The sequence below is a fragment of the Heteronotia binoei genome, chromosome 2 (genome assembly GCF_032191835.1).
Source record: "Heteronotia binoei isolate CCM8104 ecotype False Entrance Well chromosome 2, APGP_CSIRO_Hbin_v1, whole genome shotgun sequence".
Classification (NCBI taxonomy): domain Eukaryota; kingdom Metazoa; phylum Chordata; class Lepidosauria; order Squamata; family Gekkonidae; genus Heteronotia; species Heteronotia binoei.
The window spans coordinates 145579866-145724044 of NC_083224.1; the positions used below are offsets into that span (position 1 = coordinate 145579866).

At 42.7% G+C, this 144179-nt stretch overlaps 1 protein-coding gene across 5 annotated transcripts; it reads right to left on the reverse strand.

Moving 5' to 3' along the window:
* Window positions 1–49338: 49338 nt before the first annotated feature.
* Window positions 49339–120655, reverse strand: ZNF644 (zinc finger protein 644). 5 transcript variants are annotated; one of them, XM_060232180.1, is made up of 8 exons: window positions 120436–120571; window positions 119201–119257; window positions 82091–84131; window positions 81115–81661; window positions 80320–80925; window positions 77777–77899; window positions 52265–52367; window positions 49339–50935 (listed from the first exon to the last, which is right to left on the reverse strand). In XM_060232180.1, the coding sequence occupies exons 1-8, from the start codon at window positions 120537–120539 to the stop codon at window positions 50743–50745; spliced, it is 3774 nt and encodes a 1257-aa protein (XP_060088163.1). In that variant the 5' UTR covers window positions 120540–120571; the 3' UTR covers window positions 49339–50742. The 5 variants fall into 5 exon arrangements, with proteins under 5 accessions (XP_060088163.1, XP_060088160.1, XP_060088158.1 ...); XM_060232177.1 differs by lacking the exon at window positions 120436–120571 and adding an exon at window positions 120590–120655 and having other exon boundaries at window positions 81115–84131; XM_060232175.1 differs by having other exon boundaries at window positions 81115–84131.
* Window positions 120656–144179: the final 23524 nt, after the last annotated feature.

Consider the following 144179-nt stretch of genomic DNA (forward strand, 5'->3'; position numbering starts at 1 on the left):
TACTCCTTTTTTTAGTAAAGAAAATACACCAGTCCTGACCTCCACTTTACAAGTAAATGGGCAGATTCATGCATAATCAGGTCTTCACATAGCTTAGAGGGGAGATCTGATCTGGCCATGGACATTTGGTATAATCCTGTGCACATGCTTGGATATTTCTTACTCATGGAAAGGCAGAAACTTGAACCTTTTCTATACAAAGCCCATAGACTTCCTGTCATGGGGAAACAGAATGCAGCACTGATCTATGCATCTTTGACTACTTCCTGAGTCCCCTCTCAAAGCAGTGGCAGCTCTTCCACCTTATAGAGCAGGGGTCCCCAACCCCCTGTACCAGTCCATGGCCTGTTAGCAACTGGGCCATGAATTGTATAATTATTTTATTATATATTACAATGTAATAATAGAAATAAAGTCCACAATTGTATCATCCCAACATCATTTCCCCCCTCCCCATCGTCCATGGAAAAATTCTCTTCAATGAAACCAGTCCCTGGTGCCAAAAAGGTTGGGTACCACTGAGAGGATACAAGCAGTCTATGCCTCTGTTTTCAGAAGTCAGTCTTAAAAAACAATCCTCAGTGGGTCTGCTCAGAAGTCTTACTCAGGTTTATTAAATGGTGCTGGTGATAGTAGGGGAGGGAAATTACTCCATAGGTGAGAGCCCTAAATTCCCTTCTTTGGAGATGGCATTTTTCCTCTCCACCTGTTCACTGAGAAAAATCTAAATTCTGGAGAGAGGTAGCTTGCCAGACAGCACTAAGACCTTGTGGGGCTGAGTGTGGGGGGAGTCCTTCCTGTGGGTTGCTTGGCTCTGATGGAATCATTTGAGTGCACAAAGGTTGCACAGGGTCTTTTATGTGTTTTACAAAAGTTGCCAAATTAAGGTCGGATTAAGGTCCCTTCCATCTAAGCTTGGGTAGAAACCACCGCTCTACTCCAGGAATGGCTCTGAAAAGCTTGACAAGTTAATCAAAGAATGAAGAGAAAGTAACATGTATAACTCTTGTTATTAAAGGAGCAGCAAGTGGGGCCATCGCTGTGAACTTGAAAAACAGGTTGAACTTTAATTTGTTCATTAACAGGATTTGCCCCTCACTGTGAATGTTATTAGTTCCCTTAAAAGCAAAGGGACAAGCTGCAAAGCCACAGTGAAAGCATCTGGCAAAAAGTTAAACGTCTCCTAATTCCACTCGTCGCCTCGTAAAGAAGGCAATGCTATATATATATATATAAAAGAACTGGGGCGAAGCCTCCCCCCATTTTAAACAATAAAGGCTGGAAGCTTAAGGGCCTCCCCACTAGAACCTCATCTGGGTTCAAAAAGGACCACAAAAAGTTGATGCAGGCACAACAAAGGGCTCCCTCCAGTGCAGGTGAACATTACCCACCTTCCCTACATGAAGACACATCCAAGTGGTGGATTCAGTCCTCTTGTCTAGACAAAGATACCTTATGCAGACCAACACACATGCATCACTCTAGCCCCCTCTCCACATGAACACCAAGAAATTAATTTGTTACGTATACTCTCTCCAACATGTACAGTGTGCCTGTATATTGCTCAATAGTGTTGGAATTACAGCCTTCCTATGTGGGGACAGTTATTAGGCAATAGATAAGTGTTCCACCATTATGTTCCTAAGGTTTTAAATATATTAAGCTGACATTTTTCTGCAACATTTTAATCTATTATTAGATGCCCCAACCTCTAACCAGCTAGTTTGGGGTAGAGCCAGTTTGGTGTAGTGGTTAAGTGTGCGGACTCTTATATGGTTTGATTCCCCACTCCTCCACTTGCAGCTGTCACAATGGCCTTGGGTCAGCCATAGCTATCACAGAAGTTGTCCTTGAAAGGGCAGCTTCTGTGAGAGCTCTCTCAGCCCCACCTACCTCACAGGGTGTTTGTTGTGGGGGAAGAAGATAAAGGAGATTGTGACCCACTCTGAGTGGAGGGCAGAATATAAATCCAATGTCGTCATCTTCTTCAGGCTGGAGCATAATATAAATGTGAAGGAACACAAGAAAAATCTGAGCTCTCCCTCACCTTGACTGTCCAAACTTAAGAGGGTGCTGCTACATCACATGGGTGTATATTTTATTTTATATGTGTGTGTGAACATGGATATCCAAAGTAGCTGAGCCCTTCTCCACAGAATATATGTCCTTGAATATACCATAGGTGTGCATATATTTTGTATGCAGAAGGTTTGAATACAGAAATCCTATACATATGAACTTGAGAGTAAGTGAACACAAGAAGTTGTTTTATACTGAGTCAGATCATTGGTCTATCAAGATCAGAATTGTCTACTCTAATTGGCAAGAGCTCTCCAGGGTCTCATGTAGAAGACTTTCCCATCACCTACTATCTGAGATCTTTTAACTGGAGATCTGGGGATTGAACCTAGGACCTACTGTATACAATGCAGACATTTGGCCACTGAGGTGCCTCTTCTGAATGGTTCGTCTGAATCAACATGCATAAAGATCAGGCTGCAAGATTATTTTTTAATGATGCTGTCTTTCTCCTTCTGTTTTCTTTCCCACCATAGGAGCAAGCTTGTTTTCTTCTTCTGTTTAAAGTCCTGAGTGAAACAGGGTGTCAGATCTCTGATCTCATCTGCATGTTTATATCCTAAAGTGGGCACATTTGCTCATCCCTTTTTCTCTCTCCCTTACCCATCACACCGACAGTAGATAAAACTCTGGAGATGCAGAATAAAACAAACTCCTGCTCCCCACAGAAAGTAGGTGACTTTGTACTGATGTGTTTGCCTGTTAGCTCAGCATTGGCTGTCTTTTCATCTGTCAGTTATTTCCTTCCCGGGTTTTGTCAAATATATATATATATATATATATATATATATATATATATATATATATATATATATATATATATATGTCATCTGCATCCTTCCTCAACAGGAATATACAACCAGGTCGCAATTAAATATACAGATCTGTGTGTTGTTAGCAAGATCTCACCCTTGCATTCCAATCAGAAAGCAGCCGAGTTGGACATATGATTGCCATGCCTCTCATTCTTGATGCTTAACAAATAATTCCCCCTCACATAAAAATGTATTTGCTATTCAGTCACTTTCTTTTGTTAGTGTCCCTTTTGCCACTGCCATCTTCTGTGAAGTATTAAACTTTAGCTGCTGCTTCTGTTCATAAATCTTTACAAATAAAAATAAGTCACAGAGCCTCCAAAGCAATATTTCCTTCCAGATGCTCTTAGCCTACTCCTTTGTAATAAGGAGACAAGATTCTCTCATCAGAATCAGCACAACAGGGGTGGGGAGGGAGCCCAATCTGATGCATAACCATGGATATTATTTTCATGTTTGTTTTTGGACAGGATGCAGAGAATTATTAAAGCAATCCACATATACAAAACTGCATGAATTTTGTACATACCCATAATCTGATAAAGAGAGAGAGATGCTCAGCATTAGGGTTTCATTTAGGATTATCACAAAATTTCACCCTCACCATAATATGGTGTAAACTTTGTAGTTCTGAGTGACACTGCATCATGAATTTTGAAGTCTGCACTAGACTATGAAACCCTTAATGCAGTACGGCAATGTTTAAAATCCACATGCAAGAACCTATATATTATCATCTTGCAGATTTTCTGCAAAAAAATGACATTAAAAATTAATACTAATTTATGCAAATACTAAGAATAAGCTCTGAATAACATGAGGCTAATAGGCATCCAATCAGGTGTACTATATTGTTAATCTACCCCCTTTGCTCTCCCTTCATTAGGTTTCTCCCTCTTTCTGCCCTTTGGTACATTCCTCATCAATACAGTTTGTAAACAGCAAAACACTAGCTCATAAATGCTGTATATAGAAAGTCAAGAACACCATGAACACATTTGTTTAAATTAATCTGAAAGCAGAATGCAAGGATTTTATGATAAAGAACAATCCGCAAGTTCACCTAGGCACAGTTTCCAGCATATCTGACCCACCCCTTCTTTGAAGCATTTCAAATCTTTCTTGCTTGACAGAAGATAAAAGGTTCATAAGAATTCCTCTAGTTCTAGTCTTCTGTTATCATCAGGCATACCCCTTCCCAGTTGGAGAAGGGAGTGAGAAATGCTGTGTCCTGCAGGGAGATCCTTTTTAATAGCTTTAATGGGTATCATTTCTCCCCGGCCTGTCCCTTAGAAAATGAGCTTTAGCTACTGACCCAGCTTGCTTGTGGAACTAGACTGAGTTCACAAAAACTGCTGGAGGGAGGGAGGAAAAAGGAAACACACATACATTAAAATAGAGGGGACAGCTCTTTGGCAGGAGAGTGGCAATATCAGGGAATGCTTATAGCACCAGCCTCCAGGCCAGTGGAGAGAAACCAGACAAACCTTCAACTCCATTGCTCTAGGAGTTCTTCAATAATAGGTCAGTGAGCCTTCCCATTAGTGGTAGCTTTAGCATGATACAGGCCTCTGTGGTATTAGGATGATGGGAACATTGCCAGCAACATCCCCCCAGCTAACCAACCCCTGGAAGGATGCACTCTGCCTCAGGAGGGAAGAGGAGACGCAAGCAGAGGGTTCCTGGTTCTTAAATATGGGGGCTGGAGGGGGATTTACATACATGAGAGATTGGAGGTTGGAGTGAGAAGGGAGGCTTGAATAATTTATCTGGAAGTGCCTGAAACATCTCCCAATCCCTGCTTCAGGGGGAGGGGGAGATAAATTAGTTTCTCACAATATGAAAAAACCCTCTGTAATTACAAAAAGAAATTTTAATGGAACAGCAGCCAATTAAAGCAATTAGCTCCCATCAGCTTTCTCTCCCTACATCCATGTTCATTAGGAAACAGTCAAGAAACAACCCATCCTACTGTTTTGCTTTGTCAACACAGTGTTCCCCACAACGGGTGAAAGGCCTCACCAAGACCTCCAATTTGTGGGATGGAAATCCTGGACAGCAAACTGATCAAACACAGAAGGTGGAAGACAGTACTGAGAACCAAAATATTCTAGAACAGAGGTGTCAAATTCATTTGTTATGAGGGCCAGATCTGACATAAATGAGACCGTGTCAGCTGGGCTGTGTTGGGCCAGGCCATGTGTGTACCTATTTAAGATTAGGTAGCAGAGATATAAACTTTTTATAGGACACAAAAATGATTAAAGATTTTTTTTAAAAAAAAACAACCTTAAATAAAACATACTTAAAACACTAACACTTGTTGATCTTAAAGGTGCTTTCTTTGTATTTCTCCCACGGGATCCAGGGAACTGGGCAAAAGAAGCTCTGGCTCTTTCCCTTCCTCCCCCAAGGGCCAGGAAACAGAGGAGCCTCAACCAATGGAGAAAATAAGAGGTTTTGCTCCTGTATGATTGAGCAAGCTGAGATGCAGATGGAAGCAAGAGAGAGGGAGATGGAAGCAGTCAAGAGCCAGTTACTCGGGGGCCTGATAGGAGCCCTCTGGGGGCCTGATTTGGCCCCCAGGCTGCATGTTTGACACCCCTGTTTTAGAAGGTTAAAGGTTAGGCTGAGAAAGAGCCTCTACAAACAGGGACTTGGGCCTACCAGAAAATTTCCACAGACTGAAGGATTTCTACCTGGAAAGTGTTACTTTCTACCATCCTCAGAAAAGTTCAAAATGCCCCCTGAAATTTTCTTCAGGGCTACAGTGGGAGGGAGAAATAAAGAAAACCGTGCTCTTTAGGTGGAAACCCTTCTGACTGTAGATCCAAGTGTTAGGGGATTTCTATTGTACCCCCAACAATATAAACCAAAACAACCTGCAGTTATCAGAAGGCTAATACATACTCACTAATAAGTTTTAAGACCTCATACATAAACTCTATTAGACTTCATGTTTAGAAAAGCAAACAGCTTATTAGACTCCAAGTTTCTCCTTTGGACAGAAGGCTAAACAAGAGATTACATTAGTACAGTTGTTCATACTATTCCTTTAGACAAAAGGCTTCAAATGGATAGAAAACAAAGCAATTAGATAAACTTAGTACATTTCAGTTTCTCCTTTAAATAGAAGGCTTAAGCTATATGGATGGAAAAGCAAACAGAAAACAGTTACACAGAATTCAATCAAGCATAAAGCATAACATACAATAAGCAGAGAGCATAATGAAAAATATCAGTCCCAACAGGGACTTCCCCTATTACTTACATTTTCCCATTTAAAATCAAGGTCCCATTTGTTTGAGCTATGCTCTGTGTTCAATGTTTGAGGCCTCAAACAGAAATTAAGAAGGATTGTTAATTTCTGGGCTACACTGACAAAGAGGTCCCTACCTCTGATACAGTCCAGGCCTTTTGCTCAAAAGTGCAAGGTTTATAAAGGCTTCAGCACAACTCTTTATCAGACCTACCGGGTCACACTGCACCTTTGATGTAAACAATTTTACAGCCAAGTGTAAACAATCAGAACCCAGATTGCCGTCACCCTTTCACCTACTTTCTGGGTCTTACTGGGGCTGCTTCCTCTATCTTGTTTCCTCCTTGCCATATAAGGATCTTTACCATATATGGTAGTTCCTGCTTGAAGAGGCAGCTTGAACCTTCACCCAGTTACTCCATCTAGCCCCAGTATAGATGCCCCATGGTGCTGAAAGACTGAGACCTCTAGTGGCCAAATTCATAACTGCAGCTAAAAATCATATAGAGATATAGAGGCTTCTAACATGTTTGAAGAGCTTAGTGCTCATTTCATAAGACCATGTCTACTTTCAGAAAGAGTTCTTGTAGCCAATTTCATAAAGAGTATTTTTAAGATCATAAAGAGGGCCAACCCAAAATAAATTCTGCCACACCAAGGTTGGCAAATTCCTGGAGATCAGGGGGCAGAGGCTGCGAAAATTAGAGTTTACAGTACACAGAACTTACAAGTTACAATAAGAAGCAGGTGTAACATACTACTATACTGTGAATAAACCAAAGACTACTCAAAATGTATCCTAAATGGTGATGAAAAAAATGTCTCCTATCCTTTTGCAAGCAGGAGAACCCTACAGCTACATTTCTAAATCTGAGGCCTAGTTCTCATATACAATAGATAAAGAAGTATGGCTGTCTTTGGGCTAGTCAGCTGCATTTGGAATGCCCCTTCCTACTAACACACAAAAAATCATCTTCACAGAAAACTAGCACCGGGGAGGATGAAGTAGAATCTATGTCCTTGACATCTAATTTTCTATAGGCAGGGATTTTTATGAATACATGCAGAAGCATTCAGTCTTTTGAGCCCTACCTGTAATCTGAATTTAGTTGAATACAGCCAGAGATTTACCACATGATTTTTTGTTTGCACAAATTAGACCACTGGAACTAAGCAATTTTAGTTCTCCTTTCAAAAAGTTATTAAGGCATCCATGTAGGGTTCCCAGACTCCTGCTGGGGGTGGGGGTTCCTTCGATTTTGGGGCCTCCACCCGCCAGTACAGGATTGGCTGGCAGGGTGAGCCCCACCTCTGAAGAGCTCAATTGGCACTTAACACAGTGTCACCAGAAATGATGTAATTGCACCAGGGACATCACATGGGGAATGCTTTATGGCATCATAGAGGTTTTTTAACAAAAAATGCTAGAACGTCCCTGCCCAACATGCCTGGCGCAGTTATGCCACTTCTGGGTGACATCATCGCATCAGGCATGCTTCACATGCATAAGGACAGTCCTCCCTGCTGGCAGCCAGCTAAGACCTGGCAACCCTGCATCCATGGAATGCAAATATTTTACTGATGGACTTGAAGAAAAGTGACTGTTCTTAAATCTTTGGACTCTCAGGAATAAGGGTTGCCAAAAGGGCTTTAGGTCTTCCAGTGGCTGCAATTTGATCCTCACCATTGCTTAGTAGGATTGTGGGGATAAAATAAGCTGAAAATTGCCATTGCAATGATAGCATTATGTCACACCATCAGTGCAACACTCTAGGATGCATCAGAAATTCCATGATAAAAACAGAGTTTCCAGTGAATCTTAGAATGACATGATGAGTGTGACATCATTTCTGGTTTCATCTGAAAATTCCCCTATGGTGGTGGCCAAATGGAATGCTTCCATTGGCTGATGGGTACACTCAACAAACCATTGGCCCATTATGCATCAGTCACCACCTCTGGGTTCCCACTGGCTGACTTCCCATCCCCCGCCTACTGCAGGCCCAGGAACACTGAACAAACTGCCAAAACAGTCTTACCTGAGAGACAGACACATCTCTGATGCTTCTCTGTGTCCTCTCCATCAACCAGCCTCAGAAACGGCTGCCACTCTAGTGCAGTCTTATGAAATATTTCCTCAGAGGCCATGGTGGCTTTTTCTTTCCTGTCCCTCCCTCCCAGTTTGGTGTAGTGGTTAAGTGTGCAGACTCTTATCTGGGAGAACCGGGTTTGATTCCCCACTCCTCCACTTGCACCTGCTGGAATGGCCTTGGGTCAGCCATAGTTCTGGCAGAGGTTGTCCTTGAAAGGGCAGCAGCTGTGAGAGCCCTCTCCAGCCCCACCCACCTCACAGGGTGTTTGTTGTGGGGGAGGAAGGTAAAGGAGATTGTGAGCCGCTCTGAGACTCTTCGGAGTGGAGGGCGGGATATAAATCCAATATCTTCTTCTTCTTCTTCTTCTTCCCTCCTCCCAACAGAGGAAGCTGCTAGCCAGATGCCATTGCTAGGCAACCAGTTTTCTCCAGGAGAAGAGAGATCTATTTTCTGGAGTTCATTTGTGGTCCCAGAAGTTTTTCAGGCTCCACCTGGAGGTTGGCTACCCTAGGCCTGGCAGCACCCTCTGGGTGACTTGATGCCACCTGACTGGCATGACTTAACTAGGCCTGGCTGCTTGTTCATGTTCAGCAGCAACTGCCCTATGACAGCCAATGTGACTTAGCAGTTGCCAATTCCAGTTTGGGAAATTCCTGGAGATTTGGGGGGTGGAGCCTGGATAGGGTGGGGTTTGAGGAGGGGTGGGAGCTTTGATGGGTACAATGCCATAGACTCTACCCTCCAAACCAGACATTTCCTCCTGGGGAACCACTGTTGCAAATCTCCAGGTGAAAGCTGGAAATCACTCAGAATTACAACTATTCTCCAGATGACAGGGATTGGCTCCCCTTGAGGTTGGGGGTGGGGAGTGAATGACTTCACTTGGATGGGTGGGAAGACAGCAAGGGTGTGGGGGCACTCGCCCAAAGCCTATTTCTAGGGCCCATTGTATTTTTCTTTACAGCAGGCCTTATTCCTAGTTCTATATATGGTAACAGTCTTTGTTGTAAGATTTGGAGCATTATTTTACTCACATGAAAAATTAATGCAATGGTCTGATAGTTGCTACAGTCTTTGATGTATCCCCTTTTTTGAACTGGAATGTAAATTGACTATTTCCAGTATGTAGACCATTTCCAGTATGTAGACCATTGTTTTGTTTTCCATATTTGTTCACATATTCTTGTTAAGATTTTGATGGACTCTCTTTCTGGGGCTTGAAATAGTTCTATTGACATCCCATCTGTTCCTGGTGATTTGTTTCTCTCAACTGCTTTGAGTGCAGCTCACACTTCACTTTCTAAAACTGAGGGTCTTCTTCAAAAGATTCTTCTTGGTAGTAAAAAAGGTAGTCCCCTGTGCAAGCATCAGTTGTTTCTGACTCTGGGGTGACATCACTTTCACAATGTTTTCACAGCAAACTTTTTAGCCATTGGTTAGCCATTGCCTTCTCCAGTCATCTACACTTTCCCCCCCAGCAAGCTGGGTACTCATTTTACAGACCTCAGAAGGATGGAAGGCTGAGTCAACCTGGAGCCGGTTACCTGAACCAGCTTCCACTGGGATCAAACTCAGGTTGTGAGCAGAGGGCTTCGACTGCAGTTCTGCAGTTTTACCACTCTGTGCCACGGGGCTCTCTTCTTCTTGGTAGGAATCTGTTGTTCTTTCATCTCTTCTGTATAGTTCTTTAGTATATTATTCCCATCTTTTCTTTATCTTATTGTGTTCATTTAATGTATTTCCATGTTGATCTTTCAGCAAGCCTAACTGTGCTTTGAATTTTCCCAATTTATTGGATTTCATGGAAGAGACCTCTTGTTCTTCCTTTTAGTATTTTAGAAACCATTTATAAAATAACATTTTAATACATTTCAGAAATTACATGCTGAAAATATAACATGCTTGCCTATGTTCAGCTATTACACATTTGTCCAGGTTTTTTGTAAAGGTTTTATAAGCTGTGAGGAATATGTAATTGGACTTAAGCTTCAGAAAATCCCTAGAGGAAGGGAATATTAGAGAATGTCTGTACTATCAATTTGAAATCAGTTGAAACCACTTTTCACTGTCATGGCCATCCCCAGAGAGATCTGGAAACAGTAGTTTTTCAAGGTCCCCAATTATTGTTGAAAGGCACATGATACAGAAATTTTGCTGAAGTTTAGTAGGTCAGTGTCTGGGCAGAAAAATCCTGGGAATCCACTGTACGCTACCCTGAATTCCATTATTGAAGAAACACAAGAGATGGATGGATGTAAATGAGAGGACTGAGAGGTATTTGCTAGAGCCCAACATGTTAGTTTGTAGGATGGTGTTTCCAATGTGCCCAGGCCAACTAGGTAACTTACTGGGGGGTTAACTGGGTAACAAGTCAGGTGGGGACGAAATGTAGGGGTGGGAAATCTACTTCCTGTTTTGAAGAAAATTCCCTGCCCATTTTCGTAATGGTGCAATCCTATGTAGGCTTACCCCACTCTGCCCTTTTAAGCATCATTGGGTTTAGGCTGCAATAACGCTGCATACAGTTGCACTGTACACCTATCTGATAATAAATTACATAAATTATTAACTCTTCTTCTGTAGTAGTTGAAGGGAAGAGGAGTTGTCATCTGTTGAGGACATAGCTTAAGTACAAGATATTACGTGTTTCTCTGAGTTTTATGGATTTGTACACTACGGATTTCTGGAAGCAATTGCACTATGACAGTTTATTTTGTGGGTTTATCAAACAGATGAAATGGAGAATCCCTTTTTTCCATTTTAATTGTACCGCTGTGTTGCTCAGCAGCACTTAAATTGTGGAAGTTACACCCATTTTGTATTGCAGGATTTGCCATGACTAATTGAAGTAATACAAATTGCATGCCAGTGCAAGGAAATAATGGATTAAAAACCATTGTTCCAATATTTAAAAAATAAATACTGGAAAGTGAAGCATTAGGTAACACTCGGAGATATATAAGCTTTCAAAGACAGTATAGTATAAACACCTCCCTTTGGGAAGAGGGAGAATAAGTACAATAATCAATCAGGTTTCTCAGTTTTTTTTTCTCCAATCAAATGTCTCTGAGTATGTACATAAAATGGTTTCCATGTTGTGAGTACAGATTCATAACCACAAAACTACATTTAAATAGCTCCTGTAATCTTCAACGCATATTGCTAACAAAAGGGTTCCTTTAAAAACCCCGGTCTAGGGAATTTGCTGTCTTGCAAAGGGCAATTCCTTACTAGTACAGCATGTAAAATCAAAGCTATGATAATATATCTTAGTGATCAAGTAACCATGATCTTTTGACTGAATTAAATAATAACATTACATTGAGAATATTGCCTGAGTAAAAATGAAGAACTAGATTACAGATTACTGCTCAGAAACTCTGAGCATCTACTTATATATTGAAATTCTCCACACAATGAGAATGGTATCTTGCTATCCAAAGAATTAGTTGGTTCTTCCTAATTCATGCATTGCTTCTTACACAAAAGTGTGCAAGATCAGGCCAATGCAAGTAACAGTTCGATGACTAACAGTGCAGTCCTGAGAACACTTTTGTTGGTGTAAACCCCATCAAGAAGAGAATGTTTCTGAGTAGACTTGCTTAGGAGTGCTCTTTGAAGGCTGATGAATATTCACCCCATGAAACAACTGATCATGTGATTTGCTTAGATGTGATTCTGAGTGAGTGAGCTAGAAGGCAAAGGAAGCCACATAGGTTTGCTAGTTGAGAAAAATGGTTCAAGTTTATGTTCGAACAACCTGATTAATTCTGATCAAACTTCAGAGAAGAATCTTCTAAAGCTACTCTTCAAGGTGTGCACCTTTCTCTATTTTCTAACCAACAGAAGGCTTTGGGTCCTTGCTAGACTGGCTCAGATGGATTCCAAATAGAGGTGTCAAATAATTATTGGTAGGTATCATCATCTCTAGTTGACCAAACCCACTTTGACCACCATATCAAGTTTTTTGCCATATACATCATCCACAGAGATGCAACTAACAATGCCATCCTAAGCACACATTCTTCTAAGCAGGGGTGGAATTCTAGCAGGAGCTCCTTTGCATATTCGGCCACACACCCCTGATGTAGCCAATCCTTCAAGACCTTACAAAAAAGAGCCTTGTAAGCTCTTGGAGGATTGACTACCTCAGGAGTGTGTGGCCAAATATGCAAAGGAGCTCCTGCTAGAATTCCAACCGTGCTTCTGAGCCGATTATACCTTTCAAAGGGTGTAACTCTGCTTAAGATGGCACTGTTAGATGACGAACAGTGCAGTGCTAAGAACACTTTCCTGGGTGTAAACCCCAACCAATACGATAGGATTCTGAGTAGTCCTGTTTAGGATTGCTCCCTGAAGGCTGATGAATATTCATCACATGAAACAACTGATCATGTGATTTAAGTGATTGATTCAAGTGAGTGGTTTCTCACTAATTCTATCCAGAGAAATAGTTTAGCCTTTTAACTTTCTTTTAGGGTTTTTTTTAAGTAATCCTTCTCTAATTACCTTGCTTGAATTTTGAAATTTTTTTGCAATTCACTATTTTGGGCAATAGCTCTCTACAGATAAAGTACATCTAGTGACATTTCATTTGGATTTGGGAGTAGAGTCAAGCATTGACCTGTGGTGGGATTCCATCGATCCATTCTAATAATGTGCTTTTCTTCAGTGCAAGGAGTCATCTGTTGATACAAGAGGAGCCTCTCATGTCAACAGAAGAGTCCTTGTGACTAAGGGTCAGCAGAGGAAATCCAGGGACCCAGTCACTACTGTTGGATGGAATCTGCAATCTTAGGTGAGGGCTTGCCTTAGCAGTTTTTTAAATTTATTACCATATCTAAAGAAAATCATGCAAAGAACTGGCCAAAAGAGTCTCAAACAGCTTAAAGGACTTACCAGCCCAGTATCAGTCTCGTATCCATTTGAATTCTCTTTGATCATGCGATAAACAGGGAATTTAAAATGGAAGAGGGAGGAAAATCTCATTAAAACATTTTTCTTTCTATATTTGTTGTCTTCTGTTAATTTGAAAGTAGTAATGCACAGTCAATAGTTACTGTTCTGAATGATCCTGGCCAACTGCAAAAGATCCACAATCTTTTCCAGATAAGATTTCAGATTCATTACCATTCCCTGAACAGACCAAACACTCTTGTTTTTGCTCAAGGATGCAAATTGAGCACCCTCTGGTGGCCACTTGAGGATCTGCCTGAAGAGCTGTTCTCTCCCCTGCTGCAAGGAACAACAGAAGAGCCACAGCACCATCGGGTTAATGCAGCTTATTCAACAAAAGATGAACAAGAAGCGACACAGCCACCATTCTACAAAAATGAACTGTGATATCCTTTTGATGGCTGTAATTTATTCTGCATAGTCCCTGGACTGAAACGATCAATTAGCAGCCTGAAACGCACTGTGAAGTAAATTGTCACACTCCCTATTACAGGGTGGTTATCATATATTTATAAGGTGCGTTTTTTGCAATCAGAGCCAACAAGGTGTTGAGTGATCAGTCATAAAAGCAATTCTTCAACAAAAAAAAGGAAGAACCTTAGCATTGTGTACAGGAAAGAGAAATCTTTGTGACAGTCTGATATTACACCTTCCTTCAGTGGGTGTTAGATTTTATCTGGGGAAAGCAAAAGTGAACTCAAAATGGGAGCCCAGCTACTGCTAAATAGAGATTTCCAGACATTTCAAGCCAATATAGCAGGTGTTGTTGTTTTCATGGAGCTTCAGCTGAGATGAACCGTGTGTGTTCTAGGTGGCACATGGCTTGGGAGAAGCATACAAACTTTGGAGAAGCACACCTTCTTTCTTGAGTTATTTAGAATTAATATTGGTCTGGTTTAGATATAAAAAGTAAACTTGGACTATCAGATAATCAAACATTAAAAAAAATATTCTATTAGAATTTTTTTAATGTATTTAGACATTTATACCCCACTTTTGCACCCAAACTGACTTGCAACATCATTGTCCTCTCCTCTCCATTTTATCCTCCCAACAACTGAGAGCTAGCCTGGGTGTCCCAGGTCTCTGTTCAGTGCTCTCGGCGCTTCAAAGAGGATTACAATTACAAAACCAACCATCTTCTAAATGATTCCAGAGTCTATCTCCTTCCAAAACCTTTTAAAAACACTGTACCCTCAGAACAATCTCTTCTTCCCGTGATAGATGACAGACCTCTAGGTATGTGTGATCTGTGCCACAGGGATGACTATCTTTGCTCTGTGCATCCTTTGCCTTGAATTCCTGCTCATATTTAGCAATGCCTACAGCTACTAAAATGGGTTAGGATCCAAGGAAAGGAAAGGTCCCCTGTGCAAGCACCAGTCGTTTCCAACTCTGGGGTGACATTGCTTTCACAACGTTTTCACGGCAGACTTTTTACGGGGTGGTTTGCCATTGCCTTCCCCAGTCATCTACACTTTCCCCCCAGCAAGCTGGGTACTCATTTTACCGACCTCAGAAGGATGGAAGGCTGAATCAACCTCGAGCCGGCTACCTGAAAACCCAGCTTCTGCCGGGGATCGAACTCAGGTCGTGAGCAGAGCTTAGGACTGCAGTACTGCAGCTTTAACACTGCGCCATAGGGCTCTTTAGGATCCAAAGGACCATGCAATTTATTGAACAATCCCAAAAGGTATCTGGACTTGTGTTTTCTGAGCAGCTGCCCACACCAACCTGAAAGCCACCTGCAGACAACTTTTGCAACAAGTAAGTAGTCTGCACAGAGGTCTGGTGTTCAAAACAGAAGGGAAGCTATAATCCCTCTGCAATGTGTAATTGTTTGGATATACATAGATTAGTTATTTGGTTTCCAGTCACTGTCAGTAGAAACCTATCTGTATGACTTGATCAAGATGAGAGAGAGTGTCTGCTCCTAAATGAAACGTGTGTGATTTTGAATCTTTTTAGGACTCAGGAGCAAGGGTCCCTCATCCCTGACACTTCTACCTAATACTTAAAAGTAGGCTGCCACATAAGGGTATTATTGACTCCATGAAATACTTGACTACCATTTAAAAAAAAAAAAAAGCAGGCTGCCATTGATCTATCAAATAACTGGCATTCCTAAACTATCATTTCCCCCTTCTCTTCCTGACAAACCAGGCCATATTTATTGAGATGATTGGATTGGATTTATACCCCACCCTTCACTTGGAGTCTGAGTGACTTACAGTCTCCTTTAAGAACATAGGAGAAGCCATGTTGGATCAGGCCAATAGTCCATCCAGTCCAACACTCTGTGTCACACAGCGGCCAAAAAAATTATATATATATATAACATTTTCCTTCCTCTCCTCACAACAGGCACCTTGTGAGGTAGGTGGGGCTGACAGAGCTCTTTTGAGAACTGTGACTGGCCCAAGGTCACCCAGTTGGCTGCCTATGGGAGTGGGGAATCAAACCCAGTTCTCCCAGATTCGAGTCCATGCACTTTTCCACTATACCAAACCGGCTGTGTACTTACTTCATACCCCACCTTTCTTCCCAAAGTGGCTTACATTGTTCTCCTCTTGTGTTATCTCCGCAACAAAACTGTGAGATGGGTTAGGCTGAGAGTGATGGCTTAGGCCAAGGTTACCCAGCAAGCTTCCCATGGCAGAGTGAGGATTCAAACCTGGGTCTCCCCAGATTCTACTCCAACACTCAAACCCCTACACCACACTGGCTCTCGTTTCTTGTTTCATCCAATGGTACCTGGTTTTTGTTTTGCTTTGGGCTGGTTGATAAACAATGCATGTAAAGGAAAACATTCTTAATGAAGGATAAGAACTAAAGCCTAAGGTCAAAGGTACAAAGCATTTCTAATGTTGGTTTATTGGCCAACTTCTTCAATGGAATACGGTGGAGTGCCTATCCAGAAGGTTCTTTCACGATGACTAAGGGTTGTAATCCTGAATCTGAGAGAGCTGGGAGAGATAGTCTGTACTAAAATAAGTAATTTGAGATGATGGAGTCTCTCCCTTTTAAAATATAAATGGCAGCAGTTCATCAGAACTTTCATCTGTACTGTCTTGAAAGCACAGTTCTCTTTAAGGATGAGAGCAAGCAGAAATGTATAGTCACAAAACTGGAGACTGATTTTAAACTATGTACTTCACCATGCTTCTCTTCAGTTCAGCTCCACCCACCATTTTATATAGATGGTATACCATAGACTACAATGTATCCTGCCCAGGAAAACCCTTCAATCCACTGCTTTTCATCTCTATGTTTCCATCTGTCCCATCTTTAACACTTCAAAGAGGTATGTGGTACAGTAGAAAATTAACATTTCCTGTAATTGAGCAAAGTTAGAGTCCAGTGGCACCTTTAAAATTAACAAAGTTTTGTTCAAGGTATGGGAAAGCTCATACCTGGAGTAAAACTGTGTTGGTCTTAAAGGTGTCACTGGACTCTAAGCTTGTTCTATTGCTTCAGACCAACACGGCTACCCACCTGGATCTGTTTCCTGTAATCCTTATTCTTCTGTAGACATCACATCAGAGGTGGGTCACTTTATTACCTGGAATCTTTTCTTACATGTGCTAAAAACAATGGCCACGAACAAAGCATCTTGGGGTCAGCTAATATGAATGTTCATCACTGCAAATCAAGGTACCACTTGTGAGTGAACAGACTGAACACTGTGGGTAGAACTTTCATATAATCTCAAACACATGGTTTCCCCAAAGGACTGGTGTTTACTGAGAGCCATCGTGGTGGAGTGGTTAAGAGTGTCAGACTAGTCTCTGGAAACAGGTCCACTTGGGCCACTGAAACTCACTGGGTGACCTTGAGTCAATGATACTCAGACTAATCTGCCTAACAGTGTTGTTATGAAGATAGAATGGAAGAGAGAATGATGTAATCCACTTTGGGTTCCCACTGACAAAGACAGGGTAAAAATGAATAAAATAAGATCCATCTGAGATCCATCAAGTGACAATTTATCAAATCATGGACATACATGACGGTGAACTGGCACTTGGAAATAAATGCTGGGACTGAAGAACATAGATCTGAAACATCTCTGGAATGCTCCAGAACTGTAGCGAATGGTATTCTACTGACACTAAAAGAGAGAGGCCGTTTTCTCAGACAATCTCCATGTCCTAAGAGAACAAGTAAATAAGAAGCAACCATGAGGACGAAGCTCTCACCCTCCTTACTTGTTAAGCCTTAGGCCTTCAACTCATGGAATGTTAGCAGGTGTTTGATTTCTATTTCCTAGGAAGAAGTTAAGGAAAGGCTAACTCTTTCTGTAATTTTACACAGATGGTGTTATCATTGCCTTGTGCTGTACTGGGAGAGAAAAGAAGGAAGGGGTGTTCCTTCCTTCTGTGATTTCTTATATCCTATAGACTAGTATAGAAGAGTTGGCTACATCACTGAGTAAAGCACTTACATCAGAAGGATTTGTGGAAAAATCCATAGATTCTTCATGAATATTACTGGTTTACATAAATAGATCACAAGGGGCAGCACACAGGCCTGGTGCGAAACCATCATTGACCACTTGCTGCTGCTATCGTGGGGTACCATCAACTGGAATGACGAGATCCAGACAACAGTGTAGAGTTTTAAAAGCTCTAGGACAGCATAAACGCTCCCATCCTATTCTTCCATTGGTGCCCTCCTCTCTCTTCCTCCTTTGATGGCTACAGGACAAAATGAAGGATCCTGTTGGCCAGAGGGCAGAGGCAAGTGAATTGTACACTTGCACATTTAAAGGCACATGCAACCTCCAAAACTGAGACTTGACACCAGCATCCAGCAACTGCCTCCTTCCTAAACTATCTCATCTGCCATGGGAGCTTGCCAGGTGACCTTGGTCGTGCACATTCATCCTAACCTCCCTCACAGGGTTGTTGTGATAGTAAGGACAAAATAGATAAGAGAATGATGTAAGCTGCTCGGGGTCTGTATTGACAAGAAAAGCAAGGTATAAATGGAGCAAATAAATAAATCTCCATGGGTGCTCCGAACACTAGGGTAAGAGCCCCAAAGCATGGTCTCTCTGCCTAAAATGGAACAGAGAGAGTTTTCAAGTTGGCATTCCTCGATTTGCATTTCCCTCAAAGAGGATTGCAGAATCTTTTAAATGCCCAGCAAATTACCCCTCATTGCTAAACTTCCCCCTAATAGACTCATAACGAGCCACTTACCTCGCTATCTTGCCCTCGCTTCTCTCCCTCCCCACATCCCTAACTCATTCCTCTCAACTCCGTAATCAAGAGCCCAATTTTGTCATTTGGAGATACTAATTATCTAATCACGCCATGCTGCAGAAATGCTCTTGTCTGCCCAATTAGCTAGGACAATTATTAAAATTTGGAGGCCTAATTATGTCTCAATTTAATGCTGGCAAAGCCCAGGCTGGAGCAGTAATTAAAATCCCTCTCTTTTGCCTCTGCCTTTAGGGCAGTGGCTGATTAGGAACCTGTCAGAGGCGGTGCTCAAGCAAAGCAGTCAAGCGTGGGGTGCAACATGACCCTACATTGTTAAGTGTGTCAACATATTAACCTGAATTCCCTTCAGCCCACAGACTCACCAGGGAGGGGAGAAGGCGGGAGGGAAGACTCAGCCACAAATCATTTTATTAAAAAAATAAGTTATTTTTAATTAGTGCTATAAGGAATCTGATGTAGTTTTTGAGCTACCGAACGCTGCAAGTCATGTGGCGTCTAATTATGATGATTACTAAGAAAGAAGACTTTACTCAGCTCTGTTTTTAAAAAGACCCTTTTCCTCTTAAAAAAAAATACCATAGAATTCTGTTGGGGAAGTATGTTCCTCCTCCCACTCAAGATAATTTGGCTCCCAGTGATTACTAATCTTTGCAGCTGTATGATGAAAGAACACAAGTGGAATATTGACCAAAGTGAATCAAGCAGGACCATAGGCATAAATATATGAAAAGCTCAGGCCTTAATACTTGAAAGGAGCTAATAAAAGGTTGACAATTAAATATCATAATATTGGGATTTCTATACATGTATTTGTTAATGCTTTACACCTGTGCCTATTGGGAAGGTCTCCGAGAGGTCATTGCAGTGTCTGACTTGGCCTCGTTGGTCTTCGTGTAGCTGGATGATCATGCTGAGGAACCTTGGGGGACATCCTAAACGCTCCAAGATTTGCCACAGGCCTTTCCTGCTAACGGTATCGAAAGCTTTGGTAAGGTCGACAAAAGTCACATACAGAGCCTTGTTTTGTTCCCTGCATTTCTCTTGGAGCTGCCTGAGAACAAATACCATGTCGGTGGTGCTCCTGTTAGCTCTGAAGCCGCACTGGCTCTCTGGGAGGAGTTCTTCTGCAATGGTGGGCACCAGTCTGTTCAGGAGTATTCTGGCAAGGATTTTGCCTGCGATGGAGAGCAGGGTTATCCCCCGGTAGTTGGAGCAGTCTGACTTTTCCCCTTTGTTCTTGTAAAGCAAGGCTGCGTTCTCGCGCCAACTCTCTTTACGATCTTCTTTAGCATGATGCTTCAAAGAGCCGCAGTAGATCTAGATAATGACGATGGTGTCTACATCCGCTATCGCACCGATGGCAGCCTGTTCAACCTGAGGCGACTAAAGGCCCACTCCAAGACAATGGAAAAACTCATCCGAGAGCTACTGTTTGCTGATGATGCTGCACTCGTCTCCCACTCGGTATCAGCTCTGCAGCATATGACGTCCTGCTTTGCAGAGGCTGCCAAACTATTCGGCCTAGAAGTTAGTCTGAAGAAGACAGAAGTTCTCCACCAGCCTGCACCCCAGGAAGATTATCACCCTCCCTGCATCACTGTGGGTGAATCAGTTCTGAAGACAGTCCAGCAGTTCAGCTACCTGGGGTGCATCATCTCCTCAGATGCTAAGATCGACAAGGAGATCGACAACAGGCTGGCAAAGGCAAACCGTGCCTTTGGCCGACTGCACAAAAGAGTGTGGAGCAACAAGCATCTGAAAAAAGGCACAAAGATCAATGTTTACAAAGCGATTGTGATGACAACCCTCATCTACGGCTCCGAATTGTGGGTTTTATATGATGATATGATGATGATATTGGATTTATATCCCGCCCTCCACTCCAAAGAGTCTCAGAGCGGCTCACAATCTCCTTTATCTTCCTCCCCCACAACATTCACCCTGTGAGGTGGGTGGGGCTGAGAGGGCTTTCACAGCAGCTGCCCTTTCAAGGACAACCTCTGCCAGAGCTATGGCTCACCCAAGGCCATTCCAGCAGGTGCAAGTGGAGGAGTGGGGAATCAAACACGGTTCTCCCAGATTAGAGTCCGCACACTTAACCACTACACCAAACTGGCTCTCCGTCATCACCTGTGACTCCTTGAGCGCTTTCATCAGCGCTGCCTTCGCACCATCCTCAACATCCACTGGAGTGACTTTGTGACCAACACTGAAGTTCTCAAGCGGGCGGAGGTTACCAGCATCGAGGCACTGCTGTTGAAGACGCAGCTGCGCTGGGCAGGGCATATTTCTAGGATGGAAAACCACCGCCTTCCCAAGATTGCCCTGTATGGCGAACTCTCCATATTTCTAGGATGGAAAACCACCGCCTTCCCAAGATTGCCCTGTATGGTGAACTCTCCATCGGCCATCGAAATAGAGGGGCACCAAAGAAGAGGTACAAGGACTCCTTGAAGAAATCCCTTGGCACCTGTCGCATCAACCATCACCAGTGGTCTGACCTAGCCTCAGATCGCAATGCATGGAGGCACACCATCCACCAGGCTGTCTCTTCTTTTGAGAACGCACGCATAGCTGGTCTTGAGGACAAAAGGAGATTGAGGAAGAATCGCACTGCTACAGCACCAACCCTAAATCAGACTTTTCCCTGCAGCCACTGTAGCCGGACCTGCCTGTCCCACATTGGTCTTGTCAGCCACCAGCGAGCCTGCAGCAGACGTGGACTATTGCACCCTTCTTAAATCTTCGTTCGCGAAGCCAAGCCGAGAGAGAGAGAGAGATTTGTTAATGCTTACTTGGAAACATGGAACACAGGATGAGTTGGGAAAAATGAAATGTCATCCCTCCTAGGTCTACAGGGCATGGTTAAACTTGTTCCAGTGTGGTTTACCTCAAGCCAGAATGTCCTAGGGTACTTAACGGCATCTGCATCCTAAAGTTCAAGTGTCAAGAGGCAGTTTTCCTTAGAAAACACCATTTCCTTATACAATTCCAATTGATTGTCCATGCCTTACAACAGGCTAGTGTATAGTTCTCTGTGAAGATTTATGCATTTGATTACTGTGGAGGAAGAGGAAACACCTTCATCCCGAATCATATGCACCCTACATCTTGTCAATGGCCTTGCTCTGAGCCTCTTTCGATGAAGTGCAAATCTGTGTACTGACTTGTTCTATTGGCTGTCAGCATATTTTCCTCCTGTCAGCAGCAATTGACTGGTCAGGTTCACCCTTGTACAGCAATTGTAACAGCTCATTGACAGACCAATGACCCAGCCAGACCTGATAATGGAAAACTATTGATTTTCATGGGGCTCAGCAGATCTGAAATGAACGACCAGTGTAATGTCATCAATTGCCTGAGAGTCTGATGAACAGACATAGTACCAAAAGCTCTTCCGCCTGGACTGACAGTTTGCTTGCGAAAAACACAAACTAGACTTTATCAGCTTGTCCCAGAAGTAAACCACAAGCAATCAGTCTTGAGTTAAACAATAAGGGTGTAATCACACATTACATTTTGCAAGAGACAAGCAATCGAATAGCTGGGATTTTTTTAGGTTACCTTTTTACAAGAAGAAATGGAATTACTTAATGTAGGCGGCACAAAGGTAAGCCTTTGGAGTGGTCCAGCTACCACGGGTGTATATTTCATATTGACAAGGCATGGTAAACAGAATTAATTTAAACTGGAGATTTGGTGCCATAAAATATAGAACCCACTGACATAGCTTGGCAATTTGTTCCATTTTTGGATCAGGGCAGATGTGCAGCCCAGCAAGGACAGTAATGGAATGTTGTATCCTACACATAACTTACCTTGCAAATTCCTCTTTAAACTTATTTGTGCCTATTTCATGCTAGATTTTGTGAACTGCGACGGCATTTTATCAGAGCTTGTCCATTACAAGTACCATAGTACTAAACAGAGAACTGTAGCAGTCTCACTTGATAATAGATTGGCTTTGTTCTTCTAATTTACTGTACTGATGTAATTCTGTACTGGTGATTCTGATAGGCAAGTAATTAAGGCATCTTTAGCTTTGGAGGCTGTTCATCTGGTCAAAGTGACCACTTCACTCTGGGAATGGGAATGCTTACAGACGCTTGTGTTCATTTTTAGTTCCAGACAGTATATAAGAACATAAGAACGTAAGAGAAGCCATGTTGGATCAGGCTAATGGCCCATCCAGTCCAACACTCCATGTCACACAGTGACCAAAAAAAAAAAAAAAATTATACACACACACACTGTGGCTAATAGCCACTGGTGGACCTCTGCTCCATATTTTTATCCAATCCCCTCTTGAAGCTGGCTATGCTTGTAGCCGCCACCACCTCCTGTGGCAGTGAATTCCACACGTTAATCACCCTTTAGATTCTCAAGTGCTTTATATTCATACCCACAGCTGCATGTTGAAACAAGTCCACACCGCAAATTTATTGTGAAATAATGGCTACTGGGACTTGCTTGATATTTTACCCCTTCATTGGTTCTAATAGTTCTCAGATGGACTTCACATTTTTTGTACAACTGAAGCCCCAGTCTCCAACCTCCGAAAAAGAAAGTCTCTTTCCTAACTTCCTATCCAAAATCTGATGAAAACTTCTTATGGTCACTGTGCTGCAAGGATGCAGAAACATGGAGTCAGAGAGGAGGTCATCCTCCCTGGTGAGAATCAAGCAGTCAGGTCAAAGCTAAAAGTTGCTGGTACAGGAGCTCGCTGTGCATCTTTGCTTGTAACTCAAGCATTGCTATACACACCTGTCTAGACACTACTCTATTGCTGCCTAGAGACTCACTGCTCCCTTTTGGACTTGTTCCAGTTCTTCAACAAGGTCAAGGACACCTCATTACTCACAGTATAGCTGCTGCATGAATAAGTCACACACAAAACCCAGCTTGGTGAACATTTTTAGTTTAGCATTAATGTTCTAATATGAAATGCCCATTCACGCTTCGTTATAATCTATATCAATGACTACATGTTGAAAAAAGCGATGATGGTGGTAGATACAAATAAACGTTACTTCAGATTTACTTAAAGAAGGTGGCAACAGGTCCTCATTATGAACTATAAGACTGGAGACCAGCAAATGAACATGTCAGATCCAATCCATGCAGTTGGGGTTACAGTATGTTAATAGCCATATTTTAATGGCTTTTGCAGTACGTGGAAGATACATTCTTATACTTGGTTTTCAGGACTGAAAAGGCAACCAGTTCCAATGAAGTTCCACCACGGGCTAGTTATCTGTGATAAAGCCTAGATGTTGTCAGCACTACCTGTAGAGCCCTCAGCTGCTGAGACTGGGGGGTGACTCAAGTTCAGTCTCAATGCTGTTGACAGCTGGTACCCAGAGGAGGCTGAGAATCTAGGGCAGAATGCTTCTTTGCATTAATTATCCTAACAGAAATTAACAAACAGAATAGATGAAACATTTTTTTTTCTGGAATAAGTGGCAATCCTCATCCCTCACCCTGATCTTCTTTGAAAAGAGAAATAAATTTGCAAAATTTGCATCCATATCACATAGACTGCATGGGAGAAATTAAGACTAAAAACACATTCTCTATTGTTTGAAGGCCATTTCAAGCCAGCACATGCTAGCCAACTAGTCAAGTTCAAATGACAGTGTGTTTGCAACATGTAATTACAACTGCAATACATAAATGGGCCTAAGAAATTCACAGTGCACATCAGCAGATTTTAAATACATGATTGTTCTATGGAAAACTGAACTTCATTAGATGACTGAAGGGCCTAGTGTCTGAAAGATAACACTTTCTTTTCTGCAGAAGTATGATTCCAAAAGCCCAAGTCTTGGCATGGTTTGCAAGGGCAGAAGAGAAGTCAGTAGTGGTGACAGAAGACTGTGGAGATCAAAGATAAAATCCTTGCACTCGGCCATGAAGCTAACTGGGTAGCTTGGGTTATTTTCTCTCATCATCCTAAACTATCTTTGGTTTTTGTTAGGCTGAAATGAAGGAGTGGAGAACCACATATGTCAACCTCAAGCTGGAGGAAGGCTGGGATAAAATGTGATGGATTCCGGCCTAGGTGAGGCATGAGCTGGTATTCCACCTAATGGAACAAATCCTTTTTACCTTCTCTCCCTCTTATACATAATCCAAGGACAGGGATTGGATCTTGCCCTCTGTACATTTTATAACTTGTGAGAACTGTAAGACCTGTATGTCTTCCATGTGAACAGGAAGAGCGGACCAGCATCGCAGAATTTCTCTTGAACTCAATAGACTATCATTTCTTACCTTTTGTATACTTTATCTTCCCAGTTAAGTCCATCTAATTCAGCATTCTGTTCTGCTCCCAACAGTAGCTATCCTGAGAAATCCCCAAACAGAGCATGATGGTAGTGATCCATCCCAAACGTACACCATGCCTCTGAACATGGACATTCCATTTAACTTCTGTATGAAGGACCTTGCTGAATCAGACAAGCGTCCAGCGTCCTCTCTCATAGTGGCCAACCAGTTCCTCTGGACAGGCCAATAGGGCATAGAGAATGAGGCCTTCCCATGATGTTGCCTCTTGGCACTGAGATAAAGAGGTTTAGTGCCACGGAATCTGGAGGTTCCCCTCAGTCACCGTGGCTAGTAGTCATTGATAGATCTACCCTGTATTAATCTAGCTAATCCCCTTTTAAAACTGTCTATTCCTGTGGCCATCACTACTTCCTCGGGCAGCAAATTCCGCATTTTAATAACTTAATCATCCTTAGTAACAACAGGACCTCTCTGCAAGAAAGTAATCATACTTCAGTTGCATGACTCATACTAAGCGTGGCTCTGGAGAAAAATACTTGTTCTTTCACTGCATTCATACTTCACTTATTATAAAGCAATATGAACGTTAACTGCAAAATATGCATGCTCAGTGCACAAGACAACATAAAGTTAAATTAATTTGATTAATTCCACACTTAAACCCCATCTTTCCTCAATCATCAAACCCACAGGATTTAATGGGTTCACCAAAGGAACCCAATCCAGGATGACTGAGTTTCTTAGTTTCAGCAAAACTGCTGTATCCTGTGCCCTCCAACCATATCCTGGGGCCAGCAATCAATATTATTCTGCTCAGAGCACTGTGTGTGGCTAAGAATTCCATGAATCCTAGAGGACAATAACAAGCTGTAATTGTGGTGTACAATCACATAAAACGGTATTTATACCATTTTATTTCATCATATTATTCCTCCAGCAAACATATAACTATTTCCCGCTACACTATCATTATACATTTCACCCTTATTAAAATTTGTTGAAGAGTGAACGTGTGTGTCAGTGTCATGGGGAAACAGGGAAAGCTGAGTTTCTGTTATTTGCTCTTGACAAAATTTCATGGATAGAAACCACCATTGAGAGGAAACTGTTGATACATAATAAAGTACACAAATATTTCAGAAGTCTTGCTGTGGCTTCCAAACTTTTGGGGTTGTTCCATCTGCAGTGTTCTGCTCAGCTGCTTGCACTTTAGAGCTTTCTGGATGGCTGAGGGAAGACAGAATGGGCAGAAAGAGGCATTCAATTTAGTTCCTGTATAAATGTCACAAGGGCAGTTCTGAATCTTGCTGAAGGGAGCAGCCAGGAAGTCCAAAACATCACTCAGCGCACCTTGCCACCTGCTTTACTATCCTGTAGGTGTCAAGTTAAAGTTTTTTCATCCAGGCTTTAAAAGGAAGGATTCCATCTTCTAAAGCTGTTTTAATTATCTTCAAGCCAGAGGGTTGTTTTATGGCTTATTTTATTATTCATAATTTTAAGTGGGTTTTTTTTAATTTTATTGCAATGATTTTAGTTAATGGGATATCTTGAGTAGGTCTCTGGAGAAGTGGCATATACATTTTCTAAATAAAGAGTAAGCCAGGGAGGATGCCTTGACACCATTTTAAAGATGTAGTGTTATTTTCTATTGATTAGACAATGAATATCCTTGTCTCTGAAGCCTGTATCTTTTCCCATATGGAGCACACTTAAATCTAGTCTCACTTGGACTACCAGATGTCTTCAACTGCATTATTCTCATCTTTTATAAAAGCAAGTCACATGAGTTTAAAAAAAAACAACAACAACACCCGCCCTTATATTAGAAATAGTTGAATAATCATCAGTTTAAAAATATACACAGAAAGAAGACCACCATGTTATGGACATAATTGATGTTGTATCCGTACCCAAGAAACATAGTAAGAAATCCTACAGCTGTCCAGGCTCCTGCCTGGGTCTTAAACCAACTCAGGCACATAAGGCCATGAATATTGCTTGACCATCTGTTCCATACATTTTGGGGAAGCCAATTGCAGCCAGCAGTCAGTGAGCTGCACTTGGTCAGCTGTTGACTCCCATCCTTGAGGAACTTAATAAGCTACAGATTCAACTCAAGACTGTTATCAGCCTATTTAAGTTCATCTCCATATAAATTAACCAAAAGGCACCTCATTTAAGAAGTGATAGAGGAATTTGTTCTTGTTTATTTTAAAAATGCCAACAGCTGTTAGACCATCTTAGTGCTTGAGCATCCTACTTTCAATGTTGCATTAACTTTCTTTACCTTAAGATCAAACAATACATACTGTCAAGATAATTATTAAGGATGTTCAGTTTCCTGTTCTTACCTTGAAAAATACTGTTGACTAGAGCTGAGCTTGCCATGTCTATAGAAGTGTACCTTTCTCCAAAGGTACTTTTCAAGTTATTACAAAGAATATACTTCCAGCAGGTATATATAAAAACCCCACGTCTCCTAGTTTTATGTACATTGCTTGAGTACAACAGGATGTGTGATTGACAAATGAATTTTTATTACTGCTACTCATTTAATATATTTTTAAAAACCCATAGCTTTCAAATTTTGAGGCAGCCGCTTCCAAGGTGTAATCTGTTGCAGAGCAAAAAAGATAAAAAGGGTGGGGGGGGTTGAGCATGCGTGCGTCAGGAAGAAAAGCATAGCAAAGCAATGTGCATGCACACATCACTCTTTGAACCAGAAGCTATGAACTGCGTTCCTTCACTAGTTGATTGGAGGTAGGATTTTTTTTTAGCTTTTTGATCTTGTAAAATACATCCTGGACAGTCTGAAACCTGCCTATCAACTAGTATAATTGCACGTTGCTTACCCATACTCATTGGAGTTGTTTATAATAAGTTGCATCTTATGGATCCTCTCTGCCAAAAGCAGAGCTTTCTACTGAGCCAAGGGACCAGTCACTAAGAAACTTTCACAACCAGAAGATTCCAAGGGCTGGGGAACAACCACCTTCCTGGCAGAACAGATCCATATGATCAAACACCACCCTTCAGGGCTTTTTCCCCTTCTGGTCAAAGAACAGGCTGCAGAGGGAGGAGTTTTTAAAAGAGAGAGGAGGGATTAAAGGCAAATTTCCTGAGTTTTTAAGCACAGCTTAAGTTCTTTTGCAAATGGCCTATTTCTCCAGGAATTTGGGATGACACCCAACATCTCCCCAGTACTAATCTTCTACACAAATATTAATCCTAGCTCAACCCCAGGAAGGGTCAGAAATTTTATGTCTTAGCCTCAGCAGTTCCTTCAGCAACAGTTTTGTTTTAAACAATTTTATTAGTAACGTATGGTAATTAATTTCAATTTCAATAATAACTACTTTTTTTAATCCCACATATTACTTTCTACCCACCCTCCCCCCGTTACTTGACCCCGCCGATGTTCTATACTTGAAATATTAGTATTAAAGGTACCCTAAATTAACAAGAACCAAAATTAATATCCTCCTCCCTCTTATACTTAATCATTATCAAAAATTGTCCAATGCCTTTTTATTTTCCACTCTTTTTTTACGTATCTTTTGCGTAACTTTTTCCACCATCTTAAACACTTCTAAATCATAGTCTCTTAAGGTTCTTGTTAACTAGTCCATTTCACTCCATGTCATAACTTTTACAATCCAATCTTTTCTCTGGTATTCTTTCTTGCTTCCACAACTGTGCATACAATGTCCTAGCACCTGAGAGCAAGTTTAAAGTTCAGATTAAAGTTCTATCTTCTTTTGGAAATTTTTCCATTTGTAATCCCAACAGAAAAGTCTCTGCAACTTTGTTAAATTCGTATCCCAAAATCTTAGAAATCTCTTGTTGAATAATCTGCCAAAAATTTTTTGCTCTTTCACAAGTCCACCATGTTTTTTACATTTCCAACATCTGTCTGGCATCTTATTGTTCATCTTTGCCAACTTTTTAGGAGTCATATACCATCTGTACAACATCTTAAAACAATTTTCTTTGATATTCTGATATGTTGAGTTTCATAGAGTTCTTCCAAAAATATCCCCATGTATCCATCTGTATTTCTTTATTTACATTAATTGCCCACTTAATCATTTGAGATTTCACTACTTCATCTTCTGTAGACCATTTTAAAAGTAATTTATGAATTTTCGAAATTAATTTTTCATTATCTCCAAGCAGAACTTTTTCCATTTCTGTTTGTTCTCGTCTTATTCCTTCAGTTTTAAGATCACTCTCCACCAAACTCTTTATTTGTTGCATTTGAAAACAATCATACTTATAATTCAGCTCCTCAGCAGTTTTCAACTCTATTTTACCACTTTGTATTTTTAATAGTTGATTGTATGACATCTATTTTTCCTCTCCTAACTCAGCTGTTATTTTTATTACTTCTGCTGGCACTATCCATAGTGGTTTTCTCTCATCGCCATATTTCTTATACGTCATCCAAATATTTAACAAATTATTTCTTATATAATGGTGAGAGAAAAAACCATCCATCTTTGTCTTCCCATAGTACATGTAAGCGTGCCAGCCGAATTTATTTCGAAAGTTAAAAGTTTTTTATTCAATAGCGTCACCCAACCTTATATCCACACTAGACAAACTGCTTCATGATATAGTCTTAAATCTGGTAATTGGAATCATCCTCTTTTTTTAGCATCTATTAAAACTTTCATTTTAATCCTTGCCTTCTTTCCAGCCCATATAAATTCTGAAATCTTTCTTTGCCATTTATTAAATTGTTTACTATTTTTCACAATCAGAATAGTTTGGAATAAATACATCATTCTCATCAAAATGTTAATCTTAATTGCAGCTATTCTCCCAAGCAATGACAAATTAAGTTTGTTCCACTTTATCATATCTTCATCCATTTTACGCCATAACTTTTCATAATTATTTTTAAACAAATCAATGTTCTTCATTGTTATTTCCACACCCAAATATTTTACTTTAGAGGTAACTTCACATCCCGTTAGCCTCTGCAATTCCTTTTGTTTATTTACTTGCATGTTTTTGCATAAAAGTTTTGATTTTTCTTTATTAACATAAAGTCCCGCCAATTCTCCAAAATCTTGTATTTTAGCTAACAAAAAAGGTGTTACTTGTATAGGATTTTCATTTATAAACATTATATCATCTGCAAATGCTCTATATTTATATGTAAATCCTTTAATTCTCATTCCTTCTATTTCTTCATTGTCCTGTATTTGCATCAATAAGATTTCAAGAGTCATTATAAACAACAATGGTGAAAGCGGACAACCTTGTCTTGTACCTTTGCTGATTATCATTTCATCTGTAAGATCCGCATTTATACATAGCCTTGCACGTTGTTCAGTATAAGAACATAAGAGAAGCCATGTTGGATAAGGCCATTGGCCCATCCAGTCCAACACTCTGTGTCACACAGTGGCAAAAAAATTTTTTATATATACACACACACACACTGTGGCTAATAGCCACTGATGGACCCCTGCTCCATATTTTTATCTAAACCCCTCTTGAAGGAGGCCATGCTTGTGGCCGCCACCACCTCCTGTGGCAACGAATTCCACATGTTAATCACCCTTTGGGTGAAGAGGTACTTCCTTTTATCCGTTTTAACTTGTCTGCTCAGCAATTTCATAGAATGCCCACGAGTTCTTGTATTGTGAGAAAGGGAGAAAAGTACCTCTTTCTCTACTTTCTCCATCCCATACATTATCTTGTAAACCTCTATCATGTCACCCCGCAGTCGACGTTTCTCCAAGCTAAAGAGTCCCAAGCGTTTCAACCTTTCTTCATAGGGAAAGTGTTCCAGCCTTTTAATCATTCTAGTTGCCCTTTTCTGGACTTTTTCCAATGCTATAATATCCTTTTTGAGGTGCGGCGACCAGAATTGCACACAGTAATCCAAATGAGACCGCACCATCGATTTATACAGGGGCATTATGATACTGGCTGATTTGTTTTCAATTCCCTTCCTAATAATTCCCAGCATGGCGCTGGCCTTTTTTATTGCAAATGCACACTGCCTTGACATTTTCAGTGAGTTATCTACCACGACTCCAAGATCTTTCTCTTGGTCAGTCTCTGCCAGTTCACACCCCATCAACTTGTATTTGTAGCTGGGATTCTTGGCCCCAATGTGCATTACTTTGCACTTGGTCACACTGAACTGCATCTGCCACGTTGACACCCACTCACCCAGCCTCAACAGGTCCCTTTGGAGTTCCTCACAATCCTCTCTGGTTCTTCTCACCACCCTGAACAATTTAGTGTCATCCGCAAACTTGGCCACTTCACTGCTCACTCCCAACTCTAAATCATTTATGAACAAGTTAAAGAGCATGGGACCCAGTACCGAGTCCTGCGGCACCCCACTGCTTACCGTCCTCCATTGCGAAGACTGCCCATTTATACCCACTCTTTGCTTCCTATTACTCAGCCAGTTTTTGATCCACAAGACGACCTGTCCTTTTACTCCATGACTCTCAAGCTTTCTAAGGAGCCTTTGATGAGGAACTTTATCAAAAGCTTTCTGGAAGTCAAGGTAAACAACATCTATCGGGTCTGCTTTGTCCACATGTTTGTTCACCCCCTCAAAGAAATGTAACAGGTTAGTGAGGCAAGATCTTCCCTTACAGAACCCATGCTGAGTCTTCCTCAATAACCTGTGTTCATCAATGTGCCTACTCATTCTGTCCTTGATAATGCTTTCTACCAACTTTCCCGGTATTGAAGTCAGACTGACTGGCCTGTAATTTCCCGGATCTCCTCTGGAACCCTTTTTAAAGATGGGAGTGACATTCACTACCTTCCAGTCCTCAGGAACGGAGGCAGATTTCAATGAAAGATTATAGATTTTTGTTAGAAGATCCACAAGTTCAACTTTGAGTTCTTTCAGAACTCTCGGATGTATGCCATCCGGACCCGGTGACTTATTAGTTTTTAATTCGTCCATCAGTTGTAGGACCTCCTCTTTTGTCACCTCAATCTGACTCAGGTCTTTCAATATCCCTTCCAAAATTAGTGGTTCTGGGGCGGGCAGAAAGTTCTCATCTTCCACAGTGAAGATGGAGGCAAAAAATTCATTCAGCTTCTCATCCATTTTCCTATCCTCCTTCAGTAATCCTTTTACCCCATGGTCATCCAAGGGCCCCATTGCCTCCCTGGCTGGTTTCCTACTTCTAATAAATTTGAAGAAATTTTTATCGTTGGTCTTTATGTTTTTTGCAATATGCTCCTCATAGTCCCTTTTTGCCTGCCTGATCACAGTCTTGCATTTGATTTGCCACAGCCTGTGTTCCCTTTTACTAATCTCACTTGGACTGGTTTTCCACCGCTTAAAGGAGTCCTTCTTACCTTTTACAGCTTTCATTACTTTGTTAACCATGCAGGCCTTTTCTTATGCCTGTTTGTGCCTTTCCTAACTTGTGGTATGTATTTTATCTGAGCTTCTAGGATTATAGTTTTAAATAGTCTCCAAGCTTCCCCAAGGGTTTTGACTGTATTTACCTTTCCTTTCAGTTTCCTCCTTACATGCCTCCTCATCTCAGAGAATTTACCCCTTTTAAAGTTAAACGTGGTTGTGGCAGTCTTTTGGGGCAACTCCTTATTTATACAAACGGTGAAATCAATAACATTATGGTCACTGCTCCCAAGCGGCGCAATCACTTTTACATCTCTCACCAAGTCTTGGGCATTACTTAGGACCAAATCCAGGATCGCCCCACCCCTGGTAGGTTCTGAGACCATCTGCTCCATAGCACAGTCATTGAGAGCATCAAGAAACTCAATCTATTTCTCTCGACCAGAACACATATTGACCCAATCAATCTGCGGGTAGTTAAAATCACCTATTACGACACAGTTTTTACGTTTAGCCGCTATCTTTAAGCCTTCCATCATATTATAATTGTCCTCTCTCTTTTCATTTGGTGGGGAATAACAAACTCCTATAGTTAAATTTCCTTTGGGGCCCTCTATTTCAACCCAAAGCATTTCTAAAAGGGAATCTAATTCTCTGACCTCAGTCTTACTGGATTGTATATCCTCTCTGACATACAGAGCCACCCCACCTCCAACTCTTTCCTCCCTATCCTTCCGATATAACTTATATCCAGGAATCACCGTGTCCCACTGATTCTCCTCATTCCACCAAGTTTCTGAAATTCCCACAATGTCTATGTTTTCTCCCAACACTAAGCATTCCAATTCACCAATTTTACTTCGAACACTTCTAGCATTTGCATACAAACATCTATAATTTCCCAGGCAAGCTAGGCCCACCACCTTCCTCCTGCCGCCTCGAGACTCTGGCAGACAGTCCATACTGCTTGTCACCATCACAGTGGACAACTCTGATCCGTTACTCGGTAGAAAAATAGCAGCCAACCCTTCATCTCTTTGAGATGAGTCCTCCTGAACCAGCGACATTTCATCTCCTGACGGCTTTCCCCCAAGATTTAGTTTAAAAACTGCTCCGCCACCTTTTTGATTTTAAGCACCAGCAGCCTGGTTCCATCTGGGGACAAGTGGAGACCGTCTCTTTTGTTCCAGAAAGCATCCCAGTGCCTAACAAACTTAAACCCTTCCTCCTTACACCATTGTCTCATCCACACATTGAGACTTCTAATTTGTGCCTGTCTCTCCTGTCCTGCACGTGGAACAGGTAGGACTTCCGATAAGGCTACCTTGGAGGTCCTGGCCTTAAGTCTCTTAAGTATATATTGCCTTATCATTCTTATAAAGTATTCCCCCAACTTTATTTTTTTCCATTACTGCAAACATAAAGTCTCAGTTCAAATTATCAAAAGCCTTCTCTGCATCCGCAAAAAACAATGCAACTTCCTTCTCTGGATGTCTTTCATAATATTCTACAATATTTACAACAGTTCTAATATTGTCTCTTATTTGCCTTTTAGGGACAAAACCCGCTTGATCCTCCTTTATAAAATTTATTAAATATTGTTTAAGCCGTTCTGCGAGGATTCTTGTGTACATCTTATAATCATTATTTAATAATGAAATCGGTCTATAGTTCTTTACATTCATGACATCTCTTTCTTCTTTTGGAATCAACGAAATTACAGCTTCTTTCCATGTATTTGGTATTTTCCCATTTAATCTTATCGCATTTATCAATTTTTGAAGTTTCGGTACTTTAAGCTTTTAAAAACATTTTGCCGTATATCCATCTGGTCCAGGTGCCTTTCCAATTTTCATTACATTAATCACTGCCTCAATTTCTATTTTTTCAATTGGATCATTCCAAATATTTTCCATATATTCAGTTAAAGGTGCTATTTTGATCTTTTGCAAATACATTTCCATCCTTTCTTTCTTTACTTTAACACCCTTAAATAATTTAGCATAATATTTAAAAAATTCTCTCTTTATTCCTTCTTGATCTACTCTTTTCCATCAGCCACAATTTTATTAATAATTTTACTTTCTCTCTTTTTCCTCAATTGCCAGGCCAAGTACTTTCCAGGTTTGTTTGCTCCCTCAAAAGATTTCTGTTGTAGTTTTTTCAAATTCCATTCCATTTCCTTATTTAACAAATGTCTCAGTTGTGTTTGTAGTATTGTAATCTCCCTTATAATTTTCTTTTTCCCTGGTCTTTTTCTTAATTCACCTTCTTTTTTCTTAATTTCATTTTGAATGTCCGAAATCTGTTTATCTTTTGCTCTCTTATCTTTATTATTCAATGTTCTTAATATTCCTCTCATTACTGCCTTGTAGGCATCCCATACTGTCTGAAATTCTATATCTTCTCTATCATTAACCTGGAAGTAAGCTTTTGTTCCATTTTCTAAAGATGTCACTATTTCTTTATTTTGTAGTAAATCTTCATTTAATCTCCATCTTCTCGACTTCTTAGACAATTTTGTAATCCACATTATTGGTTTATGGTCAGCTCCTATTTTGGGTAAAATCTCTATCTTCTTTGTTATAAGTCCCAAATCTTTGGTACCCCACAACATGTCAATTCTAGAAAAAGAATTATGTCTGGCTGAAAAAAAAGTATAGTCCCGTACTTCAGGATTGAACTTCCGCCGTATATCATCCAAATTCTCTTGTTTAACCAGCTCAAAAAAAGATTTTGGCAATTTCCCTTCTTTATCAATTTTTTTCTTCCCAGATCTATCTATTGTGTTCTGAATTGTTCCATTAAAATCCCCCCCATCAACAAAATTTGCTCATAAGTCACTTCATCAAGGTGTTCCGTAATATTTTTAAAGAAAATGTTCTCTGCACCATTTGGAGCATAAAGTCCCAACAATAAAGTTTTTTTTGCATTCAATATAATTTCCACTGCTATATATCTTCCATCTTTATCTTTAAAAACCAATTTCGGGTCTAATTCTTTTTTAATATAAAAAATTACTCCTCTCTTCTTCTGTTCACCCAATGTATAAAATTCTAGTCCCAATTGCTTATTCCATAAAAATTTATAATCCCTCCTTTTTGGGGAGGGACGGTGGCTCAGTGGTAGAGCATCTGCTTGGGAAGCAGAAGGTCCCAGGTTCAATCCCCGGCATCTCCAAAAAAGGGTCCAGGCAAATAGGTGTGAAAAACCTCAGCTTGAGACCTTGGAGAGCCGCTGCCAGTCTGAGAAGACAATACTGACTTTGATGGACCAAAGGTCTGATTCAGTATAAGGCAGCTTCATATGTTCATATGTTCATATGTCTAATGTGCACTTCTTGTAAACAAACTATGTTACAATTTTGTTTTTTTATCCAATGAAATGTTGCCCTTCTTTCTTGTGGTGAATTCAGTCCATTTACATTCCAAGCTATCAATTTGTAATCCATCATGGTGCAAATTCTTTATTTTCTCCATACAATCTATGCAGTTCCTGTGTGTTTGTAATTGTAATCCTCTTCCCTTGTAGTTCAAAGCTCAAACCTTCAGGTATTATCCATCTGTATCTCATTCCATTGTCATGTAGTTTTTCTGTTAGTTTCTTATATGCATTCCTGTCAGTTAACACTTGTCTTGGCAACTCTTTCATAATTCTTATTCTACTACCTCCCACTGTCAATTTCTTTTCAAAATTTTTATTCGTTTTTCCCACCATTTCCTGTCATAAATCTTATAACCACATCTCTTGGCAGATTGTTCTTTTTTGCATAAAGTGAGTTCACTCTGTACATATAGTCATACATATTTCTATTCCCTTCAGGCTCTTCCTCCAAAAATTCTGCAATTATTTTTATTATATATTCTTTCAAATCAGATTCTTCATCTTCTGGTACACCTCTCAGACGGATCTGTGTCTCCATCAGCTTGCAGTCATGTATTATCACCTTTTCTTGTAATTTTAATAAGGTGGAATCATGTGTTTTCACTCTTTCTTCCACCTCTTGTACTTTTTTTGTTATTACTAGTCTCATTTCTGAGATTCTCTATTTTTTTAATTCTTTTTTGAGTTCTCAATATCCTTTCTTATTTCTTTTTTAGAGGCAGTTATCATTTCTTTCACCCCCTTCATTATCCTGGCTTTCAGTGCATCTAATTGGCTTGTATTTTCTCCATTGAAGCAGACCTAGCACGAGTTAGCTTCGGGTCTGACATATAAAAAAGATCGAAAATGTTTATCTCCCCAAATTAAACTTGGACCATCAGGTTTAATAGAGTGAAGCTTGTCCTTTCCAATACACCCAATTTCGCCATCCTCTGAGCCTCCCAGGCTCAGTTATTAATGTTTAAAATTTTTATTTCCCCCAAAATGGCGGTCGCAACTTTTGCTTCACTTTAAAAAAAATTCCTTCTTTTCCCTTTAACCAATTCAGTCTTCTTCACCGCTGTCCAATAGTCCTTATTTTATAATTGCCAATTCAATTAACTCCACCAATTTTTATTATCCAGTCACTTTAAAAACATTGTTAAAACTTTGTCCTCCCAGCAATGGCCACCGATGTTTCTCTGTGATATTGTAATCCTAGAGTAGGCTGTTTACTTCTCTAACTTCCTTCTTCCTCTGGTATTTCCTGCTTTTCCTGCCACCAAGTCTCGTTTCACTGGAAGAGAAATCTCACGATGTCTGACGTACTTCCTGTGTTGACCATGACTGCTGCAGATCTGTGACGATGGGGCTGCCTCCTCAACCGCAGATAAACTAAACAATAAATTCTTTTCTCCTTTTAGCACTCTTTTAGATTTACAAAGTTCAAATTTAGCCCCTTTTCTTCTCCTTTCAAGTTTCCATTATATCCAACTCCCACCTTTTAACTTTGTTTTGTTTAGCTTTATTTAGTCCCAGAGTGAAAAGATAGCAATCAATAACTTTTCTTTGTAGTTTATCCAGCTCAACACCATTCTTTTGTAGATTAGATGTTTAAAGTTGTCAAAGAACATTTGGATCCTGTCGAGCTTATGTCAAATAAATGACTCTGGAAACTTCTGCAGATGATGAATATGCAACTTCTCTCCGGAGATCCCTCAAAGGACTCCCTTTCAGCCAAGGTAAGTCTCCTCGAAGTATCTGTGCATATCTTGGACGATTCTCTAGCTGAGAAAAGTAGGCAGTAGGCATTAATTTGCCTTTTACTACCCCGAACAGAAGTGCCAGCCTGCCCCCGTTAAGGATAGCAGCTCAGCTTGCCATTTTCCAATCCCGGAAGTCCCTTCAGCAACAGTTTTCTAAAGGAAGGCTGAACCACTTACATGCATCCATCTAACTAGGAAATGCTACTTTCTAGCTCCACCTAGAAAAGCAAACAGCCTCAAATACCAGGGCCAGATTAACAATTAGGCCAAGTAGACACTGGCCTATGGACCCCCACGCCTTTAGGGGTCCAGGGCTGATTTCCCCCTGCCCCCCATTTTTCCCCTGCTTGCAGCCCTCCCAGCCTGCACATGCAGCGAGCAACTGAGCCGCTCTTTGCCTGACTTGCCTGGTATGGCTACTGCTGGTATAGTCACCAAGTTTGCCTCTCCCATACAGCTTTGTCAAAGGGGCTGTTGAGGAGGGGGCAGCAAGGCGGTGGGGTGGCCGTTCCAACTCTTAGACAATTTGCAAGGGGCCCCCCGAGATTTTGACTGCGTAGGGGCCTCCACAGGGTTTAATCCAGCACTGCCAAATGCCCCCTGAAGTTCTGTTCCTGGGATCTCCCAGGGCAGTTCAGGAGAGCAGTTAGTCTGGATTTTTCATAGGTAAGCAAACAAAACCTTTATAGCCAAGCTTTTATTACAAGCTGAATGTGCACTTATGTTTGGGCAAATTTAGCACATACCCCTGGATTGCATATCATTCACTGAGCTGGACTTTTTGAAACAGAGAGCCTTGAGTGACAGGCTGTTCCAAGAGATCAAATTGGTTTGCATTCGCTGAGCAAAGAAAGACTTCTGGAGTGCATGCTGAAGAGAGATTCAATCAGATTTCTGCCTTCACTAAGTTAAGTAGTGACAGCCTGATTTCAGCCCTAGATAAGAGTCGAGTACTGACAGTTTCAGAATTCAGCCTTAACTGAGAGAAGTTTACCACAGACAGGAGAATTAGGGGAAAGAAGGCAAGGAAGTTAGGGAAGTAGACAAAGATTCTCATTCTGACCAAGGAAACGATCCACTGGACATTTAGCGTGAAGGTCCTTTTCTGAGGACAGGAGGACATCTTGGTGGGTGATTCCCACTGTCTAATTAGGGAGAGAGGAACAAGTTCTTCTAATTTCCTGTCTCTGATGTGGGGGTCACCCTTCCTTTCAGTGGCAGTAACTCCAAAAGCAGTTGTTTTATAGCTTAATTCTATTAAATAATCTACTTAAACAATAACAAAGGAAGAAAATTATTAACAGATAAATACAGGAAAAGGCTATTAAGACAGGAAGTGATCCCAAAGAAAAAATCTAACATGTTGACAATTCTGGGAGGGACAAGATGTCCTCATGTCCTCAGACGAGAAGGGTCCTTTACAGTAAGTGTTCAATGGACTGATCTTCCTCTGAGGCAGAGGACATCTTGATGGAACCTCTCAAAGTGTCCCTATTTGTTGGGTATGCAGTTGCCATCTGACTCTAGGCTATGCTGAAACACCCTTCATCCGAAAGCTGCATCAGCTGAGTTTATTTTGTAGTGTCTTATAAAAGTCGAGATAGACGACCATGTGGTGGCTTTGCAAGCCTCTTCTACAAAGGCAGTTTAGTGAAGACTGTGTTAGCTGTGGTGCTCCTTACAGAGTGCGCCATAATTCCAGATGGGATTACTAACTTGTGTAATTTATATGCCTCTATAATACAAGTTTTAATATAACTACTGATAGCTGATATAGACATTTTCCTTTCAACATTTGGTGGGGAAATATTTATGAACAATGAATATGTTGTTTTCCAAATATTTTTGGTTCTGTGTAAGTAGGCTTTGAGCGCTCTCCTAATGTCCAAGGTATGTTATATCTTTGGATGGACAGGATCAGGATTAAAGGATGGAAGCCTGATTTCTTGAGAACTGGAATGTTGAGTAGACCTTTGATCTAAACGTTGGGTCTATTCTCAAGACTACTTTATCTCTGTGATACATAATTCAGGTTTGATCGACAGGGCACCAATTTCTGGCACTCTTCCAGCTAAAGTGATCACTGTAAGAAATAGGGCCTTCATCCTCAGTCATTTGGGGTTTCTTTGATGGGTTCAAAAGCAGGTTTGGTGAGCACAGAAAGCACAGTGTTATGCTTCCGTGTGGGAAACCTATGAGTTGGTGGAAGGTCTTTTAGGGCTGTGCCTGAGGAAATGTCTGATGTGTGGATATTTGGAGAGACTGAGACCTTGGAATTGAGATAACACCATTGATAGTGCTGCAACTTGACATCTAAGTGTGGGTGCCTTTAAGCCACTGGTGATCCCAAGAAAGACTTCATTCAGGGTTTTAATGAACCTACACCTGCACCGCCTGATGAATGCTTTCCATGTGACACTGTAAGTTTTGACAGCTGATTGTCTCCTGGAGACTAGAAGTGTGTCTGTGACTTCTGTAGAGCATTCTAATTGTAGAAATTTACTCCTTTCAATCTCCAGGTGGTCAGGTGCAAGCACCACAGATGTGGATGCCAGACTGGCCCTTGCTGTAGCATATCTGCAAATAGAGAGAGCCTTAAAGGTGGAGCTATGGACATTTCCTAAAGTGCTGAAAACCACAGGCAGTGGGGCCAAAACGGAGCCACCAGTATGATTTCCACCTGTTCTTTGATTTTCCTGAAGTTTACATATTTCTGGAAAGAGAGGGAAGCCATACATCAGACCTTTGAGTCAAAGCAATGTCAGAGCATTGGTTGCTTCAGTGTCATGGTGGAAGAACTTGGTGAAAAACCTTTTCATCTAGTTGTTTGTCACCAAAGCAAACAGATCCACCAGAAATCTGTCACAGTGTGTTATGATAAGATGGAAAAGATCCTTCCTGAGGGATCTGTCTGCTCAACCAATGTGTCTGGATGTTGGCTGATCATTTCATGTGTTCTGCTTTCATGGAAACTAAATTTCTCTCTGCCCACTGTAGTATCTGGAGGGCATCCTTCTGTAGTGCCGATAACTTGGAGCCCCCTTCCTTGTTAGGTATGTTTTGGTCAATTGTTTTGCCTGTTGTGTTGTTGGTTTAAGGACATGGCATCTGACTATCTGGAGACTGAAGCGGATAAAGGCCAGGTGTATGGGATGTAGTTCCAGCAGGCTGATCAGTAACTGAATCTCCATTATAGACCACTGACCCTGTATCAGTTTCCTGTCTAAGGTAGCTCCCCACCCCACAGACTGGCATCTATAAAGATCTGCTGCACCTATGGAATCCATATTTCTTTTCCTGTAGGAGGCTGGGCATCCTTGTCCAGCAAAGCAAACTGCTCTATACCTTGAGAGGGATGTGAATGAGAAAGTGTCTTTTTTCGATATCTGAAGTTGAAAGGGTCTCACTAACTGTTGAAGATGTCTGGAATGGAGTCTGCCCCATTGAACTGTGTCTATGGTCAAGACCAGCAATCCCATCATTTTGGTGTTATTAACAAGCAGAATTTGTTCATGATGACTGTTTAGGACATTTCTTTCTGGTTCTTTGCTTTCTTGTCCAGTAGGTATAAGCAGTTGTTGTTGATGTCTATTATCACTTCCAAATATTCTAGGTACTGTGTTGGTAATATCAAGCTCTTTTGAAGGATCACTAGAAATTAATATTTCTATATAGATAGATCCAAGCGGGCAGCCGTGTTGGTTGGTCTTAAAGGTGCAAGTTGACTCCTGCTTTGTTCAGGCGTTGGATGGGGGTTTTTTCTATGTCCTGCGTCAATTTGGACCTGGAATGAGATTGGATCAACAGGTCATTTAAATAAGGGTATATGTGAATGCCCTGCTCCCTTAGATTCACCATGGTGTTGATGAGGACTTTCGAAAAAGCCCTTGGGGCTCTTGAGAGACTAAACACCAAAGCCCTGTACTGGAAGTGTTGGTTTCTTACACAGAAGCATAGAAATCTCCTGTGGCCAACAAAGATCAGAATGTGGAGGTAGGTTTCTGTAAGATCAACTGATGAAAGATACTCCTGCAGCTGTAGTGATTCTGTGATTGATTTCAGGGTTTCCATGCTAGTGTTTTAATTTTATGCACTATTAAGACTTTAAGAGCCAGAATGGTCCTCCAGTCCCCATTCTTTTTTGGTACCATGAACAATATCAAGTACATTCCACATCCCTGTTCCAATCTTGGTACTGCTTTGATGGCTCTGATGCTGAGAACAATGCTGAATCGCCTCATTCATTCTTAGGAATTTTTGTTGGATTCTATGGAGGGGGGAGGGAATGGAACAATCCAGAGGGGTTCTGTGAAACTATTTTTTGTATCCATTGGTAACTAGTTCCCTGGTCCATGTGTCCACAGGAGAGTTGTTCCAAACCTCCTAAAAGTGTAGTAGAAGTCCCCCTACTGGAAATGGTGGATTGTCATGCTTTTTATGGTTTCCCTTCTCTGTCCCCTCTGTCAGATCAGATTATGCCTTGTTTGCCAAATTTAGGGTTGAAAGACCCTTGTCTGAAGGCCTGCCTTGAATTTTTCCATGATGTTTTTCTGCTGTACTGCAGAAGTCTGAGAAGTGTGTGCTGAGTACAAAAAGAACTTCCAAAGGATCTGTTCTTGTTCCACCTTAGGGTTTGTGGGAGAACCTTTTTCTTATCTCTGGTTTCCACCAAGATCTTGTCTAGTGAGCTGATGAACAGTCTATCCCTTTGAAATAGGCTGTAATTACTGCCTTTGATTGGTAATCGACTTGCCAGGCTCTAAGCCACAGAGCCCTTCTCGCTGCTGCAGCTGAGGACATGGCTTTAGATGAGAAGGTCATGGCATCCAGAGTGGTGTCTGCTGTGAATGAAAGTGCTTTTAGGATTCTATTGGCTCCTTTTATCAAATGGTGATCGTTATCTGGGAGAAGCTGTATGATTTTTCTGGTCCAGACTACAGCACCCTGGATACCAGTGAAGCTACTGACTGCTGTTGTTCTGACTGCCATAAACATGGCTTCGTGGGCTTTTCTCAAGGCAAATTCAACTCTCTCATCTAAGCTGTCTCTGATACTACCTTGTCCATCTTCTGATAATAGTCTGAAAAACTGTAGTGCCATGACTGTGCATCTACCAGGGGGATCTGTAAAAACTCGTTTGTAAAAGACAGTAATGCATATAGGGTTTTTTCCCCTTTAGTCCAAATTCCTTATTTGGACTATTTTTATAAATACAGGATGTAGGGGATTAGTCCTCCACAGAGGGGCACTCCTGGAGTTCTAAGGCTGCCATGGTTTGGGACAAAAGATAGTGGTAATCCTCACTCTTGAAAAATCTTATGGATTGTTATTGGATGTCAATTTCCCTTCATCTTCATTGGAAAGAAATTCACCCTCTTTCCTTCAATCTAAATCACTATCAGAAGATTATTCTTACCCCCAATGAGAACACTCTCTCCTATTTTTACTAACAGTCCCTTTTTGAGCTACTATTTAGTGGGCTATTGGGAACTATATCTATTTGGCAGTATGCTTTTTTAATTTCGATGAAGGGAGGGGGAGGAGGAGGAAGAGGAATGAGCTATATTTATTTGTTTAAGCCCTCCTCATTGACAGAAGTGAAGTCTCTTCCCTCACTGTTTGCCCGATAAGAGCAAAGATGTCTGGGTGAAGAGAAAAGATCCTGGGTTTGTTTATATTATAAGGCAGTTGGAAAGGGAGCAATGTCATCTTGGATGGATTCACAAGCCATAGCTGAAGTCTTTGGCTCCTTATCTCTCTGAGTGGTGGTGTAAGCTTCTGCTCCCTCTGGGAGGTCATGGGGGGAGGACTCTCTTTGCAGCCTCCATTTGAGCTGAGTGAAGTCATGGCCATGGGAGTCTGCTGTTGTAAGTGGTGTTTTTAAATGCGCTTTTAAACTTCATCATACTGAAGTGACTTTGTTGGGGACACCAGGGCAAGTCTGCTAAGGGTCTTTCCAGCTCCTCTGGTGCTTTTTTGATTGCCAGCAATGACGGAGAGCTTCCAGCTTCTCAGTTGAAAGAAAGCCATCGCTGTCTGTTTGATATGCTGACATCTTATAAGTGGTCAAAAGAACTTGCTCTTAATGTTGGTAGATCAGCAAAATGGCTGCTGCTAAGGGAACGGCTCTTAGAGTGCTGTTCTATAACTTCTTAGGAAGCTTAGAGAGTAGAAATAGAGATGAGATTAGGTAGAAAATATATAAAGTCTACAGAATTTAGGTATAAGGATGGAAGGTAGAGATATGAATGAAGCTGTAGAATTTAGATATTCAGTCGCACAGTCGAGTCCAACTCTTTGCGACCCCATGGACAAAGTCCCGCCAGGCCCTCCTGTCTTCCACCATCCTCCAAAGTCTGCTCAAATTCTTGTTTGTTACATCAGTAACACTGTCCAGTCATCTCATCTTTTGCCGTCCTCTTCTTCTTTTGCCTTCTGTCTTTCCTAGCATCAGGATCTTCTCCAGGGAGTGCTCCCTTCTCATTTGGTGGCCAAAGAATTTAGATATTAGATGCAGGCAAATCCTAATCTAAGCTGCTCTACCTGTGAGGCAGGAAAAGAACTGACAGGAAGAGTAAATCCCACATTGGAGACAGGAAGTACGAACTTGTTCCTGCCTCCCTGATAGGACAGTGGGAATCAACCATCAAGATGTCCTCCACCTCAGAGGGAGAAGGGGATGGATCTTCTAGAGGGAGAAGAAAATTCCCTACCCAGTCAAACAGGGAGTAAACTCTAAAGAGTGGAGAGATCCCTGGTCTGATGTGGTTAGAAACCACCTTTGGAGACCTTAAGCATCCGTTAAAAACTCAATATGAGTACTGATGTTTCAAGATAAGGGTTATGGGTACTGGAAAGAGTGTACTAGTCTTCTGGAAAGCAAAAGAGTTAGAGAATATTCAAAGAAAGTATACTGAAGTGTTTGAGGAAAACACTGGAATAAAAGCCTCTGAATAGCTTAGGAAACTCTCATTAACCTGAAATAGAAGAACTAATGTCTGTGCATGTACTGGTTTTACCTCAAAAATCTGCCTCTGGCTTCACCTGACAATTCCCCTTTAAGCTGAATGAAATATTTTGTTAATTTGGAATATAAAAACTTTTCAAGTGCCATTGAAATAATATGTCAAAGGGGGCTTCCATTCCTTCCCTCAGGTTCCTGGGCTGAGTAAACAGCCAAAATATTATACTGTGACAGAGTGTGACAGTCAGAATTCTTCAGGAAAGAAAACAGACAACTAGGGTGGCTCAGTCATAAAAGGGGAAGAAAAACAGGGAAAAATCTTACCTCTGAGGGAGGGAAATAGACGGGGGCATCATAACATCCCATATGAAAAATAACAGTTCTGCAAACAAACAGTAAACCCTAACATACTGCTAAGGCAGGAAGCTGTTGAAAACTACATAGCTGCCAAGATCTCAACATACATTAACCTGACAGTGCACCCTGTATTGTCTGCTGCGCAGAACAGCACCTTAAGCAAGATGAAACATAAAGCCAGCACTTTTTTCCACCCTTAATTAAATCACTTGCCACCTGCTCCATACTGCATAGAAATTATGTTAGTCGGCACGTTGCTTAATTTGTTTACTTCTAGCAATGGTAGTTCAAGCATATCTGGCATGTTTCCAGGTAAAATCAGAAATTGCCTTTTAATTTTGTATGAAAAGCTTTTTGACATCTATTGCATTCATTATTAACAGGAATTTCTTGCTTTTACTCTCCAGTATGTTTGTGCCACGGTTTTCTACTCACATTTCACTGTGAAAAAGTGCCTCTTACCTTAGTTAAGAAACCTAACCAGCTGTGCACTTGGTCCAAGGCAAAACTGTTGCTTCCAGTGCTTCATAGTCTTGCTCCTTGTGTCAGCAAACAATTCAGCTATGTAAGGAAGAGAATGTCCACTCACAAAGATTCTCTTCCCTCTGCTCAAAACAAATCAAATTCTGACCTGTCAAGTACTACTATTACATTAGTAACTCTCTTCAAAGCTACAGCTGAAATCCTAACAACACTTTCCCAGGAGTAAGCCCCACTGAATAACATAGGACTTCTTAGCAGACTAGCTTAGGATTGCACCCATCTCATAACCATCAGCTAAACAAAATCCAACAATATTAATAATAGATATTGTTCAATCACGATCAATTAACAATGATAAATCAGTGTCACTACAAGGTAGCAGAAGTGAACACACTAACCTTATTTTCTGCGGCTTTCAGATTCTTATTCAATGCAGTTATGTTCAATGCAGTTTCTACATCCAAGTAAGTAGATATGGTATTTCTTACATTATTTTACATGATATAATTGGCTTCTTCATGAAAGAGGCAGATGATGAAAGGCATTTCTAGCAAGTGGTATTTACGCCACGCTGACATACAGCTCCTTATTCGGGAAAAATGCAGTTTAATCTTGTTAACTCACACTCTGCTTTGTCAGTTATTCCTTTTACACTCTCTAGTCAGAACGAGAAGAAGAAATCACTACTGTGGCATTTGCTACCGCAGCACAGACTTAAAGCATTAACAAGTTGCATTGAGTTGCATTTCAGACATACAGAAACATGATTTATGTCTGTACCTGGTTAGGAGACAGAGCAGCAATTCTAACAAGTGCACATCTGAAGAGCAGTCATACTGGCAACAAGATTCTAAGTATACAATACAAACGTTCAGGGGAAAGAGTCCTCTGAACTCTCAGATGTATGCTTTTTGTCTCAACATTTTGCATAAGACAACCAAACATTAGCTAGCTATTATACTTTAAGCTTTTCAGTTCTGGGAGGTAAATAAGTCAAACATAAGAATGAATTACCTAAAATGATGTCTATACAATATGTCTCGGAATGAAGGTTAAGAGATACAGAGTTTGAGGGCTTTCACCTCTTTTTCTGCATTCCCAGCACCTATCACAGGTATTCGGAATTATTGTAATAGATCAAATCTGATTTCAATAGACTTAGAAAGGTGTAGCTCTTCTTAGCATGCACTGAGAGTCTCAAAACGATGAGGGCCAATGGCTCAGTGAACATAGCATCTGCTTTCTATGAAAAAAAATCCCAGGTACAATCCCCAGCATCTCCATTAGAAAAGATCAACGAGTAGGTGATGGGAACAATCACCTGAGACCTTCAAGAGTTGCTACTAGGGTTGAGCATGAACTGGAAAAACTGAGGTCCATGGTTTGTGAATTTCACCAACTACAAACTTCCACAATTTACAAACCAGTTTATGGTTTGTGATATCCGTAGGGACCCAGAAGTGGGCTCAGCCCACTTCAGGGTTGCGCTGCCTCTGTGGCACTATGTCAGTGAACATTTAAGTCCCTCCTGAGCCCACTTCCAGATCGCACCTTAGTGAGTTCAGGAATCATTTAAATGCCTCCTGAGTCCGCTTTTGGACTGTGCTACTACTGTGGAATGACACCAGTGAACTCAGGATGTTGACCCAGATGGGCATAAACAGAGTACTAATATGGTTAGGCCAAACTTATTTAACTTGACTGAACCATGTTCTATACTTGTCCAATCTCATTGGAAATTAGTATCTTATATGTATAGCCCCCAGTAAGACTTGGGCTCTATACATGCAAACCCAGCTCTAGGTGAATGTCCAAGTCCAGTAAACAAAACCTGAATTAGTTGTCTGTCACGAGGAATATTTGAGAAGAAGCTTCAATAAATTACATTAAGGTAAATTAAGACTGGCTGGCAGTGGGAAGTAGGGGTAAATTTAAAAGTAGGATCTGACAGTAGCATACAAGAACTGCTCTGCAGGCAAAAAAAAGTAGCATTACATCAGGATAAGGGTTAATGGTGACCACAGCAGAAAAGGAAGAACAAAGGAAGGACCTATGGATGCTACCTGAACTCAGGAAAAACACCATCTGGCTACGGCTCAATGCCACTTAGCTAAAGAAGCCAGGAATGAGGCTCCCTGCAGGAAATGCTGCAATACCTTCCATTATCTAGCAAACTGGCATATCTAGTTTTTGGCCCAGATCCAGCTGAATTAGGCATGAGACACAAACCTAACATATAACCAGCTACTTTGTAGGAGGGGGAGAACAGAGCAGCCAAATCCAGAACCCTGTTCACCAAAAGAAAATGATCAGTGCTGTCTAGGGTAAACATCTAGATTGTGAAGGAATGATACCTATAGTTTTGATTGGGGGGCGGGCGGATGGGGTGCTACCCCTAGTCTTCATGAGTATATTTAGGTCTATAGGCTGGCTTTGACACTACTTCAAGTAGCAAGTGGAAATTCTAAAAATGAAAGCTAATTTGGTGTAGCAGATATGATTATGGAAGTACAAAATGTTGTAGCACACTGCTGGGAGGTCTTTCATATTCTAAACCTAATCTGTCATGCAGGGTTGCTGTGAGAATTAAAAGGGATCACACTACATATGCTTCCTTAGGCTACTTTAAGAAGAGCAAAATAGAAATGTGACAGAACCAAATCTAAGGATGAGAACAGCTGTCAAGAGGCACCAGCCTAAATTTGTAGTGCACCACCCCTTCTCACACATTTCCCTGCCTCATAAACCAACCTTTAAGAAACAGTGGCTTGAATGCAGCAATTCACAAGCAGAAATATAAATCAGACTTAGCTCAGTTCCTCTTGCACAAGATCTTGTACAATACCTAGCTCTTTTCTTTTCTTTTATTTATATGTGCATGTGCTCATGCACCTGGATGTCATGGTGACCTCTGGTGACTGACCCCTACTGGGGGCCTGGAGGATATTCAGGGAGGTGGCTGAATAAAGTTTGCCCCTGCCTCCCGACTTCTCGTATTCCAAGGAGGTCTCCCATCCAAGTACTTGCCAGTGACAAGATTGCCTGCACATCTAGCTCTTTCCTTGCTTTATATTAGTTACACAAGAAATTAGTTACACAAGATCTTGTGCAAGTGAAAATGCAAGTGAAGGTACAGTAAGTGTGAGTTAGCACAAGCAGCTACTGCCATCTTTTTATTTATTTAATTCAATTTCTATCCCACCCATCCCACAAACGGGCTGATAGCAGGCTACAACATTTCCACTTGCACAAGAGCTCTAGTGCAAGTAGAAATTTTGTGCTGGATCCAACGCAATAGTTGGAAATGAACTAGAAAGATTTTAGAATTTTTGCTCAGCTATTGGGTAAGTAATTATCTCTCAACCAGAGAACTGCTTCATGTACACCACTTAGATGGATGTCCAATGGCATGCTTAAAAATGACAGCAGAGAAAGGCAAAAGCAGAACAAGACAAGGGTGACCTGCACCCAGAAGAGTAGGTCTCCCAACCAGTAAGCAAGCCTGATCTAAGAAAGTCTTTATGATGGGCAAGGGAGATAACTGGATCTGTCCTGTTCCACTGGTGTAGGTAACCTCCCCTGACATTATCTCTTTTGCCCAGAACTGACCAGCAGCACATAGGCCAAACACTTGCCCTACTAGAGGTTTCAGTGCTAATAATGCTATCCAGCATACAGATAAAAATATACTAGAAGTGTATTTCTAAAATAAAAATTAAATTGTAAGTTACTTTGCTGTCTGAGCAGTTCCCTCCCTATAGAAATTCAATGGAGTTCCAGTTTGCCAGTGTACAAATCTAAAATTTTGGGGCTACAAAGAAACTACAATTTCATTTCACTGAAAATTACACCAAGTATGTGTAAATCCAGCCTGATTATTTCCAACTCAATAACTTCTCCCCATATTGCAACCTTCCAAACCTCAAAATTTGCCTAGTATTATTACCCCATGAACTTCCAATACCTTTATAGAAGCTCTTAAAACCCATTGTCATATAGACTCTCTTATAAACTGGGAAAGTCAGATGTGTCATCTGTGAACTAAGATATTTGAAGCAGATTCTGGTGGGTAGCTGTGTTGGTCTGAAGCAGCAGAATAAAGCTGGAGTCTAGTGGCACCTTTAAGACCAATGAAATGTTATTCAAGATGTAAGCTTTGCAAGCACACTTTTTCAGAAGTTGCATACGAAAGCTTATACTTTGAATAAAATTTTGTTCATCTTAAACAAGCCACTGGACTCATATTTGAAGCAGTCCTTCATAGTATTTAACACTCAACAAAGACACATCAAACTCTATATCTTAAATAAGAAATACTCCACATTACAGACAATTTAATTTTCTTTTAACCCTTTTTATTTAGAGATATATTCTTGGTAAGGAGATATACCATGAGGAAAGCAATTTCACTGGCTGTGAGGTATGTATATTCTCCACCAAAATACTCCTCACATCTCAACTGCTTTTATAACTTTATTTACACGCAAAACAATATCAATGCATTTCCTTGGCTTAACTACAGTATTAGTCACCCTACATGAATAAAATGAAACATTACTTGCATACAGAACCAGTTTTCAAAAAGGAATTTTCTTAATTGTTGAAAAGTGACATTTCACTTTTGTTTAACAGCCAATATTGATCGTGATCAAGACACCTGCACCATATTTTTCCATCCTCACAGCACATTTATTTCAATAATTCTGTAAATAGGTCCTTAGCATGAGCATAGTGTTACAATTTTCATACATATAATTACATCCAAAACAAGTTCTAAAATTTGAATTGTAAACATTCTCTTCATATGTAGAAACTTTTCTATTTGTGGCCAATGGGGTTATGAGTTCTTTAAGCAACCGTAAAATAAAAAGTGTTGGCTGAGCCATGTAGTATACATTTCTACAGTATGAACTAAAAGAGGAGGCAAAAGCAACTCATCTCTTTAAGCGAAGCATCAAAAAGAGACTTGTTAACAGAGTTTGTGATGCAACAAAAGGATACCGTTACAGCTGACAAAGTTGGAGGTAGCATGGATGCACCATTTTATTGTCAGTGAGAAATGCAAGTGAAGTAAAGAATATTTCCTTACCACAAATAGTTTCCAGTACTATATACATAGGTTTTAGAAATTTGTTTAACAAGTTTCCCTCCACTTTTAGTACAAAAGAGTCTTGTGTGATTAAAAAACACTGACACAGCTAGATAGAATATTACTAAGTGCCCTATTTGAATGGAACAGTCTCTTGAACTATGAAGTACATGATATTTAATGCCCTAAATTAAGTTGCATTAGCATTTCTTGGTATTGTACAAAACACTACATACATACAAACAAAATATAATATTTTACTAAGCAAGGGAATTTTTCTTTAATAAACAGAGCACTGATTTCGGTAACACTGTAAAGAACATTTTCATTTCATAAAACCAGTCTTAAGTACCCATGTGCAACAATTTAAAAATGGCTGCTTACATGTAATGGGCTTGTATCAATAGTGAACACAGTAATTGACAAAAAACTTAGTAAACTTTAAAAACACATCTTCCACCCTATATAAAATATAAAGACTACTTACGGTAATTTTTTAAGTACTCAATTGTTTGGATGTTAACTGTCATTCTCTGCCCAATTTTCCTGCTCCAGGTTTTAGAAACAGATAATTTATTTTAACTTTAAAAAAACTAACAAAAGTATTTCAAATATACATCCAATGTAAATGTAAAGTGTTTCCATGTCCTATGAAGCTGCTTCAGCCATCAGGATAGAAAATGAAGTTTCAGTCATTGAGGCAGGTTTTTTAAGCAGTGATGTGACTTCCACCATGCCAGCCCCAGTCCGAGGAAGATTTGCATTGACAATGTGGCGCTGCAGGTGCTTTATCCAATCTTCTTGAACAGACAAGGGACCTCGAAAGACCAAACCACAAAACCTGTGCAGAGTTTTAAAGTATCCAAATAAGGTGCAGTAGTGTTATGATTAGTGAGTTCACTATATAACTACATAAAAAGTATATGTATGGCTGCTTAAATGTAAATAGACTTTCTGGGTATGTATCCAACAATTGTACATGTAATTTCAAACAACTGGAGCTATATAGAAGAGAAGGCTATACACCACAAATTATATACCATCTATTACATGCTATAGTTAATTCCCAGGGGTAATGAGCATGCTCTCTTCCCTAAAACCCTCTTTCTTTGTTTCATATACAAGGTATAGAATGTAAACTGAAATTTAATCCAGATAAAATAGATATAAAAACAGGGAGTGTCCTGCAGATTAGGGATTTCCCTGGAATTGAGATTTCTTTCAGTTCTCTGGGTACAGCTGCATCTACAGGCCTGTTTTCTGTGTCCAATCTAAGGGAAGGTCTTCCTTATATGAGTGTTATCCATTTATGTACACAATATGTCCCTAACCGTCTGATCAGGACCTCCATTTAGCAGGAATAGATCACATGGCCAGGGAGACACAATAATCAAACTTCCAAGGTTTACACTTTCACCCTAGCAAGGTGGGAGAGAAGAGGTTCAGTCTCCCACGTTGAAAATGACCTATGGAATTGAGTGAACATGTCCCAATCAGTGTTTCCACAAAGATGAGTTAGCATGAGCAAGCTCACAGATTTTTAGCCCCCAGCTCACAGATTTTTGTCTTAGCTCAATAATTTATGCAGTAGCTCACAACTTTAATGCCACAAAGTAGAATTTTGCTCACAAGACTCTGCAGCTTGAGGGAACATTGGTCCCAATAATATTTACTGTCAATAAGCTACACAGAGTGCTTTTTCTGAAAACAAGCACATAGCAACTCAAGAATGGCCAACTATTTGGTGCTGTACTTTAGAAGTATTCAAAAGCTTGGCTAGCAGAAAATGTTGCACCTGATAGTGTTGGGGTGGTGGTTTTTATAATAAGATCCCTGAACACCTGAACACAAGACAAAGGTGCTGGCTTCTACTAAACAGCGTTATTACCAACTTCTGCCAATTCTCTAGGTGTTTTATAGACATTTCAAAACCTCCTTCAGATGGATTCCAGCTGAGAACCATCTGTTAAGTTTTCATACAGAAAAGAGACTATTCAAAAGAGCACAAGTACTTCAGGCTTTTTTTACATAGATTAAACCATATTAAATCAGACGCCTCCATTTTGATTAATCCTTCCATCTATCATAGGCACACATAGGATATAGACCTAACTACTGAAACAAAAACAAACCAACAATTTTAGTTTGCCCATTATAATCCTTTATATACCTGCATCGGAGTATGTAAACTTCATCAGCACCATGAGGTAATGGCAGAATTTTTTTCTTGCTCCCAGATCTTGATCTTGATTTTTTTTGCTTACAATCTATGGCTATTAAGAGAAAAAGATTTACATATAGATATGCATAAAGAAACAATGTTCAGTCTTTTCCACTCCAACCCCAACCCTGTACTATGTTAGAGATCCTTTTGTTCTTACCACTTCTGAATACCATATTCAGTTATCAAATTGTTCAGGTTGCATACAAACTCATATGTCTGATTCCTACAGTTCAAGCTTTGTACTAAAATGAGCATATTTGCTGACCAAGTCATATTTTCAGAATATTATGCTATAATTGATCAGACAACTATCTGTTTAGGAACTATATCAATACAGTGTTCTGTGTTGCAACAGAAATGTCAAAGTAACACATTATACTCATCCAACTGTAAGATACTAAGTTTTATCAAGAGCTAGTTTTGAGTCCAGTAGTACCTTAGAGAAGGAAGCTTTGATTCTTGAAAGGTTGTATCTAGAAAATCTTCATGGTCTCTAAGGTGCTACAGGACTCGAATCTAGGCCTTCTACTGCAGACACGCATGGTTACCCTCCTAAAACTAAGTTTTAACAAATTTCACAGCTGTCATTTCTCTTCCAGAAGAAGCATTTAATATTTCTGTCCTATATGATAAAGAAGTTTCATAACAACAAGTGTGCTTTATTTAGTTCTTAATGAAAATAGAATCCAGTGACAGGAAATCAGACTCCAATGACAGAATATTTACTAAAGTGTTCTTTCACATTTTCCATGCAACAAAAACCACACACACACACACAAGAAAATAATGTTAGCAAAATAGAATTATAACTCCCAGATAAATATCAATATAAACCCTTTTGTACTATCCTTGCATTCCTATGTTTATTTCTAGGATAACAGTGGAAGAACTAGGCTGAAAAGTCACTAAAGACCACATCCATCTGGACAGCAGGAAAAACAGGTTTCCTACCTGTAACTGATGATCTTTGAGTGGTCATCTGTGCATCACACTGATGGGATAAGGCGCCAGCGCCGATCTCGATCAGTAAACTTGAAAGCTGCAGATTTCCACGCTGATGTCCCAGTGCGCATGCCTAGAAGCCCCACTGCGCATGCCCACTGAGACGAGAGCGGACATCCTGCCAGTTCCTTCTGATCACTGCGTCAGCCCACAGATGGACCGGCCGCAGAGGGAAAGGAGGGCGGGGAGTGTGACTGCACAGATGACCACTCAAAGATCATCAGTTACAGGTAGGAAACCTGTTTATCTTCTTCGTGGTCTCTGTGCACCACACTGATGGGAGATTAGCAAGCCAAGGTCCTACCGGGAGGCAGGTGCAACGGTCCATCAGCAGGAAATAGATTGCAGCACCGCACGGCCCACCGAAGACTCCCGGCGTCCATGCAAATCCAGCGCATAATGATACACAAAGGTATGCTCAGAGGACCAGGTGGCAGCTCTGCAGATGTCCAGGAGCGGAACACCCTTCATAAACGCTGCCGAAGTCGCCATGGATCGGGTGGAGTGAGCTCAAATGGGTCCTGGAAGAGGCTTTTTACTCAGTAGATAACAAAGTCTAATGGTTTCTGTTATCCACTTCGACAGCCTTTGAGATGAAATCCTCTGCCCTAGAGAAGAGTGGGCATAGGAAACAAAGAATCTGGAGTCCCTCCGAGAGGGATGCATGTGATGCAAATAGAACGCCAGAGCCCGCTTAACGTCCAGGGCATGTAGTCTGCGCTCACTGTCAGTAGCCGGGTTAGGGAAGAACACCGGCAACCAAATCTCCATGTTCAAATGAAACGCCGAGACCACCTTGGGAAGAAAGGTGATATTGGGCGGAAGAATCACACCTTCCTTGGTGAAACACAAATAGGGAGCGTCGCATCGAAGAGCTGCTAGCTCCCCCACCCGCCTTGCAGACATAATGGCTACTAGAAAGGCCACCTTCCAAGCCAACAATTGGAGGGAGCAAGTGGCCATCGGCTCAAAGGGACTCCCCGACAGGGCCCGAAGAACCAGAGACAAGTCCCAAGCTGGGGTAGGCTGTCGCACCGCTGGGTACAATCTAGTAATGCCCTTAAGAAACCGCTTGGTATCCGGATGAGCAAACACGGAATGACCATCAAGCTGGGAATGATGAGCTGAGATGGCCGCCAAATAAACTCGAACCAATGAAACTGTTAACCCTTTATCCAAAAGGGAAAGCAGAAAATCAAACATTGTAGGCAAGCCTGCCACAACTGGATCTCTGGAACAACCCAAGGAAAACTGAACGAACTTTGCCCACTTATAAGAGTAGGCTTTCCGAGTAGAGGGTTTCCTGCTGTTCAGCATGACAAATTTAACCCTATCAGAAAGAGGAGTCACTGGAGGCGCCAGGCAGTCAGCTTCAGCTGTGGGACAGCGTGATGTACCACCTGACCCCCGTGCAAAAGAAGAAGATCTGGGGCCTGGGGAAAGTGGTGAAACACTCCATTGGCGAGACGAAGGACCAGCGGGAACCAATGCTGTTTGGGCCACCATGGTGTCACGAGGATGCCCACCGGCCCTTCCCGTAGAATCTTCTGAACCACTCTGGTGATTAAGGGAAGATGTACACCCGGTGCTGATTCCACAGTATGAGGAGACTGTCCCTGAGGGACAAGGGATCCGCCCCTCCCCGGCAGCAGAAGAGTGCGCACTTTCTATTGTTGCGGGTGGCGAACACGTCCAGCACGGGTGTCCCCCAGCGATGGAAGACGGGTTGCAGAAACTCCCAGTTGAGTTCCCATTCGTGCATCGAGGCTCCCCCCCGACTGAGGAAGTCTGCACGGACGTTCCAATCTCCCGGGAGGTGAGTGGCCACCAACGACACCCCCATCACGATGCACATCTCCCATAAGGTCAGGGCCAGCATACAGAGTCTGCGGGAAACCGTACCTCCCTGTCTGTTCACATATACCATCGCTGTAGTGTTGTCTGTCATGACAGCCACTATCTTGCCCTTGAGGAACTTGTGGAATGACTGGATTGCATGAAAAATCGCTAGAAGTTCTAGGAAATTTATATGGTGGTGCGCATGGTACTGGGGCCATCTGTCTCCCATGCAGAGACCGTTCATATGCACACCCCAGCGCCACAGAGAGGCATCCGAGGTTATTGTAACTGACGGAGACTCTCTGTAAAAGGGCGCGCCTTCCGTCAGGTGACGCTTCTGTGCCCACCAGGTGAGGGACGACAGGATCTCTGGTGGGATGGTCAGTAGACGCGAGGGAGGGTCCCAACAGCACCTGAAGTGCGTTAGAAACCAAAGCTGCAGGGGTCTCATATGCAACCGTGCAAAGATCAGAACCAGGGTGGTGGCGGCCATAAGACCCAGCAGCCGCTGGATTTGATGAGCTGTGCCCGTTGGGTTGCGCTGGAGCGAGCGGACTAGCTGTATTATGTCATCTGCCTGGTTCGATGAGAGGAAAGCCCTGCAAGCAAGGGAGTCCAGAATAGCCCCTATGAACTGAACCCTCTGAGAGGGCTGGAGATGGGATTTCTTGTGATTCACCTGCAGGCCCAGGTCCTGCAGAAGAGAGAGAGTAGTGGTGATGTGCTGCAACAGAGTGTCGCTTGATTCTGCCACCAGAAGCTAGTTGTCTATGTACAGGTTATACCCTGTAAACGTAAATGGGCTGCAATCACCACCATAGTCTTTATGAAGACCCTGGGGGCTGTAGAGAGGCCAAAGGGCAGTGCACGGTACTGAAAATGGTCTGATCCAATTGTGAAACATAAGAACTTTCTGTGGAGAGGGTGGATGGAAACATGGAAATACGCGTCCTTTAGGTCCAGCGTAGCCATCCTGTCCCCGCGATTCAGAAAAGGAAGAATGCTTGGCAAGGTCATCCTGAACTTGTGGTAGATGATAAACAAATTCAGAGCCCGGAGGTCCATGATGGGACGAAGACCCCCATCCTGTTTTGGAACTATGAAGTAACGGGAATAGAAGCCGAGACCTCTTTGACTCAGGGGAACCTGTTCGATGGCGTTCTTTTGAATAAGAGATTGGACTTCTTCTTTTAAGGTGTCTGTGGGGCTGGTGGAGACAAAGGTGGGGGTGGGGAGATTCTGGAAGAACTATTACATAGCCCCGTTTGATTATGCCCAAGACCCACTGGTCAGAGGTGATTTCGGACCATGCCCGGAAATATGGGAAAAGGCGGGTATGGCCCATAATGGCAGGCTGGCACAGGAGCAGGCCCAAAGGGCAGTCAAAGTCCCTGCTTGAACTGTTTCGGCCCCTTCTGTCGGGACGACTGGGTTGAGGACGGAGAGTATTTTGCCTTGGCCGCATACGGGGGCTTGGAGAAAGGTGAGGTAGACTTTGGCCGCCATGGTTGGTCCGGTGAGTTAGAATACGGCTTCCTGTTCCAAGGTTTTTGCCACTGTCGCTTAGTTTGGGAGCGAGGTGTAGAGACTCCCAAATTTCTGGACCTCTTGATGCTCTTGTCCATCTCCTGCAACACGGTATCCGTCGTTGCGCTGAACAGACCTGTGCCATCAAATGGCAAGTCCTCGATGTAGGCCTGCGTATCTGTCTGGAGGGCAGTGGACCGCAACCAGGAATGCAATCTTAAAGCGATGGCTGTGGTCAAGGTTTTCGCACAAGTGTCCTCCGAATGTTTGGAGGAATTCAGCTGCTGTTTGGCCAGGGTCATTCCCTCCTTCTGGAGTTTCTTAAGAGCATTTTTGCTCTGCTCCGGGAGGCTAGGTAGGAGCTTCGACACCTGAACCCAAAGGGCATATTGGTATCGGCCCATACAGGCTGCATAGTTGGCAATTTTGACACCCAGCGACCCAGCTGAATCTGGACAATGTCGAAGACATTATCGGTGATGACCGGTTGTGGTTGAATGGTGGTGAGGGACAACGACTGGGTCATTCGCTTAATGAGGTCTCCATAGAATTTTAAGTCCTCAGCAGGCGAAATAGGCTGCTCCTCTGTGGTCTTCTGTGATGGGGAGGGTTCCCCGGGTGAGGATGTCTCTTGCTCCTCCTGCCCATATTGTCCAACTTCTTACCCTCCTGTATCTTATTAAGTTATTTGTATTCAATTGATTGGTCTTTGACCGTATTAAACTTTCTATCTACCCTCCTCATCCGGGGGAGTAGAGTGAGTCTTCTTTGCCTTGGAGGATGATGAAACTACAACAGAGTTCAGCTTAAAGTGATTATACAGAAACTCTGCGCCGGCTTCCTAAATGCAATACATGTGGTCCAGCTGCCGGGACAATACGGGTGTGGACACCGGCTTGTCCCACGAGGATTTTGCAGTGTGCAGCATGACATTGGTAAGGGGCAAAGCCACTGTGGTGGACATGTCCATCTGGACAATGTCGAAGACATTATCGGTGATGACCGGTTGTGGTTGAATGGTGGTGAGGGACAACGACTGGGTCATTCGCTTAATGAGGTCTCCATAGAATTTTAAGTCCTCAGCAGGCGAAATAGGCTGCTCCTCTGTGGTCTTCTGTGATGGGGAGGGTTCCCCGGGTGAGGATGTCTCTTGCTCCTCTGCAGAAGACCCTTCGTGGGATCTAGGGGATGCATCCGGCAAGTCGGACTGCTCAGACAAGTGCGGAGCTGGGGGTGAAATCGGGCCCGCAGAGCCAGCCTTCGCCCTTTCTGAAGGGACCCGTTGCCTATGCTCCCGATGGGGGTTTTCGACCTCGAGCGGTTTCGACACTGAAGCTGATGGAGCTCGTCTTGGTGATCGGTATGATGTTCGGGACTGATAGGACGCTTCAGAAGACTGATCCCAGTCAATCTGACGCGGAGGAAGCCAGGGGAAGGAGGGTTGCATGGGGTACGCTCCATACAAATATTGCCACTGCCTCTGATCCCAAGAAATCTGAGTAGGAGGGCACGGAAGATCGACCTCTCGATGCCTGGGTGAGCAGCTTCCGGGGGATCGATCCCGAGGTTCCTTCCCTCGATCCCGGGGGAGTGAGCTTCGGGATCGAAAGCTTCTGACTCGAACCGGAGGGCTCTTGTCGGTACCGGATCATTGCCCTAGTTCAATTTCCTGGTCAGATTCTGAGGAGATGACGAGTTCCGTCGACATTGAAGCGATCGGTGGGCGTGCCCGACGACCCGGCGAAGCGAATAGCTTCAGTGGTGGGACGATCGGTGCTGTCGGGTTCGATGGGGAGGTCAAAGAGGCGGATGAGACAGATTTGTGTTTCGGTTTATCCAGTCTCTTAGCCTTCCTTTTCTTCTCTCCCTGCGATCCCTTATCCTCCTTATGCCATTTAGCAGGCGTGGAGGACTCCAACATAACAGCCGAGCCCGGATGCTTGTTAGGGCGGTCGGAAGGGAGATGCTCGGTATCGACCGCTGTCGCTGTCGCTGGTTCAGTGGTGGCGATGGGCTGCTCAGCCCGTTCTGTGGTCGGCCTCCAGGGAGAAAGCGTCTGCTCCATGAGGGCTGCTGCAAGCCTTGCTGCTCTATTCTTCTTAGTCTGCTTCGAGAACTTGGCGCAATACGTGCAGGAGTTGGTTCTATGCAGTTCTCCGAGGCACAGCAGACACAGCGAATGTCCGTCTGGTGGGGCTATTTTACTCCCACACTTGGAGCACCTTCTGAAAAATCCCCACCGTCTTTCCATACGCAGACAGAGGAAAAGACAGGTTGGGACAGAATGGAGTGGGGGGGGGGGGTTGGGAAATGGAAAGTTTTGATTTCAAGCCCCTCTCTCCCCCACGACAACAATATTAATAAGCTATGCTAACTAACTAACTACTACTACTAACTATACTAACTATAATCCTAACAGATATATGAATAAGAAAGTTCACCGACCAAAGCACGGAAAGATCGACTGATCAGCGCGGTGGTCAGAAGAGAACTGGCGGGATGTCCGCTCCCATCTCAGTGGGCATGCGCAGTGGGGCTTCTGGGCATGCGCACTGGGACGTCGGCACGGAAATCCGCAGCTTTCAAGTTTACCGATCGAGATCAGCGCTGGCGCCTTATCCCATCAGTGTGATGCACAGAGACCACGAAGAAGATCAATAACTGCTCAAATTTTCTTAAGACTAAATTTCCTAGGGCAACCACCTTTCTAAACAAGATTTGCATCCTCCTTCCAAATTCGAATCAAAATTACTAGACCCATACCACAGGCAAATGCACTCTGTGTCTGAAACATCAGCAATATCTGTTCCAACAGCAGCTTCTCTTGTACAAGATTACTGAAAGCATACCTTGGATACATCTAAATCAAACTACTGCAATGAGTTCTATGTGGGGCTGCCCTTGGAAAGTATTAGAAACTTCCTTGTTGCAGCATTCTGCACTAGTTGATGTTGACTGGAATGGCTTGTAGGGACAACAATATCACTCCAGTCTTGGCCCATCTACACTGGGGCTGCCAATCAGTTTATAAGCATAACCCAAGATGTTGGTGTTGACCTTTAAAACCCTACACGGCTTGGGTCCAACATACCTGAAGGATTGCCTGCTCCATCATGAAACTACCTGACCACTACCATCATCTTCTAAGGCCTTAATTCAGCTGCCCTCACCTTTTGTTTATGTGCATGGTAACCGGGGGCAGGGCCTTTGAAATCATGGCGTTATAACTCTGGAACTCTCCCCCAAGGGAGACTGGACTGTCCCCTTCTGTTGCCATCTTCTGCCAGCAGGTGAACACTTTTTTTTTGTTTAATTTTGTGTTCCCTGAGTGACCACCTTCCTGTCAATATTTTGATTGTTTTCATGGTTTTGTATGTATTTTAATCCTGGCTTTAGTTGTTTTGGTTAGTTTTTTAGTTATTTTAATGCATTTAAGATGTGATTTTATGTGATTTTATTATGTATAATTTATTGGCTGCCTTGGTGACCCTTATGAGGGCAAAAAGGTGAGGTATAATTTTTGTAAAATTAAAAACCTGTTCTGGAATTCTGGTGTGCAATACTCTACCAGAGACGAAAAGCCTAAATTTTGCAATACACTGACAGTGCCAAATTGTTAGATAATCTTCTTTAGATTGAAAATGAAGGGTAGTAATGATTTCTAGTTCACAGACCTAGATAAAGCAACCACACCACAGAAACAGTTCTGTGCTACACTCCAAGACAAAATACAAGAAACTCTTAGCAAATGTGCAATGCCAAGTGTTAGCATCAAGCAATCAGATTTTTAAAAACTCACTTTCCTATTCTGCATTTGATAATCACCAGCAGTCCAGCCTGATGCAAACATAATCGGTCAGAGTACTGGGCCCCTCATTCTCTTGTATACTTCAGTTACCAGGTTGCCCTATCTCCACCAAATTAATGACCCAGAATTTATTATAATCTCAAATATTTTTATGAAGAGCTCCCTGCTTAGGAGAGCAGACAAAAAATGAAATGAAAAATAGGAAAATGGCATTAAGTATTCCAAAAGAATAACCCATCCCCTGCCTGCTGATGTCTTTAGAAGAAGCTGCTACCTAGAGGTCCTTCTTTTGCCATCTAGCTGTTCAGTGTTAGGTGCTGCTTTATATTCTGGATGGGTTTTTAATTATTAGTAAATTTTGCTATTTTATATTGTAAGCTGTCTTGAATAAAAGAGGCAACACAAGACATTTTCTAGGTAAAGAAACACAAACAGTACAACTGTGGGCTGAAGGGTCATTCTTATAAGATGGACCAATCTAGCCTTACTTTAGACTCTATAGAGTATTTTTAAAAATAAAGCACCACAGACACAACACTTCTCACGGCACTTGTGTGATACATTTCTTGTTGTTCCGTTAACTCAGTTGAAAAGATTACACAACCACAGACATTGAACGTAAATCTGAGGAACCATATGCACTGCTTTTCCATTACAGATATTCATAAAACAAATGCTACAGTGATAGATGTATTTTAGCAGCCTATTTATGTAAATACATTTAAAATTAGACCATTTTTAAAATTAGTTAACTGCTGAGAAGACGAATTATAACTAAAAATTAACAGAAGCTTTAAATAATCTGCTGTGTGCACCTTTTGACATGATGCACTTTTCACTTACCTGTTCAACTGAGACAAGTAGCAAAGCCTTCCACCCTCCACTACATCCCTCTCCAGATTAAAAACACACACTAAAACACAATATCCCGACTGAATCTCTCAAGGCTAATGCAAGCGTAAGGTTAACTCATTGGCTCTTTCCAGTGCTGGTGCCAAGTATCACAACACAATTATGACAGCAGATGAAATCATCATACTCTCACCACTCTTTTCTCACACTAAAAAGAGCATTACAAAAGTTATTCTATTTCTGCTAGTTTTGAAGTACTGAGAGATAAAAGTTAGATAGAACTGTTCTAGACCCACACCAATCCGGCTTTCGCCCGGGCCATGGGACGGAGACAGTGCTGGTCGCCTTAGTGGAAGATCTCCAGCGACAACTGGATCAAGGCAGGTCAGCAGTACTGTTGTTGTTGGACCTGTCAGCGGCGTTCGACATGGTCGACCACCAGCTGCTGGTTCATCGCCTCGCCGACACACAGATTCAGGGGTTGGCCTTGCAATGGCTTTCCTCTTTCCTCTGTGGTCGGGGACAAAGGGTGACAATCGGGGCACGGTCATCCCAGAGGCATCCATTTCATTGTGGGGTGCCTCAGGGGGCGGTGCTTTCCCCGATGTTGTTTAATATCTATATGCGCCCCCTTGCCCAGATTGTCCGGAGATTTGGACTGGGTTGCCATCAGTATGCTGATGACACCCAGCTCTATCTGCTGATGGATCGCCGGCCTGCCTCTGCCACAGAAAAAATGGTCCTCGTGTTACAAGCCGTAGCGAGGTGGCTCAGGCTGAGTCGTCTGAAGCTGAATCCAATGAAGACAGAAGTCCTTTGAGCCGCGGTGGTCTGGGAAGGGAAATCCCTCTACCAGCCTTTGATGGGGAGCCACTGATACCGGCGCCCAAAGTCAAGAGCTTGGGGGTGCTACTGGAGCCCACTGGCCATGGAGGGCTAGATAGCAGCCACTGCGAGATTTGCCTTTTTCCACCTTAGGCGGGCATGACAGTTGGTCCCCTTCCTAGAGCACGGCGATTTAGCAACAATGATTCATGCGACAGTCACCTCGAGATTAGACTACTGTAATGCCCTCTACCAGATTTCTCTACCAGCCCATGTCTTGAATTCGGAAGCTGCAGCTGGTGCAGAATGCGGCAGCCAGGCTGTTACTGGGCCTCCCTAGTCGGGACCATATACAGCCAGGGCTGAGGAGACTGCACTGGCTGCCAATAGTATTCAGGATTCGCTACAAGGTGCTGGTTATCACCTTTAAAGCCCTATATGGCCAAAGACCTGCCTACCTTAGGGACCGTCTCTCCCCATATATTCCCCAGAGGGTACTTAGATCTGGATCGCACAACTTATTAGTAATCCCCAGGCTGAGGGAGGCGAGATTGAAGGCTACTAGAGAAAGAGCCTTCTTTATTGCGGCCCCCCACTGGTGGAACAAACTCCCAGACGATGTTAAGAGCCTTGCGGGACCTTGTCCAGTTCCGCAAGGCTTGTAAAACAACATTATTTTGAATGGTCTTCAACCAAAGTATGTAGATGCTCAACACCACTGAAGAATGGCATGATGTTAGCACCAAATTGTTGTTTTAAAACTGTACTAGTAATTTTAAATTGTAACCTGTTTTAACTTCTTAACTGATTTGTGATTGTTTTATTGTTTTACTGTTGATATTATGATGTTGTTAGCCGCCCTGAGCCTGCTTTGGCGGGGAGGGCGGGATATAAATGTGAAAAATAAGTAAATAAATAAACCAGAATAGTCCCTGAGAAGGGTGAGAGTACTGCAATGGAGGGCTAGACAGCAGCAGCAGGTATACAGATACAGACTGCACCAGGCAGGCAGGTGTACTCATACTGCGAGGAACTGAGAAAAACTTTCTAAAGTTTTATGAAAAATAATACTTAACTACAAATCTGATCCATTCCAACAGAATCTCCCCCACCCCATTATCCAGTGAATATTTCTCTTACTATTAAATGATTTTTCCAGTTTGGGTGTGATAAAACATGAGACACATCATGCAGTTGCTTAGATAAGCCTGACACCAATCAGAAGACAATTCTTTAGGGTCAAAAGAAGGTGAATGACTAACTAAGTCCTAGCTTTTATTTACAACATTTCTAGCACCCTTATGTTATAGAGACCTGCCTACCTTAAGGACTTTCAATTTCAGATCTTTCTTACTTCACTGCTCCTCTATACAATTCCCAGAACTTGTAGAGTATCATCCTCTGATATGATGGCTGGTGTACTCCCAATTAATAGTTTACAGACATACTGCATATCTATGACATTCTTAAACGATTTCTCATTTTGTCACATTTATTAAAAATAATTCCCACAAAGTTATATTCAGTGAAATATGCAACTGAAGACTCCTACCAATTATATTTTTTTTGAGTCTGACATGTAACACTAACACTGTCCACCAAAACCTAAAGCACAGCTTTTCCGTAAATCCATTCTCTCTGAATGTCATTTTAGTACTTTTGATAAGCTCTTACTTATAAAGTCTTCCTCTTCCTTTCACAATAATCCATTTACTCTCTTAAGTTGTAGTTTATGCAACCAATGAATTTACTCTCAATTTTCAATCATGGCAAAAAGCGGATGAATAAATAATTTAAGCTTAACACTCATTGAAAATATACCTGAAGTATCTTGTAAATACAATTCAAATACATCATTCAAAAGAGTACACAGTGGGTAAATTATACACTCCACAGATCATACTTTAGATCAGGGGTGTTAAACATGTGGTCCGGGGGCCAAATCAGGCCCCCAGAGGGCTCCTATCAGACCCACGAGCAACTGTTTCCTTCTCCCTCTCTGTTTCCTTTTGCATAACTTAAGATTGCTTTGCAAGGTTTGCTCAATCACACAGGAGTTACAGAGCAAAGCCTCTATTTTCTCCATTGGCTGAGGCTCCTCCCTTAAGGAGAAAAGGGGAGAAAGAGTATTTCTTTTAACCAGCTCTCTCAATAGCACAGTAAAGCTATTAAGCCAAAATCCGGGATCGGAAAATGGTGAACTGAGCTGCTTTCCTTAATGGGGGCAGGCTGGCACTTCTGTTCGAGTTGCAAAAGGCAAACTAATGCCTTCTGCCTACTTTTCTCAGCTAGAGAATTGTCCAAGATATGCACAGGTACTTTGAGGAGACATACCTTGGCTGAAAGGGAGTTCCGGAGGGGGCTCCTTTGAGGCTTTGAGGGATCTCTGGAGAGAAGTTGCATATTCATCATCTACAGAAGTTTCCAGATTCATTTATTTGACTTAAGCTCGACAGGATGAGTATTCTTTAAAACTTTAAACATCTAATCTACAAAAGACTGGTGTCGAATTGGATAAACTACAAAGAAAAGGTATCGATCGCTATCTTTTCACTCCGGGACTAATTAAAGCTAAACAAAACAAAAATAAAAGATGGGAGTTGGATATAAAGGAAGCCTAAAAGGAGGAGTAGAAAAGGGGCTAAATTTGAAGTTTGTAAATTTGAAAGACAGTGCTAAAAGGATAAAGGAATTTATTGTTTTCTCTATCTGTGGTTGAGGAAGTAGCCCCATTATCATAGATCTGCAGCACTCATAGTCAACACAGGAAGTACGTCAGACATCGGGGGATTTCTCTACCAGTGAAACAAGACTTGGTGACAGGAAAAGCAGGAAGTATAAGAGGAAGAAGGAAGCAAGAAAAGCAAACAGCCTACTCTAGGATTATAATATCAGAGAGAAACATCGGCGGCCATTGTTGGGAGGACAAAGTTTTAACAACGTTTTTAAAGTGACTGAGACATTAAAAATTGGTGGAGTTAATTGAGTTGGTAATTTTAAAATAAGGACTATTGGACAGTGGTGAAGAAAATTTGAATTGGAGTAAGCAAAAAGAAGGAAAATTTTTGAAGTGAAGCAAAAGTTGCATCCGCCATTTTGGGGAAAAAACTTTAAACATTAATATCTGAGCCTGGGAGGCTCAGAGGACGGCGAAATTGGGTTCATTGGAAAGGGCAAGCGTCACTCTATTACACCTGATGGTCAAGTTTAATTTGGGGAGATAAACATTTTCGATCTTTTTTATATGTCAGACTCGAAGCAAACTCTTGCTAGGTCTGCTTCAATGGAGAAAAATGCAAGCCCAATTAGATGAAATGGAAGCCAGGATAATGAAGGGGGTGAAAGAAATGATAACTGCCTCTAAAAAAGAAATAAAAAAAAATATTGAGGACTCAAAAAAAGAATTAAAAAAAGAAATAGAGAATCTCAGAAATGAAACTGTAGTAATAACAAAAAAAGTACAGAAGGTGGAAGAGAGAGTGAAAAAACATGATTCCATCTTATTAAAATTACAAGAAAAGGTGATAATACATGACTGCAAGTTGAGGGAGCAAATAAACCTGGAAAGTACTTGGCCTGGCAACTGAAGAAAAAAAGAGAAAGTAAAATTATTAACAAAATTGTGGTTGATGGAAAAGAGAAGGTGGATCAAGAAGGAATAAAGCGAGAATTTTTTAAGTATTATGCTAATTTATTTAAGGGTGTCAAAGTAAAGAAAGAGAGGATTGAAACGTATTTGCAAAAAATCAAAATAGCACCCTTAACTGAATATGGAAAAAATTTTGAACGATCCAATTGAAAAAATAGAAATTGAAGCAGTGATTAATGTAATGAAAGTTGGAAAGGCACCTGGACCAGATGGATATACAGCAAAATTTTTCAAAATTGATGAATGCGATAAGATCAGATGGGAAAATGCCTAATACATAGAAAGAAGCTGTAATTTCGCTGATTCCAAAGGAAGATAGAGATGTCACGAATGTAAAGAATTATAGACCAATTTCATTATTAAATAATGATTATTATATACAAGAATCCTGGCAGAACGGCTTAAACAATATTTAATAAATTTTATAAAGGAAGATCAAGCGGGTTTTCTTCCCAAAAGGCAGATAAGAGACAATATTGCAAATATTGCAGAATATTATGAGAGACATCCAGAGAAGGAAGGTGCATTATTTTTTGTGGATGCAGAGAAAGCTTTTGATAATCTGAACTGGGACTTTATGTTTGCAGTAATGGAAAAAATAAAGTTGGGGGAGAACTTTATAAGAATGATAAAGGCAATATATACTGAACAACATGCAAGGTTATGTATAAACACAGATCTTACAGATGAAATGAAAATTAGCAAAGGTACAAGACAAGGTTGTCCACTTTCGCAATTGTTGTTTATAATGACTCTTGAAATCTTACTGATGCAAATACAAGATGATGAAGAAATAGAAGGAATGAGAATTAAAGGTTTTACCTATAAATATAGAGCATTTGCAGATAATATAATGTTTATAAATGAAAATCCTATACAAGTAACACCTTTGTTGTTAGCTAAAATACAACAATTTGGAGAATTGGTGGGACTTTATGTTAATAAAGAAAAATCAAAACTTTTATGTAAAAATATGCAAGTAAATAAACAAAAGGAACTGCAGAGCCTAACGGGATGTGAGGTTACTTCTAAAGTAAAATATTTGGGGGTGGAAATAACAATAAAGAATATTGACTTGTTCAAAAATAATTATGAAAAGTTATGACAGAAAATCGATGAAGATATGATAAAGTGGAACAAGCTTAAAGACAGGTTGCTTACCTGTAACTGTAGATCTTCGAGTGGTCATCTGTGCATTCACACTCATGGGATAGTGCGCCTGCGCCGATCCCCGAATCGGTATCTGCAAAAGCCCGGGATTTTTTCGCGCTCGGCGCCACCAGGCATGCCCACCGGCGCCCCGCGCGGCATGCCCACCGGCGCCACTGCGCATGCCCACCGGCGCCCGCGCGGCAATCCCGCCAGTTCCTCCCTGACCGCTGAAAGCCCCTTTCTGGAGAGAGAGAGACCGTCAGCAGCGGGGAAGGAGGGCGGGTAGTGTGAATGCACAGATGACCACTCGAAGATCTACAGTTACAGGTAAGCAACCTGTCTATCTTCTTCGTGGTCTCTGTGCTTCACACTCATGGGAGATTAGCAAGCAAAGCATACCTGGAGGCGGGAAGACGGTCAGCCTGAAGACACAGCCTGTAGCACCGCAGCTCCCAACCGAGTCCTCTGCTGAGCATGCACGTCCAGCGCGTAGTGCTTCATGAAGGCATGCGGAGAAGACCAGGTAGCCGCCTTGCAGACATCAGAAAGGGACACACCTTTCAGGAATGCCACCGACGTGGCCATCGCCCTAGTGGAGTGTCCACGCACAGGTCCAGGTAACGGCTTTTTAGCCAACAGATAACAAAGTTTGATCGTCTCAGTAAGCCACTTGGAAAGTCTTTGAGACGAAATCTTGGACCCTAACTTGGGGGCAGAATAGGAGACAAAAAGCTGGTTATCCTTACGAAAACCCCTTGAACGGTTTAAATAAAATAGGAGGGCACGCTTAACATCCAGTGCATGTAGCCTCCGTTCCTCGTCCGAGGAAGGACTAGGGTAAAAAGTGGGTAACCAAACTTCTAAGTTAAGGTGAAACTGGGAAACCACTTTCGGGAGAAAAGTAATGTCCGGGGCCAAAGAAACTCCGGCCTCCCTAAAGGCAAGGTATGGGTAGTCACACCGCATCGCTGTGAGCTCCCCCGCACGACGTGCTGACGTGATGGCAACTAAAAATGCAGTCTTCCAGGACAAAAGCTGCAGGGAACATGTTGCCATGGGTTCAAAGGGACGGCGAGTTAACTTGTCCAAAACCAAAGTCAGGTCCCACAACTGTGGAGGGGATCTAGAGGGGGGATGAAGCCGGAACAGGCCCTTTAAAAATCTTTTGGAATGCGGGTGTGCAAAAACAGAGTAACCCTCGACCGAAACATGGAAGGCAGAAATAGCTGCCAAATAAACCTTGATGGAGGAAAAAACTAACCCCTCATCGATCAAAGACAAAAGAAACTCAAAAATTGCCGGGAGTCCAACCGAGTTGGGTGGCACAAGAGAGTCAGCCACGAAGTCACTGAACTTCTTCCACTTCCTCTCATAAGAGGCACGGGTGGAAGGTTTCCTGCTACTCTGGAGCACATGCTGAACCCTGGTGGAAAAGTCTAGTGGTCGATGAACCACGCTGTCAGCTTCAGGTGCGGCACGTTGTGATGGAGCACGTGTCCGCCCTGGGCCGACAACAGGTCCGGTTCCGCCGGGAACTGGTAAAAGATCCCCTTCGACTGCTGGAGCAGAATCGGGAACCAGCTCTGACGGGGCCACCACGGGGTCACCAGAATGCATCGTGGTCTCTCCTGCACTAACTTGTGGACCACTCTCGTCAGCAGAGGTAAGGGTGGGAACATGTACAGGAACCAACCCTCCCACTGAAAAAGGAGTCCGTCTCCCAGGGAAGTCGGGTCCGCACCCCCCCTGGCACAGAACAAGGGGCACTTCTTGTTCCACGCTGTGGCGAAAACATCTAGCTGCGGATAGCCCCAAAGTTGGAATACTGGTTCCAGGAACTTCCACTGCAGTTCCCATTCGTGTGGGGACGCTGCACCCCTGCTGAGAGAGTCCGCCTGTACGTTGAGGACCCCAGGCAGATGCGTAGCCTTCACAAAAATGTCCCACTGGAGGCACTCCCTCCAGAGATCTAATGCCAGTGAGCATAGCCTGCGAGACACTGTCCCTCCCTGCCTGTTTATATAACACATGGCAGTGGTGTTGTCCGTCAGTAATGCCACGGTCTTCCCCGCTAACAGAGGGCGGAAGGATCGAAGGGCAAAGTGGACCGCCAGCAGTTCCAGGTAATTTATGTGGTACTGGCCGAGTTTCAGTGGCCACTTGCCCCCCACACATAAGTCCTCCAGATGAGCTCCCCACCCCCACATGGAAGCATCGGTGGCGATGGTCACGGAAGGGGTTGGTAGATGAAAGGGAGCCCCTTGGCAGATGTTGCTCTCCGACCCCCACCATTGCAGGGATTGAAGAGCCTCGGATGGGATGGTGAACCTCTTCCGAGGTGAGTCTCTGAGGGGGCGAAAATGGCGCAAGAACCATAGCTGTAGGCCCCTCATGTGCAGTCTTGCAAAGCGCAGCACGCTCGTCGTCGCAGCCATCAGTCCCAGCATCCGCTGGATCTGTTGTGCTGTGCCCCACTGTCGCCTTTGGAGAAGCTGTACCAGAGTCATGATGTCCCTTGCTCTCTGAGCGGGAAGAAACGCTCTGTGCTGATCCGTGTCCAACAGAGCCCCTATGAATTGAACTGTCTTTGACGGGGTGAGATGAGACTTCTCCACGTTGACCTGCAACCCCAGGGTGCCGAGAAGACGCAGAGTAATGGCGATGTGAGAAGTTAAACTCTCCCTCGACTTCGCTACAAGAAGCCAGTCGTCGATGTACGGAAAAACAACGACTCCCTGAAGGCGAAGATGAGCAGCCACCACACTCATCAGCTTCGTGAACACCCGAGGAGCAGTAGACAGTCCAAACGGCAGGGCCCTGAATTGGAAGTGACGAGCACCCACTGCAAATCGTAGGAAACGCCTGAACGCGGGATGGATGCTGACATGAAAGTAAGCATCCCTGAGGTCCAGGGTCGCCATCCAATCCCCCTGATTGATGAGGGGCAGGATCGTTTGCAGTGTAGCCATTCTGAACTTCTGGTATAGAATGAATTTGTTCAGACCCCGCAAGTCCATGATAGGCCGTAGACCCCCGTCCCTTTTGAGAACCAGAAAGTAGCGGGAGTAGAAACCTCCCACCCTGGTCTCCGGTGGAACAACCTCTATGGCTTGTTTCTGTAGGAGGTTGCTCACCTCCGCCAGCAGAGGTGGGGAAGGGGGAGTGGTAACTACCACGGACTGGTTTGGGGTCTGGATAAACTCTATCTTGTAGCCCTCTTGAATAATGGACAGAGCCCACCTGTCTGTGGAGATCAACTCCCAGGCAGGCAGGAAAGGGCGTAGGCGAATGGAATGGTCGACAGTGGGGGCGATGACGCGTGCTTGCGGGAAGTCAAACCCCCTGCTTCTGTGGCCGAGCCCCCTTAGATTTATTAGAAGGCTGGCCCCCATAACGGTTTCTGCCGTTGCCGGAGTAGGGTGGCCGTTCAGGTTGCTGCGAGCGAGGACGCCACTGCTCAGGGGAGAACTTCTGATAGGGCTTCTTGGTCCAAGGTTTGGACCATTGTTTTGACTTCGGAGACTTGGAGGAAGGTTGGACCCCCAAGTTTCTGGATGTCTTGACACTCTTGTCAAACTCTTGCAGCGCCGTGTCGGTCGTAGTGCTGAAGAGCCCGTCACCCTCGAAGGGTAAGTCCTCGATAAAGGTCTTGGTGTCTTGGTGCAGTGCCGTCGACCTGAGCCAGGAGTGTCGCCTGATGCAAACTGCCGATGTAATGGCTTTGGCTGAGGCTTCCACCATATGTTTCGCTGCAGCCAGTTGCTGTCTGGCTACAGCGAGACCTTCCTTTTGCAATTTCATTGCCGCCGTCTTCTTGTCCTCACTTAGTGAAGAGAGGAAGGGGGAAAGCTGTTCCCACACGGCATACTGGTACCTAGCCATGCAGGCTGCATAGTTAGATACCTTGATGCCGAGTGCCCCCGCTGAATAGACCTTGCGGCCCATCCCGTCGATTTTCCTACCCTCCTTGTCCGGTGGGGAGGAGTGCACCTTCCTTGCCTTCGAGGAGGAGGAGACCACCACAGAATTCGGACGTGGGTGGGTGAACAGAAATTCAGCACCTGCCTCCTGAACCCTGTACATATGGTCCAGGCGTTTGGAGGAGACGGGTGTCGAGGAAGGCTTCTTCCAAGATTCTTTGATGGCCTGAAGAATCACCTTGGTGACTGGAAGGGCCACCGCAGTGGACGTGTTCCTCTGCATTATATCGAACACGTTGTCATCCACTACGGGTTCCGGTTGGGTCACAGGCAGTCTGAGGGTGGAAGCGATGCGCCTCACGAGGTCGCCATAGGATTTTAGGTCTTCCGACGGCGAGATCGGAAGATCCTCCGCCGTGTTGGAACCAGGTGAGGGTTCCAGATCAGGGATCTCACTGTCCGACTCCGATGACGAGGAGTCACGCTGGGTGGAATGCTCGGAGAGCCTCGGTGTCGACTCTCGCGGTTGAAGTTGTACCGACGATAGTCTTGGAGGAGCTTCGACCGGGACTAGCTGTCGATCCGGGGGGACCGACGCCGACGCCTTCCGGGAGTGATGCGAGACCCTCGACATCGCAGAAAACTCCGAAGCTTGTTCCCAGTCTTGGTAGTCCTCCGGGTACCACCGACAGGATTCGTATCTGGAGTAGGGAGGCTGCCACCGCCGTTGCTCCCATGGTGGTATTGGGAAGCGTTGCGGGGTGTAGGATAGGTCCCGTCTGGGTCGGGGCTTGAAGGGCGGGTCTACGACCGGTGCCGAAGCGTCTACCCCCGACGTCGATCCGCTGCTCGACCGACGCCGTGAGCCTGAGGATGGAGACCGTTGGGTGAGGTCAATTTCCGGCTCCTGCTCCGACGCCGACAGGCGTTGTTGGGCTGTTGGGCTCCTGCGCGGAGAGACCCGAATCGATTTCGGCGGTTTTGCCGACGTCGATGCGCCTTCCGACGGAGAAGGAGTGCGGGGTCGCTTGCGCTTCTCCTTCGATTTCGCCTTTTTCGGAGCTCGGGTCCCCGAGTCCTCTCGGCGTTTTGTAGCGGGCGCATCCACCGAACCCTCGTGGGGACGCTTCGTGGAGCCACGCTCTTCCGGCAATTCCAAAGTCAGAATCGGAGCAGCATCGGCCGATGCAAGCTCCTGTGCCGGGGTGTCGGTCGACTTCGGTGCCGAAACCTCCATCGGTCGATGAGGTCGAAGCGCCGATTCGGTGAGCGCTGCCGATAATCGAGCCGCACGGTTCTTCCTGGTCTGTTTCGAGAACCGAAGGCAGTGCGGGCACGACTCAACTCTGTGCGCCTCCCCCAAACACAGTAGGCACAGGGAATGTCCGTCGGGAGGGGCAATCTTCCTCCCACAAGCCCGGCAGCGCTTAAAAAACCCCCAGCGACTTTCCATAAGCGGTCGCGCGGGAAAATTTTTTCCTTCTGCTCAGAAACGCCTGAGAGAAAGGGGGGTAAAAACGGAAACGGACCACCCCAAAGGGCGATCCGCCGGACAACAAAGAAAACGCTTCTTCTTCTTTTTTTTTCTTTTTTTTACTAACTATCACTAACTAACACTAATAACTAGCTAACTAACTATTTACAAGACCAAATGGGCTGGAACGAGAGAAAAAATCGCTCTCACCGACCGGAGAATCAGAAAGGGAACCTCTCTAGCGCAGCGGTCAGAAAGGAACTGGCGGGATTGCCGCGCGGGCGCCGGTGGGCATGCGCAGTGGGTCGCCTGCGCATGCCTGGTGGCGCCGAGCGCGAAAAAATCCCGGGCTTTTGCAGATACCGATTCGGGGATCGGCGCAGGCGCACTATCCCATGAGTGTGAAGCACAGAGACCACGAAGAAGATTTTGTCTTTGCTTGGGAGAATAGCTGCGATTAAGATGAACATTTTGCTGAGAATAATGTATTTATTCCAAACAATCCCGATTGTGAAAGACAGCAAACAATTTAATAAATGGCAAAGAAAGATCTCAGAATTTATATGGGCTGGGAAGAAACCAAGGATTAAAATGAAAGTTTTAACAGACGCTAAAGAAAGAGGAGGTTTTCAACTACAAGATTTAAGACTATATCATGAAGTAGTTTGTTTGGTGTGGATAAAAGATTGGGTAACGTTATTGAATAAAAAACTTTTAATGTTGGAAGGTCATGGAAATAAATTCGGCTGGCATGCTTATATGTACTATGGGAAGAAAAAGATGGATGGTTTTTTTCTCTCACCATTATATAAGAAACAATTTGTTAAATATTTGGATGAAGTATAAGAAATATGGCGATGAGAGAGAACCACTATGGATAGTGCCTGCAGAAGTAATAAAAATAACAGCTGAGTTAGGAGAGGGAAAATGGATGTCATACAATCAATTATTAAAAATACAAAGTGGGAAAGTAGAGTTGAAAACTACTGAGGAGCTGAATTATAAGTATGACTGGTTTCAAATGCAACAAATAAAGAGTTTGGTGGAGAATGATCTTAAAACTGAAGGAATAAGACAAGAACAAATGGAAATGGAAAAAGTTCTGCTTGGAGATAATGAAAAATTAATTTCGAAATTAGTAAATTACTTTTAAAATGGTCTACAGAAGATGAAGTAGTGAAATCTCAAATGATTAAATGGGCAATTAATGTAAATAAAGAAATTCAGATGGATACATGGGAATATTTGTGAAAGAACTCTATGAAACTCTCAGCATGTCAGAGTATTAAAGAAAATTGTTTTAAGATGATGTACAGATGGTATATGACTCCTAAAAAATTGGCAAAGATGAACAATAAGATGCCAGACAGATGTTGGAAATGTAAAAAACATGAAGGTTCTTTCTACCATATGTGGTGGACTTGTGAAAAAGCGAAAAAAAAAATGGCAGAAGATTCAACAAGAGATTTCTAAGATCTTGGGATACGAATTTAACAAAGTAGCAGAGACTTTTCTGTTGGGATTACAAATGTAAAAATTTCCAAAAGAAGATAGGACTTTAATCTGGTACTTGTCTAAGCTGCTAGGGCATTGTATGTGCAATTGTGGAAGCAAGAAAAAATACCAGAGAAATGGGATTGGACTGTAAAAGTTATGACATTGAATGAAATGGACAAGTTAACAAGAACCTTAAGAGACTATGATTTAGAAGTATTTAAGATGGAGTGGAAGAAGTTCAGAAGATACGTAGAAAAAGAATGGAAAATAAAAGGACATTGGACAATTTTTGATAATGACTAAGTATAAGAGGGAGGAGGATATGAATATTAGTTCTTATTAATTAAGGGTACCTTTAATACTAATGTTTTTGGGAAAGTACACCGGCGGGGGTCAAGTAACGGGGGGAGGGGTAGGTAGAAAGTAATATATAGGATAGAGGGGAAAAGTAGTTATTAATGATGTAAGAAATTGAATATATTACCATATATTACCAATAAAATTGTTTTAACCAATTGTTTTAAGTAGAGCTATTGAGCCAAGCCTCTCTTCCTTCTATTGGCTGACACTCTTCCCCCTCTGGTCCCCTGGGGAAGGAATGAAACAGCCAGAGATTCCTTTGCCCAATTCCCTGGATCACGCAGGAGAGATACAAAGAAAGCACCCTTAAGACCAACAACTAATGTTTTAAGCATGATTTAAGTTTTAAAAAAAAAAAAACCCTTTGGTTGTGTTTGTCTGTGTCCTTTATAAAACCATCAAACTCACTTGGTGACACTGGGCCAGTCATACCTCACTAATTGATGTAAGGATAAAATTAAAAAGGAAGAACTTTATATATTACCCCTTAACTCTGTGATGAAAAAATAGAATAAAAATGTTCTACATGAAGACATTGCTTTAAACCTGGTAAGCCTTTTCCATACAACTGCTTCTGTTTCAGGTTCTCATTTCCAATTGGCAGGAGTGCTTGAGTACTTGACAGAGTGGAAGTAGAATGAGACTCTCATTAGTCAGCACTGATTCTTGAACGACTATGCTGCTTTCAACATGAACAACTTGTTCAGAATTGCCTATCATTTCTTAACCAAGTAATGACAAGAAGAGGAGAGGCTTATTTTCTGAGCAGTCTGGCAAGGGAGAGTTCAATTTATAAGACTAAAGTTAGCCACTACTTTCCCAAAATCTATCCAATCACTGAAGAGAAATATTTTGAAGATGCTACTGAAGCCATACAAAGTCAAGAATCACTAAAAAGCACCAATGCCTTGTCCAAAAGCCAGTGTAGCCTTGGGAAAGCATTTCTTTCAGCTTCAACTAGTTTGACAGCTGATGGTATTTCTCCAATTCAAAATACAGATGAAGTCCCATAGCAATTGTCAAATAAAGGTCATTTACAGACACAATTATGCAACTAGGGCAAAAAAACAAAATGCTGAAAGGGATTTCTTTTCAGAAAATATTTTCTGGAAAACTATATAAATATGCAAAAATTGTGATATACTGTGTTGAAAATGAAAGGAATATGAAAAAAATATTCAGTAATCTAATTAGTATATCCTTTGACTAAAGGGACATCAATAACAACACAACTAAAATTTACACAACAGGCTTTCCTCCTTAACAGCAGCATAGTCTTTATTATAAGAGCAGGAAGGGCTACACTACAATGTGTAAGTTAGTCAAAAATACTGAAACCAAAATCCTCTTATGAAGTCTGTGAAGAAAATGAGAAGTTCTGCATGAAATATATACACAATTCTTCACAGACACTGCTGACACTGAATACTCAAGAACAGAAGGTTAGATCCACAGTCCTCTTCTGCTTGCATAAAAAGTGGCAACTTTTGCCAATCCCCTCTTCCCACTGCAGACCCCCACCTTGTTCCCACTATTATTCCTGAAAACGTCCTGGAGCTTCCCTCCCCCATAGGCCCTGCTTTTCAGGGAAGACTGATGGTTGCAATGGGAAGAAAGAGATGAGCAAGATTTAGATCTTTGCATCCAACCTAAAAATGATAAGTAATAGTCCTAAGATATTTATTTCTTCCAAATTTTCTTCTAATTTTTTTGCAAAAAGTCTGCAACACAAGGAACCCAGACACAAAATCTGTTACAGTCTAAGTTTGTCAACAGCATACATATGTTCTTTGCAAATTACAAATATTCCTATTCATTTTGATTATGAAGTGATTTGCAAATGTGATGGCAAAGCATGACCTTCCAACAAGAGTCTAACATACGGAAACTATCATTGTTATTCCTGACAACCAAGTAGGTAAAGACTAGATGCTTTGATAATTTACAAGAGTTTATGCAGATGTTAAACATTCCAAAAATGTTAAGAGATCACCTATAGCCTACAGAGCCAGGTACCCTAAGCCCCTCCTCTTTTTGCATACTAATTTCTCCCCCAAGATTAAACTGGTATCAACATTAAATCATGGAATACATTAAGCAGGGTTAGTTTTTAGCCAAATTTAAGATCAGCTTCAAATTATGGTTAAAAGCAAGCCCAAGCAAACATTAACCTTGGTAGTGTAGTGCCAACATAGCCAACAACTATGGTTAAGACTAGAAGGGAGGGAAGTAGCAAGGACACAGGATCCTTCACTATGGTTAAGTGATGGAGCTGTCGGATAACAAGTTTTATGTATGCACACTCTTAAAATACCATGCTTGAACTGAAAGAGTGCCAACAAGCAATTTTATGTATTCTTCTGACTACATGTTAGACAACACTATATGCTATGGTCAAAGGGAACTAACAGTTACAGTAGTTAAAAAACACTTGCCTCACCCTTTCATCACAGAACAGCGATGCAAGGCAGTGATTTTTACAAAAATAAACAAAAACTCCATGTGATGTTCAAACTTCCCTCATAAATAGCAGAACAATTTCAAGCAACTCAATGATAAGTAATTAATATACTGATATGCCTAGAGAGTAACTGAAGTTAGGAGACAGGTAAACATATCAACTGGTAAATTGTAAGACAGAAATACCATTTTTCAAGCTTCACTATGGACTGCTAATGATTTCAAATGCCTGGATTAATTAATAATGGTTTTTTGTGGGGTTCATATGTTTGTGCTTTTACCAGCTTAGCCTCACTGAGTAGTCTTGACAGTTTTTTAAATGGCAGCATTGTGAAGTATTTTCACCTGGAGAATCACATTTGACTACGCTTGTGTGTGTGTGTGTGTGTGTGTGTGTATCTCTACTCAAGCCCCATGTTCCCACTATGATGTTTCAATAACCCAATGAGATCTCTTTGGTTCTTCTTACTTCTTTTGCCAGTATGGACCACAATAATTAGGTGCATTTGTTTCATGTAAGGACTCATGCAGTACAAGCAAAAGCCACACCACAGTACAAAGTACTGAAAAGATAAAAAAATGTAGTTCTTCTGGGATGTTACTATCCAATTTATTTTTTGAAAGACCAACATAAACTAGAAAAAGTGACTATATGGGAAAATAATGAGGTGCCAAAAATAGTACAAACATGTAGTTGTTCGTGTATAGTCTATTTCAGTATTAATTTATCTAAGGAATGGGTTGTAATGACAGATTAAAAAAAAAAAAGACACGATCAAGCTGGCATATCCTCTCACTAACAGCAGCAGCCTCTTTTGGATTTAGCCAGAAAATGGAAAGCATTCAGCTCTCAACTGTTTACATATATGAAATAATGCTGGATCAAAAATAAAACAATGAGAATTAAAAAAAAACAGGCATGAAAAAATGGACAATAGCAACCTAAGTTTACAAGTTGCTAAAGTTCTGTTTCAGATTTCAGGGTCTGTTTCAAAGAATTTCAAATGTCAGCTGAATTAGTAAATGAATTTGTCAAGTCTGATGAGAAAAACGTATACAGACAGACTTGATTTTACATCTGTAACAAACATACCTGTCCCAGTCAAAAGTCCAGCACTCTTCTTTCGTGTATAAGCGCGTAAGTGGTTGGACAGGCTAACAGCACTTGTAAACGCCGTATTGCAATGCACACACGTTCTAAGCTTCACAGGCATACCTATCATTCAAAAGAAAACTATAATCCAGTTCTCTTTAAAAAAATGAAACTCTCAAAGCGTTTTGAAAAATTCTGTATTAAAAATTGCTTTCAAGTATGCTCACTGCAGTGGAACAATTGTTTCATACACCAGGAGGATTCAAGCTAATGGCTATTACTTTCATATGTGGCATTTAGCACAAAACATGCTATTTTGTGAGAAAAATGGAAGGCGCGATTTGAATCCCTAAGCTTCTCTGAATTTAACACCTATTATCACTTTCCTGCTGATCTTCACATTACACAGATTATTTCCTAACCCCAAAATACAGTCCTGTGATTTGAATAGCACAATTCTGTTAAGAAGTTTCAAACCTTGAAACATTCCCAATAAAGAGAATTAGAAAGTCTAGTTGACAAAGTGGTAATTAAAGTGTTTTACCCACACGACTGTAAAAGGCTCAATACTAAATTAGGCTGCTGATGAAGGCTGGGAGAAAAAGGTGGTAAAACACACCACTGCACAGCTGTTAGACAAAACATTTTATTCAGTGCATTTTATCTTCATTACTTTGAATGCGCAATCAATACTGAAAGTTAATGATTTGTAGTTTTTGCTAAAATCTTTGTGCTAAACAAATGATCAACAAACTAACATCTTAACTATCACAGGGGAGAACACACAGTGAAACAATACCAAACTACATACGACAGAGAAACCTGTACAATGGTTTCTTCTCAACTTAACTTTAAAACACAAATAAAAGTTTTTTCAGAAAGATATCATCTTGAACAACAAGGTTTCTTCATATTCCCTATACTACATTCTGGGAAAAAAAATCAATTCAAAACATTTTATCAAAGGAAAAGCCAGCTAAAGAAATAAAGTGATATTTAGATATATTTAAAAAACATTTAAAAATTAAACAAAAATAGCTAGATATTAAACTTGAAGTTTAATTTAATATAATTGAAAAAAGTAGTATTGCAGGGGCAAATTTAAGATAATTAATTTTAGTAACTAATCGAGCAATGCAAATTAATAGTAAATACCTCTGTTAATCATGTTTACCTAAGGAGCCCTATTTATAACTATAATGATGGAAGTAGTTTTCTATTTTGGGATGAAGCTTAGGAGGAAATGTGCCACCTAACATTAAACAGCACTGAAACAAAGCAGCTAAGTGTTAAGGTACAGCTCAGGCACTGTTTTCTAAGTTTATGTTTTACTGAGAAAACCAACTTAAAGGAATTCACCAAAATATTTAAATGAACCATATATAATAGGTTATAAATACCATACATTTTTCAGTCCCTTTATTATACAGATCAAGTTTTAGAATCCCAAGATATCAGAGAAATGTCAAAAGTAAGAACTGGAACATGATCAGCAGAATAATGCAATGTATCCAGTGCTGTACTATACAGCTTCATGCTGCAAGGTGTAAGGCTGAATGTTTCAAAGGTTGCCTGTTAAGAAAAGCTATGGCTTCACCTGCAGTCTGAAGCAGCATCCTGCAGCCACAGACCCAAAACATGAAGTCTGCTGATCACATAATTGTTCCTAGAGAAGAATCAGGTATTAGGGCAATCACTGCAGTACTGAAAGAACAACTACAATGATAATAATAAGAGATCATGCACTTCAACTGCAAAGTACTTTATGTATATATTTACTCAAACTAAAACAAGAAATGATAGCTGCAAGACAGTTTGTGCAGAGGTGTTGTCAAAGGATTCCAAGTAGAGTGTCCCTGAGCCTTGAGAGCCAAGATTGAAAGATATCTTTTAAAAAAGCACTCTAAAACTATGCTATGAGGACTATAAACAAACGTAATCTAAATTTATTTGCACAATTTCTAAGAAAATTTCAGTTAATAACACTCAGAGATTTTGTATCAGAACCCTCATGGCAACAACTGTGTTCAAACGAGCCTATGGCTACCAGTAGCACTCTCAGGACAGATATAACCTAGAAATATAACACACTACATCTATCATTACCCAACCAAGCATGCATTAAACTTACATAAATCGTTATAGTCTTTTCTCCAATCCCCCAAGATTAAAAACAATCCTAATATGAGAAGATTATGTATCTGTTACACATCTGTACCACCTATAACCTCTGAAAGATGTAGGGGTTCTCCCAGATGTGAAGCATCTGAGTACTACGTAATGTTTTGTTTAACAGAGTTCACATGTTTTCTTCTTTATGTGTATCCTTAAATTTTATATGAACCATAAGTAATGTTCTATTAAAAACTCCACTTGTATGCATAAACTTGATGCAACTTTCACACGAAAGATTGGGGAAGGGGGTTGCTTAGAATCATGCAAGAAAAAACTTCAGTAAGAACTACTTTTAGATTATTAACATGTGCTCTAATATTTGATATTGTAATGGGATAATAAAAACTAGCTATAAACAAGCATCTTACCTGACTGCATAGTCATGTCCATTTTTTGCGGCTGATACATCAAAGGACTGTCTTCATCTAACGGAAGAACACATTTTTGAACAAACCTCTTTCTTGCAGTCTGATTATGGATCTTTTGAGGAGATATCTCAATATTTCTTTCTTCTCCTAACCTTTTATTTTTCAGAAGTTCTATCAGTGTAAGCGACTGATTTTTTTTTTCATCATGCAGTACTGATTTTGTTTCATCACATTCATTGAAGAAACTCAGCCCTTCTTCCTCTGAGGCAGACACCGATATATCTTCAGTCTTTAGGCCATTGCGGTATGCTTCGAGAGGTATAACATTTTGAGATAAAAAATCATCACTGGATGAAAGTTTCTGAGCAACAAATGGTCTGGGAATCACACGCCGACTGTTCAATGCCTTCAGAATTTTTTCATATTTTTCTTCATTTTGCATCATTTCATTTAGAACGCAGATTGGAGACTTGTGAGCATCCCACTTGGTTTTACCAAGCCTTTTCAGGTGTCCTCGAACATGATTAGATAATCCAATTTTAGTGTCAAACCAACCTCCACAGAGCTGGCACGTGTGTTCTGAAGAACTTTCTGATTTCTCAATAGCTAGATAAAGGAAAATACGTTGATTTATCAATTTATCGGACAGTAGCAAACAGCCTGTTTGAACAATTCATGTCAAATTTCAACCAAGAACATAAACCACAAAACCATCCCTGGAGAGAGGCAAAACTAGTTTTACATTAAACATATATCACCTCCACCCAGCACACCATTACTAAAAAAGACTCTTACCTTTTCTAACTCGTTTAACTGGGGTTCCCGTCACAGTTCTTTTGAAATGCTGCATTTTGTCACTTGTTGCTATCTGCTCAGGTGAGACAACATGACGAGCCTCGTAGCTTAACCCAGCTCTGTGAAGATGCCCACGCACATGATTAGACAATCCAACACCAGTTTCAAAAGTTGCTGGACAATATGGACAGGTTTTTTTCTCAAGTGATAAGTCAGTCCAATGGAAAACTGAGTTATGCTTTGGAAGTGTTGTGCCTATGCTTTCTAAATTATGAGGATCTTGAAAGTCATGCAGGTAATTGCTACCTTCTCCATCTTCATAATACTCAAAATAAAAGCCATCATTTTGCTCATATCTAAGAGAAGATTTACCACCAGCTTCTTCTTCAATTTTACCTTTAAATAAAGGGAACAGGTTTACATGTTCCTGATTAATATCACTGTAAGAGCCATCCTCCACAGACCGAGTAGTGTAATCACACAGTTCAACATTATCCCATGAACTTTCATCCTCCATTTCATAGCTGTCTTTTTTTCCAGCAAGTTTCTGCAAAACAACAACAGTCATTTTATGTAGAAAGTCTGGATAACTGTCCAAATCATCTCCTGTTACAGAGCCTTCCCTTTTGGGTCTTTTAACCAATCTTTTTACAGTTACATGTCTATCTGTATAGACTCCTGGTCTTTTTGCATCATAGTTAAGAGAATCCATAATAAATCTATCATGAGAACTATTTGAAGACAATAAAGGTAAAGATCTGACAGACCTTGCAGCTTCCTTTTTTAAGTGTAAAAGATAAGGGCTGCTAGATTTTTTAATCCTATGGTTTTCATGTTTATACTTATATAAATAATTACTGCTAGCTTTGACAGTAGCCTTTTGCTTTCCTGCATGATGTAAATACCTAAGTTTTTGGCCAATGCTACTTTTATTCAAAATAGGCTTGTCTGAAGAGCTTTGAGTGTACACACTTACAGCTGACTGTGCAACGCTTTTCCGAGCCTTCTGTATCCTGGGGGGTCTCTTGTGAAGTTTTGCAAAGTTACTTGACTGGAATGCCGAACCAAACGGTCTCTTTATATCCTGTTTCAAAACAGAGTTCTTTGGAAAGGCAGATGATTGTTTGATCAAATGTTTAGTCCTGCTACCAAAATCTAAAGGTTCTTCTATAATGTGACTTTTTCGCTTCTCTAATCTAAGATGGCTATCAAAAGGATCTATACATGATGCTGGATGCAAATATTCCATGTGTTTTTTTAAAATGCTTCTGGCTGATGTAGTAAATGGACACATTTTGCACAAATAGTCAGCTGACTTCTTTGATGATTCCATGTAGGAATCTTTTACTAAAGTTTTTTTCTGTAACTTTCTCTGAGATAAATCTGTAGTGATCATTGAACATTTCACCACTGCCCCATGAGCAATTCCTCGATGGCATTCAAGTTCACTCTCTGTCACTGCCATGAAGTTACATTCTTCACAGCAGTAGTACCTTTTATCTTTCTCATGGGTTTTAGCATGTTGCACAAAGGTTTTGGGACAATTGGTACCAAATACACATTGTGGACACTGTAACCGTGCACTCCTACCCTCATCTTGGAGCTCTTTCAATTCACGAATTTCCTCCATCAGCTTCTGTCTTCTTTCCTGGTGAATTATCATATGTTTAAGAAGGGAATTGCGGTCTCGAAATGTCCGACCACATTCCCTACATGCATAAGGCCTTGGAACATTTAAATGACGAAAGTGACTATTGCCATCCAAGTGATACATCATGTGCCTGTGCAGGTGCTTCTTTTCCCTAAAATTCACATTGCACTTGGTACAGGGGTAAAATGATGGCTCATCAGTACTGAAGTTAGATGGTGACTCTAAATCATCTTGTTCACATTTGGTTAACAGAGTATTAGAAAGAAAAGTGCCAGTGTGAACAAGAGAAGTATCACCTGCACATTTATCACTTGGATTATAGATCAACTGCTGGATAGCATCCACAACTTCCAACTCCTCATCTATTGATTCAGGCTTCACTTTTGCTAATGAAAATCTCTCTGTTTCTACTACCTGAAGGTTCTCACCCTGTTCCAAAAACTCAACATCTAATGACTCTGTGTTATCAGGAATATAATCTGATTCATTAAAACAGTCTTCAGTATAACGTGTTATTTTGCTAACATCCATCTTTCTTTTTCTCCTTTTCTGTACAACCACTTTAGGCTGAGCTAGTGATTTATCTTCAGTTTCTTCATTTGTCATAAGAAATTCTATAAACTCTTTTTGTGGATCCCAGTTTGCATCACCTTCTGTTCTGAAGTCACCTGTACCTGAGGAAGCGCCTGTTAATGATTTGCTACTGCCATCTTTTTCTAGTGAACTGTTGCTACCCTCACATGCATCTACTTGGCTTACTAAAGTGCTGTCTGATTGTATGCTTTTTCCTATAGATGACTGTGTATCACAAGCAACTGAAGCAGAGGGAGGTAGATTTTTTGTGGAATGTGTCAGGTGCTTAGAATGTGCTGTTTCGGGTAACAAAAACAAAGCTTGGCTTTGACTTGAGTTTTGGGATGAAGTCTTTGTGGGAAGCTGGAGATCATGTACCACTGTTGTAGATGAGCAAGAATCTGCTTGATGGACCGCAGTTTGTGCAGTGGTTAATGAAATGCTGCCTTTATTCATTGTGGAAGTTTTAGATAAAGTGGAGTGTAAAACTGGTCCATTAACAACAGTTTCTGCAGGCAGGAGAATGTTTTCACTAGAAACAGTAGGAGCACCAGTTTGTATAAATAGAGATGTCTGGCCTCCACTTAAGGCTTTTTCAGACTTGTCCTTTGATAGCTCTTCAGACAATGTATTTTTCTGAAATGATGTTTCAGTCTCTTGTGATTTGGGAATGCCACTCTTTTGTTCAGAGATGAAACTGCTGTCATCTAGCAGTCCTCCTTTAGCACCAATAATCTCAGAATTTATCTCTGTATCATCCATATTGTTGGTTTGCCCATTAAGGACATATATGCTAAAACAAAAACAAAGACATTCTTATTAGAATTTCTACTATGTAAATGAGGAAAAGTTTGTTTATTTCTGTCAAGCACATTCAGGTTTAAAGTTAGATTAGGTAAAAACAATGTTCAAATCCATTTATTCTACAGCTTTTGCTTCACAATAGTTAATGAAGGCAGGTAACAATAGTGAAAACTGTCGTATTTCAGAATTCATTGATCCTCCATATTACCTCTAAGAAACAAAAAGGTAAAGTAGTGCACCAAAGAGGAAGTGGAAAATACACGTTAGGCTGTACTCTTTAAACCGCGGCCACCCTAGAAAACCAATAATGAAGACTAGAGGAACCTCATGAACAACATACGACAAGGTATAAAAGGCGGTAAAAAGTTGGAGGGAAAAAATTATACAGAATTTTCTCCAGTTCTCTCTTCCATGGGTGAAAGCAAAATGGACAAGATTTACATTCATGCATGAGGGAAGCGGACAGTTTTACCAGCTTCACCCGCTTTTTTGTCCATAAGACTCTGACTACCAGCATCAACTTTGCTAAGGTCACAAGGGACTGGTGGAAAGCACAGAGGGATTAAGGAAGAATGGAAGCTCCTTCTGCTGATGGTTCACACCAACACCAAGTGCTATACACTGTAAGTGAAGAAAATTCAGTTTCAATGTTTTTGCTTCCCCACCCCCATACACTTCAGGAAACCCACAACATAGTATGCTTTAAATATTAATATTAAAATCTTCTTTCTTTTGTATGTGTGGCTTGGTGTGCCAGCCACGACAACTCCACCATTGGGATGCAAACAACATATGTCCTAAGAAGCAGCTATACGTGCATGTGGGAACTACATAAGATTTTTTTTAATGGTAAGCAGTAACACAAAAGAATATTGCCATGGATTTCTCTAAAGCACTGCACATTTGTAACATCAGATTTTAATTTGCACCACTAAATATGGTGCAAAATATGAACCACTAAAAACCAATGGAACTGGACCTGCTGAAAAGATCCACATGCATGAAAGAAAAAAGATCTCCAGCACCACCAACACTTCCTGCAGCAACCCCCCAGCTCATCCTTCATAGTGCTCTCTGGATCTCCCGCATTTCAGGCAGCAATGGGAGGACAAGAAATGCGCTCTCATCCAGAACCGAAGTGCAGCATCAGTTGGACATACAATGTAGAACAACTTAACAACATGACCTAGGTATAAAGTGCATGTCTAGCTCCAAATGTTCAAAAGGACTTTGGGTTTATATTTTAAATAGCATGCCTCTATGACATATAATTTTTTATTTCAACTATACTTTTCATATCAATCTATTATATGGCACTCAGATATGGAATTCTAGGGAGAGAAAAAAACCTCAAAATTCCACTAGACATGTTGCTGTGATCCGTCCTGAGACCATTTGTGGAGGGTGGGATAAAAATCTGAACAATATGATAAATCAATTTTTATTTCAACTATACTTTCCATATCAATCTATTATATGGCACTCAGATATGGAATTCTAGGGAGAAAAAACCCCAAAAATTCCACTAGACATGTTGCTGTGATCTGCCCTGAGCTCATCTGGGGAGGATGGAATAAAAATTTGAACAATAAAATACAATAGTTTGTGAATACCTAAAGTAACTGACAGTGTGCCCCCTAATCAGAGTTATACCTTTTGTGCCCACTGACTTCAATGGAGCTTCAGTGAACTCTGTTTAGTTTGACATTGCTAGTCATCCTGGCTAAATGAAGACTACAAAGCACACTGTGACTAAACTCTTAGATATTACTAGACCAAAGCTGCCAGTTTTCTCATATTTTAACTCTGAAATAGATGTGAGAAATATTCAATAAATCATCTTTCTCCTAACCAATTTCTCCAATGAGAAATCATATGATATTTTAAGGCTAATAAGGTAAACATTTTACAAATCATCAGTAGCTGGGAAAGACAACGCATTTGCCAAATACAGAAATGTGTAAAAGTGGCTTACAAAAATACATTAGTAATGGACACACTTTCATGGGCAACAGATGGGATTAAAAATCAGATCACTGCTTGCAGCCTATTTTAAAACTGAATAGTGAGGTTTCCATGCTGATGTAAGGCTGCAAATAAAGTCATAAATATTTATGGATGTAATATCTTCCATTGTTGAAAGTGATTTATATGCCAGCCTCTGTTAAAGCTTTTAATTAAACAAGACTTACCTGCTTTTAACAACTTTGCATTTTTGATATTAACAGATTTACAAAGAGAAAAAATTGATTCTGAATAAATCATATTCAACTTCATCACCCTAAAATGGCGATAATGCAGCACCCAGTAGGAGCTACATCAGTACATTTAAGGAGGTTAAAAACAGGCTGTACAAAAGCTATTAAACAAGACTACTAAAAGGTTAATGAAATAAAATGCAAAGTCCAAGATCGTTCACTGCACTTATCACCTTTGAAAACTTAACAACTGAAATGAAGTTTTAAATTTTGGAGGATATTTATGGCCTTGGAAAGATTTGTAATTTCTCCAGCACATTACACTCACAGAACTAGACAAATGTATGCTCAGTCAATTTGAAAGTCTGTATTAGCTTTTCTCAACAGGAAGCAACGTTGCTAACGAAGTGGTAAATTCAGTGTTAATGAGTGGCTTCACTGTTGCCACCTCTGAGGTAAAACCTTTCATGTTCCATGTTCCATCCATCTGTTCTGGTGTTAGGGGTTCAGAGAAAGAACAGACGCTTCCCATTTAAAACAACTTTGTTGGTACCCTCTGAACAGCAGGGTAGTAAACTAAGAAATCATGTTTGCTCAGAGATGGCAATTCTCATTATCAGAATGGCTTCACAAAAACTTCTACAAATCTGCATGAAGATACCAAGCTGTGTTGCTTCTACATACAAGAAATTTTAAATGCACAAAAACTTTAGATGATTTTGGTTTTAGATAATTATGAAACACTTTTCTTTCTCTATATCAGATAAAATGCTTTCATGCAATGAAACCCATTCAACTGACTAAGATTTTAAATTTAATTTAAATGAAATACTCATAAACTCTAAATGTTTATGTGGATCAAGCAAGTCAAAATAAGCCAGTTAAGAAACTAAACTGATTTTTTTTTTTGCCCTATCTGCTTCAAGAGTATGTATACCAATTAGTTCAGGGATCATGTAGCACATCCAATCCCTATAATCCACAGAAGTTTCAACCCAGATTGTGTCATCATCTAAACATTTTAGGGGTTACTACACAACAGATTGGGACTCTGCTGTCTAAATTTCATTAATTATGTTACTAAAGGGGTGCTTCAGAAATACACATCCATCTTTTTCAGTAATGTTTACCTGTAGTTCTGATTGTACAGTAATGCAGCAGAAAGATTATAGAACACTGAGGCACAGGCTCTGAGATCAGAACAATATTAATAGTGACACAGTTTTCTCAGCAACTGACTTGAGTTCAAGGTTTGGTAGTTTTTATTTTATATTTAACTAGGTTGTACATTGCACTTTTAAATGCATGCAAATTATAGATTAGACTGTTAGAATAGGCAACAGTTGTCTTTAAAATTAAGCAGTACATTTCAGACTTCTGAAACTGGAATGCAAAATAATAGATGGTTTCAGTCTAGACCTGTACCCCATTTAATGAAATAATGTGTTAAGGAATAAATGAACATTATAAAAGAGTAAATGCTGTGATGATTAAGAAATCAGTAAGTGAGATGCTATTTGAATACTACTACTACTGCATGGATAGAACAACAAAGTATATAAAAGTCAACTAAAAAGCTAATGACAAAATGATTAAACATAAAAAGGGTTCTTTAATTTAAAAGGTTCAACATTGTATTTCTTTAAATTGCCAAGAATATCATCCTCCCTTTCAAGGAGCTCAGGTGGCAGAGGGAATCCTTGGCCAGCATTTGTTTATTTCATTCACACACACCCCTTCTCTACAATGGGGACCCCAAAATGTTCTCTTCCCCTGGCAAATAGAGAGATGCCCAAGGTCATCCAGTGAACTTCATAGTTGAGTGAATACCTGAACCCATTCCAAAACCAACTACTATACCATGATAATTTGAGTTTTATCTTTCCATGGTATATTTTCCACACAGGACTGTAAACCTAACTGTTCAATCAACTTCAATTTCATAAAAAAACAACAACTCTGGGTAGAATACTATATCACAAATTACTACACTAAAATGTAATACATCTGCCTTGGTAGAAATACATTTTCAAAACATTTTTTTTTAAAAATATTCAAAATAAGAACATTGTACTGTGGCTAAAAGTAATTTAAACCACAGTAATAAACCAGCACACCTCAAAGCAGCACAATGGGACCATCCAAACACAAGATAGGGATTTCTACATGCTTGGGAAACACCCTAGGTATGCAAAGAAAGATAAGTTTGTAAATTAATCAAAAGGAGAAATATATTTAAATTGTCTAATGAGGACTCAATATGCTCCAGAAGAAACAAGATGCTGAGAGCAGCTGAGTGTCAGTTAAAGAAGGGGGCTGTTTGCCCAGGCTTCTGAGAGCTTAGTAAATGCTTGAAGAGATTGGGGGGGGGGGGGAGGTTTAACAAGATGTTCTCCTAAGCAGACCCCTAGCTTGTTTGGTTCTGTAAAAAGTAATTCAGGTTACATACTAGGATTTTGGATTTCTGCCCATATAAGTACTCAGTGAGACAGTAACTTAGTTAGCTATTCTTCTTTCAGAAAGTAAGTATGTCTTAAAGAGCTTCTTTTAATTTTCTGCATAAACATTTCATTTTCTGGAAAAAATCTTAATGAGTTCTGTAGTTATAGCTGCCTGTAGCCATATAATGTAAGCTTCAAGAAATGAAGCACAAAGGTCAGATCTGTCTTCAAGATGACAGATCATCACTTAAATGCCTCAGGCTAATCTTATTGTCTCAGAAATCTCAAGCATCAGTATTTTTGCAAACTATCAGCACTTGCTATAACACCCTTACTACACTACATCTTGAGGTTACTACAGAAGAAATGAGGTGATAATTGCATATTAACATAATTATTCTGTAATCCCCTCTGAGCAAACTTCCTAGGTCACTCAGTAATTCAGATTAGATTCAACCTTCCTGTCATATCTATACTGCCCACTTTCTGTTCATTAAGAATTCTCTGAAACAAAAGGCAGTTAATTTTATTCTTTTATGTACATTATTAATTGTATTTATTACAAGTAGGTTAATATACACTGAATACCTGTTTCATAATGGCAACCTTTTCCATATAAAATGGTTACACAAATTATGACAGTCTCCTCATACAAATGCTAGCTCATTTAAACACAAAACCAAATTAAATGTTATGCTAGTGCCCACTAGCACAGTTACATTTAAGGGTTTGTCAAATTCAATTAGAAAAAAAACCTAAGGTTAGATTAAAGGGACCATGAATAGAAGTATAGCTGCTAGCACTGTTTTGCAAATATGTACATGATCACTAGCAGAAGTGTTTCTGCAGTGCGATCATACATAGGCAAGCACTTCTTTTGCTTCCTCTTGCACAAACATAAGCTTATCTTTGGATTTTGTTTTAATTTTTCTTACTAATGCTCTGTCTAACATTACATTCAGTCATAAGCAGAAGACATTTTCCACACATGAAAGGCCATCCGTAAAGCCAGCCCTACATTTTAAAAGGTAATGCACAGAAACTACAGGAACTGCCCAATTGTATAGGTAACAGAATCAGTAAGACACATACATTGTTTAGTGCATGAAAGAAGCAAAATAATGTTCTTTCCATATTAATTTTCATACAAAAGCACTACATCATTATGGAATAAAAACAGGAATATCAAAGAATCATCTGTTTCATTAAGTCCTAGAGGGCTGCAATTTCAAACATAAGCTATATAGGCAAGACTAAAATCACATGCAATATATTGAGTTACTAGGGGAAAAAACAGTTATACTATTCAAACTCATTACTGATAAAGACAAAAGATGCCTGGATTAGGAGAGCAAATATATCTATACCTATTATCACAGATGGAAACTTTTAAGTATCAGAATGGAAAGAATCAAAATGTCCCAATATGATGATGAGATAATGCTCTATTTACATATCTAGGCCTTCCTACTAGAACGGCCACAAATAGCCTTCAACTGTTTCAGAATATTTCAGTTTTCTGTTGAAAATCTGTAGATAGATCCAGATGGGCAGTCGTGTTGGTCTGAAGCAGCAGAACAAAGTAGGAGTCAAGTAGTACCTTTAAGACCAACAAAGTTTTATTCAGAATGTAAGCTTCGTATGCATGCATACATCCTCAAACAAGGGGATAGGGTTTCGTATGCATGCATACGAAAGCTTACATTCTGAATAACTTTGTTGGGCTTAAAGGTGATACTTGACTCCTACTTTGTTGTTGAAAATCTGGACACCCATACTAAAACCAAAAAAACTGTGAAAAGTTACATACATGAAGCACCTACACAAGGCAGAATTCCAAATAAGTGTTTAAAATGCAAGTAAGATTTTGAAAACAATAGTATTAATTTTCAGAAGTACCTGAGAAAGGAAAGCATGATCACTTAAGAATCCCTCTGGAGTATCTGTCAATTTTTTCCTCAATTTGAGCATAATTTGAGCGTCAAATCCTCCAAAATCAAAGTTAAATATTTATAATTGCCAAAATATATACATAGGAAGCTTAACTTGATCCTACAACCTAAATAATAAAACATTAAGCACTTTTTTAACAGCATATATGTGTATGCTGTAAATCTGAAGAAACCTGAGCCTTTAAAGTTTAACTATAAAAGAATGGGTTTTTCTTTCTGAACTTAAGTAGCGTGCATTATGCATGTTCTATTAACAAAACCAACCTATTTGTAAAAAGGTAAAAATGCCTGAAGCTAAATTAACACTACAGAGTTTTCCATTTAGAGTAGTGAAATGTCAAGAACCGGAAAATTTGTTTTGTGAACTAAGAACTTAGTATGCACCTTTGTCACATGACTATCTTTAAAATGAATATATTTTTCAGTGGCAAGTAACCAGCAGTTTCCTCTAGCTGCGATTCAACACTCATTAAAGCTGCTAACAAGTTTTTGCTTATTACATACTCAATTTTTGTTTCACTTACTCTTACCGAGACATCCGTTTAGTATAAATTTCAATAATTTAAAGCCACATTCATAGATGTTGCTCTAACTTCTATTTTTATGTTATTTTGAAATTCATCCAAAATAGTGTTCAGTGTTAGCATCTGATAAGTACAAATCAAAACATGGAACTACTTGCACGCTTTCCATATAACATATGCTGAAAATTTAAAATGAAATAAACAGAACATTTCTATTGCACAAGTAAATGCAATACAATAAAGTTGACAGAGCAAAGGAAATACTGATTTCTAGATGCCACAATTTATTTAAATCAATGGATACCATCTGAACACATCACAGTTTTCCTTCAGTTGATTCAATGTCAGTATGTGACATTGCCAGCCTAACAGTCTCTTCTTTGAAACATATGTAGCTTACTGTGACCAGGATGACAATACTTATTTGGAAAATATTAATGGTGATGAGTGAACACACTTAAAGATAATTCATAAACACATGGATAACCAAGCATTCAAATGAAAAAGACTGGATTGGATACAATTGAATCCTTATTTTCCCCTTCTCCCAGCAGCGCCCTGTGACCGTCAAAAACTTCACAGACAAAATGGCATGTAGCATGGGGAGTTAGTGTAAGCAGCAGAATCAAGTGAAATCACCTCCACCCGTTCTAAATTCTAAAAGGATAAACTAAGGCAGGGGTGGCCAACGGTAGCTCTCCAGATGTTTTTTGCCTACAACTCCCATCAGCCCCAGCCAGCATGGTCAATGGCTGGGGCTGATGGGAGTTGTAGGCAAAAAACATCTGGAGAGCTACCGTTGGTCACCCCTGAACTAAGGTGTGATATAAGAGAATATGTTTACTATCACGTAACAGTGGTGAGCTTCCAAAATTGATTGTTATTCCCCTGCTAAAACGTGTTCCATTTTAATGCTAAATGACCTGCTGAGGGGATGAAGGCAAGAAAAATACAAAAGGTACACTTCTGCTAATAGGCTGTAAATCTTGTCATTTTTCATCCTAAAACATAGTTTCCAGCAGTATGAATTTAGAAAACTAAATAGGGTAGAAAACTAATATTTGTTGTTGTTTTCTTCAGGGAACAATGCCTTGGATTCTAAAGTGCTATTCTGACAATGCATCCTCTGACAGCAGAAAAGAGCAAGGGCCCAGTAGCATCTTAAAGATTAACAATATTTGTGACAGAGTGTGAGCTTTCACAAATCATTGCTTACTTCTTCAGATACAGCTAGAATGTGAGTCCATCTGTCCTATATATTAGAAAGTGGAGTGATTGCAGATGCCAAATGACATCAGCAGATGAATGACAATAGCAGACATGACTGGATTAGGTGTGATATGCAGAGGGTAGTAAGCATGGAGAAATCAGCATAGGTGATGAGACATGAAACCTAGGTCTCAATTAAATCCAGGTAGATGCACTGCCTTGAGTTTCATTATCAGTTGCAATTCAGCAGTCTCTTTCTAATCTCCCTTTAAAATTCCTTTGTAAGAGAACTGATACTTTTAAGTCACCAATTGAATGTCCTGGAAGGTTAAGATTTCCCCCCACTGGGAAAAGACGGCTACCCATCTTGATCTATCATCCTCCAAAATAATGGCTTTTGCATTTGTGGAGGAGGGAAGGGGAAAATTTGTCAATTTCCACTTCCTCCTGCAGACTCCCAGTTTGCTCCCCACTCTGCTCCTTCAGTCCACTGATACACAACTGCATGATTTGGAGGGAGGGCCACAGAAGTCTATGATGAGAGGGAGGAGGTAGAAAAGCTGCCTTTGTCTAGTACAACTCTGCTCACGCTGTTTAGGATCCAAGCCTGTTGGGCAGGTGAAGCGAATAGGTCCTCTATACTACAATACTCGCCAATAAAATCTTTTATGAGGAAATTATGACTAATAATGAAATCCGAGGACACACGCCTTTTGAAAAATTATTCAAGTCGGTTATGAATCTACTCACTTTATTTATCAAATTTATATCCTACTCCCTCCCTGAAAGGGACTCACGGCGGTTAACAGCATTTAAAATACACCACTAAACAATACAAAGGCACAATACATAACCTTTAAAATATAAACCAGTTAAAAATCCTTCCCCATTAAAATCTATCGATTATCATGCAAGGTAGAATGTGTGGATAGTGAAAACACAGCTGTAGTATAGCTGTCTGGTGGATCACAATCCATCAGCAGCGTAGGATGCATGGATGGTGAAAACACAGCTGAAGTATTCCAGCTGCCTGGTGGATCACAATCACCCAAAAACCACCTGAAAAAGAGCAGCCTTGCATGCCCTGCGGAACCTAGGGAGATCCACTTCAGGTAGCTGGTTCCACAGGACGGGGACCACTACTGAGAAGGTTCTTGCCCTTGTTGACACAAGGAGGTCAGTTCATAGACCAGGGACTTGCAATAAATTCTGAGACAAAGATCAGAGAAGACATGGAGGATCATACCAGGAGAGACAGTTCAAAGGAATGAGGGTCTCAGGCCATTTAGGGGTTTAAACGTAAGTACCAACACTTTGAATTGGCACCAAAAACTAATTGGGATTCAATGCAGCTGCCATAGGATAGGTGTTATATGTGCCGACCAAGATATTCCTGTCAGCAATCTGACAGCTGCATTCTGAAGCACTTGTAAATTCCAAAGCATCTTCAAAGGTTGTCCACATGGAGTGAGTTACAGTAGTCCAGTCTTGAGATGACTGTTAATTACTTTCTCCTTGCCTTGTAGACTATTGTTTTGTTCAATTTTGATTTCATTTATTAATGGCATTATATATCACCTGTTTTCCAAAATATACAAAGCAATGTGCAGAATAAAAATATGAGTTACTATTAAAATAAACACCAAAAAAGCCAGTATTAAAATTTCAGACATTTCTCCAAAAAGCTTCCAGAATAAGAATATTTTCAAATTACATTGGAAAGCTTGCAATAAGGAAGCAAACTACCTTTTAGAGGAAGAAATCCCATACCTTAGGAGTAACCGCTGAGAATATAAATACATAAACATTGGCGATGGAAAGAGCCATCAAGCTGAATTTGACTTATGGTTGACTTACGAAGTTGACTTTTGGAGTTGGGAGTTAGCAGCGAAGTGGCCAAGTTTGCACTAAATTGTTCAGGGTGGTGAGAACCAGAGAGGATTGTGAGGCACTCCAAAGGGATCTGTTGAGGCAGGGTGAGTGGATGTCAACGTGGCAGATGAGGTTCAATGTGGCCAAGTGCAAAGTAATGCACATTGGGGCCAAGAATCCCAGCTACAAATACAAGTTGATGGGTTGTGAACTGGCAGAGACTGACCAAGAGAGAGATCTTGGGGTCGTGGTAGATAACTCACTGAAAATGTCAAGACAGTGTGCGATTGCAATAAAAAAGGCCAACGCCATGCTGGGAATTATTAGGAAGGGAATTGAAAACAAATCAGCCAGTATCATAATGTCCCTGTATAAATCGATGGTGTGGTCTCATTTGGAATACTGGGTATAATTCTGGTCACTGCACATCAAAAAAGGATATTATAGCATTGGAAAAAGTCCAGAAAAGGGCAACTAGAATGATTAAAGGTTTGGAACACTTTCCCTATGAAGAAAGGTTAAAACGCTTGGGGCTCTTTCACTTTGAGAAACGTCGACTGTGGGGTGACATGATAGAGGTTTACAAGATTATGCATGGGATGGAGAAAGTAGAGAAAGAAGTCCTTTTCTCCCTTTCTCACAATACAAGAACTCATGGGCATTCAATGAAATTGCTGAGCAGTCAGGTTAAAATGGATAAAAGGAAGTACTTCTTCACCCAAAGGGTAATTAAGGGTAATGTGGAATTCAATGCCACAGGAGGTGGTGGCGGCTACAAGCATAGCCAGCTTCAAGAGGGGATTGGATAAAAATATGGAGCAGAGGTCCATCAGTGGCTATTAGCCACAGTGTGTGTGTGTGTGTGTGTATTGGCCACTGTGTGACACAGAGTGTTGGACTGGATGGGCCATTGGCCTGATCCAACATGGCTTCTCTTATGTTCTTATCCTTCATGGGGTTTACAAGACAAAAGATATTCAGAGATGGTTTTTCATTGCCTGCCTCTGTGTAGCAATCCTGGAATTCCTTGGTGGTCTCCCAACCATCTAGTAACCAGGACTGACCCCCCTGTTTAGCTACTGAGATCTGATGGGATTAGGCTAACCTGGGTCATCCAGGTCAGGGCAACATAAATATTATTCCATATTTTTTTTTTAAACAGAGCTGCAGTTCTGGTTTGGAACTCTGTACTAAAATAGGACCGAAACCACAGACCAGATATAGTTTATCTATGTCTAAAAAGCATCTAAAGAAAGAAAAAACATGGTTTTTTAAAAATGAAAACCAAATTACATTTAGCAAAGTGATACTGAAGCAAGTCAGAGAAATAGCAAAAGCTAAATTAAGTATTTGTATCATTCTTCAGTTCAGAAGCTGAGGAAATACCCATACCTAAACTATTACAAATATGCATCTGGAAAGTTAGAGACAAGTAAGTACAAAGAATGGCTGCTACACAGGGTTGGATTAAGGCCAAGTGATGCCCTAAAGCCAATTTATGCCAACAATGGTGCCCCCTCAGCACTAAAAGTTACCTCATTTATGTGAAAAATCAATCAAATAAATAACATAAAGAACTTAAGGGACCATTACCCAGATCAGCTGATGAGTTAAATGCTATCCAGACCAGCCAGGTGCATTTATACCCGATGGAAACTACACTCTCACGCCATGAGATGGAAACAAATGGGATATCTGACAGCAACTTCAAACCAAATTTTTAAACTTTGCCAAAGAAAACATTTTAACAATACAGACTGAAGTCAAATGCAGCAGATAAAGACAATTACAATAAATTGACTGAAATCAAGTGTGGCAGTGAAAGAGTTACAGACATGCAGGGGGGGGAATTCTGATGCCCCCTTTCCGCTGGTGCCCCAAGCACTTGCTTATTTTGCTTAATGGTTAATCCAGGGCTACTGCTACCATAAATTCCTTATTCATGAGTAACAGCGCTCTTAGAACTCTAGCTACGAGGAACAACAATACAATTAGTTCATATCCTGGCTTGAGATATCTGCTAACTACTGTTATAAGCAGAGTACTGAACTAGTTGTAACACTGGCCCAATTGTTACACGGAATGCAAACAGCTACAAGAGGATCTCTCAGAACCTAATAGGAAGATATCAAACTGGCAGATGAGATTTTATTCAAGTAAATAAACAGCGATGAACCCTGGGGCAAAAACGTGTTACCTCCTATATACACTAATAAGCACTAAATTTATTTTTACTAGTGCTGAGCAGAACACATATGTGCACATATTCCCCAAACAGTTTTGCCTACTTCAAAAGGGAAATTCCAATCCCACAAGTTTCTAGAAAGGCCATGGACAATGGGTGAAAAAGGCTCTCAACTATGCAAGTTCTAAAAATAATACATAAACTAACATTGTAAGCTTTTGCCAAGAACCATGGTGAGCAGCAGATAGGAGAAAAGGATCAAATTCAAACAGTTTAAGTGAGAAAGGTGAATTAAAAACAATGTTAACTAAATAAAATCAAGTAGATTTGATAGGAAGGAGAAGGATACAAGCAGGACCAAGATATGAAAACGGGGGGGGGCTTTTCCCCCAAGTTTTCCCAATGGAAAAATTCGGACTGTTAGGGGAGCATTAAAAACATTTATTTGAAATATTACCTTTTGGAATGAATAAAATGCTAAGACAAGGTTTTATCCACTCAAAACAAGTAGCATATTTTTTTTTATTTTCATCTTTCTATTGGATAAGGACAATACCTGTATATACTGTTACAGTGTATCTTCAAGGATACATTAATTAATTATATATATTTTCAGGAGCCCCATGTTTCCAATGTTTAAAAATGATCCAAATATGTTAATTTATGTGACAAACTGCTTCTGTTAAGATAATATAATTATTGTTTTAATGTCAACACTTTCCTCACCATCACCAGTTAGATAGCAAAAATTCAGCTACATGTGCTAAGGTAACTTGAGAGCAAACCTAAGTGGGTCTACTCAGAAGGAAGTTCCTTTTTATTCAATGGACTGTAGCCACACACTGCAAGAGTTTGCAGCTATGTCGTCTGTGTAGTGGTTAGAGCATTGAAGTACGATCTGGGAGACTGAGGTTCAAATCTTCACTGTCATGAAAGCTTGCTGGTGACTTTAGACTAAGCTACCTCACAAGATTGTTGTTATGAGCATCAAATGCAGAACAATATAAGACCTTTTGAGTCCCTATTGAGAAGAAAGGCGGATATAAATGAAATAAACAAAACTAATAGGAATATTTAGTTTTGCTTGCAGAAAACAGGAATTTATAATCCCAAAAATATGACAAAAAGTACACTTTTACATTAAGTGACAAATAATTTTATGCTGCTAAAGCAGTAAAATAAATTTATGTTTCATAGGAAGTATTGCATATATTTTAATCTTTCCTTAAAATGTCATTTTTTTTCTAGGAAGGAATTTTGCCATGGCTTCACATTTGCAAGAAATCTTTACATCTGTGAGACAAGATGAGGTAGGTTTTAGTAATCAGAGCTCTTTCAGGTGTACATCATTTTACCTATTCTCCTCCACATTGCTCCAGAATACAGAAAGGTGAAATGAGGGAATTATTGAAAATATCTGCTTTTTGCTGTCAAGTCACAGCTGATTTATTGCAACCCCATAGGGTTTCTGAGGCAAGATACATTCCAATATGATTTACCATTGCCAGTTTACCCTGGCTTTCCTAGGCAGTCTTCCATCCAATCACTAACCAGGGCTGACCCTGCTTAGCTTCCAAGATCTGACAAGATCATTATAGCCTGGGCTATGCAAAAGTCAGGTAAACTATAAGATTACCCAGCAGAAATATCCAGCACATTCATGCCAGTAAGAAATGTAAACAAGTTATAGGTCTACATTGTTAAACTGTCAAATCCTATAGATGACAGTATAACTAAAACTACTGGGAAACAAATGGACTTAGCTTCTACAGAATTACATTCCTGTATCTGATTTTCTGTGCTATAAAATTACATTTATTTTATTTCAATAACACTTTTACTTTCTGTAACAGTCAATACCACTAGCAGCAGTGCAAGACCCAACAGATACATCGGACACCCTCACTATCACTGTGTTTGTGTTAAATCACACAATTTTATTGAACATGTAGACTTCAATGAGAAACATGAAGAGAACACAACATAATTTTGTGCAGCTGTTAATGATGCAACTGACATGCCAACCAGTAGAATTCCAAAATGATTTCACAACTGCTACAATCCAATAGTTTGTCCAGGCTATAAATTTAACACATTCCTAGGAAGAAAAGAAAATAATGGGTTAGGCTGGGTTTTGGTTTTTAATTAACTTTTTAGAAAACATTACACATGTAAAATTTTAATTTTTACTTACAATCTGTAATTCATAATGCAGTTTTTACTGCAAGTATTTTTTTAAACAGGTAAAATTTATATGTTACAATTTTGTACAGAGATATAGATTATAATATGCAATTACTTTTACTGTAATTTTTAATACAATAAGCAAACTGTTATTCTAAATACCTTGCCAGTTCTTGTCTACAGATCACCATCCTCTTAACATTTTGTCTGCTTCTGTGTCTTCTTTTCCCAGTAACTCTCCTGGAGTTGCCTGTTCATTCACAGCACTAAAGAAAAGAATGCTTGCATCTGCAGCTACTGATGGAAGTACCAAGTCATTCAACTACATCCTAATGCAATTCCTGATGAAGGAAAGCATTTCCATATCGGCCACAGAAAAAAAACTCCGTTTCTCAATACTTACACTTACTGTAGAGAAGTATGTGAGAAAACAAACCAGAGTGAAGATGCTCACACTGCACACAGGTTCCATGTATAGGCCTGTAGCTCTACCAGATCAGCCATCTCACTTCCAGTGGTACATTGTAAATCGTTTCTTTGGTGTCAGTCAGAACTCAAAATACCCAAAGTCCTCTGTGGGCACAGCAGTGGACAGGGTTCCCAACAGGCTTTAGGCACTGGCCTCTGTTGCACTGGCTGTCTATTAAATGAATGATGTCCCTGAAATTCTGCTATATAAGGCTCATAACATATCAGACAATATATTCAGTTTTAGTAGTTCTGTAAAGCAGACTTATTTCTGAATGCCTTATTTCTAAGGCCAACCAGCACCTGGTAAGCAAAATAGATCTGAACATCATTGTCTTCTACCTCAAATAATTTAGGAAGGTGAAATTCAAAGCAGACATTGGAAGAAGCAGCTCACTAAGCTAAGCAATGGGCATTTGCAGGGCTTCTTTTGTAGCAGAAACTCCTTTGAATATTAGGCCACGCACCCCTGATGTAGCCAATCTTCCTGGAGCTTACAGTAGGCCCTGAACTAAAAGCCCTGTAAGCTCTTGGAGGATTGGCTACATCGGGGGGGGGGGGGGGTTTGTTGCCTAATATGCAAAGGAGTTCCTACTAAAAAAAAAGCCCTGGGCATTAGTATACCAAACAGAATTTTAAAAACATTGAAGCGAAGCAGTGCACATTGGGGAGGGGGACTATCTTCACATTTGCTAATGGCATCTGAATTGGCTGTAAATGCCAAAGAAAGAAATCTTGGTTATCCATAACAGCTCACTAAACTCAACTCATAATGTTAAGAATTACTAAGAGACTTAAATAAAACTGCCACTATTGTAATAGTAAAGGTAAAGGTTGTCCCCTGCGCAAGCACCAGTCGTTTCTGACTCTGGGATGAAGTCACATCGTGATATTTTCACGACAGACTTTTTTACGGAGTGGTTTGCCATTGTCTTCCTCAGTCATCTACACTTCCCCCCCACCCCCAGCAAGCTGGGTACTGACCTTGGAAGGGTAAAAAGCTGAGTGAACCTTGAGCTGGCTACCTGAACCCAGCTTCTGCCGGGATCAAACTCAGGTTGTGAGCAGAGCTTAGGACTGATGTACTGCAGCTTTACTACTCTGCCCCCAAAGGGCTGCTCACTATTGTAATAGTCTTACAAAAAACTTTGTTTTGGCCATATTTGGAATATTGTGTACACTTCCAATAATTCTGTTTCAGTAAAGAATATCTTAGCATTGGAAAATGTATAGAACTGAACAACCAACCTGAATAAAGGGCAGTAGCACCTTTTCTATTAAAGAAAGATTTAGGTCTTTGTAGTTAAAAATAAAAAGGGGACATAAGTTTGGCTCAGTGACACAGCATTTGTTTCCATTGTGGAAGGTCTCAGGGTTGAACTCTGGCATCTACAGTTAATGGGGCTGTTAATGGGGCTGCCGCGACGGGAGCACATTCAGCCAGTGCTGAGAGAGCTGCACTGGTTGCCTGTTGTGTTCCGAGTTCGCTTCAAGGTGTTGGTATTAACCTTTAAAGCCCTCTATGGTCAGGGACCTGCCTATCTACGGGACCACCTTTCCCCATATATCCCCCAGAGAGCACTGCGATCAGGGACAAAAAATCTGTTGTCTGCCCCTGGCCCAAAAGAAGCCAGACTATGTATAACGAGATCCAGGGCTTTTTCGGTGGCAGCACCAGAACTTTGGAACACCCTCCTAGAAGCTATAAGGGCCCTGCGGGATTTGTCTGCATTCCGCAGGGCCTGTAAGACCGAATTGTTTAAACAGGCTTTTGCGGTCTGATTGAAAAAGGGCTGCCACCGGACATCCTACAGAATGCTGGCGATCATAGTCGAGAAGTCAATACCGCCTATACTGGACTGAAATAGCGCTATAGAATGGTTTTAAAGTTGATATATGTAAATTATGGTTTTATATGTTTTATTGGATTGATTGTTTTTATAATGTTGTAAGCCGCCCTGAGTCCGCTTGCGGAAAGGGCGGGATATAAATGGAAAGTAATAAATAAATAAATAATAAAAGCACCTGGTAATTGGTAACTTAAAAGAGAGTCAATGCCAGTCACAGTAAACTATGAATCTTGATAGATCAATGGTCTGACTTCGTATAAGGCAGCTTCGTGTATCATGAGGGAGGCAGTGAGCTTCCCCTCACTGGCAGTCTTTAAGCAGCAGTTGGACAAACACTTGGGGATATTCCAGGCTGATCCAGCACTGAGGATGTGGGTTGGACTACATGACCTGTATGGCCCTTTCCAACTCTATGATTCTATGATATAAATTTCTTTGTGTGTGTTTTGTCAAGTTGCTTCTGACAGCAACCCTATGAATTAATGTCTTCCAAAATGCCCTAATGCCCTATCAATAACAGTCTTACTCAGGTCCTGCAAACTGAAGGTTATGGCTTCTTTGATTGAGTCAGTCCATATCAAGTTGGGTCTTTTAATTTATTTATTTATTTCTCAGATTTATATCCCGCCCTCCCTGCCAAAGCAGGCTCAGGGCGGCTAACAACAGTCAAACTAAAACAATAAAACAGTAAATAAACAATTAAAATTGTAACAATTAATTAATACCAATTAAATAATATTAAAACAGTTTAAAATGATTTAAACCAATTTAATGATTTAACAATGATTTAAAATTATTTAAGACAATTCTTCTATTCCTGCTGCCTTCCACTTTTTCTAGCACTATTGTCTTTTCCAGTGACTCTTATCTTCTCATAATATGACTGAAGTACAATAGCCTCTGGTCATTTTAGCTTCAAGGAGGAGCTCAGGATTGATTTGATCTAGAACTTACTTTTGTCTTTTTGGTGGTCCTTGGGATCCATAAAGCTCTCCTCCAACATCACATTTCAAATGAATCCACTTTATTTTGGTCATCTTTCTTCATTGTTCAGCTTTCATACCCAGACACAGCAATGGAGAATACTATGGTATAAGAACATAAGAAGAGCCTGCTGGATCAGACCAATGATCCATCTAGCCCAGCATCCTGTCACACACAGTGGCCAATCATTTCTTCTGGATGGCCAATGACAGAGCATAGAGACTGAGGCCTTCCCCAGCATTGCTTCCTGGCACTGCAATAAAGAGGTTTAGTAACTCTGAAGGCGGAGATTCCACTTAGTCATCATGGTTAGTAGCCACTGATAGATCTATCCTCCTTGAATCTATTTACCGGTAATCTGCTTTTAAAATTGTTTATTCCTGTGGCCATCACTATATTCTCTGGCAGGGAATTTCACATTTTAATCACTCTCTGCATATAGAAGTATTTCCTTTTGTCCATCCTGAATCTACTGCTCATCAGCTTCGCTGGATGACCACAAGTTCTAGAATTTTGGCAGAGGGAGAAATTCTTCTCTTTGTCAACTCTCTCCACTCCATGCATAATTTATAAACCTTGATCATGCCCCTCTTAGTCATCTCTTTTCTGAACTGAAAACTTCCCAGTTTCTTCAGCCGTTCTTCATAGAGAAGATCTGCCAACTTCTTAATCATCTTGCTCACCCCTCCACTGTACTTTTTCCAGTTCTACAATGTCTTTTTTTTTTTTAGATATAGTGACCAGAACTGTACACAGTATTCTGAAAGAAGTCAGTTCTGGCATGAATTATCTTGATCTTGGTCACCAGCAACGCATCCTTATGTTTAAGAATCTTTTATATAGTTATGAATTAATAAAAAGTCCCTGTCCCCAAACAAAACTTGGGGTTATACAATGAAACTGATCAACAGTAGTTTCAAAACCAACAAGAACTACTACTATTTTACATAGTGGCTTCGATCCCACAGTAAATTTCTGGTAACAGAAAAGAGAGAGATCATTTTTGTCAATATTTCCTCTCCGTGTGCCCCTTACACTGCTTCTAAATTTACACTACTTACTGCCACAAAATGTGGTAGTAGGCAAATACATAGACGACAACTGTGTCACTTATGATTGCTGTGCAATATACTTTAGAGGCCATAGTCTTCTAAACAGCAGAAGCTAAGGCATGACAGATAAAGAGTTATGTCTTCATATCCCGCCTGCAAACTTCTCATGGTATCTGGCAAGTCACTGTCGGAAACAAAATGCTAGACTTAATGGGTCCTCAATCTGACCCAGCAGGGCTCTTCTCATGTCTTCTAAGCATTAAGGCCAGTCACAAACAAGGAATCATCATCATCACCATGCCCTGGTTGCAAGCAGCTGCCTGGCCACTTTTTGAAAATAATACCGGGACGGATGCAACTTCCCTTTAGCCAATAAAACTATTCTTATACTTAAATACTTTGAAATGAAAGATATACCAATTCTTAAATCTATTTCCGAAAGTAAGGAAGTCCAGAGGTATTAATCTTTTCTTTATTAATAAGTTCATTGAGCAAAATCAGTAATAAAACACTATAACAAAATTGACCATTAAATAAGCACATAATTTTTACCATAAGTTAAGACCCATAAGAACATTTTAAAAAACCACTACTGCCAAAAATTTGGCAACAGAATGAGTTATTAATGGATTAACATTTATTATCAAAAAAGACCCCCCAAGATTCAACAGAAAGAGAATATTTGTTCAGAACTGGCACAATCCAGAAACATCAAAATAAAATCTATGATCACAGTATAAAATCAGTTGATGTAATGGCAATATTAAACCTTATTGTCTACCTTCAAATCACATACTCTATGTACATTTCATGAGTGACATATTTACATGATTGATTACCACCCAACCACTGAACAGACTGCACACATATTTTGTTCCCTTGACACAGAGGTTCATAGCCCATCTTAGGCTTCAATCACATGTGCCCTCATGTACCTAAACATAGAGATACCGGCTGAAGAAAACACATGGAGCTGGTTGATGTACAAATAAGTCCAAAGAATAAACCAAATTTAAAACAAACACATACGGCAAAAAAAACAGGCATGTGTATTCTGCTTCTCTTGTTATGCACCCTACCAGATATTCAACATAACTTTATGATTAAACCAACAACATATTGCTTGTTTCTTTCCCATGACACCATCACATAAAGCCTTCCTTTTAGCACCTCATTCCACCCCAAATCACAATCTTATTCTAACATGTGTAGCCCACGCCAACACGTATGCCCTAATTCTGCACTATTTTCTCCACGATTACAGTTTTGTTCCCTTCTTGTCTCCTTTGCCTAGAGCCCCCCTGGGAACTGCTGCTATCATTTTCTTTTCTTACCTATTTAAGATACCCTGAATAGTTGCAACAGTAAAATTGGAAGCTGTACTTTCTAGTCTTACATTCTGACCACAGCAGTCTCTTAAATGTGTTCTCACTTTTCAATTGTGCAGGTCAATCTCTCTGTCAGCAAATATTTATGAGGAAAACAATAACCTGTACTCATCTCATGGAATACAACAGAGAAGCATACATAACAATTACTCAAAAGTGAAATGTTATCAGTTATTGGTCCAATAAAGCCATACATTTACATAACTTTTCATTACTTACTTTAGGTTGATTTTCTTCAAGCTGCAAAGACAAACCTATAAACAAAAAATAAAAGACTTTTTAGAAACCTATCTTTGAACCATATTTTTATACTCTTGACCAGTGTTCCCTCTAAGTTGAGTTAGCATGAGCTAGCTCATAGGTTTTTAGCCTCCAGCTCACACATTTTTGCCTTAGCTCAGCAAAGATTACCCCAGAACACACGAATTTGTGTAGTAGCTCACAACTTTAATGCCAGTAGTTCACAAAGTAGAATTTTTGCTCACAAGACTCTACAGCTTAGAGGGAACATTGCTCTTGACCAATGTTCCCTCTAAACTGATGTGGGATGTTTGGGAGGGGTTGGCGATCTGGCTGGTGTACCGACCGCCTAACGCACCGGCCGGCGCCTTACCATCCCTGGTGGAGGCCGCGGCGGGCTGGGCGTTGGTCTTGGGTGACTTCAATGTCCATGCCGACGACGCGGCATCCAGCCAGGCGATGGACCTGGTGTCATCCATGGCAACACTAGGACTCTCCCAGGTTGTTACAACACCCACTCATCAGGCGGGACACATGTTAGACCTGGTCTTTGCGGCCGGAATATCAGTGACTGATATTGCAATGGAAGCAGTGCCATGGTCAGATCACTTTGCTCTCAAGGCCCGTATGGAGGTATCACCCAAAACCCGTTTAGGCGGAGAGCGTATTTTAGCTCACCCGCGGAGCCTGATGGACCCGGAACAGTTCCTAACGGCTCTACGGGATACCTGGCCCACTGGCGATTCCCTGGATGGTCTGGTAGAGTCCTGGAACGATGGGCTCTCCAGGGCCATCGAGGAGATCGCACCCAGGCGCCCTCTGCGCCCCTGCCCGAAACCGTCGCCCTGGTTTAACCGGGAGCTGCGGCAACAAAAGCGGGGGCTCAGACGACTAGAGAGGCAATGGCGGCGTACTCGAGATGAAGTGACCTGAGAATCTTATAGAGAGAGTTTGAAGGCCTATGAGATGGCAATCAAATCCGCAAAGAGAGCATTCTTTGCGGCTAAGATTGCATCCGCAACTTCGCGCCGGGCACAATTATTTGACGTAATTAGAGGACTTACTACGCTGCCGCAAGGCAGGTTAAATTCTACTGAATTGGAAATAGGCTGTGAGGCTTTTGCAAAATTTTTTGCGGATAAAGTCGCATCACTCCGCCCCGACCCCCCTGCCAGTTTGGAGACAGTAACGAACCTGAGGCCCCGAGCCTGTCCTCGGATTATACACTGGATGGCTTTGACCCCCTCAGTCTGGAGGAAGTTGACAGGATTCTTGTATCTGCTCGCCCAACAACTTGTAAATTAGACCCATGCCCTTCCTGGCTTATTAAATCTTGCCAGGGGGATCTTAGATATCCCGTGCGGGATATCATAAATAGATCCCTAACGGAAGGGCACTTTCCAACGCCACTTAAAGAGGCTGTGGCCCGACCCCTCTTAAAAAAGCCATCTTTAGATCCGGCCCAATTGACACACTATCGGCCGGTTTCAAATTTGCCCTTTCTGGGTAAACTTATTGAGAGGGCAGTGGCGAAGCAGTTACAGACCTTCCTGGATGACACTTCCGTCCTCGACCCATTTCAGTCTGGCTTTCGCCCGGGACACGGGACGGAGACAGTGTTGGTTGCCTTAGTGGATGACCTTCAACGGCATCTGGATCGGGGTGGCTCGGCGGTGCTGATGTTGTTAGACCTGTCGGCGGCGTTCGACACGGTCGACCATCGGCTACTGACGTGCCGCCTCGCTGACGCAGGGATTCAGGGGTTGGCCTTACAGTGGCTTTCCTCTTTCCTGGAAGGTCGGGGACAAAGGGTCGCAATTGGGGGGGAGCTATCTTGGAGGCGCTCACTTGATTGTGGCGTGCCCCAAGGGGCGGTTCTCTCCCCGATGTTATTTAACATCTACATGCGGCCTCTTGCCCAGATTGCCCGAAGGTATGGGTTGGGGTGTCACCAGTATGCTGATGACACCCAGCTCTATCTACTGATGGATGGCCAGCCTGTCTGCGCCCCGGAAAATCTTGACCAGGCACTACGGGCCGTGGCTGAGTGGCTCAGACTGAGTGGGCTGAAGTTAAATCCTACGAAGACAGAGGTCCTTTGCTTGGGCCACCGCGGCCCGGGGAGGGGGATCCCCCTGCCGGCTTTTGATGGTGCGCCGCTCACGGCGGCGGACAGGGTCAAGAGCTTGGGGGTGCTATTGGAGCCTTCCTTAAAGATGGAGGCTCAGATAGCAGCCGCTGCCAAGTCCGCATTTTTTCATCTTAGGCGGGCAAGGCAGCTGGCCCCCTTTCTGGAGTGCGACGACCTAGCAACAGTGATCCATGCTACGGTCACCTCAAGGTTGGACTACTGCAATGCCCTCTACATGGGGCTGCCCTTGTCTCGGACCCGGAAACTGCAGCTGGTGCAGAATGCCGCAGCCCGGCTGTTATTGGGTCTCCCAAAGTGGGAACACATCCGGCCGGGTCTCCGGACTCTGCACTGGCTTCCAGTGATATACCGAGTCCGGTACAAGGCGCTGGTTATTACCTTTAAAGCCCTATATGGCCTGGGACCTGCCTACCTGAAGGACCGTCTCTCCCCACATGTTCCCCAGAGAGCACTGAGGTCAGGAACACAAAATCTCCTCACTATCCCCGGGCCAAAAGAAGCCCGTCTGAAAGCCACCAGGGAAAGGGCTTTCTCCGATATGGCCCCCGTATGGTGGAATCAGCTGCCGGAAGAGGTGAGGGCCCTGCGGGACTTGGCGCAGTTCCGCAGGGCCTGTAAGACGACCCTCTTCCGGCTAGCCTATACCTAGCCTATATTTAGCTAGGATGACAACTTGAGGTAACTAGCCAGCCATCTGTTTACAGGAAACTGAATTACTCTGTTTTTAACTGTTTAAATATTTAACTGTTTTATACTTGAAATTGTTTAAATTTTATGTTTGATTAATTGTTGGAAGCCGCCCTGAGCCATTCGTGGGAAGGGCGGGATATAAATCCCAAATAAATAAATAAAATAAAATAAAATAAATAAACTGCAGAGTCTTGTGAGCAAAAATTCTACTTTATGAGCTACTGGTATTAAAGTTGTGAGCTACAGGCATTAAAGTTGTGAGCTACTGCAGGAATTATTGTGCTCTGGGATCATCCTTCCTGAACTAAGAGAAAAATGTGTGAGCTGGAGGCTAAAAATCTGTTATCTAGTTCACACTAACCCAGCTTTGAGAGAACACTGCTCTTAACTGGGAAACAGGCTACATGAAGAGTTACCAAAAAGAATAATTGAAATCTAATGGAGCAACCACAGGGAACTTAAATTTACGTTTAAACTTCTGTTTATTCCTACCATGTAAACTCCAGCACACACTTTTCACAATATCATAATGCCCCTGTATAAATCGATGGTGTGGTCTCATTTGGAATACTGTGTACAATTCTGATCACCGCACCTCAAAAAGGATATTATAAAATTGGAAAAAATGTAGAAAAGAGCAACTAGAATGATTAAAGGTTTGGAACACTTTCCCTATGAAGAGAGGTTAAAACGCTTGAGGCTCTTTAGCTTGGAGAAACGTCGACTGCGGGGTGACATGATAGAGGTTTACAAGATTATGCATGGGATGGAGAAAGTAGAGAAAGAATTCCTTTTCTCCCTTTCTCACTATACAAGAACTCGTGGGCATTCAATGAAATTGCTGAGCAGACAGGTTAAAATGGATAAAAGGAAGTACTTCTTCACCCAAAGGGTGATTAACATGTGGAATTTACTGCCACAGGTGGTGGTGGCAGCTACAAGCATAGCCAGCTTTAAGAGGGGATTGCATAAAAATATGGCGCAGAGGTCCATCAGTGGCTATTAGTCACAGTGTGTGTATATGTGTGTGTGTCTGTGTATGCACACACACATACACACACATATTGGCCACTGTGTGACACAGAGTGTTGGACTGGATGGGCCACTGGCCTGATCCAACATGGCTTCTCTTATGTTCTTATGCTCCCAAATTTCCAATTACAACCATAAACTAAGTTAATAAATATGGAAATTATGAGGGTGCTAGAATACACTTCAGTAAGGGTATGTTAGTCTATAAATGAAAAAGGGTTTTTTTCAGCTTTGCACTATCATCACTCAAATGCCAAGGGTGAATAAAACATTCTAGAATAAACCAAAAGTGAATCAGGATATCGATAACCATTACAGAAATATTTTCAATGTTTACTAATGGGCTATACTAAAAACCTGAGATCAGTCTGCACAAAGAGGATTTAAATTTTTCCAAATTCCTTTTTCTGTCAAGTATATATTTTGAGATCCATCTATGTTTTGTACATCAACTAAAAGTCATAAACATGGACAAACAACAGTGGCCTAGTATTATTTCATTACAGATACTTCAACTGCAGTTATCATCAAAAGATAATCAGATATCGTTCTGTTCTTCAATGCCAATATAATCATTAAGTTAAAAAAAATCTATTCAGTAACTGCTTGGCACCAAACACTTGTAACAATATTATACAGATACACATGGAAAAAGAAAGCTCAATATGTCCATCAAAGGATCGCTGCTTTCTGCTCACTATAATTGGAAAGCAATCCACCACAGGGCAAATTAGGCACAATTTATTTAGGTAAAGAGAGAAAAGATAAGTGAGGAGTGAAATAAATTTAGATCTAATCTGAAAGCAAATGGAAACTCAGACAGAAATCAACAAAGGCTGACAAGACCTGAAAACAAAAAATACATCAACTTGCTAAACATACTGCCTTACGACTCTAAAATACCATATTATCAGGACCCATTCCTCCCCATTCCTTCAACAGTGGTCAGGAATAGAAGAACAAGTTCTCAGTTTTCTAGGACAACTGAACACAGACCAAATGTTTCCATTCCACTCGGTTCATCCCCTTACCAGGGACCAATTCACAGGTAACTCTGCTAGACAGATCAGCTATCAGAAATGTCAGACCTTAGGGTTAATTTTTCCTGGGTTCAGAACTTTAGGGTTTATCATTCCCAAACTTATGAAGCCATCCAACCATTGGCACCAACATGGGCTTTGGCTACATAAACAATTTTATCTTCCTCAAGCCTCAGTGAGAAAGGTGGACTACAAATAAAAATAAAGAAAATGCTTATTTAAAAAAGGGGTGACTGATGTGTCACTGCAGTGAGAGGTATAAGCCATCTGCAAGCATGAAAGAGAAATACTTCAAGGGTTAAACACAATCATAGGCTCCATTATCACCTTCTATATTTTCTAAATATAATACTTTTATAATACTATAAATACCTTGATTTTCTTAATATGTTTAGAAAGTTTAATTTTTTTCCTCTTTTTTTTGCATTTTCTTTCTTTATTAAGTTTAATTTCTGATGGATCGGAATATAGTCCTTACTTTAAAAGAACAGATAAAGCCTGGTTATTCAGCAACTTTCCAAGCTCTCTGATACAAGTATTAATGGATTGAAGCAGAGATCTGCCTTTTTATTTATTTAAAAAATCATACTTCTTAATTATTCTGATATTTAGAAACAGAATCACAGAAAAGATGTAGTACATAAAAGTGGTACAGCAAACCATGCTGTCATACCAGCACTGATTTCTGGTAGCCATTTTCTTTTCATATAAAACACTCACATTTCTTACTGTACTCTCTCTTTAAACCTGAAGGTGGCAACAATTAACTTGTGCTTTTTTCAATCTTTGTGAAGGTAGTCAGTACAACTGCCATCTAGTTCAACAAAGACCCCCATTTCAACTATATACAGTTGCACAACAAAACTTCTTTGATTTTAAAATTGAACAAAACTTTCCATTTTTACTATTCTTATCAAGAATCCTGAATGCAACTATTCATTCACCCTATTCATCCCAAAGGAGAAGAACACATTATAACATACAAAACAAATGGAAACATGCAAAAATTCACAAAAAATAGTATTGTTGCTTCTCCACTTTCCTATTTAGCTTACTGATTTACTGCTTTCTAGTCAATGTGAAGATCTTCCAAATTGTTCTGTGGCAAACACATTCAGCCAGTTCACCTCCAGAGCATGGTGATTTTCAGTCAAACTTCCACCTATGTCTCTACCATTCCCCTCTTCTCTCAGTGTCCAGTCTCCCCTGACTATCCTTCTCTTGACCCTCAACTGCATTCTTTTCAAGTCCCTTTCAGTCTCTTTCCTCACAAACCTCATTGTCCTTCAGCTTTCAATACTGTGTTTAGTGATATCACAGGGGGATTGTTTTATTGAGGGGGGGTGTCATCAAGTCACAGCAGACTTATGCCAACCTCCTAGGGCAAGGATGTCAAACATACGGCCCATGGGATAGAACTATCCCATCCAGGGCTCTTATCTGGCCTGCAAGCAACAGGTGGGATGGGGGGCAGTGAGAGCAGAGAAAGAGATGTCTTTTTCTCCCTCTCACCTCCTCCAAGCAAAGCTTAGCAAGGATTGGTGAAGCCACTACAAGGAGGGGAGGGCAGAGTTGAGTGGTCAGTTCCAGGGCAGTCCTGCCACTAGGCAACTGGGCAATTGCCAAGTCACCAGCCTTCTGGGAGCACCAAATTGAGTGATATTATCAGTGCAAGGGGGCACCAGGAGTTAGCCTTGCCTAGGATGCCAGAGAGTCTAGGACTGGCCCTGGGCCAGTACTGCCAGCATTGTACCAACCAGCTTTGTAATTTTTCAAATGGAGACCATGAAGGGGGTTGGCAAGAGCGGGCACACAGAGCAGCAGTTTGCCAACAAAGGTATAGGGCCAGCTGAGGGGAGAGGAGGAGAAAGAGGGCTGGTGCATGGATTGGGAAGGCAGCTGGGCTGTCTTGTGCATGCTGCTTTGAGGGAAAAAGATGTCCCTGTCTCGGAAGCAAATAGAGGATGATGGGAAAAACAGGTGTTGCTATCACCACCGCACATTTGAACAGCTGTGGAGCCAGGAGGCAGAACAAGTGTCAAGACGGGTGGGGGCAGCAACCTCCCCCCTCACCTGTTCTCAGTTCATGAGGAGGAAAGGGTTGTGGGAGCTCAAGAAGCACCTCCTGGAGGGTGGCTTTTTCCTCAGTCCCATTGCTTCTGTGGGAAACATATGAGGAATGAGAACTGGGGGGTGAGAGGATCTGGGAGAGCCTGGTTCAGACCCCACCTCCTCCTGGGTCAGGAACCCATCATCTGGGTCACCCAGGGCTCAGCCTGACCCACCTCACAGGGTGATGGTGGTGGTTGGGATGGGGCAGTTGGGGGGGACTCCAGTGTGCCTTGACATTCCCAGTGGTAGAATGGAAGAAGAGAAGAAACAAAGAGTGAGAGATGGATTATAGCAGTGTTCAGCTGCTGAGGCTGGGTATATGGGAGGAGGAATGCTGAAAAAATATACTTACTTGCAAGGAAGATGACACATCTCCTACAGGTGCTATATAAAAAAAGTATAATTTGCAGGTTAATGTAAGACACCCTCCCCCCCTTTACAGAATCCACTGGGGAGGGAAACAGTCTTGCATAATATTGCATACATTTATTGAGGGGGGGTTAATTGGGTTTGCTTGTGTCCTTTATGAAGTTTATCTCTCTGGTACCTGGCACTACATTTTTATGGCACACATGGCCCCGCACAACAAGGTGACATTTATGTCAGATCTGGCGCTCATGAAAAATGACTTGAACATCTCTATGAAGGGCTTTCAAGGCAAGAGATGTCCAGAGGTAGTTTTACCACTGCCTGCCTCTGCATAGTGACCCTGGCATTCACTGGCAGTCTCCCATCCAAATACTAACCAAAACAATCCTGCTTAACTTCCAAGAACTGACCACATTCAGCTAACTTGGGCGACCCATAGCAAACTGTTAGGGAGGACTTACAGATTAATTAAGGTTTCTGTCATTTACATCTCTCTGGCTTTTGAGATGAATTAACAAAAACAAGGATCAACAAATTCTGGCTGGTCTTAACTGGCAGCAATTAATTTAGGATGCCTAAAACCCCAATCCCAGTAAGTTTATATGAGAGTTCACGTTTACTTTGGATATGAGTAGATATATATTTATGATATACAATGCAAGAAGGAAAAGCGAAGGCCTAAAAGGGCAGCAGAAAACACACTTTTTCCGTTCCCCCCCCCCCCGACTTGTTTTGAACTTTTCCAACAGAAAGAACTAAAACATTTGGGGAGTACTGATTGGAAAAAACTCCCATGAAATATTTTATCTTTTAAAATGAGTAAAATGCTTCTTAAGGAAAGGGTTTCACACTCAGAATAGAAAAAAAAATCTGAGTTTTTTTCAATTTCTCCAATTGAAAAAATGGCAAATGTGGGGGGTACTGAAAACAAAATCCTCTTATATTGTAGATATATCCAGTATTTGCAAGATTTTTTGTGTTTAAGTGTTTTACATCTCCACCTACCACACCTTGCAAATTCCAAGCTTATCCCTAGTGTACTACCTTTGAAGTGGTTCCAACAAGGTTAGGAGTGGTTCCAACTGTGGGGACAAACACAAGAAAGTCTGGACTACTTCTGCCTTGTTATGTCTTTTAGTGCACACCATTATACTAAGTACCCTAAACCAGGACGAATATAAAAATCCTAGAGTTTAGTGTTATGATAATAATGCATTAAGATACTTTATACAATAAGATTCATGTCCCTCCAGATTATCACATAAAGCATAGAAGAGGTGCCTTGAACACTACAGCTCTATCATTATACAAATAACAATTGGTGCCAGGATATAACTGAAGGTGTATCACAGAACACTTGGAGAAGTCAAGCAACAATCTTGAGATGGGAAGCATCCTGGCGAATTTATATATGACATGTTCAGTTCCATGATGGCAGAAAAGTGGAGTATAAACAGTATTATTGGCTAATATTTATTACTAATGCAACCATTCAAGAAAACAGTTAAAGCATTTTATAGGCTTTAAACTCACAAATCCTGTCCACAGGCACAAAACCAGAGAGAAAGAGAAATTAGGAAATAGGAGTGTGACATCAAAGGGTAGGAGAACAGGACAAAGATGGCCAGGTAGGAAGCACTAAAGAAAAGATGTGGATCTTCACTATTAATGCATAGTACAAATGGAGAGGTCAGCATCCGTGTCTTGAGGCAGGGCATGCCAAATGAATGACAGCACACAGAACAGAAAAAAAAAACCCTTGTGTTTCATAAAGAGAAAAATTCCAACAAAATGTCAGGAACATGAACAGCCATGGAGCAAGAGAAGAGACAACAAAGGGTAAAAAAAAAATACAAACTCTTTAAATCAATGATAGCAAACATGTTCTTTTCAATCATAACTGTGAATTATGAATGGCAGTGTCAAGCATTTGGAAAAAGTTAAGTTTTTATCAAGAGTTATAAATGGGATCATAAACATTTTACGTATGCATGTTCTCATCCTTGTGTCATGAATGCTTTGTCATCATGAATATATTGAGCTTACTTTGTTCTGCAAATTACTGTTTACAAAAAAGCTAACAGGTTCACTACTTAACTGAAGGACTGTTCCCTCAAATACTATTTCATTATGCACTGGGATATGTGCGAATCCAGATTCTGCTCTAAAAATTATACTCCCATGTAAAGAGAATTTTCAGAATTCAAGCAGTTTTTTTAAAAAAAGAGGAAGGAGTTCAGCAAATCAACAGGTTACTCGCTGTCTAGTGCACTGAACAATGAATGCTGCTGACCATGCACAGGCTAAAGCAACACATAAACGCAAAGTACATGTCATCTGATACTGAAAGAATAATTTGAGAACCTGGAGAATTGCCTCAAATAAAAAGGACATTACAAATGGGAAAACTGCATTTTAAGCACATTATTTGCAAGCTTTGCAACATCAGTAAGCAAGGAGTAGTGGTTTAAAACAAGTGCAATATAAAAACAATATCACGCAGAACAGAAAGGAGAATTCTGATCAAACTAGGAGGTAACCAAGGCAAGCGAAGTGACGGATCTCACAACTGAACAAAGAAATCAAATATAAGAATGAGAAAAGCTAGGACAAAATAAAAGTAAAGTAATGGGTTGGTAATAATATCCATTTACTTCCAAGTTATATTATAAGATCAAACCTTGACCCTATAACTTATCAGCTTGGTCACTAAAAAACACCCACATATCCTCAAAAAAACCATTCAGTGTTAGATTGAGTCTCCAATGAATTCTATTACCAGGAAGTATTCTATTGATTTTTAATTCATTCATAAGAACATAAGAGAAGCCATGTTGGATCAGGCCAATGGCCCATCCAGTCCAACACTATGTGTCGCACAGTGGTCGATATATCTGTGTGTGTGTATATATACATACACACACACACACATATATATATATATACTGTGGCTAATAGCCACTGATGAACCTCTGCTCCATATTTTTATCCAATCCCCTCTTGAAGCTGGCTATGCTTGTAGCCGCCACCACCTCCTGTGGCAGTGAATTCCACATGTTAATCACCTTTTGGGTGAAGAAGTACTTCCTTTTATCCGTTTTAACCTGACTGCTCAGCAATTTCATTGAATGCCCATGAGTTCTTGTATTGCGAGAAAGGGAGAAAAGGATTTTGTAGGACCTCCTCTCTTGTCACCTCAATTTGACTCAGGTCCTTCAACACCCCTTCCAAAATGAGTGGTTCTGGAGCAGGCAAACACTTCTCATCTTCCTCAGTGAAGACTGAGGCAAAAAATGCATTAAGCTTCTCAGCCATTTCGCTATCCTCCTTCAGTAATCCTTTGACCCCTTGGTCATCCAAGGGCCCCACTACCTCCCTGGCTGGTTTCCTGCTTCTAATATATTTGAAGACATTTTTATTGTTGGTCTTTATATTTTTTGCAATATGCTCCTCATAGTCCCTTTTTGCCTGCCTGCTCACAGTCTTGCATTTGATTTGCTACAGCCTGTGTTCCCTTTTATTAATCTCACTTGGACTAGCTTTCCACCGCTTAAAGGAGTCCATCTTACCTTTTACAGTTTCCATTACTTTGTTAAACATGCAGGCTTTTTTTTAATACCTGTTTGTGCCTTTCCTAACTTGTGGTATATATTTTATCTGAGCTTCTAGGACTGTAGTTTTAAATAGCCTCCAAGCTTCCCCAAGAGTTTTGACTGTATTTACCTTTTTTTTCAGTTTCCTCTTCACATGCCTCCTCATCTCAGAGAATTTACCCCTTTAAAAGTTAAACATAGTTGTACTGGTCTTTTGGGGCAACTCTCTATTTATACAAATAGTGAAATCAATAATGTTATGGTCACTGCTCCCAAGTGGTGCGATCACTTTTACATCTCTCACCAAGTCTTGGGCATTACTTAGGACCAAATCCAGGATCACCCCACCCCTGGTAGGTTCTGTGACCATCTGCTCCATTCATAAATATGTTCTTTCCGTTAGCAATCATTCGACCTTGCAAAGGCATCACTTACATCATATGTGATATATTATGGAATAAATGGACAATAAATGAGATTTTATTCTATCACCTTACACAATAATCTGTCCCTTTAATGCCAGAGATATGATTTTAACGGACAACTTCAAAATACATCTTTCATTTCAGAACCAAAATTCCAATTATGTATTTGTGGCACTCTCTCTCCTCGCCCAGCCCTGCCCCTCGGGCAGCCGCTGCTAACTCCCCCTTTGGCAGCAAGGGGGACTCAGTGAGGGGCCAGGTTATTGGCATCTGGCTCACATCACAGCAGTACTGGGGGCTCAATTTAGGGTCTCTCTCTCTCTCTGGTGGCCTCCCAATCTCTGCTCACCTCTCTCATCGACCTCCTTCTTGCTGCCTTTCCTTCTTTTATGCCCCCTTGCTCCCTGTCTACCCGCCCTTCCTCCCCTTTTGCCCACCCCCTGTAGAAAGGGCCAGATGCCCAGGCTGGCTTCAGGGTGGGGTGGGGCAGGGCTTGCTTCCAGCCCTGCAAGAGCAGGACTGCAGAGTCCCTGTGGGCCTGCCGCAGCTTCGGGCGGTGATACGGCTAGCATGGGGCCCGCAGCCTTGTTGGGAGGCCATCAGAGTCTTCTGGGGCTGGCGGCGACTCCCTGTGGTGAGGCTGAGCTGCGGCTCCATGGGCCACCAGATCTGGGGCTGGGGGCTGCTCCAGGGCTGCACCCTGCAGCAGCAAGCGTCTTTGGCCAGCCAGGCCAGCCCGATGGTAGGAGCGGGGACTTTGGGGGATGTCAGTGCTGGGCGGGGCCTCCCAGCATCTTCAGTGGGCCACGCCAGTCCTTGGGCACTTGCAAGGGTCCCAGGGGTCGGTGGCACAGAACGGGGGGAGGGGAGAGTCCCGGCCAGGACTGGTTGGGACAGTATTAAAGTGAACAGAAAATTATTGCGCTGTTCAGAACAGAAAAAGCATTTAACTGTGTACAAATATAACCTCAATTAACAGTAGAAGGTGCACAACAATAACTTGCAACTTCTGTGGAGCAAAATGCTTTGGAGCAGCTTTGGCTTGGAATTCAGAAGGATTGGGGGGATAAAGGTGATACACAAGCTTTAACACATTTCTACATTCTTTTCAAAGTCAGAGAAGCATACTAACAAAACAAATACTTTAAAAAGTATTTCCTAATAGCAATACTTGCACTGAAACGATTCAGTAGAGAAAAAAGTAAATCCACTGTAGCATACATGTTATATTTAAATCAATTCAAAGCTTTATATTATTGAAATAATACTAGTAAATGTTAAAGGCAATAGGTTTGATCTTATGACTTACAGCAGAACCCAGAGCTGTTTCTGGGCTAGCAAATATGACAGAATGCATAGGTGTCTGCCTGGTGTATTACCCTCTCTGCCCTTCCTAGAGAGGCAGGGAGAAATAAGCAAAAGCTAGGAGCTTCCTGAGTGCCCCGTCTGTGCACACAGCAGCAATTCCTTTTGCACTCTGCACCTTCAATGTTTAATCTGGATTTATGGGGAGGTGGTGACTATTCCTTGAAGAACAGAACCAGTCCAAGTGCCTTCTTATTTGCTCCACTTCTATACTTCACCTTCTTCATATAAAGAAAAATGGATGGCTACAAAGTATTATAGGATGGTGTTTAGATGGTGGCTAGCATGGAGAAGTAGGGGCAAAGCCACTGCAGAAACAGCTCTTTTTGCACTCCACATCACTGACCCCCGGAAGCCATTCTTCTCTATCAATTTAAAATGCATACAAAAAAGGGAATGGACAGAGAAGGGACCTGCACATCTTAATTTCACAAAGTAGTAATGTTGAGGAAGTCTCTGGAAGAGCAGCATAATCTTTAAAAAAACAAACAACTTGGCTAGTGATAGACTATCAAATATGCTATGCATTTTTTCCTCAGGTATTACAATGAAATAAAATGATCAAAGCAGTGACCTTTAGCTCTCTCTCACTTTAACCCACCTCAGAGGATTGTCGTCAGGACAAGGGGAGGGGGGAATCATGGGGTACTGGAAACCACGTGGAAGACAAGGGATGATAAAATTTAGACAGATACTCTAAGGAACTTTGAGGAACATGTGAGATTAGGTATAAAGCATATAGATTATGCTAAATTCATTACTCTTCCAAACACAACAGGTGTTTTTCTGGTGATATAAATAATGATGTTTGGTATTTATACATGGCTCTCAGCAATCAATGCTTAACAATCATCATCATAGTAATCCTTACAATTCTCTGCATGGTAGGTCAATATTATGTCCCATACTGCAAATGAAGGCAGAAGATAATAGAGGTGGCTTGCCACCATGTCAGTATGTCACTGAAATGTGATTTCAAACTCTATATTCCTGGATCACAGCTCATTATCTTATGCTATACTAGATCATATTTACATTGAATACGGCTTCTTTTTCTAGTTGGTCAGCAGAATGCTACTGAACAAAAATATCAGACTGAACAATTTAGTACATCATGCCACAATATACACTATTTTACTATCATACCAATGCAGCCTCTATGCAGATGAGAACATAACCACAAACTTTTACTAAATCCAAGAGTCAGAAAACATGCAGATGTGCAAAATATAAATAAAGCCTTTATTAGAATATCACCACCCTATAACAAATCCTAAACTGCTTTTTGTTGCATGGTGTCAACTGTCCACAGCGTGGCAAATTTCTGGTCACATTTGAATCTCATCATTTGCAACAAACAAAGTCCACATTCTTAAACCCCTGTTCTCTCTGGTTCCCACGTCACACTTTAAACACATGCAGGAAAATTGTGAAAGCTCTGACAGATATCAACTAGTTCCACAGCACTCAAAAATTCACAAAAAAATGGCCTCTGGAGTCAGCACTTTCCACCAAGCCACCAGCACCATCTGTGCTAGCAAATATAAGTCCTGTCACACTGAACTTTTCTTTGTACTGTCATCCTGTAAGAAAAATTATAGCATTGTTTTGGTACACTGAGGTACAGGGTGCTCTGAGTATTCCAAAGGTTCTCAAACCCTCTTCATCATACTGTTTTCTCATCAGCCAGAAGAAAGCAAGACATGATACGCTGAGGTGTCCTTTAATCTTACCTATACTCAAGCAGCAAACTCTTCAGCCCAAATTCTTTCACATCTTGAACCTTGCACCTGTCTAAGAAAGACATACAGTAAAAATTTCAAAATATTAGATAGCCAATCAAAAAACCACTACAGTCTTAAACAATGATTGCACATATCAGTGAATCAATTGTTTAAAAAAGTGAGCAAACAGATCAATACAGCAAAACTCTTTTCTTACTGGACAAATTAAGACCATACTCAAAGAAAGGCAACAAATGCATACATCATATAGCATCTTCAATATATAGCAGCTTGGGTTAATTACACATTTTCCTCCACCTTTACCTGTACTTGAAACACTCTCCTACATTTTTGGAGGTTGTCAAGTTACAAGAAAAAGGACAGGCCTTATTACCATGATCAGAACAAAAAGTTTAAGAACCACACAACAAAGTATGCACTAACTAGCACATTCCTCTCCCAAGCCTGAAGAAACTGGTTCACACAGCATTAGTTAATGAGCCCCTGAACTGCACAAGGAGCCAAAGAACTGGCCACCTTGCAGTTGCAAACCAAAGAATGTTTCCTAAGGAACCACAGTAACAAATGGGGTCACTACCAAGTGTGCATAAGGTTACAGGCTTTATAGCATCACCTCCTGCCTCTTGTGTGACTTGCAGAGGGGGCAACGGTAGAGGGAATCTGAAGCACTGCCCCACCAAGTAAGGCTTACCAAACACTCTGCTCGCTTACAAAATATGTAAATACCCGGTCCCGCGGCAAGAAGGGCAAAAGTGAGGTCAGGTGGCACATGCCTCCCTCTCTGAGTGATTGCACAGTGGTGCCCATCCGCTGCCAGGGTGACCTCACTCTGTGGCCTTCCCGGGGTCACCACAACCATTACCTCCGGGCTTTCCCCTCGCCCACCACCCAAAGTTCCTGTTCGGAGGCGATAAGCGTCTCCCCGTTGACTGGCTACGCCGTTTCATGTGACCGAACAAAACCCTCCTCGGAGCAGCAGCCCTTTGTGTCCGGCCCACTCACGGACCGGCAGCAAGTTCGGAGAAGGAGGCCGCTGAAGTGCCATTCCTTCGCTTCCCTACATCGCCACGGAGGGAGAACCCCGCTTACGAAGCCATCTTTTGCTGTCGCCACTCACCCCGGGCGGACGTGGCCCGGCCTGGTCGAGTCCCTTTGCTGCACCAGCGGCAGCCGCCATGTTCCTTGATGCGACAGGATGGAACGGAGACCCCTCCCCCACTCACCTCTCTGTCCCCTCCCTCTCTGGCTTTCCGGGGCACGCGCTCTCCTGACAACTCTCGGCCCTCGACACCGCCAGAGGCCTCCCCCCGTCACTTGCCCGAACCATCAAAATAATAATAATAATAATAAAAATATTATCCATAACGGAAAACTCACGGGCTCGCCAGGTCGTGCGTCACATGAGGGGGGGTTACGTACGGCGTCATGACGACACCACGCCGCCTTAGTTTTTCGCACAGATTCCCCTCCGCCCTCGTCGACAAGCGAGGCGCCTGCGCGTTGCTTTCCAGCTTTCTAATCAGGTTTTGCTCTTCTTTCTTGGCTGCTTGATATGAGCCCGCCCCAAAACCATTCTAGGGCAAGTTCAGTATTAGTGCATGGGTCACGCACACAAAGCACAAGCTAGATTGAGGAATAACTCCTGAGGTGCCCAATTTCTAAAAAGAGGGTCAGTGGATGGCGCTAGGGAGCCCAAAGGTCCAATCCCGGCTTGCCTCAGCTGGCTGGCTGCCCGGCCTTGGTGAATCACCTTACTGGACTGGCCCTTCAGCATTGCGGACCACGTTGGAGGAAGAGCAGGAGAAAAATGTTCTCTCTCTCTTTCTCTAACATTTTGCGAGAGTTATTTCCCTAAAACAACTTACACAATGTTGAAATGTAAATTTTGAATGTAAGCTTTCGTGTGCTCTTAAGCACACTTCAGACGAGGAATCCAGTAGAGTGAGCAAAGCCACACATAGCTGAACAGAGCCATACATAGCTGGTAGGCAGTGGCCCAGAATTAAGTGTGATTAAGAGCACACGAAAGCTTACATTCTAAATAAATGGTTTGTCTTAAAGGTGCACCTTGTCTCCTGCTTTGTTCAACTGCTTCAGACCATCACAACTGCCCGCTTGGATCTATTGAAATGTAAAGTCACACTAAAAGCAATAATATTTATTCATTTTATTTAAAACATTTTAGGCCACCTTTCCACCAGATCAGGGTCCCGAAGGCAGCACACATTTGAACAATTAAAAACATTTAAAATTTTAAAAAATAATTCAGAAAAATGCAAACAGTACCAGGGAGGAAAGACAATTGCAGAATACACTGTTAAGAGACAGATTAATCACCCTGGGGAGGATGTTCCAAAGTTCTGGTGTCACAACTGCTAAACCTGTCGGGCCGCCTCAGATGTGGAGGCAGCCACAGCAGGGCCTTGAAGGATGACTGAAGTGAATAGAGAGATTCATACAGCAATAAATAACTCAGGAGTATGGATGAAAATGTTCTATAATTTATTAATAATAAAACACATTAAAAGAGGGTTTTAAAAGCTACCTGATTCACTTTAAAATATATAGATGGATTGGAGATATTATTTATTTTGAAGCATTTTTATCCCAGAATGGTTAGCAGCACAATCCAGAAAGTGGGGGGGGGAGTCTTTTGGGAGCAAACAAGCCGCTCCGTGGGCGCAGGAAGAGTTTGCGCCAACGTACGACTGGCACCACCACAGCGGGAGGGAGTAACATGGGCAGGAGGGCAGCGGTTCCTGAGGGCTACGCCTGAGCGTGGGCAGAAGTGAGGCAGAGCACAGCGTACAGGCGGAGGAGGGGGTGGAGTTGTGGGCACAGCCAGGCTGAGGCGGTTTCCTGAGCAGTTTGGCCCATGACACGCCCCCCCCCCGAAAGGTGCAACTTTACGCCTGCAAAATTGTGTCATGCCCCTAGGCACTCGTTGAAACCAAAAACAAAGGTCGCCTACGCCACTGCGGAAGTTCGCAATCCCCTTAGAAAGCGGAATGATTGCCTCACCAATCCCCTTGTGCCTTGGGCTGACAGGCCCCCTCCCCAGCACCCAATCACGGTCTCTCCCCTCCTAGAAATACTTTCATTCTGGCCTCACACAACTCAGTTGTTAGGGAGAGGAGCACGTGGCGAGAAGCTCTGCTGGCGAGCTCCCGGCCATACAGACTTAGAGTGAGAGACAGACAGGCACGTTCATGACAGTTTTGCACCTCGCGGTTGCTTTGACAGTATCTTTGACTTGTGAGGGGGAGAGAGGTCTCTCCCCTGGGGCTAACTACTCTTGTTTCCAGGTCTCCACAGGTTCCGGGCTCCTGGAGGCTCTGCATGCGAGGACTGTTGCCCATGGCTGGGTAAGTTCCTCTGTCCGTCCCCTAGCCTCCCCCTCCCCTCGGTCTTGACTGCTTGGTGTGTGAGCATCTCTGCCACTTGAAGCAGGTTGTGGGCTCCGGCAGGGGGCATTTGCTGACCTCGTTCCCCTGTGCTGCTGCCTGCTCCCTTCCCTTGGTCTGCCCTCTGCCGCGTTCCCAACCCCTGGCAGGGCAGGGTGTGTGTGGCAGCTGCCCCATTGTGGGGAGGTGGGTCAGAGACTGTCCCTTTAAGAGAGTGCCTGGCTGAAATGCAGCCTGCTCTTCCAGCCGCCGTCCCTGCAGGTGCTCTTGATCTCTGTCTGTTTTACAGGTGGGACTCCAACACAGAGGCTTCTGCATGTGCCGCTCCACCCCCCCCCCACTCCCTCAGTTGTTTCTGCCCACCGCTCGGAATGGAGCCCCGCCCACAGCGAGACTGCCCAGCGCCCGTAGGAAGACTGTTGCACTCTGTTTCGGAAAAATAAATTAGTCTGAACTGTGCCCTCTGTTGTCTCTCCAGCTTGGCATCTGCTGCACATTCCCTGGGCAACTCCCCCCCCCGCCCCCATCAGTGGCCTCTCCGAGGAAATGTCTGGGAGGGTGGGCAGAATTGGTTTGGGGTGGGGGGATGCATAATCTAATGAAGGATCCAAAATGGGCACAATCACAGGAGGTTTTCTGCTTCTTGGGGGCTGGGTTTCCCCTGTCCCAACTGTATATATTGTCAAGCGTGCTTATTTCTGTGACATAATGCTTCTTAGACACAGAGCAGATCTCCCACTCTTTACTGCTCCCCCTTTCTTTACACCATGGGGCAAGTAATAAATCCATCTAGCCCAAGGATATTTATGCTACAGCCTGGCTGGTACCACTTTCAAGTCGCTTCTCCCACAGGTTCACACAGACAGTCCTTATCTTCTGCTAGTGTGAGAATGGGAGATGTTTTTAGTAGCCTAAATTCCTTAGTAATAAAAGAGATAGTGTTTAGCAACCTTTGAGCCCGTGACTCAAGTATGCATCTGTAATGTAACCTTTGAAGATATCCTATATAGCAACTGTGTAACTCCCAAGGCTCGTGTCCTTGGTACAGCTTCTGAGTTTCTTAAATAAAACAGCTTTGATTTAAAACAAAAGACTGTTCATTGAGAAATATCGACGCTTGACATTTTGGGAGTAATCCTGCTTGGGGACGTAACTGAATTGGAAACTTTCTACCCAACTGGTGGAGAGAACTCCAGAGAACGGAGAAGCCCCTGAAAACCCAGAAAGACCAATTGGCGAGGATCAAAGACCTGACACAACCCCAAGACAACCTCCGTGGCATACTTGACGCCAGGAGACCGGCAGGGCGAGGGTCTCCGTTGTTCATTACCCCGACGGATTGGGGCCCCAGGAGATCCACTAGCTTAATGGACGAAGCACCCACTCTGAGAGAGGCGATCTTGGCACTGCCCCCTTTAAGCTCAAGGATGGGAGACGACAGCGACCAGGGCGCCTCGAAGCGAGTGGGGGAGATGGTCAGGAAGAACAATGCCCCGATCTGCTCCCAGATGAGGAGAAAGAACAGAACCCTGACCCGAGGGACTTCCTCCAAATGAGGTTAGAAATGGCAGAGATAGCAAAGGGATTAAGAGAAGAAATGCGAGCCAACAATGCATTTATGGCTCAAGAAGTGAGGAGCCATCTCATAATTATAATAAATAAATAAATAAATGTTTATTTTATATCCCGCCCTCCCCCGCCGAGGCAGGCTTAGGGCGGCTCACAGGACATGGTATATACCATGATTACAATAAGATACAGTCATTACCATACAAGACAGTTAAAATATAATTAAATTAGATTGATAAATTAAGTTAAATAAGTCAGTTAAAACCATTATAGATTATAGAATTAAGGTGCTACAGTTTGATATGAATAAGGGTGGCTGGGTGTCATTACCCGGGTTCCATCTTAAAAGCAAGCTGAAAGAGGATGGTTTTGCAAGCCCTGCAAACTGATTTACGTCTCGCAGGGCTCGCACCTCCTCTGGTAGCTGATTCCACCATTGGGGAGCCATTGTTGAGAAGGCCTGCTCCTTCGTTGTTTTCAGTGTGGCCTCCCTTGGTCCAGGGATTTTTTTAAAATGTTGAGAACTAGATCTCAGTGCTCTCTGAGGAACATATGGAGAGAGGCGTTCCCTAAGGTAGGTAGGTCCTCGGCCATATAGGGCTTTAAAGGTAATAACCAGCACCTTGTAACGAACTCGGAACACAATTGGCAGCCAGTGCAGTTCCCGCAGCCTAGGCCGTACATGTTCCCACCGAGGTAGTCCCACTAACAGCCTGGCCGCTGCATTCTGCACTAGCTGCAGTTTCCACGTTCAGTACAAGGGCAGCCCCATGTAGAGGGCATTACAGTAGTCCAGCCTCGAGGTGACCGTTGCATGGATCACAGTTGCCAGGTCGCTAAGTTCCAGGAAGGGGGCCAGCTACCTCGCCCTCCTAAGGTGGAAATAGGCGGATTTAGCAGTGGCAGCTATCTGGGCCTCTATTGTCAAGGAAGGCTCCAGTAGCACTCCCAAGTAGGGATGTGCATTCGGTTCGGCCGAACCGAATATACAGCCGAATCAACACTGATTCGGCTGTATACGGAATCACAATTCCCATAGATTCCCATTGCTGCCTATTATGCGGCAGCCGAATACGGCTCACCGTATGCTTCCGAATAGCTATTTGGAAGTATACGGCTGTCAAAGCTGTCAAAGCAAAAGGCGGGAAAGTAGCTTCTGCAGCCTCAAAGGAGCTGCTTGCCTAGTACTTTCCCGCCTTTAGTGGCCTCTTCCCGCCTCTCCCATAGCCTCCCTGGGATCAGGGAGGGGGAAGAGGAGCCCCAGCAGCCAATCCAAAGCATGCATTTGCAAAATGCATTGCAAATGCATGCTTTGCAGGGCTGTTGTGTAGCTGAGGCCCAGCCATCAGCTACATTGTTGTTATTTTGATCTTTTGCTTACTTGGGCATCCAAGTAAGCACTGTTGTCTGGCCAATCAGAGAGCAGTGCTATTTTTTGAAATTGCTCTCTGTAGGGCCAGAGAACCTTTTTAAGGAGTCTTCCTGCTGGACTCCTCCATTGCTGTGTTGGTGTGTGGCTTGGTGTGTGTGGGAGAGATTGTGCTACTGCTGGTGGCTGGCCCTTGGCTTCAGCTGCCTGCTGCTCTCTCACTCAGCCTTACTTCCATGGACTCAGAGAAGACAAGGTAAGACAGTTTTGGGGTTCTTGTTTTAGTTTTTGTTGGTAAAAGGACTAGAGTCCCTTTACTTGTCCAGATTTGGGTGGGTGAGTACTGGGTGGGTAGGGTAGCCTATTTGGGGTTGGGGTTAGGTTCTGCTGGGGGTGGGGGCCTGGGATGGGGTTTTTTTTGCTAATTTGCCCATATCTTAATTTAGTAAGAGGACTTTTAAAAGTGCAGTGTCCTTTTACTTCTCCTGATTTGGGTGGCTTGGATTTCTTGGGGTTAGGGTGAAGGGTTTTTTTTTTTGGGGGGGGGAGTTCCTGTATTGTTAAAAGTTGAGTTTTTTACTGTTTCAGTGTTTGATTTGTTTCTGCTGTGTTGTGTTGCTGCTGTGTTAGTTTTCTCTTCAGGTTATTGGGGGGGGTGCTGTTTGGCCTAATTTTCATTATTTAAAAGGCCACTTTTGTCCCCCTTTTCCTGGTTCTGGTTTTAGGGGTGGGGGTGTTGTTGTTGACTGATTTGGCCTGAGTTTTCTTATTGGTGAAAGGCCACTTTTTAAAAACTTGAGTTGCTTTGCTTGGCCTTTTTTTCCTGTTGTCACTTTTCCTGGTTTGGGGGTGGGGGGGTGTTGTTGACTGATTTGGCCTAAGTTTTCTTATTGGTGAAAGGCCACTTTTTAAACACTTGAGTTGCTTTGCTTGGCCTTTTGTGATTCTGCTGGTTTTGTTTTGGTTTTTTAAAATTACCTCTGGTTGGTGTGGGGGTTGGCGAGGGTGTGTGTGGGCTGGGTCACTTTCTTGTTGTTATAGAGTGATTTTTGGAATCTGAGTGTGCTCTTGGTTTGGCTAGGGCCACTAAATAGGCTGCCCCACTAATAAGGGTGTTTTTAGGGATTGTGTTTTTTTGAAATTTAAAACAAAATTAATCCAGTTTAGGGCTTTATCTCCTTTCACAATTCAAGTAGGCCAGATAGGGTGCTTTAAAAAGTTTTTAGGTTTCTCATAAAAGGCAGCGTGACTACTAGGCCACATCAGGCTCCCTTTTAAAGAGACTAGGGTTGCAGCAGCGGTGCATCTGGCTTTCAGCCACTGAAAGCTGGTGCATCCTTAGATTTCCACAGGGTAAACCACAGCTTCCCTCACGTTATAGGGGACACCTGATTTCTAGTTTGCAAGGAAATCAGGTTTGTCCCAGGATCTAGTTAGGAGAAGTTTAACTAGGAGGATATAACAAGGATTGCCTTCATCTCAAGGTAGCCTTTTAAAAACTGCAGCCAGGTAGAGGCAGGATCACCTAGTCTCCTAAAATTTACCAGACTACTACTACCCCAACCCAAAGAAGGACAGGGTAGGGACCAAAAAAACAAACAAGCTTTGGTGGGAGGGTTTTTAAAAAGAAGTCAGGGCACCTGTTGGTTCAGGGTACAGTGCAGTGATTTAGGTTTGTAAAAAACCCCACTCTCAGTTCAGGTTCTGTGAGACTGGCCAAGGGTGACATGAGTGACAGGCAGCAGAAGAGGGGCCCTGGGGGCAAGGCCAAGGAGAAGACTAGAGGGGTGAAGGGGAGGGGAAGGACCCAGGTCTCCCCCCCACCTGTGCATGGGGCCACTCCACAGCCGCTTTCCAGCACTCCGACCTCTGGCCGGAGTGTGATGAAGAAGAAGGCCCGCCTTGGGCCCTTCATCGAGGCTGCTGCTGGGGCGCCCCCAGCAAAGGTGCCATTAGGTGCTGGCACTGCGCAGGGGTCTGCTGCTCGGGCAGTCACTCCTCCAGCTGATGTCGCTCGGCCTCAGCAGCTGGAGGAGGGGCAGCAAGAGCAGCCCTCCTTGGAGATGAGCTTTGGGGCCAGTTTTCTGTCCAAAACGATCACCCCAAGGAGGGTGGAGAGTGTCGTGCAGGAGCTGGAGGAGAAGCTGGTTGAGGAGGACCAGCCCCCTTCTTCAGTTCCTTCGGGTACCAGCAGATCTTCAGGGGATGGCCAGGAGGGGAGGCCACATGGGGTGGAGGGGGAAGAGATGGAGACACACGAGGTGCCTCCATCTCTGCCCACTTCCCCCCAGCGGCCAGCCCCTCCTGCCACCCCGAGGCACGATGTGTCTCCCCCGAGCACCTCAAAGGAGGTGGCTCCGGACACCCAACCTGCCAGTCAGTTTGGGCATCCGTTCACCTCTGAAGTAAGGAAGCATTTCCAACTTATGGAGGATCCACGTTATGCGCAGTGCAAGCTGTGCAAGGCCCGGATCAGTCGTGGGCGGGACCCTGCCCACCTGACTCCGGGGGGGATGCAGAATCACCTGCGGAAGCACCACCCGGGGGTGCTTCTTAAGGGGGAGAAGCAGGCTGGTGCTGTGTTGTCCAAGCGGACAACAACACCACCCAGTCAGGGGGTCCGTCCCATCGCGACTACCCCCGCTCTCCAGGAGCGTTCCGTGGGAGAACAGGGATGCCAGGCATCTCTGCCTGAGATGTTTGGTAGGGGCACCTCTGTGCCAAGAGGGGGAATCAGGCACGGCAGGAGGGTGATCGCCTGGCACCTTGCCAGGTCGGTCGCCCATGGGCTTCCGTTTTCAGTGGTCGAGAATCCTGGGGTGCAGGGGTTGCTGGAGTACCTGGCGCCCTGGTACAAAATTCCTACTAGAACCACCCTTAGCAGGACCATTGTGCCAGCTCTTTTCAGGGTGACCAGATCTGTGGTAAAGGAGCATTTGTCCCGTGCTGCCGGGGGGACTGTTCATTTCACCTAAGATATCTGGATATACCTCCAAACATGCGTTAGAGGGGTATCTCTCCCTGACTGCACATTGGTGGCAACCCAAAGAGGTGGTTGGGGGTGGCAGTAGTGACAGGCAGGGTCAGGGCCGCCGGGCCGGCTATCGCTGTGCCTTGCTGCACGCCGAAGCAGTCGACGCGCCGCACACGACGGACACTCTCAGAGCCATCCTCTCACAGCAGTTAGAGGGCTGGGTAGGCAGCGGGGACGTCGCCAAAGGCTTCGTGGTGACTGATGGTGGCTCCAACATCAAGGCGGCTGTCCAGCGTGAGGGCCTAAAACGCCTTCCTTGCGTGGCCCACCTTCTCCACCTCGTGGTCAAGGACATGTTGGGACAGACGAAAAACCAGGATCGTCTGTATCAAGCCGCGACCCATGAGTACCGACTTCTGCTCCAGAAATGTCGGTACATCACGGGTCACTTCTCACGCAGCAACACGGACTCGTATTGGCTGCATGAGAAACAGACACTGACAGGCGTGCCATGGCACCGCCTGCTCGGTGACGTCAGCACACGCTAAAACTCCACCTGCGCCATGCTGGAGCGCATGGTGGAGCAGAGAGCAGCCCTGGATGCCTTTGTCTTTGAGACGAGGGTCTTTCGGGATGAGAACCGTCTCACCCAAGAGGATTGGGTGGTCATTTCTCAGACTGTGGAGGTTCTTGGGCCCTTCAAGACCTACACAGAAATGCTCTCGTCTGACACGGCGAGCATCGCACTGGTCGTCCCCATGGTCCAGATGGCCCATGAGGACCTGGCCTCGTTTCTAGTGCCAGCTCAAGGCCGTGCAGACATTCTTCCAGTGGTGCGCAACCTGGTTGTTAGGCTGCAGGTTGGGCTAGAGGCCCGCTTTCAGACTTTCACCCAGGATAAGGTCTACATGATGGCGACCATGTTAGACCCACGCCTTAAGGGCACAGTCACCGAGCGGGCCAGCGAGCTCGATTGCTGGCAAGACGAGCTCTCCCAGAAGGTCAAGCGTTCCAGAGTCAGGGGGGGCCCAGTGCCGATAGTTGAAGAGGAGGGGGGTGGAAGCAGCTCATCTGCGACTTCCGCTGCTGTTGTTCATCCCCAGCCTCCCCAGCTAGGCAGTGTTTCCCACCAGACTCACGCCACGAGGAGTGCTGAGGTGACATTCATCGGGCGGGTCGTTGGCCCCTCTAGGAGCGGTAGGGCACCGAGAGCAGAGACGGGTGCTGCAATGGTGAGGGACTATCTTTTTGAGCCCCTCGAGCCGCAGGAAGCATCTCCTTTGGACTACTGGGTCACGAAGGAGGGGGTCTGGCCGGCCCTTTCCTCCGTGGCCAAGGCGTTCCTCTCCTGCCCACCGACGAGCGTGCAGAGCGAGCGCGTCTTTTCACATATGGGCGACATTGTCTGCCCACATCGCAATCGCCTGCAACCCTGGACAGTTCAGCAGTTGATCTTCCTGAAGGTCAACTTGCCAATGTTTGGCTCCCAAAACATGGACTTTGAGATTGAATGAAGTGAGCACCTACTTGTGCCTGCATCCTCTCTTGGCCCGCGCTTGGAAGATGGTTATAAAACGCTCCTCCAATAAAAACTGACTAAAGACAGCCCAAAAACTCACTCACACAAATTGATTGGCAGTGCATCCCCCCCCCCCTCATCCCTCCCCAAACCAAAAGTGAATGCTGGTTTAAAAACTGCAAAGCGATCCAAATTTCTCCAGTCCTTCATCCACACATGCCTAATAATACTGAAAGGGCCATTGCAGCCCCCAACTGTAACCGACAGCACCCACAGGCCCAGCCAGGATAACCCACCCAGTTTTTTTTCAGGGGCAGGAGGAAGAAAGAGGGAGGTGCCAGTGATGATGACAGGCAGTCAGCAGGCATACCAATGCTGAGGTCCCTCTAATGGGACAGTGATGCTGGTGTGTTACTGCTGAGCTGAGAGAGAAGGAATGGTTGCCTTCCTCTCACATAATCTGAGGCCCTCCCAGTGATCTTCCTCATTTGGGGTGCAATTCTGGCTCGCCTCCTCGTGGTGCACCCTGGGTAACGCGAAAGAGCCGGGACCAGCCAACCATCCATCACTCAAGGTAAGTCAAGATGCTTCTTGCTTTGTGTTACAGAATGATGTAGAGCTAGGTGTGGTGGTCCACCACTTCTCTTGTTTGAGACTAGAGTTGTGTTGTTTGGGGCAGGGAAGCTGGCACCTGGGTGAGAGACCCAGAGGCAGCATGCTTGTTGTGGTTGGCCAGCTCTCCCCGTGTTGTTTGGGGCAGGGCTGGAGAGCTGGCATCTGTAGATTGTGTGTTCTGTGGCAGGGAAGCTGGCACCTGGGTGAGAGACCCAGAACCAGCAGGCTTTTTGTGGTTGGCCAGCTCTCCCCGTGTTGTTTGGGGCAGGGCTGGAGAGCTGGCATCTGTAGATTGTGTGTTCTGTGGCAGGGAAGCTGGCACCTGGGTGAGAGACCCAGAACCAGAAGGCTTTTTGTGGTTGGCCAGCTCTCCCCGTGTTGTTTGGGGCAGGGCTGGAGAGCTGGCATCTGGGTTTCCTGCAGCCAGGTCTGCAGAGCAGACCTTGAGCAGATTGTGTTTTGTGTGGCAGTGATGTTGGCAACTGGGTTTACATTGGTTCCAGGCCTGTGGGGTTCATAGAGTAGATAGAGGGATGTAGTGCATTTGGGTCCTATAGAGATTCTCTGGTGTGAAGTTAGGTTTGGCTTTGGGTGCCCCAGGAATTGGACCCCCTGGTCCAATTTTTTTTTGGCCTTGTGGGTTTTGTGTGGGACAGTGCCCTGAAGCTGCACAGCAGTTTGGGGGGCTCTCCTCAAAACCTCCTGCTCCCCTGAGCCACTTTTCCCACGACAATTGCAGTGAGGAAGTGGCACTAATTGGTTTTTTCTCACCATTGGGAACAGTGTTCCTTTTGGGTGTCCACAGATGGGTGCCGTCTTTTGGGGCCAGGGGGTTGCATGCTGGGGAGTCCCCTGAAGCTGCCCTGCAGTTTTGGGGGCTCTCCCTCAAACCCCCTGCCCCCCAGTAGCCTCTAATTATGCCCTATGTTGCAATTGATTTCAATGGCCCATAGGGTATAATGATGGAATAGGGGCACCCTCTTTGGGTGCCCCTGAAATGGGATCCCCTGGCCCAATCTTTTTGGGACTTGGGGGGTGTTGGAGGGGAGAGTCCCCTGCAGGTCCCCTGCAAATTTGGGGGCTCTCCCTCAAACTCCCTCCCCTTCAGGCGGCTTCAAATATACCCTATTTGCCATTGATTTCAATGGCCCATAGGGTATAATAGGGCCGTATATTCGGAAATAGCCACACATTACCGTATATGCGGCTATTCTGAATACGGTATTCAGTAGTATACGGGGATTCCGAATTTTTTTTCCCCGTATACTTCCGAATCCGTGTAATTCCGATTTTTTTTTTTTTTGCACATCCCTACTCCCAAGCTCTTGACCCTGCGCACTGGTATCAGTGACGCACCGTCAAAGGTTGGTAGGGAGATCTCCCCTCCTGGCCCGCCGCGACCTACGCAAAGGACCTCTGTCTTCGCTGGATTCAGTTTGAGCCAACCCGCCATGGCTTGCAGCGCCCGGTCCAGATTTATAGGGACATCGTCAGTCTGGCCGCCCATCAATAGATAGAGCTGGGTGTCATCAGCGTACTGGTGACAACCCAGCCCATACCTCCAGGCAATCTGGGCAAGGGGGCGCATAAAGATGTTAAACAACATCGGGGAGAGAACTGCCCCCTGAGGCACCCCACAATTAAGTAGGTGTCTCTGGGACAGCTCTCCTCCAATCACCTCCCTTTGTCCCCGACCTTCAAGGAAGGAGGAAAGCCACTGTAAGGCTAGCCCCCGAAATCCTGTGTCAGCGAGGCAGCGGGTCAGCAGCCCATGGTCAACCATATCGAACGCAGCCGATAGGTCTAACAACAGCAATACCGCCGAGCCGCCTCGATCCAGATGTCGCCGGAGGTCATCCATGAGGGTGACCAAGACTTTCTCCGTCCTATGGCCCGGGCGGAAGCCGGACTGGCACGGATCTAAGGTGGAAGCGTCATCCAGAAAATCCTGTAACTGCAACGCCACAGCCCTCTCTATAATTTTGCCCAAAAAGGGCAAATTTGAGACCGGCCGGTAATGAGCCAATTTGGCCAGGTCTGATGTAACCTTTTTCAAGAGAGGGCGGACCACTGCCTCTTTCAGGGGTGTTTGAAAGAGAGCTAATTATGATGTCCCGTATAGGACATCTTAGCTCCTCCTGGCAAGCCTTAATTAGCCAGGAGGGGCATGGGTCCAGATCACAAGTTGTTGGGTGTGCAGTAACCAAATATTGTAGCCACTGGCGCCAAGAGGGGGGCAACCACCACAAACCCCCCCTGCCACCGCTGCTGCTCCAGCAACTCAGCCGTTGAGACAGTCACTGGTGCGAGATTACGGGCGAGGCTGGGAGCTGGATGCCACCTTCGATGGAGATCCCGAAGAAATAGAGTATTTTTCAATACAAGCCAACAGCTTTATGTTCTACTGGGGGCACACCTTCCCGGATGAACTTAGCAGAGTGGATTACTTGGGCTCGAAACTGAAAGGGGCTGCCAAAAGATGGTATGTAAGCCTGTACGACACCAGAAGTCCTGAAGTAGACATGGTGGCGGCATTCCTACGAGTCCTATTGACACAGTATGAAGACCCGTTGCAAGAGACCCGAGCTCTGACCACCCTGAGGCACCTACAACAGGGACCCAAAGCCGTGCGAGAGTATACCACAGAGTTCCGAGCTAGTGCAGCCAAAGTACAAGGGTGGAACCAACAAATGAAGATCGAGCAGTTCCAGAGGGGTCTGAACGTCAGCATCCTGGATCGAGGCGTCTAACAGGCTCGCCCTACCGCGCTGGTAAGGTGGGTGCAACTGGCGGGTGAGGTGGAAACAAACATGAACCCAACATAAAATGGGGGGACCAAATCATAGACTTTAGAGACGGGAGATGTGAGTCTCACCAATGGAATGAGGGGTGTGGTTCCGGACCCCCCCCCCCCCAAATGAGAAACTATGCCACTATGCCAAATGAGAAACTATACCACTATAGAGGAGGTGAAATCAATCCCACATGAGTACAGGGATTTAAAACAAGTGTTTAGTGAAGAAGAAGCAAATGAGCTTCCCCCCCACCGAGATACGGACTGTGCAATAGAATTGATTCCAGGGCAGAGCCTCCCTCGAGCTAAACGCTACTCCATGGGATTGCCTGTAAAAGCGGAACTCCACAAGTTCCTAGACAAGAATTTAAAATGGGGGGTTATCAGACCAGCTACTGCCCCCATGCTGCCCTCGTGCTATTTAGGAAGAAGAAAGACGGGGGGCTCAGGCTATGTACGGATTTTCGTGGGATCAACATTATTTCAACCTCGAATGTGTACCCCATCCCCCTAATAAAAGATTTGTTAAGCACCATGTCAGAGGGAAAGATTTTCACCAAGCTGGATCCAAGAGACGCTTACTTCCGGGTGCACATAAAGGAGGGGGATGAATGGAAGACGGCGTTTAACACGCCGATGGGACAATTTGAATACCTAGTAATGCCATTCGGATTACAAGGGGCCCGGGAGTTTTCATGAACTTTATAAGTGATCTTGTCTAGGTCCAGTTTCTCTAGCTGGTTTGATACAGATTGTTTAGCTTGGAAACAAGAACTGAGCATTATTTAAAGAGGCCTGTCACTTCAAAGACCCAACAAAAATTAAGGCCTATATTGTTTGTAAGACAGCCTACCTGGAGCTTATTACATCCAAAAAGAAAGTTTTCTTTCAGAATAAATGGGACCAACTTTACCACTCGATAAAATCTAATGATAATAAGGCTTTATGGAGAATCATTTCAGGTAATCTAAAAAACAATTCTGTTACTGACCCAAATATTTCTGCGCAAACATGGGTTGATTACTTCTCTAACATTTTTGCTGCTCCATGTGTATCCCCTCCTATCTTAGCAAACCCCACAGTTACTGATACGCTGGTCTGGCCTCCAGTAACTCTAGAGGAAATCAGTGATTTATTGACGGATTTAAAAGCGGGTAAAGCACCAGGCCCTGATGGCCTTCTTGCTGAGGTATTCACAAAGTTTGCCAATTGGTGGCTCTAGTCCCTTGCAAAATAGTTCTCTTTCATTGATCTGCTCTATCCCAGACTCTTGGCTTGATTCTATAATTATCCTAATTTACAAAAAGGGGGGGTTGGAGTTACCAGAAAATTTCCGCCCCATTAGTTTATTATCTATAGTGGGCAAATTGTATGCCAAACATTTAGAACTCTGATTAACTGACTGGATGCGCCTATGCAACATCATAGGACCTGACCAAATTGGCTTCTCCAAAGGCAAATCTGCTATGGACCATTGCTGCACTCTGGCCTTCCTTACTGAAAAATATATGCATACAGGGACAAAAAATGTATATGCTGCCGTCATCGACTTGAAGGGCGCATTTGATTCAATAGATAGAGCCCAACTGTGGATTAAGCTAGGTTACCTGGGAATGGACCCTCGTCTACTGTTTCTCTTGAGGAAACGTCATTCTAATACTTTTTTCCAAGTGAAATTTTCATCTAGTGGTGATGTGACTAGCAAAATCCCAGTATTAAAGGGAGTTAAACAAGGTTGCGTGCTGGCCCTGCATCTTTTAAATTTATTTTAAACTGACCTGGTACAATTTTTGAACCCTATTAATGGTCATCTGCCTAAACTAGCAGGCCAAGCTGTCCCCTTATTACTTTATGCCGATGATACTACCATCCTCTCTTGCACAAGTGTGGGCCTGCAAAGGTATCTGAATGCCATGACTACTGTAATTGTAATTCACTCTCTATCAATTATGCCAAATCTAAAGTAGTTGTCTTTGCAAATTGCTCGTGCCCACAGAGATGGTTTATTGGCAACTCAACAATTAAGCAAACAATTTTTTTAAAAATACTTGGGGATCACTTTTAATCACAAGTTAAGCTGGGTTTCACATCGTAACAACACCATCAACTTGGCTAAATGTCCGGTTGATCAAATTAAACAGTTTTTCTTTGCAAGAGGCAACCAATTAGTTCCGGCAGCAATTAAGGTGTTCAAAGCTAAAACGCTAGTCCAAATTTTCTATGGTATCCCTATATGGATCTCAGCATTTACCAGGAAAGTGGAGGGCATTCAAGCCTCATTCTTTAGACAAATTCTTGGTATGCCAAAATGTGTGTCCTATTTTGCTCTCTGCTCTGAAGTGGGTCAGTCTTTGGTGGAGACAAAAGCCTGGATTGCAGTGCTTAAATTCTGGCCCAAAATTTACTTTAGAACAGATCCTAACAGCCTTCTTGATTGTATGAAAAGAGACCCATATATTTCATCTGGTTAGCATAAGAACATAAGAACATAAGAACATAAGAGAAGCCATGTTAGATCAGGCCAATGGCCCATCCAGTCCAACATTCTGTGTCACACAGCGGCCAAATATATATATATATATATATATATATATATATATATATATATATATATATATATATATATATATATATATACACACACACACACACTGTGGCTAATAGCCACTGATGGACCTCTGCTCCATATTTTTATCTAACCCCTTCTTGAAGGTGGCTATGCTTGTGGACGCCACCACCTCCTGTGGCAGTGAATTCCACATGTTAATCACCCTGTGGGTGAAGAAGTACTTCCTTTTATCCGTTTTAACCTGTCTGCTCAGCAATTTCATCGAATGCCCACGAGTTCTTGTATTGTGAGAAAGGGAGAAAAGTACTTCTTTCTCTACTTTCTCCATCCCATGCATTATCTTGTAAACTTCCATCATGTCACCCCTCAGTCGACGTTTCTCCAAGCTAAAGAGCCCTAAGCGTTTCAACCTTTCTTCATAGGGAAGGTGTTCCAGCCCTTTAATCATTTTAGTTGCCCTTTTCTGAACTTTCTCCAATGCTATAATATCCTTTTTGAGGTGCGGCGACCAGAACTGCACACAGTACTCCAAATGAGACCGCACCATCGATTTATACAGAGGCATTATGATACTGGCTGATTTGTTTTCAATTCCCTTCCTAATAATTCCCAGCATGGCGTTGGCCTTTTTTATTGCAAACGCACACTGTCTTGACATTTTCAGTGAATTATCTACCATGACCCCAAGATCTCTCTCTTGGTCTGTCTCTGCCAGTTCACACCCCATCAACTTGTATTTGTAGCTGGGATTCTTGGCCCCAATGTGCATTACTTTGCACTTGGCCACATTGAACTGCATCTGCCACGTTGACGCCCACTCACCCAGCCTCAACAGATCCCTTTGGAGTTCCTCACAATCCTCTCTGGTTCTCACCACCCTGAACAATTTAGTGTCATCCGCAAATTTGGCCACTTTACTGCTCACTCCCAACTCTAAATCATTTATGAACAAGTTAAAGAGGATGGGACCCAGTACCGAGCCCTGCGGCACCCCACTGCTTACCGTCCTCCACTGCGAAGACTGCCCATTTATACTCACTCTCTGCTTCCTATTACTCAGCCAGTTTTTGATCCACAAGAGGACCTGTCCTTTTACTCCATGACTCTCAAGCTTTCTAAGGAGCCTTTGATGAGGAACTTTATCAAAAGCTTTTAGCAGTTCTTATGTCCAAACTTAACCAACTGGGGATAGAGGTGGATGATTTTTTTACTTCTGATGAGTCATATATCTTCAGATGTATTAAATTGAGACTGTTGGAGTTGGAGAAAACGAAACTACGTCCAACATACCCTTATATTTGCTCCCCAGCTTCCTAAGGTTTTTATGTTTTCTACGGCAAAATGCCCCATTATCTATCAGACTTAACTATTCCTAGTCATCGCAGGGCATTTATGTTGGCTAGACTAAATGCGTTTCCCTCCAAAGTTTTACAAGGGAGATATCATTGAGTCCCTTTAGGTGACAGACTCTGTTCCTGCGGAGCGAATATTCCCGACTCAATTCAGCATATATTGCTTGATTGTTCCTTTCATCATAATCTCCATAAAGATTTATTTTGCAAGCTTTCTTTCTCCCCAGATTTGTCTATTCTGCCACCCTGTTGTTATTTATTGAACGATACTGAGGGGGCGGTTAGCGAGGCTGTGGCAAAATTTTTGGCTGATATCCTTAAATTTAAATCTGACCATGTATGAATGCATCTGTAAGCTCGGTTTCATTTTGATTTTATCTCCAATGTTTAAATTTTTATATTCTGTGTATTTTTATTTGCAACTGTTATGCCATTAAAGGTTTGGTATGGCCTAAATTCCTTAATAAGAGATAGTGTTTAGCAACCTTTGAACCTGTGACTCAAGTATGCATCTGTAATGTAACATTTGAAGATATTCTAAATAGCAACTGTGTAACTCTGTATACGCTATTACTCCCAAGGCTCGTGTCCTTGGTACAGCTTCTGAGTTTCTTAAATAAACCAGCTTTGATTTAAAACAAAAGACTGCTTATTGAGAAATATCGACGCTTGACATATATTGCCACATATTCTGGTACTTAGCAGTAGTTTGTAGTCAGTAGAGATGCTGAATCACTAATAAAGAGTTCTAATCACTACACAATAGGGTGGCCAGACCGTCCCGGTCTCACGGGACTTTCCCGGTTCTGGCCACCCAATCCCGGCTCCCGGGCTGCCTATACCGGGACCATTACAAAGTCCCGGTATAGCCAGCGGGGAGCCGGCGGGCCACGCGCGCGGGCGGGGAAGGCGGGGAGTGAGGCAGCCAGTGTCCCTGCGCGTGCGCACAGCGGTGTGCGCACGCGCAGGGACGCTGGCTGCCTCACTCCCCGCCTTCCGCGCCCACGCGCGGGGTCCGGAGAGGCCGGCGCTGGTCCCTGGAGGCCTCCAGAGGCCAGCGCCGGCAGCGTGGAGAGGCCTCCGCTGGTCCCTGGAGGCCTCCAGAGGCCAGCGCCGGCAGCGTGGAGAGGCCTCCGCTGGTCCCTGGAGGCCTCCAGAGGCCAGCGCCGGCAGCGTGGAGAGGCCTCCGCTGGTCCCTGGAGGCCTCCAGAGGCCAGCGGAGGCTTCGTGGAGAGGCCTCCGCTGGTCCCTGGAGGCCTCCAGAGGCCAGCGGAGGCAGCGTGGAGAGGCCTCCGCTGGTCCCTGGAGGCCTCCAGAGGCCAGCGGAGGCAGCGTGGAGAGGCCTCCGCTGGTCCCTGGAGGCCTCCAGAGGCCAGCGGAGGCAGCGTGGAGAGGCCTGCGCTGGTCCCTGGAGGCCTCCAGAGGCCAGCGGAGGCTTCGTGGAGAGGCCTGCGCTGGTCCCTGGAGGCCTCCAGAGGCCAGCGGAGGCTTCGTGGAGAGGCCAGCGCTGGTCCCTGGAGGCCTCCAGAGACCAGCGCCGGCCTCTCCGGCCTCCGCAGCCGCCGCCAGCCCCGCCAGCAGCCCGGAGGAGAGGCCGCCACCGCCCTGGATCCAGGTAAGCCAAAAGCGGGGGGGGGGCTGGCGGGGGGGGGGGCGGCTGGCCTTCTTTCCTTCCCTCCCTCTCTCCCTCCTTCCTCCCTCCCTCCTTCCTTTCTTCCTTCCTTCCCTCCCTCCTCCCTTCCTTCCCTCCCTCCCCCCTCCCTTCCTCCCTCCCTTCCTTCCTTCCTTCCTTCCTTCCTTCCTTCCTTCCTTCCTTCCTTCCTTCCTTCCTTCCTTCCTTCCCTCCCTCCTTCCTTCCTTCCCTCCCTCCCTTCCTTCCTTCCTTTCTTCCTTCCCTCCCTCCCTTCCCTCCTTCCTTTCTTCCTTCCCTCCCTTCCTTCCCTCCCTCCCTCCTCCCTTCCTGACTGAATGGGCCACAGGCCTGATCCAACAGGGCTTCTCTTATGTTCTTATGTGACACAGTGTGTTGGACTGGATGGGCCACTGGCCTGATCCAACAGGGCTTCTCTTATGTTCTTATGTGACACAGTGTGTTGGACTGGATGGGCCACTGGCCTGATCCAACAGGGCTTCTCTTATGTTCTTATGTGACACAGTGTGTTGGACTGGATGGGCCACTGGCCTGATCCAACAGGGCTTCTCTTATGTTCTTATGTGACGCAGAGTGTTGGACTGGATGGGCCACTGGCCTGATCCAACAGGGCTTCTCTTATGTTCTTATGTGACAATACTGACTTTGGTGGACCCAAGCACTGATTCAGTGTAAGGGAGCTTTGTGTTTGTGACTGGAGTGGACAATACTGACTTTGGTGGACCCAAGCACTGATTCAGTGTAAGGGAGCTTTGTGTTTGTGACTGGAGTAGACAATACTGACTTTGGTGGACCCAAGCACTGATTCAGTGTAAGGGAGCTTTGTGTTTGTGTCTTCTGGTGCAATTTTGTTCTCAGATCCTGTATTTACTTCATCAGTATATGGGATAAGGCACTTTCTCAACTGTGCTGCATAATGCAGCCTATTTATTTTGTCCTGTTTGCTCTGTTGGCTCTATCTGCGCCACCTTCATCACTTTCGGGGTGTGGATCCCCCAGTGGGGTGGGCTCCCGACTCCCTCCGCCGGCTGTTTCTGATAGCCCTGCGCCCCCTCTTTCATTTGATATGTGTCCCGTGCGGATGCCACCCTCCTGCCGGGAGATGCCGCAAAATGAGCCCCCTTGAGGCTTATGGTGGCAGGGCTCGGGGGAAGCGAGCTAGACTGCTGTTCTTTTGAGGGGTCATAGAGTGTTTCGAGCCCGTCCCTGTGGCATCGGTCCCATCGTTGTGGGGCCCAGGGGGCCGGCGCAGCGGCACGCTGAAGCAGCCTGTCGGTCACTTCCGGGTTCCTGTCCTGCATCTCGACCTGTGACAGGCTGCTTCGGCGTGCTGCTGCGCCGGCCCCCTGGGTCCCACAACGATGGGACCGATGCCACAGGGACGGGCTCGAAACACTCTATAACCCCTCAAAAGAACAGCAGTCTAGCTCGCTTCCCCCGAGCCCTGCCACCATAAGCCTCAAGGGGGCTCATTTTGCGGCATCTCCTGGCGGGAGGGTGGCACCCGCACGGGACACATATCAAATGAAAGAGGGGGCGCAGGGCTATCAGAAACAGCCGGTGGAGGGAGTCGCGAGACCACCCCACTGGGGGATCCACACCCCGAAAGTGATGAAGGTGGCGCAGATAGAGCCAACAGAGCAAACAGGACAAAATAAATAGGCTGCATTATGCAGCACAGTTGAAAAAGTGCCTTATCCCATATACTGATGAAGTATATACAGGATTTGAGAACAAAATTGTTTCCGGCGGTGATATTTGGGGGATTTTGGGGGACGTCACAGGAAGTGCTGTGAAGTCACTTCCTGTTTCCGGCAGTGGCATTTGGGGGAAATGATGTCATTTGGGGGAAGTGATGTCACAGGAAGTGATGTCACTTCCCATTTCCGGCAGGTGACGCGGGGGAAATGATGTCACAGGAAGTGGTGTCACTTCCTGTTTCCGGCGGTGGCATGACGTCACCGGAAGTGACGTCACTTCCTGTTTCCGGCGGGGCGCGCGCTTCGCGCGCGCACACCCCTACCTTCCACCCCCCCCCAAAGGTGTCCCTGGCTGGCCTTCAGACATTATGGTCACCCTACTACACAAGCACCTCCTCATACATTGAACCTAATATTTAATACGCAGAAAATCAGAAGCTGAAATTTACATCTGAAGGAACCAGCCAATCCAAACAGCAGCATAACAAAATCACAATCCAAAGGAAATAATACTACAATTGAAACAAAAGTAATATGAAATAAAATATCCACCTGATACATAAACAAAGACAAAGAAGACAGAACTCTCAAAAATGAGAGAATTGAGAGACATGATGAGATATCTGAGAAGACTATAGTACAAAGGTCCCCAATTTTGCTGAGCCTGTGGGCACTTTTAGAATTTTGAGAAAAGGGAATAGGTGCCATCACAAAATGGCATCATGAATGGCCAGAGCAATCAGGAAATGCCTGCCATGGCATAATAGGATTGCCAAGCTCCAGGTGGGGCCTAGAAATGTCTGATAATTTCAACTGTTCTACTCAGTTCCTCTGTGTATTCTATGGTATTATAACTTGCAAAAGACCCTCCAATCCCTACCCTCACCAGGCTTTACCCCCAGATCACTGGGAATTTCCTAACCCAGAGTTGACAACCATAGGACCAATCAGAAATTGTTAGGAAGCTGCAATCCAAGCATACTCTTATTACGAAGTCTGTTGTGTCTGGGTTCTTCTGCTCCAATGAGGACTGACTCTTTGTTTGAGGAAAGAAATGCTTTGAAGAAGCCAAAGCACACCATGAAACCCGTGGGTATGTACCTTGCTGCCCACAGGTACCATGCTGGGAATCACTGCACTAGCCCTTGTCATCATCTGCCTGGCTTAAAAAGTGGAGCTTCCAGATGTAAAATGCCTGGGATTTTTAAAGCAGTGGGGAAAGAACAGGGTTTTCCCCATTGGCTTGTTTGCAGGGGGAGACAGAGATTTTGAAGAAAATACATATGTGCAATTTTAAAAGTATGCAGCTAATTTCTTATCAAACCGAAACTTATTTTATGGCTTTAACAGCATACAACACATAACTGGAGAGCCAGTTTGATGTAGTGGTTAAGTGTGCGGACTCTTATCTGGGAGAACCGGGTTTGATTCCCCACTCCTCCACTTGCACCTGCTGGCATGGCCTTGGGTCAGCCATAGCTCTGGCAGAGGTTGTCCTTGAAAGGGCAGCGGCTGTGAGAGCCCTCTCCAGCCCCACCCACCTCACAGGGTGTCTGTTGTGGGGGAGGAAGGTAAAGGAGATTGTGAGCCACTCTGAGACTCTTTGGCATGGAGGGCGGGATATAAATCCAATATCTTCTTCTTCTTATAATTTAATATGCATATTAAATTGTATAATTTGTTATATTTATAACAATTTTAAAGTGCTTAGATTCCTATAGTGTTTCCAACACCTGCCTGGGGAAATCCTTGACACTGAAAATGTCAAGACAGTGTACGATTGCAATAAAAAAAAAAGGCCAACGCCATGCTGGGAATTATTAGGAAGGGAATTGAAGACAAATCAGCCAGTATCATAATGCCCTTATATAAATCGATGGTGCGGTCTCATTTGGAATACTGTGTGCAATTCTGGTCACCGCACCTCAAAAAGGATATTATAGCATTGGAAAAAGTGCAGAATAGGGCAACTAGAATGATTAAAGGTTTGGAACACTTTCCCTATGAAGAAAGGTTAAAACGCTTGGGGCTCTTTCGCTTGGAGAAATGTCGACTGCGGGGTGAGATGATAGAGGTTTGCAAGATAATGCATGGGATGGAGAAAGTAGAGAAAGAAGTCCTTTTCTCCTTTTCTCACAATACAAGAACTCGTGGGCATTCAATGAAATTGCTGAGCAGTCAGGTTAAAACGGATAAAAGGAAGTACTTCTTCACCCAAAGGGTGATTAACATGTGGAATTCACTGCCGCAGGAGGTGGTGGCGGCTACAAGCATAGCCAGCTTTAAGAGGGGATTGGATAAAAATATGGAGCAGAGGTACATCAGTGGCCACAGTATATATACATGTGTGTGTATATGTATGTCTGTATATGTGTGTGTGTATACACACACACACACACACATGTATTGGCCACTGTGTGACACAGAGTGTTGGACTGGATGGGCCATTGGCCTGATCCAACATGGCTTCTCTTATGTTCTTATCCTGGAGATTTAGGAACAGAATCTGGGGAGGGTAGAGTTTGGGAGAAGAGAGTCGGGCTGCCAGTGCTGAGTTGGAACCTGAGTAGGGACTTCAGTGGGGTAGAATGCCATTAAGTCCGCCTTCCAAAGTGGTCATTTTCTCCAGGTGAACTGATCTTTGTCACCTGGAGATTAGTTGCAGTCCCATGAGATCTTCATCCATGACCTGGAGGTTGGGAACCCTCAAAGGAGTTCATTATTTTGCTGCAATCGTTACAACAATCATGTAAGGCAGATCAATATTATTTATATCTGCAAGATTATCCAAAGTGATTTTTTTTCTTTTTCTCATCTCTTATATCAATGCTCAACAGTAAACAGTAGTATCAATTATATATATCTGTCAATAGGAAGTTGACAAAGGTGACACTGTAGCTTTTCCTTTGCTGTTTCTGAGCTGCATTTGGAGTTTCTCAAAGCAGCCTTTGACTGCATTGGGATAAGAAATTAATAACTTTTCTAAATATCTTTATAATTTTATCCAGGGCTTTTATTTTTGTAGTAAAAGCTCAGCAGGAACTTATTTGCACATTAGGCCAAACCCCCTGATGCCAAGCCAGCCGGAACTATGTTCCTGTGTGTTCCTACTAAAAAAACAAAAAAGCCCTGATTTTATCAGTCCCAATGACAAGATGATGTGTCACTATTTAGCTGGTTACTTTATCTGTCATTGGTCAAAGATAAACACTGTATGGGGGGGTGGGGAATGAGAGGATTTTAAAATAGTTGCTACTCTCTTGTTGCTTTATTAGTCTAGGATGGACGTGCTATTTCTGAATTCCCTTTAATTGGCATAGTGGAACTTTAAAGAATGAGTCCAAGATGAGATTTGAAATACTGTTTAAAATGTGCATTGAGTGAATGAACAAGTACTCCGAGACTAATTAATGTACTTTGTTGTCAATGTATACTGGAGGGTTCGGTTATT

Excerpts from the sequence above, each read along its gene's own strand:
- ZNF644 (XM_060232175.1), bottom strand. The coding sequence starts at position 120,539 with ATGGTTCGGGCAAGTGACGGGGGGAGGCCTCTGGCGGTGTCGAGGGCC. Across the intron at positions 52,368-77,776 it reads TGGACTTTTGACTGGGACAG|CCATAGATTGTAAGCAAAAA; the intron begins GTATGTTTGTTA and ends TTCTCTTAATAG. Across the intron at positions 50,936-52,264 it reads GTTTACATACTCCGATGCAG|GTTTTGTGGTTTGGTCTTTC; the intron begins GTATATAAAGGA and ends AACTCTGCACAG.